Below are 144,179 nucleotides of genomic sequence, written 5' to 3'. Positions count from 1 at the left end.
ATAGACGATAGGGAAATTTTAGGAGAGGGGAAATACGGGACAGAACACAATTATTTCAGAATAAGTCGGTACACTAGAAAAGTGCTTAAATACGGGACTGTCTTGGGGAAAAATGGAAAATCTGGGCACCCTAATTTAAAAGTATTAGATTTTGTCCAATAGCTAAATATTATAATAAATGATCACAAAATAGCAATCCTCATGGAAAACATGGTACATTGACAATTATGATTAAGCTGATTAAGATGTGGATCATTGACGTTCTTGTAGATAAAATTTGTATCAGAACACATTCAGATGCTTTTGGAAGTGTTAAACCTCCCAAATGTACAGATAAATGATAACAAATCTCATAAAAAATGCATGTATTATCCTTTCACCTTTAGAAACAACATCATACTCTTCAAAAGCAATTCTAAATTCTTTATACTTCACTGAAGCATTTAATTGCATGAGAAATGAACACAAATTCTTGGGTACAGATTAAATTAAATAATCTTTTGATGAATGCAGAGCATAGATTGTGTACATAAATAGCAAATATTTTGTTAACAGGATAACATGCACAACATTTCTATTCTATCATTTTAAAGCAGCTAAATGTGTGAATATACAGTATTACTTGAATATCGGGTTCTGTCTTTGACCAACCAGCTCTCTTGGACCAAATATTTAATTGCACAAAATAGGATCATTATGTTTGAACCATGTATTGGCCACCATCAGCTGTAACTGCTCATTACATAATGTAGTTAATGTTGTATGTCTGCTACATCATGTACGAGCAGCTCTGTCCCACCACTGTGATAAGTCTGCAGTCTGCTGTTAATCAAAACCAGCTTCACAAAATGACTGATTGTATCATGTGTGATGCAGATCAACATAAGCATGTCATATGGATTTTTTAATTGCAATGATGATTGGGAAAGGTTGTGGTAGGGAAAAAGAGGGGACGGGAATGACTGCAGAATGACTTGCATTTTGTGAATCCTGCAGGGAGGCCCAGAAACATAGCAGGACTAATTAGCAGAAGACTGCTTTAAATGGAGTTTCTCAAGCATCTCAACTCAATGACTTGACCGTATGCTCAATTTAGTAGGGCAGACATTAGAACATGAATAACTGCCCCAGTATTTACCTAATATATTTTTGATGAAATTTTTATTGCATGAGTATCCCAGCATTTAAAAAGCATTCAATTCTGCCATCCCTCTGTGTTTCTTCATAAATGTTCTTTTCTTTTTTTTTTCTTGTAAGGTCAAATCATTTCCTTTCCATTCATTTTCCTGTAAGTCAATAATTCCTTTCATTTTCTTTCTTTTCTTGTAAGATAAAAACAATAAGTCAAACATTTTCTTTGCTTTATTTTGTTTTCTTGTAAAGAAAAAAAAGTCCTTTCCATTTCTTTCCTTTAATTCAAAATTCCTTTTCTTTAGATTTCTTTTCCTGTAAGTTAGAAATTCCTTTCCTTTCGCTGTCCTTTCCTTGTCCTGTAAAATGAAAATCCCTTTACTTTTCTTTCCTTTAGCTGTAAGTCAGAAATTTATTTCCTTTCCTTTTGCAGTGCCTTTCTTTTTCTTATAAGTCAAGAATGAATTTCCCTTTCCTGTAAGCCAAATATTCCTTTCTTTTCTTTTCCTTTTCTTTTCCTGTAAGTCAAAAATTCCTTTAGTTTCCTTTCCTTTTCCTGTAAGTCAAAAATTCCTTTAGTTTCCTTTCATTTTCTTGTAAGTCAAAAATTCCTTTAGTTTCCTTTCCTTTTCCTGTAAGTCAAGAATTCCCTTCCTTTCCTTTCCTTTTCTTTTCCTGTAAGTCAAAAATTCCTTTCCTTTCACTGTGCCTTTTCTTGTCCTGCAAATTGAAAATTCATTTCCTTTTCTTATGATGTCAGTCAAAAATTCATTTTCTTTTCTTATGATGTCAGTCAAAAATTCATTTTCTTTTCTTATGATGTAAGTCAAAAATTCATTTAGTTTCCTTTCCTTTTCCTGTAAGTCAAAAATTCCCTACCTTTCCTTTCATTTTCTTTTCCTGTAAGTCAACAATTCCTTTAGTTTCCTTTCCTTTTCCTGTAAGTCAAATATTCCTTTAGTTACCTTTCCTTTTCCTGTAAGTCAAAAATTCCCTTCCTTTCCTTTCCTTTTCTTTTCCTGTACATTGGAAAATCCTTTACTTTTTATGTAAGTCAAATATTTCTTTCATTTCCATTCACAGTGCCTTTCTTTTTCCTGTTATCCAAGAATTAATTTCCCTTTCCTGTATGCCAAAAATTCCTTTCAAGGTAAAAAAATTCCTATCTTTTCCTGTAAGTCAAAATTCCTGTCTTTTCCCTTCCTTACCTTACCTTACCTTTTCTATTCCTGTAAATCAAAAAATTAATTCCTTTCACTGTGCCTTTTCTTTTCCTTTAAATTGATATTCCTTTCCTTTTCTTTCCTTTTGCTGTAAGTCAAAAGTTATTTTCCTTTCCTTTCGCAGTGCCTTTCATTTTCCTGTGAGCCAAGAATTAATTTCACTTTTCTTTATGGCAAAATTTTTAGAGTTATTTTCCTTTCTTGTCGCTGTAGCTTTATTTTTCCTGTAATTATTATGTATTTTTTTTACTTACATTTAATGTAAGTCAAAAATGTATTTCTAGGAGCTGTAGCGGTGTTGTCCTGACAGTATGACTTTGTCATTCTGCACGAATCCCATGCAAAAATGTCTCCTTTCTCACTCTCTTTCTGTCTCACACACAAATACACACAAACAAAATCACACTCTCTCTCTCTATCTCCTTTCTTTCTCTCTGACTGCAGCAATGCCACGCCTGCCCAACACACAAATACTCTCAGACTTAGAGGTCTGTATACAGGCAGCTTCAGATAAGCCCCAACCAGCAGTTAGAAGTCTATTTAAGAATGAATCTTCCCATGATTTAAATGTGTCTTGATGATAATTTAAATATTTACATGATAGGACAGTGATGACACTTGTATTTCCGGTACTAACTTTAAACAAAGCATAAATGGAACAAACTTAGCATTTAGAATCAATACCCATTTTACTGCAAACAGCAGCATGTAATGGGTGATAAAGACAGCCATTTTGTGTCCCAGGCTGTCCCTTACTATCTGACTACTGCAGGAAACATAGAAACGGAGAAACAGTCGTACAGCATGAAGTAAGACTGACTTAAATGTATCCATTTAAAAAATCCAGTATTTACAGTAATTAGTAGATTTAATAAACTTTGGGATATTTAATAGAACGTTTAGGCTCTTACGTAATCATTGTTTTATTATAAACAGTGGGGAAAATTCAAGAAAACATATAAAGTGAGAGTTGGTGTCTATTGGAGAATCAACATTGTTTCCCATAGCACACATTCTAGGAGACTATAACAGCATACCATGCATTTACTGACAGTCCTGAGATCACCAGGCTGTCAAGCAAGGCAGTTTGTGTGTGTGTTTGTGGTTTGTCCACTCGCAGAGGAGCTGTTTAATGCATGCAGCAAGATTCAGACCAGTAGCTTGTCACTTCGCAAGTCTTTTTAAAGAGCAAACTTCCTTTTGACAGATTTAAGAAACAGATCCTTTGTCTGCTTTGTAAAGCTGTGTCAGTAGCTCTCAGATTATTTTCACAGATCATTTCTGTCTTTTTTAGTTAACATTAACATTTTTATGTTGATTGGGTTGATGGTGACATATTCTGAAAAACTCAATGCATGGCTGTAAGTCACAGGAAGTGACATTTACAGTGAACTGCATGTCTTAACATTTTAACAAAATTCAGCAATCAATAATAGCTGTTGGAATTGAAATAGTGTGATTATGTTAACGTTAATGAATTATACAGAGTAACAAAATGGTTACCTTGTGTCTCAAAAATTACTGTCAAAAATGTTTCACTCCCAAAAATGAGTCTGAGTTTGGAGAGAGATAAACTGATCCTTTTTTCTTCTATTTTTCTTCTCTGTATTTGTCAGTTTGCCGTCGGCAGCTGCAGAGAGTGTGATAAGAGTATAAACCGCACTGCAGTTTTGTAATGACCATCAAATTCACACACAGACACCCACACACGTTTACTCAACTACCTAATGCCGACATGCCATAGACTTCTATTGATTATATTATAAAGCTAATTATAATGACTAAAGACCCAAACCTTACACTACTCATAAATAAAACTTTTAGCATTTTAAGCATACATTTGCTTTATATTTGAACGTTTTTCCCAATCGCAGAGAACCACGGATTACCCAAAAAGTAGTTGGCTCATGTAACTCACTTTTTTTAGTAAACAATACAAATCTGAGTTAATTATTTGCACTGAATCATCTTGATCTCCACTCGTAATATTTATTTTAATACTACTTATAATAATAAATAAAAGGTTGATTGAGAGGTTGAGAGAAAGGTTTAATCTTGGTAAAATTATCCATGGTCTTACTAAAGTAATATTGTAGTTTTTTTTTAATGCAATTATCCATGGTGTTACTACAGTAATGTGGTGTTAATATATTAACCATGTTTAATTTTGTGGTTACTATGATTTCACTACTAAATACAATGGTCATACTATGGTTTTTGTCAGGTAAGGTTAGGTTTATGGGCAGGGGTTGGTTTAGGGTGTCTGTGGGACGCTAAATAATCACAATTAACACTGCAGTGATGCCATTATACTGAATGTTAGTATACATATTTGATAATACATGATGAATACTTGATCAAAAATAAATAAATAAACAAACTGTTGAATGAAGTGTACTAGATGTCTACTGCCTCCTGGTAAACGTTTCCATGCTCTTCTGGAAGTAGAAGATCTTGTAATATAATTTCCCAAACGTCTGTCTATGTACTGTGATGCACTCCACAATAAACTTGCTTGCTGCAAATTTGCTGCTCATTATTTTCACATTCAGATGAGCTTTGATTCGCCGCAAATGTTTGCCAGAGGTTTGCAGCTCTTCGCTGGTAGTGGTGTACCTCCTGCAAACCTTGGGCAACAATGGACAATTTGCCACAAGTTTGCCGCAAAGCTCATGTCAATGTAAACAAGTTTGCACAAATTTGCTGTGAACTCTCGATTTTCTTAAGGGAAGTTTTTTGTTGTGAAATCTTTGCTGATTTCAATAAAGTACAGGTAACTATAACGTTTATATTGTTACCAATATTTGCTGAATTGAAGCAACTTGGTGCTTAGTTATAATTCAGTACATTGAATTTATAGGAAAATCAAGTAAAATACATGATTCAAATATGATACAACAGGCTTTTGAGGTAAATCTCTCAGTCATCATTACATTACATTCACAATAAAAAACACAGAGCTTTGAAAATACTGACATATAATTTTTATAAGATAGATTTAACCCTTAAACTAAAGGTATTTCACTAAACTTTATTACATATTTGTGTTTTTAGAGACCCAACATGCATATCTATCACAAATGCATCTACAAAATGCCTAGATAGTATCACATTTTAAAAATATTTTCAAGACAATTAGAAAATAATAGAATAGAATATTCTGATATATTTTGTTGTTTAATGTTTCATATATCAAAGAGATGATGTAACAAATATAGAACTGGATTCATTACTTTCACACTGAAATTTAATGAGACACAACTAGCTGTCAGACACATATTGAGCTACACATAACACATAAGATAACCTACTGTACACATAAACTACACATATTTATATTCTCAGACACTTTTTGAATCTTAAAAGTTGCACAACTTACATTATTTCAGTAGTATGCTCAAATGACAATAGCCATATCATACTGTTCATGTGTTTCACTTGCTATAGTTTACTTCAATGTTGTTTCTTTATCAAATAGCAATGTCAAATGAAAATCAAGTCAATCATTGAAACATCAGCGCCACCATGAGTAAGAAATAACATGTACAATATGTGTGTATATGCATATGCAATTCTAATAATTCACCCTGAGTAGTTATTTGTATGAATATAGTTTTATATAAGCAGCCTGTTCTGTTATTATTAAAGATCTCAGTTACATATTAAAGATTTTAGATAACATTATAAGATACTATGATGTCATCTTGCTATAACCTCCTGAAAGCAAGTTTTACAATTTACATTTTTTATTTCCCCTGTTCCCTTGCATAAAAAGCTTGTGATAATAATTGCTGTTTGTTAAGTATTTATTTATATTTGATTTGATGTGCGGGATATAGTATTCTATACACCAAGGTGAGGAAGTTGTCATGGGTAAACTAAAAATCCCAGGGAGTCCTCTTACATAAAATATCACAAGATTTACTACTGTGGCATTTATGGGCAAAGAGAAATTTAAATAACAAAAACCTTTACAAAAATGAGTTGGTCTCAGAAGGATAGTGACCTTTTAAAGGCAATTGTATCACATGAAATAAATAAAATAAATATTCCAATTTAGATTTATTTATTTTTGTTTTGTTTGATGATGTCTAAAGGTAAACAATAAAACAGCTCCATTTAAAAAAAAAAAAAATGCATTTGGGCAGAGCTTCAGTCCACCAGGGCTAGCCAGACCCTTTCAGATTCAGCCTGTGTCTGCTTCAGCATTGCTGTGATTGTATGATTGATCCTTCAGTCAGGTCTCCTGCTGGGACTTGGAGATATGTTTAAATTGCCAAGTAAAATCTTAGAACGTGAGCTGGGTGTGCAAGAGTTGTGCTGAGTAACCCTAGCTGTCAGTAGGGCTCAGAAGCAATAGGTCCGTCAATAAAAACTTTGATGCAAACTCTGCCAGGTTTGAGGAGGAATGTCTGGCAGGGACTGTGCTTCTCCCACAGCATCCTCCACAGATCTCAGCTCAGGGTAATTTCCTTAAGAGCTTTAATTACGATCAGGAGCCATTAATGTTTGGGTCTGCATTTAGCAAGCAGACGAAGCACAACAGACAGACAGACAGACAGACAGACAGACAGACAGACAAACAGACAGACAGACAGACAGAAAAAAAAAGAAAGATAGATAGATAGATAGATAGATAGATAGATAGATAGATAGATAGATAGATAGATAGATAGATAGATAGATAGATAGATAGATAGATTGATTGATTGATTATAACTTTAGACAGGAAGACGGTGATGAGACATTTACTTGGCTGTGTGGGCTGATGAGCTGGTTTCCAGTTATAGACAGACTGTCAGAGGAACAGCTGGTGCTTCAGCAGGTAGTGGCTACAGCCCAGTCCGTCAAGTGGACACACATCAAATAACTCCAGCACTAACAAGATTCTCCAATATCAATATCAGTTGGTATTCTTATTTACTGCACCTGAATGATCTGAATGAAACTTTTAAAACAGAATGGGATAAAAAATATTTTCAATAATAAATTAAATTATAAATGGTCATAAAATATGTTTAACCATTAAAAAAAGAAAGAACAAAGAATCCAAAAACATATTTTTTTTCTGTTTTACTGTAATACAGTGGGGTCCAAAAGTATTGAAGGCATTGAATATCTGGGATTTAAAATTTCTTATAAATTATATTAGAATTCAAATTTTAAAATAATGTCTTTATTAAAAAATAGAGTTTTAGGATTTTGAAAAAAAAAAAAAACATTATGACCAAATTAATTATATATTTTAAAGATTCTGCACTGTTTCTTGCTCACAAAAGAAGGTCTCAAGACCCCACTGCATATTCTTTAATTTTGTATCTTTACTTTTTTTACATATATTAATATTAAAATGGAGGTTGTAAGTATTAACATTAATATTAACATTAAAGGTGCTGTAAGCAATTTTTTATGGAAAAATGTGAAAAAATTGTCCTATTCCCTTAAAGATATTATTGAAATAAGTGTCCTGAGACCTTATTGGTCTCGGTGACTGCTGCAGATTTTGTAAACAGCAAACAAAAATGTGTCCGCGGATCGCAAACATTGACACTTTTCACCTGCCAATCATTTTGCTCGTTCTCATAGTGTTAAATTTGACAGCTCAGGAACAAATTGCTGCTCTTTTGCTTGGTTTTGGTCTCAAAATTATCTTTGGAGGGTGGGGTTTTGGAATGAGGGGGTGCCACTAATTCAATGGCTCAGTCACATGAAAGCTTCAGAATGCTAAAATTGCTTACAGCAACTTTAAGGAATTAAAAACCCGAACACAAATTCCTTCTTGAAAAACTGACCCGAACCCGGCAGACTTCTAACGTGAACCACTCTGAGTGTGCTGACAACAGCGTATATGCTTGTGTAGGCAGAACAAAATGCCACCCTCAAGCAGTTTTTCTGGAGCTATCCTACCGGGGCGGGGTTCCCCGACATCTGTGGCCCCACGCAATTGCGTAGTGGTTAAAACTGCTACTGGTCGTCATCAGGGGGCGGTCAGTGCAACTCCAGCTGTACAGGTAACAAACTGACAGGTGTTTAAAGACAGTTGCACTGTGCAGAACAGAATGCAGGGGTCTCAAAACGCTTTTAAAGTGTCAAACTACTTTAACTTGACAGCAACATAGTGACGCAACCACACTTCAGATTGGTGAAATCAAAGAGCAAAATGGATTGCTGTGGACGAATTATCTGTGATAAGCTTATTTTCAATGATATGGTAATAAATAATATTTAAAAAATGTAATACAAATATTTTAAATAAATTAATGTGTCCATGGATTTATAAAAATAACAAAAGAGTTTCTTAATATTTGTTATGTCATTCTTTGCAAGCAAGAAATAGTGCAGAATCTTTATATCATTCATTTTAGATCATAATGGGTTTTTAATCCTAAAACTTTCTAGTTTTTAATTAATTACTTATTTTTAAATTAGAATTTTAATAGAATTTATAAGACATTTGAAATCCCATTTATAAAGTTTTCCAGCATTTATTGTCTTTACACATATGCCTCGTTTTATTCGGCATCGGCGTCAGCTCAGCGCTGTACCATTCTGTGTTTTAGACACTGGCAGACATCCAAAACCTCCTCTCACCTCTCACAGCCCGTAATTTAAACCTTAAAGACGTTCTCGGCACAAAGGCCCTTATGTGGGTATTGTCGCTATTAGATTGACCAAAAAGGGCAAATCAGCTGATGAAACAGGATTAGTGGGGAACATATTGCCAAGACATTATATGTGCTGTGACATATTCATCTATGAACATGAAAGAACATGGATTAACCTGCAGTGGATTGAGATGGCACAGTAGAACACCCAAATTATAGAATCATAGGAAATAATAATTTTCCTGTGAAAAGAAAACTTAAATTAGTTCAACTCACTTAAGTCTTTGAACTGAAATCAGGAAAAATAAGCATGGCACTCATCTTGTAACCTGAGTAAAAATGAAGTCAATAGTAAAGCACAGAATTATCAGGAGGTTGACGTTCCCCAGTGAGGTGAACGTGATAATTGTGCCTTTTGTTCTGTGGGATTTGTAATGGAAGGTCATTTTTTGCTTTGTGATTTGCAGTACATAAACAGCTTTTCCAATTTACAGAAATATATTGAAATATGCAACCAGATTATTATAGTTGTGTTAAGTCATGTTACAGAAAACCTTGCACTTAAATACAATTTTATAAGGAAATTTACTATAGAAAGGGTACAACAGCAAGAAAGGAACTGGGGTAACTGGGGTACTCCTTTTAATTTTTTTCACCCCAAAGTAGCAAACAAAATCCACCACAGTACTTTCCTAAACACTTGTTTTTCAGCTAGAGTAATCCACTACAAATTACTAATTACTTCTCTAAAATTCTTATCAGATTATGTCATACTGACGTTTCCCTCTTACAATGAGTCGTCAGGGGGCGTGCGCCCTTTAGCTGAAATGCAAACAGATGTACATATTAACATAATTCATGTTTTAATGTATTCTACATAAATAATATTCATTTAGGAATATGTGTAGCCCAAGGAAAGTACTTAGAAGTAATTAATTTATCTGAAAGTCAGTAACTGTAATCTGATTACAGGAATTTAAAATACAGTGTTACACAATTGTTTTTTTTTACCAGGATTACAGTTGCAAATTACTTTGTAATCACATTACACCCAACACTGATTGGGACAAAGACTTGTTTATACGTTTATACGTTTTGTTCAAGGTGATTCAATCAATGAAAAATAAGTTAAAAGGATACTATTTGGGGTTAAAATCCTCCTGCATAAGAACAACCCTATATAAATCAGCATTTATCAGCAGCATTCTAGTGAGAAAATGTATATGGTTATACAAAATGGTTGTTCTGATCTTTACATTAAAACAATCTACAATACTATAGCCTTATTACTTCTATTCTAAATGATCTAATAGTAGATCATCTCAATATTGACATTAAAATGTATTACCTGTCATTTCACATTTTGTTTTCAAACCTATTTTGTTGTGTCTGTGAACTGTAGTTCTCAAATAGTGTTAAACTATCAGGAAAATCAATCAATAGTATAACTTGTAACATACCGTTTATAACTTATAACTGCTAACACTTTACATTTAATGTTTGAGAATATTTATTTCTATCTATCCTTCTGATTAACAGGTGCATCTGCATGAAGGAGAGTGACAGTGAATGATGAAATATTGTTCAGATCTCTATGGAGGGGCGGGGCAGCTGGTGTTGTGAATCAGGCCGCCGTGGTGAAAGGGTACGGCTTCTTCACAACACCAGGGTCTCACCTCACCACACACAACGGCACCATCCACACACATACACATCGGCCGAGTGAGAGGATACAGCTTCCCCACCTATCACAAACACATTTCATACAAAGTTAACCTATGATAGACATGGCTGTGTATTTTACAATCGTTTCATGAACACAAAGATCATGCCAGTGGAGATAATTCTCATATGGTATGGGTAAGTACTGTGGATTTAATTACAATGAAATCATTGATGTTGAACAGAATAATATAATATTATTATATCGATTAGAATTATTTTGTATCACATAATATTACAATAATTACATATGTTGTATTATACATAAAAAATTACTGAAATTGCATTTGAAAATTTGTTTAATTATGTTTAATAAATGAAGGCTCTCATTTCTTGTCATGTCTAGTGAAACACATTTTTGCTATTATTTTGAATTACAATGAAAATAAAAGAAATAATAAAATGACTATGCGTAATTCTTTCCTGTCTGAATTCTGAATAATAATAATAATAATAATAATAAGTCAATAAAAATTTTAAATCCTCATGCAATTTTTATGCTGAAGTGATTTCGCCCAGGGACTTTTCCCGGTGGGCCAGACACGAAACGAGGCCGAACAGGCCACAACTGGCTGAAGAGGGACACAAAACGGCACCATGATGCGCAGAGAAGGACAACCAACGTTCATTCCAAATAATAAACAATATGATGAATGTCTTATTTACATTTGAGAAAAACATGTTAACATACATCTTATAGACGTATTGCAGATGAGCAAACAACTTAAACAAATGTCTTCCAGATGTAAACAAACACATCAAATAGATGTCTGGGTGACGTATGTGTGCTATCAGGGTATTATATAGCTTATGAACAGGGTGTTTAAAATACAAAATATGAGTAACTGTATTCCACTACAGTTACAATTTAAATCATTGGTAATTAGAATACAGTTACATTCTAAATGTATTTTGATTACTGAAGAGATTACTTTGCATTTTATTGTCATTTGTTTCATTTAATATTTAGTCCATTTATTATAAACGGAAAACATTTATCCATATAAATGATGTGATCCAAAGTGCATTTGAAAAGAGGTGAAACACTTTCTTATGATGTGTTACATTCATACGAGCAGACAGAGAAGTATGTTTGAAGTAAGTTTGGAGCAGAAGAAATCAAAATAAATCTTGTGTAAATTTTCAGCTTTACGCTAAGCTAAAATGCTTTTTCTAGCCATTTTACATGCATGTTACCAGACACAATCATATTTTCTTTCATCAAGAAAATTCACGTTAGATCATATATCTACTTTTCTAGTAAGACTTTTGATATTAGGGCAAAAATCACATTCTTGATAATCATTTTTGTATCGTTTTCCTGTAAAAATATCTAAAAATCCTTAAAACAAGATGAGATTTATTTATCTTGTTTAAGATGTTTAGGTTTTTCAGAGAATGTAAATTTTAACATGTATTTTGTTTTAATGTACTGGCAGTATTTTTATAGTCAAAACAAGTGAAAAAATCTACCAGTGCTGAAGAAGTAATCTAAAATATTAACGAAATACGTTACTGTTTAGATAAGATTACACTAACTTAGAGGTACACTAACCATTTTGTCTATAGACCATTTCAAGGACTGTTCGTTGGTGATGTCAAATTATGTCACCGTTCCGTAAACATTTCGTTATTGTTTACACAGAGACTATTTAGCAGAGACGGGCCACTTCAATTAAAAATAATGGGAGAAATTGGAACGCCCAGCGGCAGCCAACGGACAACGAAAAAAATACAGCCTAATCAGAGACCGGTCTCTGCCTGCTGGTGTCTTCGCGAGTCTTCCAGAAACGGAGCGGGAAGCATCAGGTGCAAATTAGATGCGTATCCGGACCCGCACCCCGGAACCTGTAGCCTACGCATCACACCCGGGCAGCTTGAGTGAAACCGGAACAGGTGTTATGGATCAACTGGGGATCGTGTTAACTAGGGATGTGCATGTGAATAATTTTACTTGCCTTTTCGGCAGATTCGTTTAATGTGAATTGTCAATGAGTAATGAAAAGATTTTTTTGTACATTAAAAAAAACGTTGGCATCATTATCAACCTGTTTGTTACGGAGCCCCCTACGTGAGACTTTCGCGTGCACACGCTTTACAGATTGCGTCATTGCCATCATTAATTTACTCAAAGATACTGAGAGCATGGATGCGCATGAATTTATAGATATATTTTAAACTTGGCCTTCAATACAAAGACATTACTGTCTATGACATTTCAGGGTTCCCACGCGTCCTGGAAATCCTGGAAAACCTGGAATTTTGCAATGCAGTTTTCCATTCATGGAAAAGTCATGGAAAATGAGAAAAATACCTAAATGTCCTGGAAAATAATGATTTGTCCTGGAAAATATTTTAGTATAATAAAACTGATTCTGACAAGGTTTTTGTAACATTTTCAAGTACTGATATAGTGCAGAATGTTTTCCTTCCAACACTGCTGAGGGTTAACAACAAACACATTTGAGTTGTAAACTTTAGATAACGATGGCGGTCAGACGCAGATTAAAAAAAGTTTGATAATGAATTTGCACCCGAGGTGGTAGCAGCGTAGGGATGATGCGGCCTTTACACCTCAGTGTGTAGATTAAGAGTCTGCTTACATGTAGGGACCTACGATTCCACAATGTGGAAAACACGGATTGCTGAATTCAAAAGTTGCATTAGCTATAAAATATGAAATGTCAATGAATATGACATATTTGTGACAAAAGTGAATTTTTTAATGCATGATTAAATAAAGAAATGTGTGTGTGTCAGAGCGCTCTGAAGCGTGCAGCACATACAGACTCACACGTTTATTGTAATGAAATCAAAGCTTTTTGGGGTTTAATAATCACACTTAGTCATGTAGCCAACGCACAGAAACACCAAAATAACTGCTCGTTTTAAATGAACACATGAAATGGGGATGTTTAATGTTATTAAATAATAATAATAAACATGTATTAAGGCAATATCTCACATCTGTGATGTTCTGTTGTACTGCACTTTATTTGATATAAATATCTTCAGTGTTGTTTCGGATTATGCTGTGAGGATTTTGTAGAAAAGAAATTAATTTGATAAAAATAATAAAATTGTAATTTTTTTTATTCATTATTAAAATAATTGTATTTTCATTTGATTATAGTTTTATTTAAATTTGATTAGACACCATTTTGTGGATGAAATTGAATGAAACTGTCGAATATGGAATTTTGTTAAAACAACTCTCTAATAGCCACAATTTTAATGACTTCTTGTGTGTTTTTGTTTAAATATTGCAACCGTGTGGCACATAAAATGTCCTGGAAAAATGTGCATTGAAAAGAGTGGGAACCCTGCATTTGTAAAACTGTCATGGCTGAGACACGCATTGATCTTCCAAAGGACACTAATCAAGCAATAGACTTGTACTTGCATTTAACACTAGAACTACCGGAAATCTATTACTACTAGAATGGCCATAGCGGTCATGACCGTTCATACTAGACTGTACCAAATGTCATTTTTTTTTCATGTCATATTTACATTCGAAACTTCTATTGAGGTTTTAGAATGAAGCTTTTTATGTCTGTCGTCATATTTTCTGACGTCATCCCCCTAAACAATTTAAAAATCCTCAAACAAAATCCTCAATTTGAATAAAATAGAATAATATGGATTAAATGGAGCCCGGAGCGCCAAGCGAACGCAGATAGTCCTACATAATACAATCTTTTTTGTAATATATAATAGTCTAGACTATACAAATATATATATATATATATATATATATATATATATATATATATATATATATATATATATATATATTAGCTGCTAGAGAGGTGCATGCCTCGCTTTGTGTCCAGCAAGTTTTTTCACCACAGTGAAAATGGTTTTGAAAGTCTAAACGCCAACAAACATGGATTGAGGCAGAATATTTTGTTAGATAAAAACATGTTGGGAATTTTGGAAATTATTACATCTATCCTTTTCTAAACATGTTGACTTTTGGACTTTACAACGCTCTGGAGTTATTGGAAATGTGGACATTGTGGGACATTGCTTTGAATGGGAACTGGCGATTACACTTGTCAAGAGCAGTAAATCGCAAGTGAAACTCTTTCATTTGCAACACTAAAGCATCATAGGCTGAAATGTGTCAATAATAGGCATATATCCAAACGTTGTTTGCAAATAATAGAAAAGACAGTTGGTCTAAAGTGGTAGCATGATTGAATTATGCAAATAGACCTGGGTTCAATTCCCCAGTAAACATCTGTAAATTTAATGAAATTGATAATATACTTTACTTTTCAAAGGTTCTGTGCATGACAATGTCGTATGTTTATGATTACCCATGACACTGCCAAAAGATGATCTTTCAGAAGAGCAATTTTGTGTTTGTGTGGAGACTGGAGAGCATGCCAGTGGGCAACTGATGTTGAAACGACATAAAATTGACATCAAACATTGATGTCAAAAATCAGGTCAAATATGCAAATCAAACTGATGTCAAAACTTGACATCCATTTGACATCCACACACTGATGTCCTATTCTAGATCAAAATAATGACACAAAAGTATTACAATGTAAGAAAAGTTTTATTCAACAAGCTTCAAATTCAAAAATACAAGTGAAAACTAACTCTGTGAAGTTGGCACCCCATATAATTAATATGAAAAAAAAAAATCTCTTTTTAAAATTCAGCTTTGTGCTGTGGATGGATTAGATAACTATTCTGAATCTGAACACAGATCAATCGTCGTCCGGCCCTTTTGGCATCCCATGCCCCCATATCTGTCGGGAGCAGACCGGAGATAGTTCTTCATGTGTTTATTTATATCAGCCTCTGACAATGGTGGTTTTGACTGCTGTACAGCACCTGAATGAAGATGGAGCAACATCACTCGTTTTAAGATATTATAAAGTACAGAATAAATTATAAGATTTTCAGTAACCATCACTCGTACTAACATAGCAATCCACCAAGTAATTAAAACTCTTTAAACAAGCATGGATAACCAACTAGATCAGTGATCCTCACTATTTTTCCCAAGTGAGCTGCACTAGCAGGATATCAACCTGAGCCGCCAAAAAAAAAAAATTAAAAATACACATATCTGCCTAGTACAATATGCAATGCAATTAACCTGTTATGGTTACCCTGTCTTGTTTCACTCTTGCCCTCTTGTTTTCCATCTTGTCACTTTTGCACTTCTTAGTTTTCACTTTAGTCCCTTATGTAACTCCATAGTCCTCTGTTAGCGTTCGTGTTCCCTGTCATTGTTTTCACCTGCCCTCATTAGTTTGCTGTTTGCTTCTGTTAATCACCTTATTATCTTGTTTGAGTTCTGTTCGTTCATTGGCCCCTTTTTCCCTTGTTTGTGTATTTATACCCCGTGTCTTTGTTCAGTCTTTGTCGATCGTCGTTTGATGTCAACCTGGTGTGTGTTTCCTCCTCGAGTCCCCTGTTGCTTACCTCGTGTTTAATTCGCTATTTTATGTTTCATTTCCCCATCGTGGGTTGTTCCTTTGTGTTTTCCTGTTTGGTTCACGTAATGAAGTTCAAACTGCGTTTGGATCCGCATCTCCTCGTCTGCCTCATTACTCAAGCATAACAGAACGATCGACCCACCCATGGATCCAGCAGTCCAACGTGCGAACTACCATCTGCTCTGCTTAAAGCAAGAGGACCGCCCCATTGAAGACCACATCCACGATTTCCTGAACCTGGCGAGTGTCTCAGACTTCCCGGACTCAGCCTTGGTGGCCTTCTTTAGGGGCAATCTGAACGCGGCGCTGAGGGAGCGGTTGCCACAGGCAACGCACGGCTGGACGCTCTGCGACTTCCTGGAGGCGACCCTACTAGTTTGCGGCTCACAGCTCACCGTGGGCGTCGTGGAGGAGGACCCTACCCCTCCACCCACTGTGGAGACCCTTCAGCTGTCCGGGGCCCCCCCGTCACACCTACCCCGGTCTGCAAGCCAGAGCCCACGCCTGCCCCGGTCTGCGAGCCAGAACCCACGCCTGCCCCGGTCTGCAAGCCAGGGCCCACGCCTGTCACAGTGAGCGAGCCAGCGGCCACGCATGTCACAGTGAGCGAGCCAGAAGCCACGCATGTCACAGTGAGCGAGCCAGCAGCCACGCATGTCACAGTGAGCGAGCCAGCGGCCACGTATGTCACAGTGAGCGAGTCAGCGGCCACGTATGTCACAGTGAGCGAACCAGAGCCTACGGCCTCTACCATCAGCAAGCCTGAGTCGTCGTTAACCACGGCCAGCGAGCCTGAACCCACGCTGACCAGGAACAGCATCCCAGCCTCGCCAGTCGCATCAGCCCGGAGGAAGAGGAGAAAGGGAGTGGTCTCTGTGCTCCAGCCTCCACCTGCCGCAGCCCCATGCCCTAAACCCCCCTTGACTCTGCCCTCAGCGCCCGGCGAACCTAAGCCGGCACATACCACGGTAACCCAGCCAGAGCCAGTAGCCTCAGACGTCAGTGAGCCAGTGCCGTTAGCCTCAGACGTCCCTGAGCCAGCGCCGCTAGCCTCGACCATCCCTGAGCCAGCGCCTGTAGCCTCGACCGTCCCAGAGCCAGCGCCTGTAGCCTCGACCGTCCCAGAGCCAGCGCCTGTAGCCTCGACCGTCCCAGAGCCAGCGCCTGTAGCCTCGACCGTCCCAGAGCCAGCGCCTGTAGCCTCGACCGTCCAAGAGCCAGTGCCAGTAGCCGTGACCGTCCAAGAGCCAGAGCCAGTAGCCGTGACCGTCCAAGAGCCAGTGCCTAAAGCCATGACCGTCCAAGAGCCAGTGCCAGTAGCCATGACCGTCCACGAGCCAGTGCCAGTAGCCATGACCGTCCAAGAGCCAGTGCCAGTAGCCATGACCGTCCAAGAGCCAGCACCAGAAGCCTCGATCGTCCAAGAGCCAGCACCTCTCGAGTCTCCCAGGGCTCCTCCTCCCGAGCTTTCCAGAGCTCTGCCATCCGAGTTTCCCGAGCTTTCCAGAGCTTCGCCATCCGAGTTTCCCGAGCTTTCCAGAGCTCCGCCATCCGAGTTTCCCGAGCTTTCCAGAGCTCCGCCATCCGAGTATCCCGAGCTTTCCAGAGCTCCGCCATCCGAGTCACCCGAGCTTTCCAGAGCTCCGCCTTCCGAGTTTCCCGAGCTTTCCAGAGCTCCGCCATCCGAGTTTCCCGAGCTTTCCAGAGCTCCGCCATCCGAGTTTCCCGAGCTTTCCAGAGCTCCGCCATCTTTCCAGAGTCTCGAGTCTCCCAGGGCTCTCCCAGCACCTCTCGAGTCTCCCAGGGCTCCTCCTCCCGAGCTTTCCAGAGCTCTGCCATCCGAGTTTCCCGAGCTTTCCAGAGCTTCGCCATCCGAGTTTCCCGAGCTTTCCAGAGCTCCGCCATCCGAGTTTCCCGAGCTTTCCAGAGCTCCGCCATCCGAGTATCCCGAGCTTTCCAGAGCTCCGCCATCCGAGTCACCCGAGCTTTCCAGAGCTCCGCCTTCCGAGTTTCCCGAGCTTTCCAGAGCTCCGCCATCCGAGTCTCCCGAGCTTTCCAGAGCTTCGCCATCCGAGTTTCCCGAGCTTTCCAGAGCTCCGCCATCCGAGTTTCCCGAGCTTTCCAGAGCTCCGCCATCCGAGTCACCCGAGCTTTCCAGAGCTCCGCCTTCCGAGTTTCCCGAGCTTTCCAGAGCTCCGCCATCCGAGTTTCCCGAGCTTTCCAGAGCTCCGCCTCTCAAGCCTCCCAAGCTTTCCAGAGCTCCGCCCTCCGATCTTACCAGGGCTCCGCCCCTCAAGCCCCTCGAGCCTTCCAGGGCTCCGCCTCTCAAGTCTCTCGAGTCTTCCAGGGCTCCGTCTCTCAAGCCTCCCAAGCTTTCCAGAGCTCCGCCCTCTGAGCTTCCCAGAGCTCCGCCTCTCAAGCCTCTCGAGCCTGCCAGGGTTCCGCCTCTCGAGCCTGCCAGGGCTCCGCCCCTCAAGCCTCTCGAGCCTGCCAGGGCTCTGCCCCTCAAGCCTCTCGAGCCTCCCAGGGCTCTGCCTCTCAAGTCTCTCGAGTCTTCCAGGGCTCCGTCTCTCAAGCCTCTCGAGCCTCCCAGGGCTCCGCCTCTCGAACCTCTCGAGCCTTCCAGGGCTCCGCCTTCCAGGCCTCTCGAGCCACCCAGGGCTCCGCCTCTCGAGCCTTCCAGGGCTCCGTCCCCAGAGCCTCTTGAGTCTCCTACGGCTCCGCCCCCAGAGCCTCCTACGGCTCCGCCTCCCGATCCACTCAAGCCTTCGACGGCTCTGCCCTCAGAGCCTCCTGCAGCTCCGCCCCCGGGGCCTCCTGCGGCTCCGCCTCCAGAGCCTCCTATGGCTCCGCCTCTCGATCCACTCAAGCCTTCGACGGCTCCGCCCTCAGAGCCTCCCGAGCCTCCTACGGCTCCGCCACTCGAGCCACTCAAGCCTTCGACGGCACCGCCCGCCGAGCCTCCTACGGCTCCGCTGCTCGAGCCACTCAAGCCTTCGACGGCTCCGCCCTCAGAGCCTCCCGAGCCTCCTATGGCTCCGCCTCCCGAGCCTCCTCCGGCTCCGCCTCTCGAGCCACTCAAGCCTTCGACGGCTTCACCCTCAGAGCCTCCTACGTCTCTGCCCCCAGAGCCTCCAGAGTCTTCCTGGTCTCCGCTCCTAAAGCCTCCCACGGTGCCGCCTACCCCGGCTCCGCCTCCTGAGCCTCTTTCAGCTCCACCTCCTGAGCCTCCCTCAGCTCCGCCTTCTGGGCCTTCTGAGCCATCACCTCCCTCGGCTCCGCCTCAGAGGTCCTCCTTGGCTCCACCTCACGCAGCGCCGCCGGCCTCCCCTGTGGCCACTCCATCTCCTAGGCCACCAAAACCGGCCTCTGTTCCGTGGTCACCTCCCAGGTCCCCTGAACCGGCCCTTGGCCCACGACCACCTCCCAGGCCACCAAAGCCGGCCTCTATCCTGTGGCCTCCTCCCAGGCCTCCTGACCCGGTCCCTGTCCTGTGGCCTCCTCCCGGACCTCCTGACCCAGTCCCAGTCCCGTGGCCTCTTCCCAGGCTCCCTGACCCTGTCCGGTGGCCTCCACCCAGGCCTCCTGACCCTGTTCCCGTCCTGAGACCTCCCCCCCGGTCTCCTGACCCAGTCCCCGTCCAGTGGCCTCCTCCCAGGTTCCCCAAACCTGTCATCGCCCTGTGGCCAGCTCCCAGGCCTCCTGCACCTACCCTTGCCCGGTGGCCAGCTCCCAGACCATCGAAACCTGTCCCTGCCCAGTCGATACCTCCCTGGCCCCCTAACCCTCGTCTCCACTTGTGCCCCTGTGGACTGTCTCACCTCCATTTGTGCCCTCATGGACTGTCTCATTTCCCCGGACTTCCTGCCTGCCCAGTGTGCCCCCTGGTCTGCCTGTCTGCCCATGTGCCCACTTGGACTGTCTGTTTGCCCCTGGTGCCCTCATGTTGTTCTTGTGGGTTTTTGTCTTTTGTTATTTGTTGTTAAGGATCGTCTGGAAGCCGATCCTTTAGAGGGGCTCTGTTATGGTTACCCTGTCTTGTTTCACTGTTGCCCTCTTGTTTTCCATCTTGTCACTTTTGCACTTCTTAGTTTTCACTTTAGTCCCTTATGTAACTCCATAGTCCTCTGTTAGCGTTCGTGTTCCCTGTCATTGTTTTCACCTGCCCTCATTAGTTTGCCGTTTGCTTCTGTTAATCACCTTATTATCTTGTTTGAGTTCTGTTCGTTCATTGGCCCCTTTTTCCCTTGTTTGTGTATTTATACCCCATGTCTTTGTTCAGTCTTTGTCGATCGTCGTTTGATGTCAACCTGGTGTGTGTTTCCTCCTCGAGTCCCCTGTTGCTTACCTCGTGTTTAATTCGCTATTTTATGTTTCATTTCCCCATCGTGGGTTGTTCCTTTGTGTTTTCCTGTTTGGTTCACGTAATAAAGTTCAAACTGCGTTTGGATCCGCATCTCCTCGTCTGCCTCGTTACTCAAGCATAACATAACCACTGCAATTCTGATAATAAAAAAACTGTTAACTACAGTAGGCTACTGACAGAACTGTGTACAGAGGCGACTTAGTCCATGTAGCGCTTATCAATTCAATTATCTATTTGAAAAATTAAAAATAGAAAACTGAAAATTTTCTGAAATTGTTTTATTTTGGTTATCAAATAAATAGATAATTAAGATTTTGGAATTGTTTTGGTCCGTGTGTGTGTTCATTAGTTTTTCGATTTAATATTGTAAGTAGAAAAATTTGAAAATGGCACATTCATTCGGCTTGATTTTATGTTTTTAGGTTCAGGGGTAGAAAATGGATTAACGGCTTGAAATTTTGAAAAATAACACTATGCAATTGTAATTGCCGTGTAAATTCTCTGAGCAGCATTAACACGTTGTAAATACATCTAAATGCCACTTTAGGATTCAGATGCAGCTTCTTTGGTTGATACTGATTTAATTTGATTGGTAACAGCCTATTGTCTTATTATTCTAATTTAATTTGTTGATAAACTTTAAGAATTTAACATAAGAGGACAAATATATTTAAAAACATTAGAAAATGCTCCTAAAAAATGAACAGTTGAGGGGGCATAATGGAAAAGTTAATTTCTGACACTGCTAGATGACGATACATATAAACACTCTTCTTCTCTGACTTTAGTGTTCAAGGTGTCATTTCAGGGTTTTTATATCTTCCCACAACTGAGGGAGATATTATTTGTAATAAACGCTTTAATCTGTCCAACTATAGCAGCGGAGGACTTTTATTCTGTTGCACGGAACTGTGGAAGAACTGAAAGCGGCACGGGTTGATCTTTGGTTGACCAATCGGCGAAAAGGGCTATATCAGTGGCACAGTCTATCTGGGACTTGGACTGCCTAAGACCCCAAATTAAAGCCTATTGGCCGGCGAAGTTAGCCGACTCCAGTTTTCCAATTTTTGAAATAGAAAATTGCACTAATAAGCGTTACATGGACCCGACTTGACTGAAGCTGGCGTTATGTAGAATAGAATTCACACATTTTACAGGGCATGTGTTAAATGATGTCTGATAATTCCAGTAAATCTGGTAGGTGTAGAAGTTGCTTAAAGTATGTCTTATTCATATTCATTAGCCATGTTTATATGAGTGTATTCTAGAAGTATATACAAAGTCTAATATTGTTACGTTAACCAGGAGATGAAAAAGAATGCAAGTGTGATATGATTATGTGATACTAAAGGAGACAGAGCTCAGCACCTGCAGGGTGTGTTGTGGACGTGAGGAGGCAGAGCTGAGCTCCAGTGCACTCCGGTCCAATTGAACCTCTGCTTATTGACATGGAAAGCGTGAGGATCCCTGTGCTATCTTGCACTCCGACGTTACAATCTCCATAACAAATTTTAACCAACACTAGGCTACGCGAGTACACAACAGCTTCGGGAATGAATAGCATAGCGGGGTTGAAAAGGATATTTTTATGTATTGCCGTTGTGCATCTGCGGTGGCTAAAAAGCTTGGCGTGCAATGAGTAACACAGACAGACACTACATCCTCTAGTCATACTAGAAAATGATCTAGTATTACATAAATACCTATTATAACTTGGCAGAGCAGTGTTTTGCCAAATGCTTTCTTTGGCCCCATGCCATCCATGTTCATCATGGCCATCAACCGGTTTGTAAGAACTCTGCCAATAGAAAAGAGGCAACCAAGTGAAATCACTAACCAATATTTGTTTAGCTAAATGAACAATACAAATATGTGACCAGAGTGGCAGTGCCTTCAAGCAGAGGAGGACTGTATTACAGTTTTTCTCAGTCACTTTGGTGCACTTCCATCATTATTAAAGTTTGCACAACAGTAAGTGCATTGCTCGAACCAGTTAGTGCAAACTGCACCACACAGTGGATTACCTGTAAAATGCTTATGTTTGTTGCCAGATCATGTAATTCATTGTCATACAAGACTACACTGATTTACAATGCAGCAATTCATTCTAGAAAAGTGTAATAGAAATGGCAAAATTATACAAGACAGACTGCATATGACAACTTGTTCAATACTTTTACATATAATGACTCCAATGACCTAATACCTAAATGTGACTATTCAACAGAGAACCTGTATAATGCATTTTGGCTGACATGACATTCGTGATCTGCTGTAAAAGACAGCAGAAAATTGGACATAAGCTATTGCATGGGTGTACGAAAGCTGTTGGTTCAAAGAGATGAGAAATTGCTTTTTTGATGTGCTGAAGTGACTAGATGATGTGAAAGATAATCTAGAAGATTTGAGAATTTAAATTCTGAACTGAGAAATATACCAAAGCAACTGAGAAAAACTGTATTATGGTGTTTCATTTACCTTTACATCATATTTTTCACACAGTCCTCAAGGTTTGCCCCCACCAATCTTGACCAACCGAGACATCTGAAAACATTTAAAAAAAATTGATCATGATCAGGCACACATAAAACACTGAATAGGACAGGAACACAGCATTACTTTTGGCCTGGCATAGTTAAACTGACCATCAGATTCTTCTTTCCTTCATCAGCCAGATGCCCTTCCAGATTCTTGAGCTCACGCCTACTGTTCATCTTCTCCAGGTGGAACTGAGTGTCTGGGGGCTCACAGTTTTGGCCCGCCTGGGGCAGCTTTTCCCAAATATCGGCCAGCAGATAGAGGACCCGTCTTTGGAATTCTGCATGTCAAATCAGAATGAAAAAACATATTTGGGACATTTGCAACAACACCACTGTCAGTGAGAAAATAAGGTGGCATACATACTTCCATTATCTAATGGGAATAAGTCACCGCCCTCTCTGTGCTGGTTCCCCCTATGTGGAGTGTGGGACCACGGATGAGAAAAGTGGGCGCGCTGGTGTGGACGGCTGTAACGCGGAGTGTGGGATCTCTTGCTTGAAGAGCGGGATATCTGGCACGGAGTGTGTGACTGCTGGTGTGGAATGCTGTCACGTTCATGGAAAGCTGGACTCTGGGCTAAAACTTTCAAAATGCCAGATGCAATACCAAAGTAAGCATATTGTCCACCACACATTTCAACTGTTGCCGCTCTTTTGGGGGTCTTCAACAGTGTTTTGGCATCCTTGGGGAGGCGATGTCCTTGGCGCCTTAGAATGTCAAGCAGTTCATTTAGTGCAGAATGCTTGCATTTGTTGGTAGCTGCCCAAGCTGCAACATCCTCGCACAGATCAGGAGCAGTTTCCTCTGCAGAATCCTCAGACAGAGGATTGTCAGCAACCTCAGAGTCAGTGTCAGAAGACAGCACTAATTCATCAGAGTCGTAAATGCAAGATGTTGCCATCAGCTGAAGTTGACAAAGAGGCAGTTTCATCCTCAATAGACTGACCCTCCTTAAGGCACTTAAATATATAGTTATAACTACTAATATAAACTCACCTAAAGGATTATTAGGAACACCTGTTCAATTTCTCATTACTGCAATTATCTAATCAACCAATCACATGGCAGTTGCTTCAATGCATTTAGGGGTGTGGTCCTGGTCAAGACAATCTCCTGAACTCCAAACTGAATGTCAGAATGGGAAAGAAAGGTGATTTAAGCAATTTTGAGCGTGGCATGGTTGTTGGTGCCAGACGGGCCGGTCTGAGTATTTCACAATCTGCTCAGTTACTGGGATTTTTACGCACAACCATTTCTAGGGTTTACTGAAGAATGGTGTGAAAAGGAAAAACATCCAGTATGCGGCAGTCCTGTGGGCTGAAAATGCCTTGTTGATGCTAGAGGTCAGAGGAGAATGGGCCGACTGATTCAAGCTGATAGAAGAGCAACTTTGCCTGAAATAACCACTCGTTACAACCGAGGTATGCAGCAAAGCATTTGTGAAGCCACAACACGCACAACCTTGAGGCGGATGAGCTACAACAGCAGAAGACCCCACCGGGTACCACTCATCTCCACTACAAATAGGAAAAAGAGGCTACAATTTGCAAGAGCTCACCAAAATTGGACAGTTGAAGACTGTAAAAATGTTGCCTGGTCTGATGAGTCTCGATTTCTGTTGAGACATTCAGATGGTAGAGTCAGAATTTGGCGTAAACAGAATGAGAACATGGATCCATCATGCCTTGTTACCACTGTGCAGGCTGGTGGTGGTGGTGTAATGGTGTGGGGATGTTTTCTTGGCACACTTTAGGCCCCTTAGTGCCAATTGGGCATCGCTTAAATGCCACGGCCTACCTGAGCATTGTTTCTGACCATGTCCATCCCTTTATGGCCACCATGTACCCATCCTCTGATGACTACTTCCAGCAGGATAATGCACCATGTCACAAAGCTCGAATCATTTCAAATTGGTTTCTTGAACATGACAATGAGTTCACTGTACTAAAATGGCCCCCACAGTCACCAGATCTCAACCCAATAGAGCATCTTTGGGATGTGGTGGAACGGGAGCTTCGTGCCCTGGATGTGCATCCCACAAATCTCCATCAACTGCAAGATGCTATCCTATCAATATGGGCCAACATTTCTAAAGAATGCTTTCAGCACCTTGTTGAATCAATGCCACGTAGAATTAAGGCAGTTCTGAAGGCTGAAAGGGGTCAAACACAGTATTAGTATGGTGTTCCTAATAATCCTTTAGGTGAGTGTGTATATATATATATATATATATATATATATATATATATATATATATATATATATATATATATATATATATACACACATACATGTGAAGAAATGTGTGGGTCAAGTTTCACCTCAACTTCAAAAGGAAAAAATAGTCAATAATATAAAGATAATATAATATAAAGTTGTGTTAAATTTGAAAGCTAAAGATGTACTGTATGTGGCTTTTTGACTTGAAGTGTGTAATTATTTTACATGAAGTTATTAACTGAGATATTATACTACAGGGACTATTTGTCCTATATCCTATATACTAATCCTCAGAGTCTGAAGCAGGAACAGGAGCTTCCACCGCATGCTTATCTTTCGTCCTGTGGTCATTTTTCATGTTGTTCTGACGCTGATCTTCATCGACCTCCTCATCATCAAAGTTCAGCTTCTTAACCTTCTTGGCCACCACCTTGTCTGCTTTAGTCAGAGGGGGCTCTGGTTCAATGTCCTCTACTGAAAAAAACTGAATCTGATTTCTAAGATGGGAAAACAGATAGAAACATGGCTGTCAATGACATGTGACTCAAATTTAAACACCTGCACTAAAAGAAAGTCACATAATTACTTGGTTACTGAATTAATCACATAATTCACCCTAACCATCTTGGAATAGATGAACGTTTGGTCAAGTCTAAAGCTCGGTCAGGATTTAAACAATACATGAAGGGCAAGCCTACTCGGTGGGGTTTTAAATGATGGGTAATTGCAACATCAGACTTGATATACTCTCAACTTTAATGTTCACAAAGGTAGTCATGATGGGTATGGGTGGGTCACTGACTTTTCCACCAAAGTAGTTGAATCGTTACTGCAGCCATTCAAATACCAGGGCCATAATGTTTGGTTTGACTACTCTTACACATCCCCAGCTCTTATGGTTAAGGTGTTAGAAATGGGAACTAATTCTTGTGGGACATGCAGGGTGAATCACACAGGATTTAAAGACATCTAAAGATGGGAACACAAGACAGCTCGTGGGGATATGAGGTGGTGTAGGATTGAGGGGAATATGCTTGTAATTCAGTGGAAGGACACACGTGCAGTTACATGCCTCTCCAATTTCCACAATGTGAATGGCTCAACCGAAATGACTAGGTTTGCAAAAAATGATGGCGACTGGACAGAAGAAGAAGCCCTCCAGCCCACTGTCATCAGCGATTACAACAAAAACTTGGGCGATGTTGATAGGCCAGACCAAATTATAAAATCTTACGACGTCAACTCAGAAGTGGTGGAAGAATCTTTTTCTCCACTTCATAGACATTGCAGTCGTCAAGTGTCATATTGTTTAAGGAATGTCAACACATTCATGCTGCACCAGTGTATGAGCGTAGACTGTTGAACTTAGCCCAGATAGATTTCAGAGAAAACCTCGCTCGTCAGCTGGGAGGTATCGATATTCACCTAAGTTTTCCTTTGCATAACCTGTAGTCCCACCTTCGTCATCACCCCACACAGACCATGTCCATACATTTAAAGAGTCCTCTAAGTCTAAGAGATGTTGGCTATGCTATTGGAAAAGTAGGACTGAAAATAAAACTAAAGTAGCTTGTTGCGAGCCGGAATGTAATGGCAAAAACTTTGCTTGGTTTGCGATAGGAACTGTTTTCAGTCTTGGCACTCTGAGTGTGACCAGTTTCGCAAAGAATCCTAGGTTGGGCTGTGTTTACTGGTGTTTTCGTCCTCCCCTCTCTTCTCTCCACAGGTATTGCAGTTGTTGAGTATTTATGAATTTATATATATTCTGTTCCTGCACTCTTTATTACTTTGGTAAAAATTGTTGTGTGATATCTTATTGATAAAGGATGATTAGCCTTAAATAATCATACATATATTTATATCCCTGAAGCCCTGGTTCTTCTCTTCAATATGGTATATACAGTTCAGGTGTGTGATGTTATATGAATATGAATATCATATTCTGGCACATAGTGGAATTTTTGGCTCTGGCAGGAAAGGGTTAACTGGCAATTGTAGTTGCTAGTAATACTGTAAATTTATGACATGGTACTGTAATGTGGTATTACAATTATATTGTAATTACAGCAAATGTATTGTAATTATACAGTATGGTATCACTATAAATAAAAAAATAAGGATAATATAATACTTTATGTAATTGTATTGAACATAAAATTAGAAACTAGTCTGAAATAGTTTATTTGTTTGTTTATTTAAATATTGAACTTACAGTCCACCCACAGCAATTTGTTACATGCATTACATGCACAAATCCAACAGCTACACGTGGTTCAAAAGGAGATGTGCCAAATGGATGCGTTTTGAGGCCTCAGTTAAGAAAAAATGCTATTTAAACTTAATCAAGCTGATGACGAATTAATATTATGCCATAAATGTATATCATTAACATAATCATTGATGTCAATGTGATGTCTATATGACATCAATTTGACGTCTAAAATCACACATTGATTTGATGTAAATTGAACGTCAAACCTATTGGCCTACATATATATTAAACAAGTTTCAGTGTGGGATTAATTTCCTATTTTCACCCAATTACCTCTGGATGAAATTGACGTTCAAACTGAATTTAAAATGATGGTATACAGCATCTTGACTAATATAAATTATAGTCCGAGAAAGCATCTCAGTGGAGAAATATACTAATTTTCAATGGTAGGAGAAAGTTGCACAATCCGTCATGGTTAATTAAGTCATTATTTATAAAGAAAAGAAAAAAGCAATTGAAAGTGTATTATTGACACTCGTTAGCCTATGGTGCTTTAGTGTTGCAAATAAAAGAGACAAGTGTAATCGCCAGTTTCCATTCGAACCAATGTCCCACATTAACATAGGAAACCACATGTTACCCTGTGAAACGCTTAAAATTGCTAATAAATAGTGTCAAATTCATGAAGATACTCTGTTTATTAATGATACCAACATTTTGTATAATGTGCAAAACACCTTTTCTTTGCTCTTTGACGATTCGCGTTGAACGAATCTGCTGAAAAGGCAAGTACAATTATTAATGTGCACGCGCACATCACCAGTTAACAAGATCCCCAGTTGATCCATAACACCGGCGCCAAACGCGCCTTGGACCAATGCAATTTAGCTGCTTTTTAATATATTTTCTTTTATCGTAATCTTGACCAACCGTTTTGGAGATTTCGGCCTTTCACTATTCAAGTAGATAGGAGCTGCACTTTTATGACGCTTGTTTACGTAGAAAAATAGCTGCCCAAACTGCCCAAGAGCGAGCCAAAACGGCCGCCGAGTGGACTGATTTAGCTTGAAAAAGAGGCTTTGTTGAAATGATCTGGAAATACGTTTGGATCGTTCTAATTCTTTTGTTTACATTCTTGAAATGCTCTTTAAACTTAATATTTCTTTTTATGTTTTACTCCCATTTTGAAGCATCTCCACAAAATAGTGTCACGTCTTCTTGCATTCCCTTCACATATTTGTATTTCAGGGTAGCACAAACCTCGGAATTGGCCAATTGATTCATGAAAATCCATAAAGCACCTATAGATGGCGCAAAACACACAAAGAATGATAAGAATGCGATTACCTGAAGTTCTTAGATCGGCAGTCTATGTCTCCTGTCTGGATTAGCTGGTTTGAATGTGTTAACGTCGAGTTTTAACCACAGCGAACATGTTGCCTTACATAATCACAGGTAAATAATTTTATGGGGTGTTGTTGACATTTCGAGCTAGACATTAATTCTGTGTGTGATTGGTCAGGTCTGGGGCTGTTGTGCTTCTTTAAAGCGCACGAAGTTTGTGTTTATCATTGTGTATGCTGAGTTTACAGTGTGTGTGTATTGAATGCTGTCACACTGAGATTAAATCTAACGGTTCACTACGGATGCGATTTTGTTTTGGGCACAAGTGTTGCTTGTCGTTTTGTTTTTCTTGTTTAAATGTCAAAATAAGAGATTTTAATGACACTATGCACAGTAAATCAAGCTCACACTCAGAACCCATGCATGCACATGCCCTGAGTCAAGACTACTCAATGTCAAATAGTATTGCTGTTTAACAGTTCCCAAAAAATGTCGTGGTGGAACATTTGCATGAGACAAATGAGTTAGTTTATGCAGGTAGACAGCATGACATTATCACAGTATACTTATACACAGAACCATACAAAACGTACAGCACATGACAGGACAGTTTGTGCAATATTCTAATGGACAGAATATAAATATGCATATTACAGTATGAATAGTTTTAAGTGTCATGTGCATGACTAAATGGGGTGGATAGACAGTCCATAGCAAAGCAACTGTTTGTCAGTTTCTACACAAGATTGTGCCTGTTAATGGGGGAAAATTATAATCATAATATAGTGTCCAGGAAGGAAAGGCTTTCGTGGAGTTTGGATGCTCTAGCCAGGGCCGTAACCACTGTATACATTTCTGTAAATAATTTAGAATATTAGGTAAAAAAATAAAAGAAAAGAAAAGTAAAAGAAAAGATAACAAAAACAATTAACATTAATTCTTGATACCTTATAATCTTGCATATTTGTTTACATAGAGTTACCATACGTCTTCTTTTCGATTTTTCAGAATAATGCGTCCGGCCGGGATTTTTAAATTTGCGAAAATGTCCGGGGTTCGGCTTTTGTTGGATTATGATGTGCATCTGGTCTAATACTTCATTGTGCGCGCATATTTGCTTTAACCGCTCTTTGTAAGTCCCGCCTTCTCGCACACCAATTGGTCGATTATAAGAGGCTTGCAGCAACTATTGGCCAAATTCCTGCCTGTCGATCTCTCCGTGAACGCGCGAAGCGCTGTTGTGTTGCTCGACAGTCACAGCAAATGAGTGGAAACAATGACCAAACGAAAGTGCAAATTTACAAAAGATTTGCACAAATAATCCCCATGCTTTCATCCAGGTTGAGATCCGTCAGAAGCAGAATGTATGACATGTAAAGCTTTATGTGTCAGTTGCTAATAAAGGTGCAAGTGATTTAGAAGCACACATTAGCCCTGCGACGCATAAAGGGTCAGCAAAAGGTGAAAGTTCATCAGGTAAATTAACGGAATACTTTTTGCGACGAGGTAAAATTATCACATTGCTTCGTTTTCCATGGCCATTCAAAACAATAGCAATAGTAAATGAAGGTACACTCATCTGTAATCCAGAAAGGTGATGCAATCTTTGTCCTCTGATGTTGACCACCTGAAGCTGCTAAAGTCTGTCGTCTGGTCTCACGTACCTTGATTTCTCTTGCCAGCAGCAACTAATGTGATGGATGTTACCTCCTTCCTGCTTTATATGAGGTAAGATTAACCTAAATCATAAAAAAGAGATAGTTCAAAGATAGAGACAGTTCTACACTGTATGGAAACTCTCTAAAAGTCTCCAACTTTTTGGATTAATGACAATATCAGTTTATAGTAATTGCATTTTCAAAGGATTGAAAAATGTCCTGTATCGTAGAATTACTTTCTCCATGCATTGAACCGAGACTTATTTCTAGTTATTTTATCGCTCTTGCAGGCATGGTGGTAGATGTGTTTCTGCATAGGTCATTCAGGGAAGGAATCTCTCAGGAGCGGACGCTAGTATTACCCTGCGTCCTTTTACTTTGTAGTGCACCCTGATTTCTTTGGCCAGCATCCAAGAGAGAGAGTAATTATTAATTTGAGCTTTTATCATGCACATAAGCCCCAAATGAAATTATTATTGCATGCAAAAAACGATTTAATGATAATGTTTGAGGTATGGTAAAATGTTTATTTACTTTATCCCACAGATCTCTACTGACCAGGCGCAAGTGTATTGTGTTGTTTGTTCTAAGCTTAGTTCTGTTTTCTTTTCTGCGTTATAGGAAGTAAATGAAAACTCCCTCTAAAGACTAAATGATAATCTGAAAAATCTTCAGAAGCCTGGGGTGAGGTCCCCCAAACCCCCAAACCTCACTTTTTATGTCAGGGACACAAAAGAAAGAGCTCACTCTGATAACAGTCTGCTAGTCTCGGTAAGATCAGTTCAGGTAAATCGTGTCTAATTGGCTTCAACCAGACACTCTTCTTTGAACTTACGGAAAAAGTTTTGTTCACCATATTAATGATTTTGTTCATGTGCCATCATTAAATAATCTTTGAAAACAATTTTGAGTCTTAAACAGAGCTTTTTATCAATGCATGTTTGTATTTGGGTAACATAACAATGATATCTGCCCATATTTTCCTAGGATTCTGCTCTGTGAGTTTCACTCTGCAGTCTAGGGATGTTCTGAGCACAGTGCTGGATGTTCTGAAGTCATGTAGCCTCTCGGTTGAGCATATGCAGGATCTGCTTAAAGCCAAAATGAGGAAGAACTCAACACGACAGCCTGGAAACACATCTTTCTATCGGCCCATCAAATGGGACAAGACTTTCACAGGCTTTAGAGACCCAGAGCTGGAATTAGAACAAGCCAGCAGAGTGGAACCTACACTCACTACTAGTGCACTTTTTGCACTACTGTGTACTGGTCGGCGCTGCACTGTCTCTCACTGTGCCTATTGTCCTGTTCACTGTCAGAAATGTCTTGTACTGTCCCGTACTTTTTGCACATGTTTGCACGTGCACTTTATATAGGTATATAGGTATGTTATTTAGTTGTGTAGTTTCATGTGGTCCTGTATTTGTCCTATGTTGTTTTTATGTAGCACCATGGTCCTGGAGGAACGTTGTCTCATTTCGCTGTGTACTGTACTAACAGTATATGGTTGAACAACAATAAAAAACACTTGACTTGACTTGACTCAGGTACTGATTATTATTATTACTGCCCAATTCATGGTCCTATTACACTTTCCTGGACAAAAATCAACAATAACTAATTCTGTCATATTTTATTATGTTATTTAATGACAAATCCACCAAATGTCAGAAACTTCCCCAGCTGAACTACTTTTTTTTTTTATACTTTTTTGAAGAAAGATAAACAAATGATGATGAAAGCTAAAATATTACATGCCATGGAGTAATTCATTATTTGTCAAAATGATAAATGTAATATTTTGACTTTGATCATCATTTGTAAAGTTGCAAACTGTTCAAACTCATGTCTCCCACATGGTGACCGCTTGTGTTTAAATTTAGTTGAATTGTTGAAATTGCAGTGGGTGTTTTACAGTGGCAGAGGAGAACCCAGCTGACACATTTAGTGTCACACCAGAACCCTTGTAACAAGCTTTTTTTGTTTTTGTTTCTACAGTTAGCCACAGAACTCAATTTTCTCAAGTAATTCTATTCAAAATTGTAATTGAATTAAATACATGATATGCTGATTAATTTATCGGATTAGGCTAATCACAATTATTTGCAATTAACCGCACATAATAAAAATTAGCTGAGAAAGCCCCTCAAATAACAATAATTCAGTATATCATTATGAAATAATTATAAACAGTTATAATTCATTATAAATATAATATATATCCATCCATCCATCCATCCATCATCAACCGCTTATCCTGTGTACAGGGTCGCGGGGGGCTGGAGCCTATCCCAGCTAACATTGGGCGAAAGGCGGGGGACACCCTGGACAGGTCGCCAGTCTATCGCAGGGCTATAACGTATATTATAAACATAATAATTCAGATAATTAAAATGCATTACATTACTGTGAAAGTTGAGTAAAGCATTGATAAGACAATACAAAAAGTGACTTTAAAAGGATTTACATTGTGTATTTCCATATTATTGAAGCCTGTCATTGCCTACAAGCCACAGCAATCCATTTTGCAAGTGAATTGGTCAATATGTCTGAGATAGATTTTATCATCAGTGTACACATGCGTTCACATATACATCACTTTGGTTGCGTATGCGTCATAAACGCACATTTTTAGGTCACTGAGTCAAGATAAACTTAGTTTAAAACTTAGAGAAACATCTTTGATGCCTATACAACTCAAGTTTTGTTTACTGACCCCTGCTGAAAAAAGGTGGTATTCAAACTTACATTTTTCTGATGGTAGGAATATTCCTTATTACGGTCCGGGGACATGATTAATTGCGTTAATGTTTTTTTAACACAATGTGCCTCATTCTTGAACCACGAGTAGATCGAATTTTTGTGTAAAGCATTCGTAAAGCCGTTCTGACATAAATTCATGGATTCATGAAAGGTTTCTTATTTTCAATACATTAGTTGGTACGAATCAAATGTACACCTGCTCCCGACAACATGTAATTGTTGTGTAAGACATCCGAATGCGTTGTGTTCTTTCAGTCAAACTGTTATGACAACATTTTGATAGAAGTGAAATTAATTAAGTAATGAAAAAAAATACTAATAAGTAATGAATTAAATTATCCTTAAAAAAATAAAATCAATAATTAAAACAAAAAAAAAATTGTTTTCTTTTAAACCATAGCCTATACTTATTTAAAAATGTCTGTTTGCTGCTTGGATTTGTTTTTTCAAAGTAAAGATTTTCCCAACTCTACGTATTGTTTTTTTTTCCAGCAGAAGTGCTTGACATGGGGTGAAAATATCAAGATGCAGTTTGCGTTTGATTTTCCCGAAAAAATTAACATGACTGGTTGGACTGGTGAATTTAAGTTTCATAATTTAGTTAAGGCATCAGAATATTGTATTTAGTTGATAACGTATGTTCAATGCTAATGCTGTTAAACACATAAATAAACACAATGCGGGCAGGTGCCTTGTGGGGGGTTGAAAAATCAGTCAAAGACCTTCTTCAGGCATTCCATTTCTCTGAAGATTCTTCCAGTTGCAAGAAGCCTATATCACTGTTACGATAAAGATTTTCACAAATGATTCTGGCGATGCACTCAACAGAACCAGCGAAGGTTAAAGATGATGGACATCCTCCTGTCAGCATGAATTGAATATTTTTTACACTCATGGCAAACCTTTTTTATTGACTATTTGAACTTTGAGATGCTATTGTGCTCGCTAAATCAAAATTTCATTTCATTAATGTTCCGCAAAGATGTTAACAGCATTTACTAACGAGTCTTATGCCTTCCTTATATGCCGTTGTCATGCCTGTGGATCATGATAATTGTGAACGAATGTGCACACGGTCCTTATTTACAAATGTTTGGAATTCACTGATATACACACGTTTGTAAATCTGTCGGAAAGTTTTGGGGAAGTTCCATTTTACGCACAAATTACTCTGTATGTACTCATATATTTATGAAAGTTTCATGAATGAGGCCCATAATATTTTACTAGAATTAATCACACTGAATTAACTTATCAAATCAACAGCCCTAATTACTTACCTATGTTTTTGTGCCTTTTAGTAAAAAAGTAAAGTATACATTCAACCAAAGGTCTGCCCAGGGCTACGGGTCCTTTTCAGCTCAACAAAAACCTTCAGTGGGCCCCATAGCCTGAAATTTAAGTTCAGGAAAAACCCTTTGAAAACATTGAGGTTGTGGAAATTCAGTGAAAACCACCCACATTTAAACCTGATATTAATGATCATTTGCTCCTTTTTTTGTGTGGAGCAATAATGATGGAACTGGCTAAAACTTGTCAAAAACCTGTCAAACACCTGGCTCCTGTATGCAACCCTTCTTTCCCTATGTTCTCTCCTTTAACTGACACTGAGGTCTCTAAACTCCTCCTCTCCAACCACCCCACAACCTGTTCCCTTGACCCCATTCCATCACACCTTCTCCAGGCCATCTCTCCGTCCATCCTACCGGCACTTACACACATAATTAACACATCCCTTCTCGCAGGCACTTTTCCCACTACATTTAAGCAGGCTCGAGTAACCCCACTGCTGAAAAAACCTGCACTTAACCCCACACAGATAGAACACTACAGACCAGTCTCTCTCATCCCATTCATGGCAAAAACACTTGAAAGGGCAGTTTTCAATCAGATCTCCGCCTATCTCTCACAGAACAAGCTACTGGATGACAATCAGTCAGGCTTCAAAAGTGGACACTCCACTGAGACTGCCCTGCTGTCTGTCATCGAGTCGCTGAGACAGGCTGAAAGCTGAATCCAGATCATCCGTTCTGATTCTGCTGGACCTTTCTGCAGCCTTTGACACAGTCAACCATCAGATCCTACTCTCCACCCTCTCTAAACTGGGTATCACTGGAACTGTGCTTGACTGGTTCAACTCTTATCTCTCAGAAAGGTCCTTTGAGGTAGCATGGAGAGGGAAGTATCCAAGCCACACCAGTTACTTACTGGGGTACCTCAGGGATCAGTGCTTGGGCCACTTCTCTTCTCCATATACACAACATCACTGGGACCCATCATTCAGTCACATGGTTTCTCTTACCACTGCTACGCTGATGACACGCTAACTCTACTTGTCTTTCCAGCCCAACGACACCACAGTGACCGCTCGAATTGCTGCCTGTCTGGCAGACATCTCAGCCTGGATGAAGGAACACCACCTTCAACTCAACCCTGCCAAGACCGAACTCCTTGTCTTTCCAGCCAACCCGGCTGTTGAACACAACATCACCGTGCAGCTGGGTCCAACTACAGTTGCGCCTTCCAAAACGGTCAGAAATCTAGGGGTAACCATTGATGATGGGCTAAATTTCACAGACCACATTTCAAAAACTGCAAGATCATGTAGATTTACACTCTACAATATCAGGAAGATAAGACCCTTCCTCTCTGTACATGCCACACAACTGCTCGTTCAGTCCCTTGTCATAACTAGACTGGACTACTGTAACGCTCTCATTGCAGGCCTTCCTGCATGTGCTATTAGACCCCTGCAAATGATCCAGAATGCAGCAGCACATCTGGTCTTTAATGAGCCTAAGAGAGCACATGTTACACCACTCTTTGTCTCTCTCCACTGGCTGCCGGTTCATGCACGTATTCAATTCAAGGCCCTGATGCTGGCATATAAAACAGTCACTGGGTCTGCTCCAGCATACCTAAAAACATTTATGCAGAGCTACGTTCCCACCAGAAGCCTGCGGTCGGCTAAGGAACGTCGCCTTGTCGTACCAAAACAAAGAGGCACCAAAACACTTTCCCGGACTTTCAGTTTCATCATACCACGGTGGTGGAATGACCTTCCCAACTCAATCTGGGAAGCTAACTCACTCTCTATCTTCAAAAAACGGCTAAAAACACATCTTTTCCAAAAGCACTTAACCGGTCACTAAAATAAATAAATAAATAAATAAATAAATAAATAATTATTTACATTTCTTGTTGCACTTAAATCTGTTTGGTGTACTATTCTGATGATAGTGAAACTTTGTAATATGGCACTTTTTGTACCACTGTCTCCCTAAGATGATTCGCTGATGTTCTTCCTCTTTTGTAAGTCGCTTTGGATAAAAGCATCTGCCAAATGAATAAATGTAAATGTAAATGTAAAACCTCATTCCTTCATACTCCCTTGACCTATTTTAGAGTAGGAATTTTGAGCTCTGTGATAACTTTAAGAAATCTAAACCAGTGTTTCTCGTAAGCTCCATTAGGAAGGCTGAAGTACCCCTTTATCTACACAAAACCAAAGATTTTTACCAAAGACTGTATCATTTTACATTAACATCAATATTGATTATTATTGGTCAATTAGATTTGGTTTGATCAATTAAAATCCCTATTCGATTCCATTGCAATTGACATTTTACTTACATACTGTATGAAAGAAATTCTCTCTCATCTAATGCTATTAATTATAGAAGGGATCTTCAAACTTGGTACATAACAGAATATACTGTGTTGTATCATTAGTTTTTTTATAATTTGTCACATTTAGGCTTTAAAAAATCTACAAATTCTCTGTTTTCCATCAATAAAAATTATGTGTTAAAAATGAATATATTATATTTAACTCATATGGTTTATTGCATGATTATTGTTAACATAATTTGAACTATTTGCAAATATATACACTGATATGTAGAACAAGAGCTAAAACTGTCTCTTTAAGATTACTGGCTGTTTAGACAGTGAGTGGATTTTTAGAGAGAGTGAACATGGACAGTTTCTTTAGTGCATCCATGCTATGTGTGATTAGAATTAATGTTCCTTTTTTTGTTCTTTATTCAATGACAGATGGATTGAGTGGATCTCATCTTTGGACAGTTATCAAACAGGGTGAGTCAAACGAAACGTTTTTTCTCAACATGCAGTGAAAAGATCTTGTCAAATTCGCATAGAGTAAAAGATCAATATCGGGATCAATCAAATGAAGATCGTGATTAATTGGAAAATCTATATTATAATCTATATATATTATTTTTATTTTAAGTCCTACATATGATTTTGTTAGATTCAACAGCAAAATCCAATGGACCTGCTTACGTACCCCTGGTTTGTAATCACTGATCTAGACAACAGCAGACTCATTGAATGAATTTAAAAACTGAATCGACAATACACATAAATACACAATGTTATATATAATGTATACACAATATGTGAATATTATGTGAAGGATCTCTTTCTTTGTCAGTATTCTTTGATGAAACAGAGTAATATAATGTTTCTTCATTTAACCCAATAGCTGATCTGAAACATTGTGTCTCTTTGTCGCTCTTTCTTCAGTTTATGGCTGAAGAATAATGAGGTGTGGGCGAGAAACATATAAATATTTAAGTCCTTATATTTTACTATAAATCTCCACTTTCACTTCAGATTCGATTCACATCCCTTGTGATTATCGCCACCTACTGGACAGAGAGGAGAATTTATAGCTCACTTGCATTGTTTCGACATAGAGAGCTGAGATATTCTTCTAAAAATCTTTGTTTTTGTTCTGCTGAAGAAAGTCATACACATCTGGGATGGCATGAAGGTAAATGAAGAGAACTGTTTTTTTTTTTTTTTTATCAAATTTGAGCAAAATGCATTATTTATGAATTAAACTTCTCAAATATTGACTGATGTGGTAATGAAGCTACTCTCTGATCTTCAAACTGTCTCTTTGCTGCCCTGACAGAGCTGTGCTCCCATTTTTTTGGAAAATGAATTGCTCTTGAAAGTTTGAATTATTTTAATTATACATAAATACCACATTAATATATTATTATTTATTTAAGTTCTTAAAAAGGTAAAAGTGCAAAGTAGAATTGACCTCAATTTTTGTATATTTTATTGTAGAGGGGAAGTTAAAAAGCCCAAAATATTCTGGCAAATGTAACTTTTCAACACTTTTAAAATTTGGAATGAAAAATTTTAGATCTATTATAATATATTCTAAAACTACAATTATTGTTTATAAAAAAAAATAGCAGTTTATTTTAAGATCATTTTAGGGGACAGGAAAGTTTGTCTAATGGAAAAATCACATTTTGTATATGGTGCTGTTCTATGCCAACATTATATGAAACAAATCCCCTGGTTGTGTGGCAATAAAGATCCTATTCTTTTTTAACCTAGTACAGTATATCAGTAGACAATCCTGTTTTATATGCTGTTGTCAGTGGGTTGTTTTTTTTTTGTGTGATCGTGTGGCTCTCTCTCCTGTAGGTGGCAGCACAAATGTGGAGTTGCACACAAATGCTGCTAGCTGCAGAGCTTGAGTGGTCTCTCCACATAAAGCCCTGAGAGGTGAACAATGAAAATACAGTTCATCAGATTGGATTATATGGCCTGAAATGTTCAATGCATAAAAGTATTTACTCCTTTTCTGTCTCCTCCAAATCAGAGGACACATAATAGTTTTTGCTGACTAATCTGGGATGAAGGCCTCAAGTCATGTGATGTTAGGAACAATGAATGTCCACCACCATTGGGCAAAGGTAAAACGTATTTTTTAAACCAGTGTTAAGGTAATCTTTAAAATATTATTGCAAACTGTTATGCTGACTGTGATGGATGCAATGTTTGTATTTGTTTTCGCCCATGTGTGAATGTTCAGCTCAAAAAGATTGCCCAGTTACCACAGCCTGTTCCAGGAGTCAGACTGGCTGAAGGAGTGTATCAGTCACATGATGGGTGGGATTCAAGTTATCCATATCGAGTGACTCTCGCTGCATCCCCGCAGCCTGCAGGGCCTCACCATGACCCTGGAGAAGTGAAGAATAACATACTTCCATTCCAGCCATTTATGTATTTTTGTGTTTTCTGTGTTATTAACTTGGGCAGGGTAGGGTGAACGATTCAGAAATACACTGAATCCCATCTTGATGGTACCAGGCCTGAGCAGAAAAAATAAATATATCTGCACGACTCAAATACAGGCTCGTTTATTTACCAGTGTTTCAGCTATCAGGCATTTTCAAGGTACATTTTCATCACAAAAGAGAACCAACCAAAGTCAGCAATTACCAACAGGTGGAAGTGATTACAACACCATAGATGTTTCTGATTGGCTAACAAGCATGTACATTTTTTTATTATTATTATTCAATTTTAAACTAACGTTTCAAAACTATCAAAAACAGCCAGTTCTGCTTAAGCAGCACATGTGCAGTTGGATCTATGGGAAAAGCTTAAAGGGATAGTTCACCGAAAATACAACATTGGCTCATCCTTTACTTACTCTCATGCCATCCCAGATAGGTATAACTTTCTTCTGCTGAACACAAATCAAGATTTTTAGAAGAATATCTCTTTTGGTCCATACAATGCAAGTGAATGGTGGCCAGAACATTGAAGCTCCAAAAATCACATAATGGCAGCATGCAAGTTATCCACACGACTCCAGTGATTATATTCATGTCTTCAGAAGGGATGTGATAGATTGGGTGAGAAACAGATCAATATTTAAGTCCTTTTTATTATAAATCTCCAGTTCACTTTAATTTAAATTTTTGATTTGCATTCTTTGCGCATATTGCCACCTACTGGGAAGGGAGGAGAATTTATTCTAAAACATCACTTACATATTGATATTTTAAATATGGATTACATTTATGCTGCCTTTATGTGCTTTTTGGAGCTTCAAAGTTCTGGACACCATTCATTGAATTGTGTGGACCTACAGAACTGAAATATTCTTTTAAAAATCTTGCCATCCCAGAAGTCATACACATCTGGGATGGCATGAAGGTGAATAAATGATATATATATATATATATAATATAATTTTGGGTGAACTGTCCGTTTAAAAAAACAACTACATAAAATTTTAATTTCTTAATACATTTTCCTGGTCTTATAAATGTCCCTAATCAGAATGTAATAACTTTTTCTCCCTCTGAAATGACTTTCTGTTCTGCTGACAGGCTGTGCAGTGAAAAAATTATATTAGCAAATTATATCACAGCCCACATTCCAATCAAAGCCTTCTGTTTAAAAACCGAGTACCATCCTACATTATTTCTCCCTGAATATTATTTTTCAGAACTACATCACATTACAGATGTTAAATGTGTTGCAAACGCCACTTCATGTTGTCTTTAAGAATGAGTTATGTTGTTTTATGTTGACGTTTGCATGTGTTAAAGCCTTAATTTCTTTGGCACTAACAGCATCAAGCAAAATTGCAAAAAATAAATACATTTAATAGAAGAGAGACCATACTGGACTATTTACATTTGATTGAAGGTGATTGGTATAGTATTTTAGGCACTAACTATGTTTTTCCTGTGGATTCTTGTGTTCTGTTCATTTCTACCCTATTCCTTTGTTTCTGACTGAGATGGTCACTGTTCTGGCTGATATAATAGCAGCCTGATAACAGGTTTTGCTGCTTAAGGTCTAGTCAGTCATTGTGTTTTCTATTCTGTTCTGTTGCCATAGTGACTGTTCCACCCCCTGCCTGCATGAGATGGGGCACTTCATCATCCCCACCATGTGTGACATCCTCCAGCTGCAAAACTTCCTCCAGAGTCAGACCAAGGAGGCCCGGAGACTCATCCAACGCAAAGACCAGTGAGTGCTGACCTGTCATTGCACTTAAATTGATATCATTTGTCATCATTGACTCACCCTCATGTTGTTCAAAACCAACATGACTTTATTTCTTGTGTGGGAAACAAAAGCAGATGTTAGGAAGAATGTCAGCCTCAGCCATCATTCACTGTCCCCATCCATTAATTGGCTTTATAAGCTCCACCAATAGCTGGTGTGTGGTGAGTGTACTGGCGCACTATGGCTGCCGTTTCATCATCCAGGTAGATGCTGCACACTGGTGGTGGTTGAGAAGAGTGCTCTGTTCACAATATAAATGCTTTGAGTGTAGTGTTCGAAAAGTGCTATATAAATGTAATGTTCATTTATTCATTCACTGTCATTGTATGGAAAAGAAGATGCAATGACAGTAAGTGGTGACTGAAGCTGACATCTTTTGTGTTTCACGGAAGAAAGAAAGTCATACACTTTTTGGAACTACAGGAGAGAGAGTAAATGTTGACAGAATTTTTCTTTTATTTCGGGACAACTATACCTTTAAAAACAACATATTTACAGTACATTCTAAATAACTGTACCGGGTCTTAAAGGGATAGTTCACCCAAAAAGAAAAATTCTCTCATCATTTACTCAACCTCATGCCATCCCAGATGTGTATGACTTTCTTTCTTTTAGAAGAATATTTTAGCTCTGTTGGTCCATACAATGCAATCCAGTTAGTTTTGGATGAGAACAGACCAAAATGCAACTCCTTTTTGCTGTAGGCTACATATGGTCATTGCAGTTTCTAGGCACGATCATGATTTCAAGCTCAATTACACTTCCTAGTACTTGACACATGTGCAGAGCGCTAGATGGTGATACAAATTAGGCTTTTCCACTGCACTGTACAACTTGACTTGACTCTGCTCGCTTTTTGAGGGTTTTCCACTGTGGATAGTACCTGGTACTTTTTTTAGGGGCGTGCACCTGAGACCCGTAGTGACAGATTAATTGACAGCTGCTGTCAGACTCTAAAATGGAGAGTGACTGGAGTGACGCAAGTAGCTTTGCCACGGAGCGGTCTTTTGAAGTCAAGGACCTTTCTCCCCCACCTTCACCTGAAGTGGAGGAGGGTGAATTGTCTGTGGACACAGGGCCGGAGCCATATCAATTTGAGCCACTGGCTCAAACTGCGGTTTTAACTCCCTGTTGAGCAACCGAGTGCGCATTCACCTTCACTCGCGTGCAGGAAAAACAAACGAAACGCTGTTCAGTGATGTTTATCCTTTTAGCAGGATTTTTATTTAGCAAGCTTCACTTGAACATAACATCAGTTAGCTGTTCTCTCAACTTAGAAGAATGTGACGTAAAGCGTAACGTCATCATGTACAAAACCATATACCTCCAAATAAAACTATACAGGTAGTCAATACCGTAATACAATGTATAAGGGTGCAATACGTTTAACACTCCCGCATCGCGAACGCGCGTTTGTCGACCCCAGAGGATTAACTTTAGCCTAACCATAAATTGTGATTCAAATATATATGATCACTCACCTCAAGATGCCGCTGAGGTGGTGGAGTCCATGCAGGAGGAGCAGCGTTTGGCACTGCGTCGCTTTTCAGCGCGAGCTGTTTGGAGAAGCCCATTTCCACCTCCATTGCGTTGGAGAAGCAATCCCGCGTAAAATGCAGTTTGCACACTCCTACAGCTCTAGGCGGGAACTCGCGGTCTTCCAGGCCAAGGACGTGCAACCCCTGGCGCCTAATTTCCAAGTCTGCTGGAAAGCCATACAGTCCAGCAGTGCTGTTGCAACCAGCAACACTACACCTACGTACCATCCTGACCACTGTACTAAATACAGATAATCTACGCTAACTTGAAGCTATCCTAACTGACGCAATACTATGCTACTAACTAACTATGCTTCTAACAATACTACACTAACAAATATGCTAATTAACTACCTAGGCTACACGAAATAATCTAAATAACTATATAAATGCTATGCTAAATAGATGCTAAAATACTCTATCCTGATCGTTTTCAATACTCGCAATTCCAACTCCTGACTCGCTACAGTGGTTTTGACGAAACAAGATGGTTTTTATACTGCCATGGGCGTGGTAGCTCGTACCAAGGGCGTGGTGAGTTGGAACCTGCTTATGTCAGCTGTCACCGGTTACATCACGAAGTACCGCAAACAGCCAATAGGAAAATTCAACTGCAGTAGCCACCGTTCAACCTGAAGAGGGCAGCACTCAGACGTTTTTACACCATATATTGTAGAATTAAAACACTTTATACACAAATGTCAAAAAAATTACTTTAGTTACCCTTAAAAGTTAAAGGGTTTAGTTACCCTTTAAAGTTTTTGGTTTTCAGCAGAAGAAAGAAAGTCATACACATCTGAGGGTGAGTAAATGATGAGAGATTTTCATTTTTGGGTGAACTGTCCCTTTAATGTGAGCTATTCATCAATGCACAAGATTTCAAAGAAAAGTTTTGTTTTTATAATCTTTTAACAAAGTAATATTTCGCTCTGCTTTAAAAAAAAATCTTTCCTGTTCATGTAAAAAAAAGTTCTGGATGGATAATACATATTAACCAATAAAATCATAGCATTTAATAACATGAGCTATAACTTTTCACGGTCCAATCATCTTCCAATGGTGAGATCAAGCCCCACTCCACATTATTTCACATTGAATTATCTGTTTCAGTTGGACATGTGGTATGCCTTAATATGAAAGTTAGATAGTTCACCCAAAAAATTCATTTCTATTCATTATATTATATAGTATAGGCCCTATACTATATATTGTTCTATACTAATTTACAAAGACCGGTACGATTATTGTAATGACAAAAGACCTGCATAACGATTAGAATTAAGAACATCCGAGTAATTTTTTTTTAAAATTTATAATTAATTAGATTCGTACAGTTTTAGATGCTTTTATTAAAATAGGAAATATTCCCACATCCACAGGTTGGAAGCTGAGCATTTTGAGTTGTCTGCAGGATTTGTCTTTGCACAGTCTATCTAAAGAGACCAGTGTGTCGAGTCAGATGAGCCCCTGCTCCAGACGTCTGATGGAGGAGAAATCGCGACAGATGCAGGGCCTTCATCTCTGTGTCTCATACTTCTATTCTGTCATGCAAGATGGGGATCTGTGTATTCCCTGGGACTGGAAAGGCTGAATTAGACTGGATCAGATTAGAATTAATGTGACTGTTGCATTTACCGAATGTTAACATATACCTTGTGGGCTTATATAGTCATAATAATGGATTTGAGATTGGCCTAATGTATAGGCTTTATTAATATAAATGCACGTTGGTTCTACAATAGTACATGGTGTCATGCATTTGAGCTAATGGTTCCCACTGATGTGATGTTGTACCATGGCACAAAGAGTTTGTTGACTGTATGCACTGCCAACCTAATGCATTACACATATATATGCAAAACACGATTTATGGTAGGTCACTTCTGTTCAAACAAACGGTACGTTTCTGATGAGCAAAAGACTTGTATACAGGGTCAGAAACTTTTTTTTTAAGCACCATGTCTAAATGTATTGTAAAAATATCTGTTTAAAATACTCATGAGTGTCTTTTTTGCCTGTAAACAATCACATGCAAGTTATACCATATCAAAGGTTTCTGATGCTGTAATTTAACATACAACATTGAAACTTTTTTTTAAATACAACATTTAAGTTTGGTTCTGGTTTTCAATGTGGTGCTGGACTGATGCTCAGTATATAAGTAACTTTGTGGTTTCTTTATCATTTGAAAATCTGAATGTTCCTCCTTAAAATCAAAAAAGGTAAACAACTTTAAGTATTACTAACTGCCAAAAAATCTAAAATGTACAAAACAAATTAGATTCATATAGAGTAGTTTTATTTTTCTTTGTCCTGTAATATAAAAAAATGGTCTAATGCTGCATGTAAAACAAGTTTGTAAACTTGTATTATTCATACATTCAAAATATGGAATATGTCACAAAGTTGCACTTGCTGGCACCCTTACATTATCATGGATTTAAGATATTACCTGTGAGTCTGTTCATGGTTTTAAATCTGGAGTTCAAAATCTAAATTAAACCTGTAAATCATGTACAACAAAGAAACGTAAAGAGAAAGTTAATATGAACAATTTTAAAATATCTAGTGATATCTGTGACATTGACCATGTTAAACCCTTTGTACAAAAGGTCAGAGTTGCTTTCTTCCACTGAAGCATATAAGATGCTGTTTTAAACATTCTCAAATCATGCTTGATATCATGGATCATCAGGTTTTTATGCAAATTTGTAAGTCCATACCAGTTGAAGTGTCTGCTTCTCAATTTTTCTCAATTGATTTTATAAATTTCTTCAAACTATAGACAATGCTCTCAAAACAGGTAACATTGCTGATGAAATAGACATCAAATTTGCAGAACAATTCAATTTCTCTGCATAATGAAGCACCGCATTCTGAAATACATGTACATTTTTTAATCAACTTTTACTTACATTTTCTTGCTGTTGTACTTTGTAATGTACATGGCAAAACAGAAGCATTTTCAATGGGGGATGTTAAACATTTTACCCCATCAAGTTTAATTCATACTGGAGATACTGTATGCATACTACATACTAAATAAATACATGCATAATGCAGTCCCTTCATTACATCCCAGCACAGGTCTACAACAATGCATTGGTTGTCAGTCCATGGTTTGAATTAAATCACCATTATATGTTGTCATAATTTATTCACCTTCATAATTATTTAAACCTGCATGACTTTCTTCCATGGAAAAAGCTTGCTAGGCAGATTGCAGAATCATTGCATGCAATTACATCATATACAAACCTGTAATATCATATCAATGGGATAAAACTTGAATGAGCGGCTTCTGGAAAAGTATATATCTTGTATAAGCATAATCAAGAGTGATGAATAGAAATAAGCTGTTTAATGAAAAGCTCTACACATTAGTATCAAACCTTGGACATTATTGTAAATGTACTGTGTGCACTGTGTCATATGAGATTGTGTTTGACATATCCATATACAACCTCATCGCATTTTCTAAGGATTATGAAAGGGTCAGTGTTACGTTCCCGTGTTGTCTGCCCTGTGTTCTCTGTTTCACTAGTCACATTTATGTCACGTTTCCTTGTTGTCTGCTCCGTGTTTTCCGTTTCACCCGTCACCGATCTCGTTCCATGTCACGTTTTCCCTGTTGTCCGCCCTGAGTCTCACTGTCCGTGTGTGAAACTGCACTTCCCACAATTCCCGGATCACACTCCCAGCCCTGATCACTGTGTTATTGTCCGCACCTGTCTGTTATTTTGTCATTACCTTGTCTGTTTATTTAAACCCCGCTTTCTCCCCTTCCCTTTGTCAGTCGTTATCGGTTCGTGCTTTGCCCGTGAGTGCTTCATTCGTGTTTGTCTTGCCATCTTCACTCGTGTTTGTTTCAGTTAACCCTGCCCTTCGTGGATGTCTGTCAACCTGTTCACTCGTGCGTTATTTTGTGTTTGAGTTTACTTTTCCCATTGTGGACTTTTCATTTGCTCCTGTGTTTGTTTTGTTGTTGTAAATAAACCGCGTTTAGATCCGAATTCCCCGTCTGCCTTCTCCTGATTTCTACACACTCATTACAGTCAGCCACAAGAACTCGGACAGACATTTTTCATTTCCTTCATTAGTGAACTTTCAGAAACCCTCATTAGAATAAAGAAGACTTAAAATATCTCTTCCAAAGAATGAAACGCATGCATACATGTTTGAAAGACTGAGCCACAGCCATACATTTAGTACTCTGGTCAACTGCCATAATTAACATTGTGTTCACTCTTCTTTGAATAGAACTATTCACTAGACATTGTGTCGCATTTTCACTAAAGAATATCTTCATACATTTTTACCACATTTACCTGATGTGCCGTTTATAACCAGTGACTCAGTGAGTAATTGAAAGAAAGTCTGATTGGTTGTCATTATTCTAATACAATACCAAAAACCCTAAATGTTTAATGTCACATTATGTTTACAGAGCAGTGCAATTATATTTCATTGCAATTTCAGTGAAAGCTCTGTATCTTAGAGATGTTCTCAAGCTAAACAAGGGACTAATTATCAATTAGTCATGGCAACCGTGATACAACAGAGTATGACAGGGCAAAAGTCTTTGTTAAGTAAGTGGATATAAATGTAATCCCAAGAGTAAGGCAGGTCTGCAGGAAACACCTGCTGATAACAGATCTATCAGTTTCATTGTTGAGGTTTAAGCACATAAAGCCAATCAAAAATGAACAATCGCACACAGATAGGTTAATTTGGCCACATCACACTAGTTGCAATAGAATAAGACTCCTAAAGGCTAAAAAAAAATTCATTAGATGAGATTGCAGATGCTTCTATGTATATTGGTACAAAGACAGACTATAGCATGAAATATGTTTGCATTACACATATATTGCACAATGCATTTGTTTTATAATTTTAAACATTTTCAAAATTGAGCATGTACTTAGACCAAATACAGGATTTGCGCTTTAATGGAACCATCTTTTAAAGGCAGATGTTGATTGAGAGTGACAGTTTAAAGGACAATATTTCCTGGGCCTGAAAAGGAATCAGTGCTCCATGAATCAGCTCTGCCGCCATTGGTGTGTGAGTGTGTGAGTGTGTATGTGTGAATGAGTCACAGTGTAAAGCACTTTGAAAACTGCTAATGTTAAAAAGTGCTATATAAGTGCAGACCATTTACCATTACACACAGATCCACACAAAGCCCTTGTCCACATTGCCTGTGGTCATTTCCACCATGTGACATGAGCCTCCCTTGCTTTGCTTAGTTTTGCTGAGCCTCTGCCCTCACCCAACCCCCATTCCGGCTTTTTCCTCATGCCGATCAATGGAATGTCCTATGGATGGACAGAGCTCGGCAGCAGAGTGTAGGCAGCGTCCGCTACCCCTAATCATAGCTATAATAATGGGGTCAAAAGGTCCCTTCCAAAGCCTTGTCTTTCAGCCTGGCATCCCACTGCTTTATTGGGTGGTCTGCATCTGGAGCCTAAAGCCCCACCGAGAAGCTTCCTCCCATGTCACAAGAGCCACCCCAGCACCCCATCCTAAGTGCCTATAAATGAACACAAAAGCCAGTCCTACATGTGGTAGCTATCTATTACAGAAGGGGCCCTCAGGAGGGGTTGCATCAATTACAAAGGGTTAAAATTGATTTCATAGTTTTGGGTGTGAGGGGAAATCAACATTTACTGCTGTGAGATGATGGCTTTGAAAATGTTTAATAATTATAGAAGTACGGGAACAGACGGGGGGATCTTCATGTCCTAGATCATTGTGTCTCATCCTTGTTTTGTCTTATGTTTATGCCAATTTTCTGATGGTTTAAAGGCAGAAATGTGAAGCTTATAATTTTATGAAAGCACTTACATTCATTTTTCTGTTAAAACTGATTTATTATTTGAGCTGTGAGGTTGTTTAAATTGTAATTTCTTTTACAGTCTTTAAGGGTTTGTTGACATTACATCATCAAGACAATTAAGTTGTAAAATTCTATATATATAACTTTACACAGAAAAGATTAGTAAGCAATTTTATCATTTAATCATTTGGCTCTTTTTTTTGTGTGTTTTTTTGTTTTGTTTGGGCAATCAATATTATGTAAAAATGCTTTTGATTGAGCTTAGCTTGTACTGAACCCAGAATATTCCTTTAAGCATTTTAGGATTAAAAGCTTTTAAACAGGTATCAATGAACATTTGTAAACAATGAACGTTTATAAATTAATCTTTTCTTAGCATTTGTGGCATTATGTTAATTGAAATATATATATATAGGCTATATGTATACATAAATCGAGAGAGTGAGAGAGAGAGAGAGAGAGAGAGAGAGAGAGAGAGAGAGAGAGAGAGAGAGAGAGAGAGAGAGAGAGAGAGAGAGAGAGAGAGAGAGAATAAACTTAGGGAGGATGCCACATTTACTGTCACTCTCTCAGCAGCTGTGGTAATTCGTTTTTTAAACTTATTCCAGGGTAATATAACACAAAATCAGAATGTTATAAATGTACAACCAAGATTTTTAAATGTATAATATAAAATAATTTGCTAGATTTACGCTGTTAAATATGTCGGAAACGCGTCATCACAGGCCGTCAACCTGCCCAACCTCCTAGTCACGTAATCCCCGCCCCCAAGAGTGATCTCAGGCGGAAGTGTGCTTGATGCTTTTTTTAGTAAGGACGCGTTCTCTTGATGGTCACGCGCTGAAGATTTGCGTTCCGCTCGAGCGTCATTCTCTATGAAAATGAACGCGGATTGAAGAGGCGCGCGGGGAGACCGTTTGTTTTGAGACGCACTTTAGCATGCACGAGAGGATTATGAGCTGCGCATGTCTTTCACAATCGGATGGGCAGATGAAACCTTGGGGAAAACGCGACGTAACTTTATTGCATTGAGTGGAAACGAGAGGTCGAATGGTTGTTTTTTTTTTTTTTTTAAACTCTTCGCAAAGCTGTTATAGTGTTTGGACTGAAGGAAGTTAAAGGGGCTTTTTTGCTTGAGAAACACCACCGATACAATATCTTAAATGGGCGCTGCCTGCTCACGGGCTACATGGGACATACTTTGAATTATTTAATTGCGTCTTGCACGAGCGCATACGCTGCATATTGAGAACAGTCACGCGCAGATGGTAGACTGAAGCGCGTTCATGGGAAACGGACATTTGTTGCGTTTGGGAAGGAAATAATTGACAATATCGAGCGTGTTTGGCCCCTCTCGTCATGCGGCGGTGGGGGAGGATCGGAGCAGGGACCTCGCAGCGGATTTCATGTTTCGCAACAATGTTAATGCCCCACACCGAGGGATTATAAGGCCTCAAAATGAAACTTTGTTTCCAAATGGTTAAAGCGCACTCAATAAGTTGCGTGTAGAGTTTTACTACGAATTCTAGCGTTATTGTATAAAAAAAAGACTAAACAATTTTTTTTATTGATCTTTTGAAGTTAGTATCAAAACAACCTGACGCCCAAATTAGTGCTCTCTAGTAAATAAATTAAAAGTAAACGTGACTAAATATCAAAACTGTTGAATGTAGCTCCCAGTACAGCATGTCCAGTCTATGGTCTGCATTGGGATTTGATCTGCTTTAATTAATCAGAGAAACATTTCGGTAGCCATCGTGTGTCTTAACGCATCTTTATGTCTGAAGTTATTTTATGGTCCTCTACGCAAATGGCGTCTTTCCCAGACCCCGATCTGCAAACATGTCCGCTGTGCAAGGAGCTGTGCGGCTGCTCTGCTCCGATCTCCTCCAATTCATCTACCTCCTCCTCCTCTTCCCAGACCTCGAGCTCATCATCTACCTCATCCACTAGGCGACTGCACGTCTTGCCTTGTCTGCACGCATTCTGCAGGCAATGCCTGGAGGGCCACAGGCACCCTGGTGACCCTTTGAAGCTTAGATGCCCCACTTGTGACCAAAAAGTCTCTTTATCCGAATCAGGCGTGGACGCCCTGCCCTCCTCCAACCTTCTCTTCAGCAGTCTGCTGGATGTGGTGGTCTCTGCAGAAGAACAGGGCAAGAACGGGCGGTCGTCTTCAGTGGTCCACCATGGTGGTCTGCTGAGACCTCAGACCATCTCTGATCCGCTGTGCAGCTCTTGTGATGAGGGTAACTCCGCTACCTTCCACTGCCTGGACTGCCAGGAGTACCTCTGTGATAACTGTGTGCGGGCCCACCAAAGGGTCCGACTCACCAAAGACCACTTCATCGAGGGGCTGATGGAGAGCTTACACCTGGCCAACCGCACCAATAACTCCAACACCCCGGTGAACATATCCCAGTCCTTCCATAACAGCTTCTCCATGCTGAATGTTTTCCAGGAGAGGATGGACTTCTGCCAGCAGCACGATAATGCAGTGAGTTTGGAGATATATATCTCCATTGTATGTTATATTTGTGGAATGCATGTTAACATTATTTTGCCTAGGAGGTTACACATCTGGGCTGAGAACTGGAAGGAAGATTGTTCTGAACTTGCAAAGGTTGATCCATGAGCTAAATAACTTTTCCTATTGGGGAAAGGTCTGAACTGGTAGCTGAAAAGTTGTAGGTTCAAACATCACGGGTTGATCAGTTAACAAAATTTTGTTGCCTAATGGTAAATAAAGGTCTGGGCTTATACATTAAATGTATGTTTGAAACTCACATGGGCTGATTTATGAACTAAATTATTCTGCCTAGAGGTTTAAAGTCTGGAATAGTAACCGAGGTTATAGGTTTAAATCTCATGCGATGATCCATTAACCATCACCATTGTGTCTTTGAGGAAAACCCTTTACCCCAGGTTGCCTTTGGTGGACTGCCTCTGTAATAAGTGATTTTATTTTAACTTGCTTTTGGTAAAACCATAATCTGAATTGGTAACCAGTAGCTATCAGGCAAATACTGATACAAGGCCACATAATATTGCATATCACATACAGATGACTTTGGCTTGCCCACTATCTACAGTTAGACCTAAAAGGTGTGCATCTCCACTGTCCAATATTAGATGCATGATTGTGGGTGTATATTGGTATTTTTTTTATTGTTGAAGACCAAAATATTATTTGTCAGGGTGAATAATGCGTTTGCTAAATGTTTGTCGTTTCAGGTTGTCTTACTCCTTTGTAAAATTAGGGATGGACCGATACCACTTTTTCTCTTCCGATTCTGATATCGGAAATCCCAGTTTCGGCCTATCCCGATCCGATACCAGTGTTGTTTTTTTTGCATAATAATTTTAGAATATCTTTACATTTTTGTGTGGGACAAATTGGGGGTACTCTTTATTATGTAAAGAGAAACAAACCTCTTACTACATATTATTTCAGTATATATGTATAGCTTATTAAGAAACACTTTATTACTAACTAGTATACTGGATAATGTAGCAGCAAAATTAACTATAATTCCAGTCTTCAAGTCATCAGTAAAAAAGAAACCAGTGTTTTATTTTTGCCTTTAAAAAAAAAAAAAAAAAAAAACATTTCAACTTGCTTCTGGACTGCATTCAGATCTCTTTTTTGTTAATTTAGTTGAAAGACACCAGCACAATTTTCATTCAGTTGTTTTCTAGAGCTCATTCAAATAATTTGTAAACAAACAATATTTTAATATTTAGTAATATATCTAAATCGTGCACCTTTAACTTTTAACATTCTGAACTATACAGGAAGTCCTGTAAGTGTGTCTGTTTATAGGAAAGTTAACAGTTTAATTCACTGCTTCTTCAAATTCTGGTGAAATGCACCTCTGGTGCTGTTCTAAATGCATATAAGTGAACCGAACTATTGAGCATCTACATCTGAGATGTTGTTTGAGAGGTGCGCTCAAATATTGAACACAGCTTGAAGGCTAAAAATGGTGTGTATGTAAACAGGGCAGCACCATTCAATAACGCGCTGGAGCTGCGTGTGCATTTTATATATTTACTTACAAAACACAGCCTTTTGTGATTCACAGAGCTATTGCTAGTCTTCAAGTGGCTTTGAATAAAATGCACGAGTCATATGAACTACTTTAATGGTGTTTTAATAATTCTTTTGTCATTTTTTGAGCTTGACTGTAACAAACATGACTAACACTATCGGATAAATGGATGCCTCTTTATGTCCTCAGCTGACAGCTTCATTGAATTCTAGCAGCTCAAAACGAGTTTAATGTACAACAGTAAAGAGAAGTGCAGGCCTTATGGGAAGAATTGAAAAGGAAAAAGCCACTTTTGAAACAGAAAAACAAATAGAAAAGTTTAGAGTGGGCAAAGAAACACAGACATTGGACAACAGATAATTGGAAAAGAGTGTTATGGATCTTAACCCCACTGAGCTTTTGTGGGATCAGTTAGACTGTAAGGTGCGTGAGAAGTGCCTGACAAGACAGCCACATCTATGGCAAGTGCTACAGGAAGTGTGGGGTGAAATGTCTCCTGAGTATCTAGACAAACGGACCGCTAGAATGCCAAAGATTAGCAAAGCTGTCATTGCTGCATGTGGAGGATTTTTTGATGAGATTTCTTTGAAATAGTTTAAGATGTTCTGAAATTGTCAAATTGTAATAGTCATTTTTCACATTATTGACTATAATATGTGATAAGTTGATTGCCATTTTGGAATTTCTTTCCATAAGGACAAAATCTTTACATTATTCCTAACTCTTGGCCACCAGTGTATATATGTGTGTGTGTGTGTGTGTGTGTGTATTATTGTCTATTTTTATTCCATTTTATTTTTAATCTTAATGCCACAAATGCTGATAAATTAGCTTAACTTGTATTGAAACCGGAAAGTTCCTTTAGTATGATATGCTTTCAAACTGTAAATAATCCACCATGGCACAGATCTATTCAGCTTCCCTGTACTTCCAATGTTTGACCCTCACATAATATTCCAGTTTTATATATCTTTTTCCTACTCTGCGTTTTGGAAAGCGTAAGTAAACGGTTGCAGGGTAAACTTAGACAGTGTTGAATTGGAGATCACAGCAAATATTATTTTCACTTACACATTTGCTATAAGACCAAAAGAAAAAAATCCACTTATGTTTGTATAACTTTCCAGACGAGAAAAATAGAGAGCGATGAATTAAGACAGTAAAATGGGAGAAATGCTAAATTTACTGTCACACTCTCAGTAGCTGTAATCAAAACCCCCATGTATCTGTGGTAATACATTTTTTTAAAACTAATTCCTGGGTAAATAACACAAAAGCACAATGTTATAAATTTACAACCAATATTTACAAAATATATAATATAAGTACCTCAGATTTTACAACAAAAAAAGCAATTTTCCCAGCTTTTATAGCTAATGTGCATGCTTGTTCTCAATTTGATTGACAGGCGATGTCTTTATCTAAAATGTGATTGGCTCTTTTACCTGTAAGGCAGGACTTACTATCTACATCCGTTGAACGTTAGCTGCACTTGGGCGTTCTAATTTTTCCCCATTCATTTTAATAGAAGTGGCCCATGCTAAATAGTCTCTGGTGCAACTTCAAGGTAAACGTGCTTCACGTGTGCTATGAGTAAATGTCTTATGTATGTATTGGTTTGATTCAATGTTTTTTGAGAAAACACGATTGCTAACATGGACATGCCATCTGTGGTTGCTGGACTACTGTGTGTACTGTTATGTCCTTCCTATTATATTAACAATCTCTTTGTGCATATAAATGACAAAATCAGAAGAAACTGCTATCTACTATTTTAAAATACAATATAATTTTTTTGCATTCTTTTGTACAAAGTTAAAGTTTTGTGTGAAATTTAGTAAATATAGTGCTAAATAATAGTTACTTTTTTTTTTTTTTTTTTAGCAATTTTGTGTTTGTTGTGTGAAATAGCAGCATTGTATCTAGGGCTGCTCCTAATGATTATTTGTTTTATCGATTAATCTAACGATTATTTTTTATACTATTAATTTGCTGATTTTTCTAAAGATTTTTTTATTATTTCTTGATTAATATAACAATTAATTAAACGAAAATAAATATAAAAAAAACTTGTTTCATAATTTATTTTAACAAATGTACAAGAAAAAAAAGTGTGCACTGCAGGGCATTATTCTGCAACAAAAATAGCCCTGTTTAAACTGGTTATCTCCATTTTACAGTCCAACATTCATTTTATTTTGGAGAGATTTTATGTTGGACTGTTAAACAGGAGGTTGCACAATGTTTTGATATTCCTCCTGAAAGTGACTTGAATTTTACATTTGTTGCATTTATTTTGTTGTTAGATTGCTAAATGTAGATTACTTTTATTTTGGAGTGATTTTAAGTTAGAACTTGTTCAATTGAGTAATTGTCTGTTTTAGGTGTTTTGCGAATATGATGATTAATTACCATAATGCTGCATGTAAAATCATATGGCAATCGCAATGTCAGCCTGTGCGATTGTGTGACGGCAAAATGCTGCGATTTATATTAAATACATAAGTGCATGTGTGGACGTGACCGCCCATTCCCTCTGAGAGCTGTTTGCCCATTTTCTACACCGCTAATAAAAAGATGACCAGTCAGTTTAGGGAGTGGCACGTGTGGTCACATCATGGCAGTTTCCGGTGTTCAGCGTGGAGATAGATGCCGAGCCGGGTTGCCATATTGGGCGGTTTCCCGCCCAATTGGGCGGTTTCGCAATCTTTTTTGCGGGCAAAAATGGGTTTGGGCGGGTGGATAAAAATTGGGCTGGTTTCGGATCAGTTCGGCGGGTTTTTGTAGCCTAAACATCGGTACTTCAGATCCTTCTTTCGGCGACTATCTGTTCAGTAGCCTACTCTCACTCACTCACTCACACACACACGCCCACTACAGGTCTGGCTGACGTTCCCCCTAAACTCACAACAGACACTCCCTCCCTTCAGCTCACGTCACGCACACCGGCATCGCCCTCCCCTCAAACGCACTAGATTGCGCGGGGTTTTCAAACTTAGCTAGCTGACTGACACTGACAATATGCCAAAGTGGGCAAAATATACAAAAAGTTACAGGAAAGAGTGGGAAAGAGATCCAGACTTAAAGTCATGGATTGCACCGGGTGCAGACGAAGGAAAGGCACACTGTAAATACTGCAACGCTGATATCCGTGCTCATTTAAAAGATCTTAAAGATCATGCAGCCACCAAGAAGCATAAGGCAAGGTGCCAGCCAACGGTCAGACCATTTACAGTTAGCAGAGTGGGTGAGTCCAGTAACCCTGACAACGATGACCAGAAACGACGAGAACTACGGATAGCAACGTACATTGCGTGCCACACTGCCATTAATGCTGTTGATGAATTATCTGATATACTGAAAGACGAGACAGGTGCATTCCAGATGCACAGAACAAAATGCACTGCTGTCATTAAGTCATTGCTAGCACCTCATTTTAGACAGGAGCTAAAAGAGGACATCGGTGACTCCCCGTTCTCGCTCTATTTGGACGAGACAACGGACATTACAGTGAGCAAATTGCTCTTTATATGTATAAAATATCGCTCCAAAAAACACAACCGGTTTATTAGCACTTACTTGGGTTTGGTGGAGCTCTCAAATGCTGATGCTAATGGAGCTGTGGAGGTAGTCATTCGATTTTTGCAGGCGTGTGCACTGGACATTTGCTAATATGGTGGGGATATCAACAGATGGGGCCAGTGTAATATGGTCGGCAGGCATCATTCGGTGTACACGTAATTGAATAACGAAAAACATGCTTTCTTCTTTATTCGTTTTTAGACTGGTGAAACGATATTCACAAACTTATTTTCCTTATATACAATGCTTAGACATTTAACTTCACATATAAAAAAGAAAGCCTAAAACAAAAACATTTCAAAAACTGTAAAATGTTAAATTATATAAAAATAAAACATTAATAAATTATTTTATGATACACATATTACTGTCTTAAGTGAACTCATTTATAAACGCCATTAATAATTGTCATTATTATTATTAGCCTAAATATCACCCACAGCCTAAACCACCTCTCTGTATTGTTCCAGAGACATGGCTCTTCTCATTCAGCACTGCGGGAAAAATATAATTTCCGGGTTTGGCCTTAGAATACCAGTAAAATCGACATTTTTTTCATATTAATTTGTGAATATTTTAAATGTTTAATAAAGGGGCAAAAAGTCATAAACAATACGTCAAGATAAATGTTTTATTATATAAAAATAAATATTTATTATATATTTATTTTATTTATTATACAATTTTTTATTTTTTTAACTGCAGCATTTGCAGTTCAAATTCAAATTTTGGTGTTCAACTTTGCGTTTTAAAAATACAACAACCGTTAATTTTTGATTACAGGTTAAAAAAGGAAAAACGAATGGACGCAAAGTACACGGACCAATGGGTAATTTTAAAACTCGTTAATGATTATCATGTGTTTAAACGAGAAACCATAGCGAGAAACAAGCCAAAACAAATTTGTGCGGTTTTTTGTGCATTCTTGCGGTTTTTGACGAGGTTTTGGGCTGGAAAACCTTGCTGGCATCTGGCAACCCTGATGCCGAGCAGACCGACACTGAACTGGTGGCCAGAAAAAATAACACGGATCATAGCTTGGCGATATTTCTTTATTTCATCCTTAATTGAATTCATATTATACGAGAGCGTGACTGGTAAATAAACACAAACTCCAAAACTGTCATCTCGGTGCGGTCAGAGCCGTTTCAACCAGTCGCGGAAGAGAGAGACAATCTGAGCGGGAGTCGAGGTGATATAAAGTTCTGCCGGGTGATGCGCACTAACACGGAGACGCTCGTCTCTCACCCCCGCTGTCTGCAGCTTGCAACGAACATCAATCTTGTGTGAAAAACAACACTAAAATTGCAACAACAATAAAATGTGTGTGTGTTTTGGATAGACAAGATTGACAAATCCTTATCAATAAAAACTCTTATGGCAAAAAATGTTTACAGTGTTCAGTGGCTAAAATATCAATATGACTAAATTTACTAAAATATGACTAAAATGTCAACCGTTTTCATTGACTAAAACTACAATAAAAAGCCCAGTAAACAAAGCACAATTACAGATGTGTTTGCAAGTGTCACTCCATATGACAAGTCTTCACAGAGATATAAAGAGACATGATGCACCGTTATCAAAGTGGGATGTCAGAAAATGATCCACATACTGGACAAGAGGTACCAGAGGTACTAGATTTGGAAATACCAGTTGGTCATTTAAAAAAAAAAAAAACACACATACACAACAGCAACACCAACAACAGTTTTAGTGTGAATCACACTTTTCTATACAGTTTCCTTTTCAAAAGAGTTTATAGAAAGTACATGTTACATCCTGATTTAAATGTCCCTGTTTGTATGGACAATTTTATTTTCATGAACATTTTTATGTTCTTATTTATTGTTAGGTGTAATATTGAGAAAATAATAAGTTTGCAGTAATGCAAAGATATTTCATTTTGTAAAAATATTATTTTAATTTGAAAGCACTGTGCATTTATAGTTGTTGTTGTTGCTAGTTTGTATGTTTGAGTTGAAAAAGACACATTTCAGCATTATCAGTAATCTATTTGTGCATTTTCCTTGATAACCAAGCAAGTTGACTCATGTTACCATTTGTTTATTATTTCGCAATATTAGCCTCAATAATCGCAATATGACATTTTCCTCAAATCATGCAGCCCTAATTACCATACAAACTCACTATGTGTACTTCATGCACACAACAAAGTCATTTATACAAATTTAGCTTGGGTCATATAATAAGGGTATATGATTTCCTTTTCAGAGTTCAAAAACATGAATGACAGTCAAATAAAATGATAAAATAATTAAAATAATATTTTAATTATCAAAATGTCTAAACTAAAATATCTCTCTCATTTGTCCGATTTACTTTGATCCATTGGACTTTCAATGTTTTGTTTTCTTTTGCTTCTTTTGTAACCCAGCTAACCTGTATAGCTATTATATTATGCAATAGTAAAATATTTCTGCCTTAAATTCTTCACTTTCTCACATTATTTTAAGGCTCTGGTTAACTCACAAGCCCTTATTTCTCATGAAGGAAGACTTTGAGATTCTGTGATGGTTGGAGTTCAACTAAAGTGCTGAGAAGTGCTTTTTCCTCCGCACTCACTGGCGAGTGAAATGTTAAAATGTACTTGCCAGTGGCTAATAACAAGTTTTTGGTCGCATAGTGTGAAATTTACTTGCATATGCGAGTGATTTACTCGCTAAAATACTCCCACGCTTTAGATAACCATGGGCAAGTTTTTTTAGCTGCAGTTTGTTCTTTGGGTAATCCATGATTAATCCGGGTGATGCCATTTTAATAATTCCATTGTGACCCACAGACGCATGTTATGCAAATCGACGTATTTCTGTAATCGATGACGTCGATTACGCCGATGAATCGTCCCAGCCTTAATTGTATCATACACGTAATTTTTACACTTTCCTTTTTTAAACAAACCGATATTCATCGGAAATACGAATGCTTAGAATTGCCAACAACTTACCCTCCAAAGGCCACAATTCAATGCTTCAAGGGCTGAGCAAGCACTCATTTATTAATATATCAGTGTATGTGTGATTTTCTGCATGCTGCAAAAAAGATTGGCCTTGAATCTAGGCATGATTGGCCCATCACAGATTTAAGATGAAGAACCGCCGATTAAGAACGATGGCGATTGATTGGGGCACCCCTAGATTTCTTTAGCAAACCATATGCTTCAGATGCGTTGTCAGACTTTAGATGAACTGCAGTGCAAATGCTTACCGAACCATGGGTGGCGTACCATACAGTTCGTTTCGTTTCTTTTTTTTTTTTTTTTTTTACAGAGAACAGTTACATCCCTAGTATCATCTAGCACCAATCTGCCCCTGAAGGGATTCTGAGTTTACAGTTAATGGCACTTTCAGCAACCATAGTATCTCTTGCTTTGTTTAAAACCATTGCAAAAAAAAGCTTATTTATTGCAAATCTATGCTAAAAAATGCTAAACATTTTGTACTCAAGCCAAAAATGAGACCTATATCCTCATGTTCCACTCTTAAATTAATGTAAGGAGTAAAGGTGTCCATCTTTTTGTTTGAAAGTAATTGCCTTTGCATTATTCATGCACTGTGCATAGTTTGCACTATTGACTCCTTTCATTGCATAAAGGACCTCTTATTCGTCTGCATTTACACTGCATGCCTAATTCATAGATTCGATAGTTGGACATGTATACAATGTAAACAGACTGTTTACATTAATACGTGAATGAATAGGCAATTGGTCATTAAAGCACATGAGCATTTGTGTGATATGCTAGTGTTCGAAAGCAGCCGGCTATTAGTTAGTATATTGGTAATTCTGGCACACCATGCCACACCACACAGAATTGGAGAGCTTTTTCAGGATCGCAGTTTGTTTGGACCATATGTTGACGACTTCATGATAGTGATTGACCGTTATGGGTTTTTAAGGGAGGTACTGATTTCTAGAGAGCGAGGTGGCCGATGGCAGATATAATGCAGAAACACACAATTTTAACACTTATTTTATTGTCGATAGATTTTGGAACTGATTTAGGTGGATGGATCACTTTTGTAAATCTTGGTTGATGCCATTAATTTCAAAACAGCCAAAATCGGACTATTAATCCCATCTAGCACTATTTTATGACTTCTATTTGGTAGTGGCAAAGCATGGGAAAGCATAATATTTGAAAACTTGTAGTCTTCACTTGCTTTAGGGGCAGGGTTAGGTGTCATCCCAAACTGCTAGAATGTATTCTATGTGGGGTTAATTGGGTCAATAAGGTACCATAGAAACCAACACATGCCCTGCTCTCATGTGAGCTATCCATCTTTTTTGTGACACCAATGCAACACCGAGTTAAGGCAGGATCAATCATTTGGAAATCGCCCGGTTTCCTTAATGTGAAAACCCTTTTATTTGGCAAGATTCTCTAGTTTAATGTAAGCATTTCCTTTGATACTGAAGCAATCCCCTAAAGACATTCTGAAGGAACCACATCACATAGGCTTTTTTGTTTTGGATGTAGCCTTCCAATGGATATGGTAAACGTTTTTGCAGCTATAAAGCCTACTTAATATACATTCTGCACTGTTGATAATTTAATAATTCCTATGGTAATTTACTCAATGTGATCACTTCTCTCTCCATGTTTGCTGAAGGACAGATGTCTGTAGGAAAGCATGAAAATTTCAGTAACATTTTCTAATGGCAGCGGGTCTTATAGCAGAGCACCAGTTTCTCAACACTGAGAATGCAGCACTTATTCAAGCTTTTTCTCGTTTTCTCCCAGAATGGAAAGGGATTAGAACCTGAGGTTCTCTCTCTTTCTCTCCCCAACCCTACGAAAGGGCTGTAAGTGTTATAAGTTGGGCTAAATAACAACCCGTTCTCTCTCCCAAGGTATCAAATACTGGTCTTTGTGGAAGAGCTACGTGCGTCAACATGGAAGCCAGAAGCGTCTTGTAGTGTGAGAAACTTTTGCCATCAATTGACCGACACAAAGAGCATAAGAATTTTATAATTGTGAAATTATATGTTGCCGTTCGATGTGTTTTATTTTGTTTATAATTGGTTATGTTTAGGTTTGGGGTTGGGTTAGGTGATCTAAAATATATATACATAATGTAGCATACTAAAACAATATTTATTAGGGCTGTCGATTTAACACGATAATAACGTGCGATTTTAATTTTACAAAAAATTAACGTTAAAAAAATGTACGCACTTTAATCAATGCTTAACGAAATGCAAGCTTGTAGTACCACCTGTTTACTCCAGAGGGCAGTAATTAAAATTTCAGCTGTGTGAGCAACACAGTTTATACAGTGAAGAAAACAATTTCTTGCATTCAAAACACTTGATTGAGGGCAAATGCAATCTTTAAGGTATCTTAAGATGTGTTTAAAGATTGAGTATTAAACTATATTTAACTCGACACAGTGACCTAAACATTTTATTTTTATGACTCGACACACCCGAGACGCGACACAAGCATGTCTGATGCAGGTCATACGGTCTTTACCTCATACATATTTAATTACCAACGAGGTTAAGGATGTGTCCTTTAAACTGTTACACCGTTTTTACCCAGTCAGTCTTTATTTAAGAAACATGCTCCCTGAAATAGATCCACTTTGCTCCTTCTGTAATGCTGTAGATTAAAAGTTTGTTTGTTTGTACGTACCTCTATCACTGTAAAAAATTCACCCGTATATTTACAGTAAAATACTGGCAGCTGTGGTTCCAGCCCTTTACCGTAATTTTACGGTTTCAACAATGCTGTAATTTCACAGTAAAGTACTGGCAGCTGTGGTTCCAGCCCTTTACCGTAATTTTACAGTTTCAACAATGCTGTAATTTCACAGTAAATTACTGGCAGCTGTGGTTCCAGCCCTTTACCGTAATTTTACAGTTTCAACAATGCTGTAATTTCACAGTAAAATACTGGCAGCTGTGGTTCCAGCCATTTACCGTATTTCTAGTTTTTAATTTTACGGCTGTGCTGTAATTTTTAAAGTACTGGCAGCAATGTTTCCAGCTATAATTCTACAGTATAAAAAAGTTAGAATATAAATACTGTTTTCTATTTACTCTATTGTCTGATATCTATTAACAATATGTAGCATAATGTATACAGACATTCTAAACAAACTTTTTACTCAATGGAAAAAATAAAGACAAAATGGAGTACATTGTTTGACATTTATTTAAAACAGGTAACATGTTTTAACAATACATTAACAGTATTTAAGAAAATAAAAAATCCCCCCAAAAAAAATCACAGAAAATAAATTTTAAAATTCAATGAGAGGATCCAAAAACAGAAACCTTACAAAGAGGTAAAAAAAACGAACAAACAAAAAACAGCCAACCTCAGCAACCATGCCAGAGAAGAAGTCTGGGACATAATCAAGAGAACCCAACGTAGGAAGAGGCGAAAAACAGCCAACACGTCCCACATCAGCTTTTGACATCTGGTCTGAGGGGAAAGAAAATCAAGAAAATCTTAGTGGTAAAATAAAGCACATGGCAAAACCTAGTGATCACATTTAAAACACAGCGAACACTTTTAAAAGATACATAAAATGATCATGTTAATGTACTTAACTAATCTTAGAGAGCAAATGAGGGTGTATGTTTGTTACAGCATAGAGGAAAAACATAAAAAACATAATCTTAACAGAAAGATTATGGGGACAAGACAAGACCAGAAAGTTTAGCTGTGTGTAAAAAGAAAGTTATTGTGTGTTTTCCAGTTAGCCGGAAAGGAGTAGATAATTAATTGATTTGAGTTTGTGTATATGTATAGAGATCTGTTACGTTTTATGTGCAAACAAATGTTTAAAGCACATTTGAGAGTACAGTGGGGAACCCTCAACCTTTTGGAATTGGTTAGTTTTCTGCATTAATTGGTCATAAAATGTCATCTGATCTTCACCAGTCACAAGTATAGACAAACACAATGTCCTTAGAGGGATAGTTCACCCCAAAAATTCTCATTTACTCACTCTCATGCTATTATACATGACAATCTTTAAGTCCATACAATGGCATTGATTGGCTGCCATTCTTTTGACACCTAAAAAACAACACAACAATCGAGACATTAAAGGAACACACCGACATTTTGGGACTTTAGCTTATTCACCGTATCCCCCAGAGTTAGATAAGTCCATAGATACACTTTTCATCTCTGTGCGTGCTGTAAATCTGTCTGACGCACCCACCGCTAGCCTAGCTTAGCACAAAGACTGGAAGTAAATGGCTCCAGCTAGCATATTGCTCCCAATAAGTGACAAAATAATGCCAAAATTCTCCTATTTATATGTTGTGATTTGTATAGTCACAGTGTGTACAAATAGAAAGGTCATATGAGACAGCCATCTTTTAACCGTATACATACTGGGAACTAAATTCTCAGAAGGCGAAGCACTGCTATTTGGGTAGAGTGATTAGCATAACGCTCTGAGCGAACTCTCTGCTCCTCACCACGGGGCTTCTCAGGTGCTGCGAGCAAATCACTCCGCCCAAGTAGCAGTGCTTCGCCTAATCACAACATATAAATAGGAAAATTTTGGTGTTATTTTGTCACTTATTGGGAACAGTAAGCTAGCTAGAGCCATTTACCTCCAGTCTTTGTGCTAGGCTAGCAGTGGGTGCATAAGACAGAGTTACGGCACCCACGGAGATGAAAAGGGTATGTATGGACTTATCTAACTCTGGGGGATACGGTGAATAAGCTGAAGTCCCAAAAAGTCGCCATGTTCCTTTAATTGACAAGACCCCAGTGGATGAATCAATGTCTTCTGAAGCCAAGCGATAGATGTGTGTAATACAAATATTAATATTTTTAACTTTTTTTTTTTTTTGTGTAAGAAAAAAAAAAATTTAAATACTAAATGAACTATAAATCATTACTTCTGATTTACTGTCATAAGAGTGTTCACCAGAGGGACATGGTGACGTGACGTAAGTGAGTTGTGAAGCTCATGCGAAGTGTCGGTCATCCTTGCTTCTGTGTTACTTCTCGAACAAGCTTTCACAATGCACTTACATCACATGTCACATTGTCCCTCTCGTAAGTGCTCATATGACAATAGACTGGAAGCAATGAGTTATAGTTAATTTAGCATTTTTAGGTTTTCTTTATTTTATTACACACACCTATCGTGTGGGTTCAGAAGGCATTGATTCATCCACTGGGGTCATATGAATTACCATCACGATCGCTGTTTGTTTTATTTTAAGTGTCAGACATGCGACAGCCATTCAATGGATTTGTTGCCTTAAAATCGAATTTTTCTGAAGAAAAAAAGCTATATATATCAGGGATCACATGAGGGAAGGTAATGATGAAAGAATATTTTGGGTGAACTAGTCCAAATGCACAAATGGTACTGCATGGTTGTGCACAAAGTTTGCAAGGATACATGGTATGAAACTTACCAAAGATTAGGGCTGGTACTGTCTCAGTAAAACATTTATCAAGTGAATGATTCCTTGAAAAACAGAAGAAGAAAATAATTATTACGAAATCTTTAACCAAGCAAAGAAATTCGACGTCAGAGCACGGAGAACATTGAATAGTGGAATTCCTCTGTCTGTCTGCAAAAACGTATCGGTTACCTAACGTAACCTCGGTTCTCTCTAGATGAGGGAACGAGTATTGCGTAAGCTAGCTTACGCTACGGGAAAGATTCATCTTTTCTGAGATATTGAAGCCAAAAAATTATCCTTAATTTTTGTATCCATTGTCAACGCAGTGCGGCAGCTGCAGACCTTGAGCGGGCTATCTAGCGAGCTCATAGGTTGCTCTGCGGCAACTGCTGCAGCCTATAGACGAGCTTGGGCGAACTCGCATCCAATGAGAGGCGTCCGCGCTCACTGCATCAAAGCCCGCCAAAATGGGCGTGACTAGAGTGCATATAAGCGTAGTTCAGTAGGCTGGAACCCTGGTTTTCATTGACTGAAGCGAAAAGTCGCTCGTGGCGCGAAGCACGGCCGGCTACGCAATACTCGTTCCCTCATCTAGAGAGAACCGAGGTTACGTTAGGTAACCGATACGTTCTCTAACGAGAGGTTCTCTGCATATGCGTAAGCTAGCTTACGCTCACGGGAACCCATTGTCAACGCCGTCGCGCCAAGCATCCACTGTATGAGCCCCAGGGAATTAAGGGGGACCGGGGAGCCCTTATGAGTGGGGAAATAATATTTGGCCGGCAAGAATGCGGGTCATTGATTGTGTAATACATAAGCACATAGTGGGAAGGGAACGACATGGAATGTGACCCATCAGTGCAGCTCACCAGGGGAGCTGTAGCGTATTAAACCGCTAGTAGTTTTGCCTGCAGAGCGGGCACTTCCATATTGTAAAATCTGACAAAGGTGGAGGGAAGTCCATCCGCTGCCACACATATGTCGTGAATGGAAATCCCGCTGGACCATGCCCACGAGGATGCCATGCCTCTAGTGGAGTGAGCCCTAATGCCCAACGGGCATGGCAGGTCTTTTGACGCGTATGTAGCAGCAATAGCGTCCACTATCCATCTAGATAGTGTCTGTTTCGAGGCGCGAGACCTTTGGTGCGCCCTCGAACAAAACAAAAAGCTGCTCAGAGCGTCTGAAAGTGGCGGAGCGCGCAGTATACAATCTCAGTGCTCTGACCGGGCAAAGGAGATTGGCGTCGCGTTCAGCTATCGGTGCTGGCAGCGCCGATAGGGAAATGACCTGTGCTCTGAAAGGAGTACCGATCACCTTGGGAACATAGCCGTGTCTAGGCTTTAAAATGACCTTGGAGTCACTTGGTCCAAACTCAAGACACGCATGCGCTGACAGACAGCGCGTGAAGGTCTCCCACACGTTTGACTGATGACAGGGCAGTCAGAAAAATGGTTTTGAGTGAAAGGTATTTCAAATCCACGGATTGAAGTGGTTCGAAAGGGGGCTTTCATAGTTTCGAGAACTATAGAAAGATCCCAGATAGGAACCGATGGAGCGCGGGGGTTCATCCTTCTAGCTCCCTGAGGGAGCGGATGACCAGCTCGTTTTACCCCATGACTGGCCGTGCAGGGGTTCAGCGAACGCCGCAGCGGCCGCCACATCACTTTGGCGTGGATGGGGATCTGCCCTTATCCAGCAGCTCTTGTAGGAATACTGAGCAGCGACGACACCCCACATGTCCAGCGGGTCCAGGTCTCTGTCGGTGCACCATTTTGAGAACACAGACCATTTTGGCGCATAGAGTCTTCTCGTGGAAGGGGCTCTAGCGTGTATGATGGTGTTTATTACTCCTGGCAGAGCGACGGGTAGTCGTTGATCACCACGCATGCAGCGCCCAGCTCTGGGTGGGGATGCCAGATTGTGCCGCGAGCTTGAGAGAGGAGATCTGCTCTCACTGGGATGGGCCACGCGCTGTCAGTGACAGCTGCGTAAGCTCCGGGAACCATGTCTGATTCTCCCAATGCGGGGCTATGAGGAGCACCGAGTGGCGCGTTCCCTGATCCTCTGCATTACCTGTGGCAATAGCGAGGCGGGAGGGAAGGCGTAAAGCGGGCGTCTGGGCCAGCGGCGTCCTCGCTTCGAGAAAAATATTGGGCAGTGAGTTCTCTTTGGGCGCTAAAGAGGTCTATCTCTGCTCTGCCGAATAGGTGCCATAGCGTCTGGACTGTTTGAGTGTGCAGGGACCATTCCCTGGGGAATATTGTCTCTGGACAGTCTGTCGGGCCGTCGTTCAGGTGGCCTGGCACGTCGCGTCGCCCTCAGCGGCGCAGGTGGCACTGGGACCAACTCAGTATGCGTTTTGTCAGATGGAAGAGGTTCCTGGATCTGACACCGCCCTGACGGTTTAGGTAGGATACCACAGATCTGTTGTCGAGCGGACCAGGGCGTGGTGACCCTGAATGACCGGGAGAAAGCGCCGCGGCGTGCTCGACCGCTATCATTTCCAGACAATTTATGTGAAGGAGCTTTTCCTGAACTGACCATAGGCTGAAAACCGGAGAGCCCTCGCGGACCGCGCCCCAACCCGTGTTGGGCGCATCTGTCGAGATGACTTTTCGGCGAGATACAGCTCCCATTGTCACTCCCGCTGATACCATTCGGCCACTGTCCAGGGCTGCAGAGCTGATATACAGGTCTGAGTCACCTTGATGGGCTGGCGGCCTGTGGCCCAAGCCCGGCGAGGCGCGGTGTTTAGCCAATGCTGAAGCGAGCGATGTGCAGTAAACCCAGCTGAAGTACTGCTGCGGCTGAGGCCATGTAACCTAGCACTCTCTGGAATTTCTTCAGAAGCGTGAGGCTGTTCATCTGAAAAGATGCGGCTAGTCAGCTGAACACGGCGCAGCTGTGTAGATAAGCGAGCCGTCATTGCCACGGAGTCTAGTTCTATTCCAAGGAAGGAAATTGTCTGACTGGGCTGTAGTGAGCTCTTGGTCCAATTGCCTGTAAGACCCAAACTGTTCAGATGGCTGAGGAGAACTGCTCTGTGAGACAGAAGCTCCATATGTGACTGTGCCATAATCAGCCAGTCGTCCAAATAGTTAAAAATTCGCAAACCCTGACTCCACAGGGGTGCGGCGCCGCATCCATGCGCTCGTGAAAGTACAGGGTGCTGAGGACAGGCCGAGCGGGAGGACGGTGTATTGATAAACCTGGCCGTCGAATGCGAATCTCAAGAATGGCCTGTGACGGGAGTTATCTGAATCTGAAAGTATGCATCTTTCAGATCGAGAGAAATAAACCAGTCCCTCTGGCGCACATCTGTGAGGAGTTTCCTGATTGTAAGCATTTTGAGCGGTCTTTTGCAAGCACCTTGTTCAAAACCCTGAGATCTAATATGGGTCTGAGGCCGCCGTCTTTCTTGGGAACAAGAAAATAGCGGCTGTAAAGCCCCGACTTCGCTCAGAGAGGGTGGCACTTTCTCTATGGCCCATTTGCACAGAAGGCTTGCTATTTCTGAGCGAAGCATGCACGCTGCTTCCATGTTCACAGTGGTTTCGAGCAGCTCTGAAGCGAGGAGGCGGCGATCGAACTGTAGCAAATAGCCCTGTTGTATTGTGCTTAACACCCACTTGGATATCCCTGGAATAGCTTCCCACGCTTTGAAGCGTAGCAGCTAGAGGTTGAATGGCCAATTCGCTCTGATTGCCGCACACAGAGCTGAACAAAATGTGTGGCAGCGTTTAGTGTGTTCATGCATGATTGCTCGCAGACAGCATGAACAGGCTGTTTTGTGAGTGACTTCCGATTGGAATGAATGGGGAAAGAGTCACATCTGTTACGTGATCGCGCAAGCATAGTCATGGGCACGGGACTTACACACAGAGGAATGTTTGCTGGCCGTGTAACAGAGCGGGCAGAGAATGGAGCGTGCGCGTATTACGTGGCGCATTTATTGACTCTAGCGCTCGGCGGTTCAGTAACCGCTTTATGTGAGTGTGCTCTGGTGGGGACCACGAGACATGCAGTGCTTGTGTGCAGAAGTGAACACTGGATTGTGGGCACATTTTCTACACATAGGGCTGGTGCGTGTGACAGAGCTGACCAGAGAATGGTAGCGCGCGCGCATTTGTGAGCGCCTTCATTGACTCTGGCGCTTCGGCGGTTCAGTAACCGCTTTATGAGGCGTGCTCTGATAGGGAGCACGGGATGTGTTATGCTTGTGTGTAGAGGCTGAACACTGGGTTGTGGGCACATTTTCTACACATAAGACATGTTTGCTCTTTACAAGATTTATTTGGGTCAGCTGTGAAAGCGGCGTTTGAGTGCAGAGCAAGCGGGCAGTGTCACCGGCTTGTTGGCTGCTAAATTCACCACTGTATTAGCCTGAGAGAAGGGGACTGACAGGGGCAAAGCTTTGACGGTGGTCCGGCCTGGCGGGACTGAGCGACGTTTGTTCAACAAAGTTAGGAAGACTTCGGTTGCTCTGGTTTCAGCGTTACCTTAAATCGAGGCCCGCGAGGCGGCGGTCTGCGGCGGCTGTCTGAGCGCTGATCGAGGCGGCCGCCCTGTCGGCGCTGAAAGTCTGAGATTGTTGAGCTGGGCGCTGTGAAGAGGCTCGTGCAGGAGGCTGATCACGTGGCGGCCTGCAGAGGAGCTAAGCGTGACGAGGCAGAAAGAGATTCATGGCTTGTGTGGCTTTTGGACCTCTGAAAACCGGTCAATGATACCACTCACCGCGGAGCCGAAGAGACCGGATGGAGAGGCGGTGCGTTGAGGAACGTGAGCGCTCTGCTTCCATGTCGACTAGCGTTAACCACAGATGTCTCTCGGTCACAGTCAGCGCGGCCATGCACTTCCCTATAGCTTGGGCTGCAGCTTTGGTAGCTGGAGGGCGAGGTCCGTAGCACTCCGTATGTCTGCAACCGCCTCTGGATGCCTACTTTCCTCATCCCACTCCCGCAGAAGGTCCGCTTGGAGGATCTGTAGGACGGCCATAGAGTGCAGAGCAGATGCAGCTTGGCCGGCGGAATAGGCGCGGCCAACACAGGCGGAAGTTGTTCTGCAGGCCTTAGACGGGAGCACTGGTTTAGACCGCCATCTCGCGGAGGGCGGACAAAAGGTGTGCTGCTACCGCATCCTCGACCGGAGGGATGGAAGCGTAGCCCTTCTCAGTGGCGCTGTCCACCGAAGCAAGAGAGGTGGAGACGTGGGATCGGACCCTGGCGAGAAAGGCGCGTTCCATGATTTGGAAAGCTCGGCGTGGAGTTCCGGCAGGAAGGGAGCGGCCGGGTAGCGGGTGCTGCTGGCGGCGGCTCTGTAGAAAGCAGCCGTCAAGTCTGTTGGGTGCCTGCTCAAGGGCGGTGACCACTCGAGCCCGAGGCAGTCGACGGCCTGTGTGAGGAGGCGTGTTAGTTCCCCTCCGACTCCGGCGCGGGTCCTGCTGGATTCCTGGGCCGAGGAGGAGGCGTGTGAGCCTGACCACTCCTCGCTGTCCGCAGCCATGATGGAACAGCCCTTATCCTCCGCTTCTTCGTCCGAGATGGCAGCAGAGCAGCCGCTCGGCGGCAACTGCGCGTCCGGGTGGGCGGGGAGGGTGAAGGCGATGCTCGAGGGATGGGCTCCGGCGAGGCAATCGCTTCTACCATTGTTTCCGGCAGCCTTTGAGAGCGGCGCTTTTTCTGCCCGGCTGAGCGGAAGGTGGCGGGCGGCTTCGGTCCTGAGTGCTTCGAGTCGAGCCCGCAGGGTCGACATCGGCAGCTCCTCGCAGAGATCACATCCGCCCGGCGAGGCGAGCTCTGCATGCCCCAGTCCCAGGCAGAGAGCGCAGATGATGTGGCGGTCTCCGGTGCTGAGAGGAGCGTGGCATGAGGCGCAAGTGGAGCGAGGCATCTTAAAAAAGAAGCTCGTACTCTTTTGTGAAGTTCTTAAGAACTAGCTTGCTTTTAAAAAGGATACGTCGCCGGATGGCGTAGCTCGCAGGATGGCTGAAGGTGGCGAAGACGGCCGGCTTCTTCGAGCGCTGTGCACGCTTGCTTGATGCCCCTCGAACGGCGACGCGGCTTCCAGTTCAGTGATGCGAAGAGCTTCGCTGAAGAGATGAAAATCAGGGTTCCAGCCTACGAACTACGCTTATATGCACTCTAGTCACGCCCATTTTGGCGGGCTTTGATGCAGTGAGCGCGCGGACGCCTCTCATTGGATCGCGAGTTCAGCCCAAGCTCGTCTATAGGCTGCAGCAGTTGCCGCAGAGCAACCTATGAGCTCGCTAGATAGCCCGCTCAAGGTCTGCAGCTGCCGCACTGCGTTGACAATGGATACAAAAATTAAGGATAATTTTTTGGCTTCAATATCTCAGAAAAGATGAATCTTTCCCGTAACGTAAGCTAGCTTACGCAATACGAGAGAAACTCTCGTAGAGAACGCGTTTCGCGCCGAAAAGTGCAGTCAAGAATACGTCTCTGCCTCGTCTTTCAAAAACAACCTCTTTGACTTTTTAATACTATGTACATGTGAATCTCACAAAAACGCAGACTCGCACCACTAAATCGAAAATATATATATATATAAATATCTATTTTGCTTTGGGAATTTTAACAGCTTAACATGATTTGCATGGAAACTAAACAAAATTGATCACTAAATTTTAAATCTTTTAATGGATCTGGATATTTTGAGTAGTTTTGTAATTACTCTCCATCTTATGTGCATGATATTATGCGAATAACGCATCTGGTATGATTCGCATCGTGTAACGTTACTGAATCACAAATTCATGTAAATCGACTACAAAAGAAATCCAAACTAATTTCTAAATGGTAACTTAACTTTAACCAAGCAAAGAATTCGCAGTAATAATCGGAGCTCAGAGCATTCATTAGCATGTGAAATGCCTCAACCATTGAGAGCTCTGCAAAAAGCGATTCGTACTCAGTAACTAAGCACAGTCAAAAATACCTTGTGAAAAAGGCGATTTTACAGGTTTGAAGTAACATAATAGAATAACAACAAAGAAATAAACTTACCTTGAACAGTGCCCTTTTTGAAGATAGCCTAGAGGAGTGTTCTGAAACAATTCTGTTCTTTGCTGCATTCTGTTCGAAAATAGACCGCGTTGAAGATGCCCCTCCCCCACGTGCTATTTTTTACAGTCCAAGACTGTTTTTTCCAGGAACAAATGGGTTTACACATAAATGCTGTAAATTTACCGCAAGTAATTAATTTATGGAACATAGACTGTAAATTTACAGGATTAAACTGTTTATTGAAATAACAGTATTTTACTGTAGGAAATTGACTGTATTTTTACAGCAATTTTTAACAGTGTAGTTTTCTTTGCTTTATAAAGACGTTTTATTTGGTTTTCACAGATTTGATAACTTAAGTTAATATTTTCTGATTAATCTGTTTATTTTTCTTGCCAAGTTTTTAATACTTAAGTGTAAATTTATGTCTATAAAGCCACTATTTGCACTTTTTTGTAAAGACTTGAAATATTATTTAAATTCTCTTTGTACCTCCAACAACTCCAAAGCATTGAAAACCATTGCACTATGTAATGAATATAATGTCTTGGCATTATTGTAAAATACAGGTGAAACTCGAAAAATTAGAATATCGTGCAAAAGTTCATTAATTTCAGTAATTCAACTTAAAAGGTGAAACTAATATATTATATAAACTCATTACAAGCAAAGTAAGATATTTCAAGCCTTTATTTGATATAATTTTGATGATTATGGCTTACAGCTTATGAAAACCCCAAATTCAGAATCTCAGAAAATTAGAATATTACATGAAATAAATAAAAAAAAGGATTTTAAATACAGAAATGTCGGCCCTCTGAAAAGTATAATCATGCATATGTACTCAGTACTTGGTTTGGGCCCCTTTTGCATTAATTACTGCCTCAATGCGGCGTGGCATGGATGCTATCAGCCTGTGGCACTGCTGAGGTGTTATGGAAGACCAAGATGCTTCAATAGCGGCCTTCAGCTCTTCTGCATTGTTTGGTCTCATGTCTCTCATCTTTCTCTTGGCAATGCCCCATAGATTCTCTATGGGGTTCAGGTCAAGCGAGTTTGCTGGCCAATCAAGCACAGTAATACCATGGTCATTGAACCAGGTTTTGGTACTTTTGGCAGTGTGGGCAGGTGCCAAGTCCTGCTGGAAAATGAAGTCAGCATCTCCATAAAGCTTGTCTGCTGAAGGAAGCATGAAGTGCTCTAAAATGTCCCGGTAGACGACTGCGTTGACTCTGGACTTAATAAAGCACAGTGGACCAACACCAGCCGATGACATGGCTCCCCAAACCAACACAGACTGTGGAAACTTCACACTGGACTTCAAGCGTCTTGGATTGAGTGCCTCTCCATTCTTCCTCCAGACCTTGGTTTCCAAATGAGATGCAAAATTTGCTCTCATCAGAAAAGAGGACTTTGGACCACTGAGCAACAGACCAATTCTTTTTTTCTTTAGCCCAGGTAAGACGTTTGACATTTGAAGCCCATGTCCAGGACCCGTCTGTGTGTGGTGGCTCTTGATGCAGTAACTCCAGCCTCAGTCCACTCCTTGTGAAGCTCCCCCACACATTTGAATGGCCTTTTCCTGACAATCCTCTCCAGGCTACGGTCATCCCTGCTGCTTGTGCACCTTTTTCTTCCACACTTTTCCCTTCCACTTAACTTTCTATTAATGTGCTTTGATACAGCACTTTGAGAACATCCAACTTCTTTTGCAATTACCTTTTGAGGCTTTCCCTCCTTGTGGAGGGTGTCAGTGATGGTTTTCTGCACAACTGTCAGGTCAGCAGTCTTCCCCATGATTGTGAATTCAAGTGAACCAGACTGAGAGACCATTTAAAGGCTCAGGAACCCTTTGCAGGTGTCTTGGATTAATTAGCTGATTAGAGTGTGACACTTTGAGCCTACAATACTGAACCTTTTCACAATATTCTAATTTTCTGAGATTCTGAATTTGGGGTTTTCATAAGCTGTAAGCCATAATCATCAAAATTATATCAAATAAAGGCTTGAAATATCTTACTTTGCTTGTAATGAGTCTATATAATATATTAGTTTCACCTTTTAAGTTGAATTACTGAAATTAATGAACTTTTGCACGATATTCTAATTTTTCGAGTTTCACCTGTATATCTGTAGTATTGTGCACTATGTATACCCCTGGCTTGTTTAAAAAAAGTAAAAAAAAACGCAGGTGTAAATTGACGGGCCCTTAAACAAGCACTCATAATGAATCTCCAACTGATTAACAAATTCACTTGTGAAATGGATTGCTGTGAACTGTATGCCAATGATTGACTTCTGATCAATAATATAATAGTAAACAATACATTGTATTCTAAAGCTGCTTTTTGTATTGTCTTATTAATGATTAACTCTTCTGCTACAGGAATGTAATGCATTTTAATTATCTGAATATTTGTTTATTTTATATATATGTGTGTGTGTATGTATGTGGGTGTATATATATATATATATGATAACTGTATAATTATTTCATCATTATAATATTGAATTGTTATATGAGGGGCTTTCTCAGCAAATATTTGTATATGCGATTAATCGGGACACAATGTAATTAATTCGATTAAAAATTATCGATTGACAGCCCTAATATTTATTAGTATAATAAAGCATATTGCTGTTGAACATGCAATAATACCCAAAGATTCACAGTTGACGCCTCTCTTAACAAGTTTGGGTTTACCTGCTGCTTGTGTCGAGAAACAGACGCTAGAGGGTGTTGTAGATAAGTTAAAATTGATTTATTAGCAATTACAGTTGTCTTAATGGTCCATCAAAATGTGCTTTTGGTCGCTCTGAGAATGTTTATGGCACATATCTGGATTTAGCAGGGTTGTTTCATGAATGTAGGCCAGGAGAGCTTTTCAACAAGCGTTTTACAGCTTTGTCTCTGGAACACCCATTACCCTGTGACCTTTTGTTTTTAATAATTTTAATGTGCAATCATCTCAGTGCTTTGCATATTGAATCTAGTGGGCCACACTTAAAAAAAAAAAGAAAAAAAAAAAGAAACTCTTAGGAACCAAGGTGCAAACCATCTGGCAGAAGAGAGTCTTTCAGGGGTTAAGAGTGCTTAGCTGAGAGGGTTTTACTTGATGGAGGCAATGTCGTGGAGGAATGTGAACTTGTTAGCCTGTTTTGTTGCAGATCCCTTGTCGAAAAAGCATAGCCATCTATGAGACTCCCTCTAAATATTTCCTCATATGTTGTCAAAAACGCTCCCGTTTGTACCCCCATAGTTTTATAAAACGTGTTTTTAACTAGGGTTGTAAATCACAAGTTTCATAATGATATGATCTAATATCTATTCTCTTAGCCCATGTTTTCTGATACCTCAAAGTCTGCCACCATGCAATTTCGATTCAGGGCCCTGCCATTTAATATTACAATTATGTTCCTATTTTACACAATCAATAACACTTATTATCTCACAAATGCAACCAAAATATAATTTGAATATTTGGCTCTCTGAAAGTGCAAATCCAGTACACATTGAAAAAAATATAAAGTAAAATGTAGAATAAAACGGACACATACATGTGATCATCAATCGTTTGATGGCAGCTCACTGATTTGTGGAATGAGGTATAAGCACTACAGTGACAATTTATAATCTCTACAACAGTAATGCAAGTCTTTCAATCCAAAATACTTGCATACTCATGACAATAGAGTATGTTCTATCCTTGTTTTTTTTCTTGGCTGCAACATCCACAGTTGTATTGAAAAATCCTTTTACAGTTTACTGTGATAAATGTTAGTAAGTTGTTTATGTGTAGATGTGAAAATACTTGTAATTGATGTTGGGACCTGGCAGGTGTTTTCTCTTTCCCTCGTCAATTCTGTTAAAAATGTTGCAGCTGTTTAGCTGTTTGATGTGGTTTAATTTCTCCACTTTAAAATGGAAAATTCTCTTGTAGAATTCAAATTGGTTGCATGTGCCACAATATTGAGGGAAGCCCATTTTAATTGCACTTGTGAGCCGCTCTGCACTATACTGTCATCGGAGCTTGCCTTTAGAGGGAAGCCCGGTTGAAGGGTACACATGGATAGTGCAGAGCGCATCTTAAGGCTTCTGTCACGTGTCCCACATGAGAAACATATTTATTTCTTATAAAGTGAGATTATTACCACAAGGTTGTTGTATCGCATTTATGTGTACGGACATGGTTGGCATTAGAGTGTCAAAATTAAGGTGCTTCTTAAAAATATATACATTGATTTTTACGTGTTGCATTTGATTGATGCATTGATCCAGATCGATGGATCTTTTCACCCCTATCTTTTAGTGAAATGGCTTTAAACATGGTTTTAACATTGCTTCCTAGACTCTATCCTCCCCCAAGCCTTTTTTGAAAGTGTTTAAATAGTGTTTCTGGCCAAAGGCTCTGCCTGCAGTTGTAAAGCAGGATGCAATAAGAGTAACATATGTCCGAACATTTAATGCTGTTAGAGGAAGAAAAGACAGATGTACTCCGTCACAGATGGGCTCAGAGTGGAAACTTTTAGTTGTTCCACTATTCAAAACGTTCCAAGTCAAGGTATGCAAGACATCCTACTGTCTAGACTTTGGCTGTTTTGTTTCAGGGCTCAGGGCTATTTATGAACAGAATTATATAGGAAGCTGTTTGTCACATGATATGTAGAAAACAAACAGATCTTGTGGTTTCATGGGCAGTCAATCCATCTAAATCGTATGAATTTCAAGAGAGAGAAAAATAGGGAAATGTTTATTTTGTTTTGGGAGTAAAAACAATATAAAATTGTGTTCTCGTCATGAGAGACATGAAGTGACCAATGATCTTAGGGCTTTGAACTGCGGTTATGATGGACAAGAATAAGAGTGGTAATATTTTTCAAATGTTCAACTGCCAAACAGCTACTGGGGCTTTCACACTTAGTCCTAGAGTCCTCTTAAAAAGAAACGGAGACCATTTTTTTAAATTCACCCACTAACAAATACATATATACAGTGAAAAATAAAAACAATGTCTTCATATTCAGGGACATTCCATCATTTAAACTGCTGTGCATAAATGAGTATAGTTTACGGAGCACGTGGATATGCTTGTTTTTCTCAACAAAAACATGACTAGATACAATATAAACATGAAACTATTATATGCCGAGTGTTTATACTCGTCCTGTGTGTTAACTGCATCAGTCTACTACATTCTCTTTTTCTTTGCTTTGCATGAGCTTAAATGCTTTCATTCTGTACTTTTTGGTTTTCACGCATCGCTTGTTTAATCGTTTTGAACAAAAAAACTGATGCAATTAGAATCTTTCTTTTTTTAAATGGTGATGCAACCTTTTGACTTTTTTTTAATCTTTCTCATTAATTATAGTCATTTAAATAATAGAATATTTGAGTTTGTGTTTTATTAGCTTAAATATTCAAATACCAAATTATTGATGAATGCCCATCCCTCCTTTCTGCTCAATGTCACTGTTAACTGAATTTCCCTGTTGGTAGTACCATAGTTGTTGCCTAGTTTTTACGGTCAAAAATATTGTTGATTGGTTGAATTATTAAATATTCCATTTTACTATTTTCTCTAGCCTTTTAAAAACAAATAGTCTCATTAAAATCTATTCTCTACTATTCATACTATTGAATAATCTCAAAGTCATTTTACGATTTTGATTTTATTTTGATTAATTGTGCAGCCCTAAATGAGCTTCTACTTTCACTGAAGAACCGATAAAAGACATCAAGCTGATCTGAACATCTTCATCGCAGTGCATATCACAAACGCTGATTATAATTCATATGATAATGTTTCCAAGCATTTTTTCCCCCTGTGTTTTTCCCTACAAATATTACATGAATACATGTCATGCTCTTCAGGGTAATTTAGTGGCCAATTAAAAGGCACATAGAGATGTAACAGAATTAACATTTTATATCACCATTATCGTGATCAAAGCCATCACGGTTATCAGTATTATCACGGTATTGTTAAAATGTGCTGAAAATGTACAAAAAGTACTGATACACACACTGAAATCATTTAAACAGGTTCTATATTTGAAAATCAACAAACAACAAATAAAATGAGTAAACAAGGGAATAGCAAATAAAGTATAATAATTATTATTATTGGTGTGGTTGCATTATTATTATTATTATTAACTTATTAATTTTAAATGATCAAAATATGTTGGTTGGGTGACTAAACTACATACATTTTTGATTCTGGTTGCTCATCTTTCGAAACTCCGCTTTCATGTCTCACGCTCTCTCCTTTCATACAAACACAGCTGGTGCCATCATGCGTCTCTGATTTCATTTTCAAAACAATTGATAACTAGGCCTATAACAGAGGACTTCAGTATTTGTATTGGACGATTGTTTTGTAGACTGCAACAGATTATAAAATAAAGAACCGGTACAATTTTAAAACCTTCATCTCAAATCACTATTTCATGTCCCCATAGTTGAAAAGCTGTTTATTAGTCGTATGAATGTACATCACCTTAAATGTCACACATATTTGTTACTGTCTTGTTTTCTTTTTCATTTGTCTTGGCTCAAAGCGATGCACTTGTTAGTAACTTTTTGTGAGATAAGAAATTATTTCAACCCAATTATATATTTTGTCTGACTATTTACTTTTCCTCAAACGTTTCACCAACTCATGCACTGAGCCAAAAGTGAAACTTGCCTTGCATGCACTAAAGTTATGGATGGTTGTCACAAAGATGAATCGCCAGATTGTGTTCCCCTGGTTCGCAGCGACTTTCCTCTGGCAGGCTTCTACTAATTTTCCCTCAGCATTCTTATAAAATCCTAAATATGACCACACTTCTGATTTGGTCTTCTTGGAAGGTTGTAAATTCTCCGTTCCGCCATGTTTTCATGCAAAAAAAAAAAAATAGCAATGTTGCAAGCTGCGCCCATGCGCCCAACTGCTGGGTGTGTGTGGAAAGCATTTACCGCGAGTTTTACAAATGATGATAATCGTGCATGGTTTAAATGATAATTAAATGTGACGCGGTAATACTAACCGTCAGAGAATTTTATTGTGGTTTACCGTGAAACCAGTAACTGTTTCATCCCTAAAGGCACATTAAAATTGTGATAACAATATTGCTTAATTTTATATTGTCAGCTAAATTATAGCAATTATATAGTGAAAATTCGATATATCGCAAGCTGTAGTGGCAGTGGTGCATTCAAATGCTGGCAATTAAACCTCTTACCAAGTCTGATTTCAATATCAGAACTATTCAACCTTCACCTCTGACATTTATACACATTTATGTGGAGTTATACAGGTGTGTGTGTGTGCTTGCATGGGCTTTGAGGGGATGGCGGTAATCCAGATGGTGTTTCTCCCCCCCCTTCCATAGAATTCATACATACATGCAGCCAAGAAACATGGTAGTGCTTACATAATTATGCCGCCATGCCACATGGTAGTGCTTTTCAGAGAAGCTGTTATGGCTTGATGTTTTGAGCCTAGATGTATTTTTGTCTCTCTGCTGCAGCAAACTATGATCATGAAAAGTCAGGAGGTCAGAGGACCGTCCATTTCTGTTTGGACTCTCTGAGCAGCAAGAAGTTTTGTTGTTGTGATGTTTTAAGTGTTAATCAGCTGCAGTAATTCTTGAGCTCACTCATATAATCCAGTTGGAATGCAGTTATAGTCCAGCAGTTATTCCTAATCAGATTATTGTATAATTTAGTTTATACATAGGATTACATTTTAACAAATTTAATTTTGTGCAAGTTGTAACTTTCTGACAATTTATGCTACAACTAGGCTCAAGACATAACTTTTTCATAGGTGGTACAATGGTCAAACTAGTGTATGCTCCTAGAATTTCTTTGGGGCAGTTGACCCAGTGGAGTTTAGTGACATATAAAGTGCTTTATTAGTCCCTCTAAGGCAGGCAATTAAAGGTGTGAAGGAAACACATCTCTGCATTCAGGGAAACCAGACCAAACCTCAGCCACCTATACAGTGTGTCTGCACAAACTCACTCACGCTTCACAAAAACTCACACACCAGTGTGCCAGGGGCCTAGCTCATTTGGTTTTGCCATCAAGGGATGCCTCTGTGTTTTTGATGGTTATATTACTGTCTGAGACAAAACAATTGCAGTTAACCAATTTTACGATTATTTGAAAATGTTCTTGCTATACAACGGCACTAGTGCCCGACCAATACAAACAGCGTGTCATTCATGGGCATAGATGGCTTTTCTGTCATCTGTTCTTAATAATTTAATAGTGTGTTTCTTTAAGCGCGTGTCTGTGTGTCTAATAATAACCTTATAATAATAATAATAATAATAATAATTTAATACATTAATGGGAAAACTAGCCAAATATAATCTTGATTCTTGACATCGTTAAAGACATCAGTTGTGCTGCGGCTCGCTTTGTAAAATTTATATTTTAAAGGCTCATTATACGGTTTAGTATTTCTCTGTAATGTAGAACAGTGTAAGCAATTATACTTTCTCAGCCCTGGAATTCAAACCATTTTATGATGTCCCCCAATATAAAAAGTATATGTAAGTAATTAAATTGATATCCTAAATGTGTGACAACTTGTCGACTAATGGCTTAAACAAGCGCCTACTAGTCATCTAGGAAAATTTTGGGAATAAAGTAGGGCCTTATGAAATCGGTTTTATTTTCCATATTCTTTTTTTCCCCCCCAAATTCCGTGTTTTCCATTTTATTCTTTCTAAATTAGAGCTCGACCGACATGGGATTTTTGAGACAGATACCGATTTTAGAGGGGGAAAATTCACCGATTACCGATATGGTGGCCAATATTGTACATTTTTTAGCTGGAATGAAAACAGACCTTTTCTATGTAGATTGTGCACCAATATGACTATGCAAAGGTACTCAGAAGTCTGCTTTCTTAAGCATATTTTTATCAAAGAATATTTGACATTGTTATTATACATTGTCAACAAATTCTAGAAATTAACTCTGAGAAAAAATTATAAAAATTAAATAACTAAATAAACATCAGTACTGTATGTTCAGTATAAGTCAGTTGCTGACCATTTAAATAAAGAATAAATAAAAATTATTGCTAATTAAAAATAAGTACTGTATGTTTGGTATCAGACAAATGCTGACTATTTTAATACTGCCAGTCAATAGATGAACAGCGGCAGTGGTGTTGCACCATATTCTGCTATACAAGTTCAGGGGAAACTTTTTAAACGGTGGAAAACCAGAGTTTTAAATATTACAATTTGTAAGTGCAATGACAGGAATTGTTCTGTTTAAGGGGGTACCAAACTGCGTATCCTCAACAAAACAGTTTGGTGAATACATGTTTACACATTATCTTCCACTCAGCTGACATGGTATGAAAGTAGCTAAGTGGTTAGCTATAAGCTCGTTGTCACAGAGTGTAAAAGATGGACGTTGTATATTGTCCTGCATTGCGTCTCACTAACTAGGTAACAACGTAGCGTGAAATCAACTCTCGACAGACACTATCTCCACCGCACCGTTGTCTACGGAGCTGCAAAAAGAGTCTCTGTTTACCTTTCAACGTCTTATGTTATTGACTGCGCTGACAAACTATAGCTGGCTAACATAGCAAACAGATGTAATAAACATAAGTGGCATGGTTGTCAGGTACAGGGTTAACGTTATTTTAGTTATATTGAAAAGGGGAAAATGATGGGGCCGTTGTTTAACTTTCCAGTATGTATTTTACAAACTAGTTAGCAACTTACCATAAAGAGATCCCTTGCATCCACTGTCAGCAGAACCACCGTAAACAATGGATTTGGAGCGCGCTCTGCTTGACAAATTATGTTATGACACATATTCTTAATCACGCCAATCATTGTTTTCGGCATTAGATATGTTCTGAAAAAAAAAATCTTTCATAACGGAAAACATATATGCCAATACGATATATCTGTGAAAGGCTAATATCTGCTGACCGATAAATTGGTCTGTCACTATTTTAAATGTTGTGTTCACTTATCTAAAGGCTTTCTAATCAAATTAATTCATACAAATTTAATCAAATGAATATGATTACTATTACTTTTCAACACACCATTGCATTATTATGCAACATTAGGGCAGTGTATTTTTATTGTGTATATAGTCTTATTTTGTATATTATTAGGTGTATATTGAATATTGTTTTGTGTAACAAGATGTGTAAATTGTTATCTGTAAGTCAGATGTTTATTGTAATTGTCAAACCGCTATGTACTACCCAAGACTTTCACCCACTGTTGCACTTGTGTATATTTGTTGAGTGACAAAGGAATTTTATTTGATTTACCTTACAGTAGTAATGTATTTCTGTCGCAATTTCTTCAGTTTCACACATCTAAATAAATGTAGCTTTTATTTTGTCAAAAAACTGAGTGAAGCACTTTCATTTACCATGTTTTTGACAAAAGATTTACACATCCATATAAGCAGTTTGTAATATGGCCTAATGTGCTTATTAAACCACTAAATGCTGCAATTTAAATAAAAAATTATATATATATATATATATATATGTGAGGGGGAAAAATTATTTGATCCCCTGCTGATATTGTACGTTTGCCCACTGACAAACACATGATCAGTCTATAATTTTAATGGTAGGTTAATTTGAACCGTGAGAGACAGAATAACAAAAAATCCAGATAAATGCATGTTATAAATTGAATTGCATTTTAATGAGGGAAATAAGTATTCAACCCTTCTGCAAAACATGACTTAGTACTTGGTGGTAAAACCCTTGTTGGCAATCACAGAGGTCAGACATTTCTTGTAGTTGGCCACCAGGTTTGCACACATCTCAGGAGGGATTTTGTCCCACTGCACTTTGCATATCTTCTCCAAGTCATTAAGGTTTCGAGGCTGATGTTTGGCAACTACATTTTTCAGCTCCCTCCACAGATTTTCTATGGGATTAAGGTCTGGAGACCGGAATACTCATCCACGACCCATTTTCAATGCCCTGGCTGAGGGAAGGAGGTTCTCACCTAAGATTTGATGGAACATGGCCCCGTCCATCGTCCCTTTGATGCGGTGAAGTTGTGCTGTCACCTTACCAGAAAAACACCCTCAAAGCATAATGTTTCCACCTCCATGTTTGATGGTGGGGATGGTGTTCTTTGGGTCATAGGCAGCATTCCTGCTCCAAACACGGCGAGTTGAGTTGATGCTAAAGAGCTCGATTTTGGTCTCATCTGACCACAACACTTTCGCCCAGTTCTCTTCTGAATCCTTCAGATGTTCATTGGTAAAATTCAGACAGGCCTGTACATGTGCTTTCTTGAGCAGGGGCACCTTGCGGTCACTGCAGGATTTCAGTCCTTCACGGCGTATTGTTACCAATTGTTTTCTTGGTGACGATGGTCCCAGCTGCCTTGAGATCATTGACAAGATCCTCCCGTGTAGTTCTAGGCTGATTCCTCACTGTTCTCATGATCAACGCAACTCCAAGTGGTGAGATCTTGCATGGAGCCCCTGACCGAGGGAGATGGACTGTTCTTTTGTGTTCCTTACATTTGCAAATAATCGCACGAACTGTTGTCATCATCTCACCAAGCTGCTTGCCGATGGTCTTGTAGCCCATTCCAGCCTTGTGTAGATCTACAATCTTGTCCCTGACATCCTTGGACAGCTCTTTGGTCTTGGCCATGGTGGGGAGTTTGGAATCTGATTGATTGATTTGCTTTTGAGAACATGTGTCTTTTAAACAGGTAACAAGCTGAGATTGGGAGAACTCCCTCTGTTTTCATAGCCAAAAGTTGAGTTTGGGTTTCGTTTTCATTGTTGATGGGTTTTCGAGCAGGGAGATCGCCAAATTGGCCCAGTCTGTAATCCATCCCTGCGTGGATGCTGGCACATGGGTACAGTCGAACACTCTAGCCTATTAAAGTATACTCCACTTGACCGTGCACACATACACAGGCGGGTGATGCATGCTTTCAAAAGATATGCGCCAGACAGTTGTTGTAGTCTTAAACACTGACTCAGACAGTCATGTATGTTTTATAAAGAAGACACTGGAAAAAGTGATGGGAGTTACTGTCTGTCACTTAGCCCAACAACAACTGAGGACAAAGCAATCAAATTCACATCAAACACTGTTAAGCTTAACGCAACAAACCCAGAACAATCCATCAAGGTCACTGCCCACTCTGAGTGCACAGAACAATAAGCATAAAATAACGCAGTTAAAACAACCTCATCAAATTCAATCTGTTCCAACCGCAGTGAAGCTATGTCTACTTATCTGTCAGTCAAAAGCTGCACTAAAACAAGAGTTTAAACTTTATTGGCCTTGTAAGGAAATAACTGTCCTATATCCTACACTGTGCATACATTTACATGTTGATGCTTGGTATCAGTGTATTGATTTACTATTTTGACAAGAGAATTGTCTTACTCTGTATCTATTTACCTATCCCAATCCTGATTTTAAAACCATTTTTTTCTACATTTGAATTCTGCCACATTTGTTTTCTTCTAGAACTTCATCACATGTGCTGGCTGAAAAACCTGGAAGCTGAATAATTATGTGCCAGTAATCGTCACAATCTAAATTTAGCAGCACACTTTTCTGTTTTTGGCTGAAAAATGAACCAACTCTCCTTTACCTCTGAGTGGGGAAACTCTTATCTTTCCACACCTGTTTTATAGAAAGACTGGTGGATGCCAAAGGCATAAAAAGAGGCCCTCATCCTACCCTGAGAGAGGAGGCGTGGGTGGGGGAGATGGAAAGAGTGAACGAAAGTTGAGAGGCCAACATAGAAGATGGTGTGTGTTTGAGACTATACAAGCAAATGTACAAGCAGGAAAAGGCACTTTGTCAAAGATTTATGCCAGCCATCTCAGCGATGGCTTTAGCACACAGATGCAGCACCCAACAGGAAAGTAAAAGGAATCCGGTGTATAAATACTAGAGGAAAATCGCATCAGCCACAAGGCCAGAGAGAAAACCTTATTCCCTCATACTTTTCCACTCTACTGGGGCCAGCAAGGATCAGATTGTTTGTAAAATAAAGATGCAAAGCTTAGATTTAATGAACTTGATGTCTTGCTCTCATGCAGCTATGCATGCATAGAAGTGTTACAACAATTGATTGATGGTAATATTGTTTGGATCGTTACCAGGAAATGCTCCCACTCCACACAGTTTCAAGAAATGAGAAACGGCAGTATATTCCTTACACTTCTCATCCCTAGTTATGACTTAAGTAGCTACACATCCAATAAATGCATCTATAACAGAAGAGATTTGAATGTGCACACTGCTACACTTAACACTACATTATGAATGCTGGGTGGTAACTCCGTGTTGAGTCTGTTTTATTTTTTTCCCACCACCACCTCTGTCGTTTCCTGATACTTTATTCTGGAAAGCCTTTTTCCTGGGTCATGTGTCCACGTGACCTCTGTACACACTACCGTAGTTGTAGCATCTGGTCCACAGAGAGGGGACTCACTTTTATGAGCAGGTAACTTGAGTGGAATCACGTCTCTAGATTTACACGCAGCTGCTACCGCAGTATGGCTAAGCGAGATATAATTAGCGTTTGATCTGGTCTTTGGTAAAGCCATTAAGTTGCGAGAAAGCGGCCTGGTGGGGTTTGAAAAGGAATACTGTACCTGACCCTGAGCTCTGAGGATGATGGAGAATTTGTTTGGGTAAGAGGTAGTTAAGCCTGTTACACGGTTTTAGCTTTTAGTTGTTAATCTCAGGAAAATATTATCCTCCGTCTGTCTAGTCGTCTGCTGCTTTAATAATACATTATTCTGAAACTTTTTTAATTGGAACTTAAAACTTTTTTTTTCTACTGAAATGTCCAATTTAACAATGCATCAAAATGTATTTAAAACTATGAAATAGGTCAAATGAGTGACAGAACAATAGACTTCAAGCAATCCATCAGCAGGTTGTCGGAACACAGCAAAGCCAAACTAACTTTATGCTCTTGAGGAGATCATTTTCTTTCAAGATTCAAAATTCTTTGGGCGAATTCACTAAACTGTTGCGCCACTTTTGTGCATGGTATTTTACAGCATAATCCTGAGTCGTATTCAGTAACCACCTGCACTGATATAGTGCTGCGATATGCATATTTAAGGCGGTAAACAGAATTTTGTTTAACACATTTTTTAGCGATCATGACAGCAGTGTATCATCAAACAGTGATGTAACAGAGCACATATCCTGACAAGCCATATAATGTTTCTGAGGTTTTTAGAAAAAAATATCAATTGCTCCCTTTTTCTTTTTTTTTTTCTTTTTTGCGGATTGAGATGTTTTCCTTGCAACTTTTATTAAAATATTATTTGTTTGGTTTTATTTTGTGTCTTGGGAATAAATAAATGTACTGAGTTTGAACTGAGTGCGTTTATGTGATGTATGCTTTTACTGGAACATAGTATGTGATAAACACATCACCCTATTACATGTAACTGTAAACATTTATGGTCTTGGCAGTTGACCAGTGTAACTATTTATGAGTTCTTCATTTTAGAGTGATTTAATTGTAAGTGTGGCTTTTGCCCTTCACAAACACTGATTGCTTCTCTTTGTGTGACTGCTTCCTGTTCAAGCTTCTGTTGAAGTTATCCGCTCTTTGCTGATCATAGATCACTGCGCTTTTGTGCAAGCTGCTTTTAATAATGCATGAGCCAAGAGCAAACATGTCTTATTGAGTGGTAATAGACAAGCTGTGCTATTCAATAGATTGGATTTAAAAGAAATGTACCTATAATGTACTGCACTTTAGTTAGTTCCAGGCCTCTAATCTGATTGGATATGCAGTGTTCCAATAAAACGCAGCACTCTGTTCCGGAAGTACAAATCCCATTAATTTATCCCATAGATTAACTGATTTTTAATGATAATTTATAAACCTTTAAAAACAGACCTACAGTGAGATACAAGGTTGTTTGTTGATGGTATATACTTCTGTTGAAGCCATCCGTCAGAGTTATTTCAACTTCGTTGCTTAAAAATTGTGTTTGAAAGTGGAATTCATGGGAAAAAAAACTACATTACCCATGGTTACAGCAAAGAAAGATCCACCAACCAGAGAACTACAGCTAACGAAACGTGCCTTGGAGCGACCACCCACTCTCCTGATGCATGTCTTAATTGAGTCGGTCTCCCTTTATCTGTAAATCTACTTAATTGTTTGTAACTTAAAATATATAGTTTTTATAGTTGTAATCAACAACCTTAAATCAATAGTTTTATGTATTCCTATCGTTTTTTTATTCAATGACGTGATTTGCAATGCTTCATGGGTTTGTTGTTTGTGCCTTCATGAAAGACTATAAGTACACAGTCTTGTACCTTTGTCCCATTGTTTTAACTTTTGGCCTTTTGTGATTCTCTTTGGAGCTGGTTAGTTTGGTTCATGGCTTGCAACTCTTTTATGAAGGATTTTATGAATGGAGAAGATACTTTCGGAACCCAGCTGGCTTAAAAATTGGGCGGGCACTATTGTACCGGTACACTATAGAGTTGATTTTTGTTGATCACACAAATAAAATGCTTAGCAAATCAGTTGAATTAACACTTATTTCTTTCGCTCTCGTTTACAGGTGCTGTGTTTTTTCTGTGACAGCTGCGCCATGCCGATCTGTAGGGAGTGCAGCGTGGGCAGACATGCAGGTCACAGTTTTACCTATCTCCAGGAAGCACTGCAGGACTCCAGAGCTCTGACCATCCAGCTGCTCGCAGACGCACAGCAGGGCAGACAGGCCGTACAGGTTAGTTAACATAAACTCTCTCATAAACTGCTCTCACACCTGCTGGAGAGATTTGCTGCTTTATTTCTACTGTTGTGCTCACAATTCTGTTTGTTTTACCAGCTGCATCAAGATTTCCCTCCACTATCTTTAGTTGATTTCTCTGAATTAGTGGCCAAGCATTGAAGGTGCGTAGGCACATATTGTTTCTGTTTGTGTTTTTTTATTAGGGGCCAAGTAGCGAAGCTGCTGGAACTCTATTGTAATTGTTCTGATTTTCTTTTACTTAATTTGTTTTCTGCCCTAAAAGTGTCTGGGCGTCAAAGACTAAGTCGTGGAGACACTAAACTTGGCAGGATGATCCCAAATCCCCCTCACTACTCAGTCGCACAAACGCACACCCATCTGTCCCCAGGTGGCGATATAATAAACACTTTTACATTTTGCCTCATATCTCTGCAACCAAAAGGGCTAGAATCAGCATAATTTTTTACTACTTTTCTATCTACTTTTTCTATCTTCTCCTAGACCATTTGTCAGATCGGCGTGCAATTTTGTATACAACATCTACAGACCCCCATTTAAAAAAGTTATCAATAGAATTTCAATACGTCAGATCGTTCTGAAGATATTAACAATATAATTCCTTTGGTTTAACCCTGTTTGAGTAATTGATCAATATCTACTCAACACTAACTCGAAATGTAACTTAACTTGGTACACATAGTCAACAGGACGTTTAGAAGATGTTAGCAAAGTTCCGTACAATTGCACCCAAAGGGGGGGCGCTAAAACAAAAAACTGCCATAACTTTACAGCCGGTTGAGCGACAAAGTTCAAATTAAAGTCATCTTTAGTTAAAATGCTAACATATTCGAAAAACTAACAAAAATGCAGCCAATGGCTAATCAGATTTCAAAACTTTATTACTTGTGTTTGAAATGGCCGAGGGTAATGGAAATTAGTATACACAAGCGGGGTGTCAACTCCAAGCAGTGTTTCAAATTTTGTGACAACTGTCCACATGGTGGCGGTATAATTGGCTAATTCGTGTTTTTGCTCATAACTCTGTAACCGTATAGGCTACAGTACAAATGTGTAGCTTCTCTGAATCCGCCAGTGCCCCTCAATGATTTGGCCACATGGATTTCCATTCCTGCAAGAACTTTTTTTTTTATCACACAATATTTTTTGAAAAAACTTATTTTTCCAACTCGTCCTAGGCCATTTTTTTTTTATTCACACAAAAATGGGTATTCATCATCTAAAGACCCTCAAGACAAAAAGTTATCAATAGAGTTTTGATATTTAAATTCGTTTTGAAGATATAATCAAATATGTTTTGGGCTGTGGCACAAAATGTCACAATTGTCAAACTTGGCAAAACTAAAAAAAAAATGAAAATTGAACATTCTGAGGTCACTTGCGAAATTACAGCAATTTGGCTAAAGCTATAACAGAAGAAATAGCTATGTTTACAACTGCATTTTTAAATAATTAGAAATGTGGAGAAAGACGAGCTGTTTTACAGTTGGTCCACCAGAGAGAGCCACATGACAAGAAATGTCTTGTTTTTGCTTGCAATATTTTAAGCAACACATTAATCCTAACGTAATAATTGATGTATTGCGGCTCGTGACAGATATTGGTGGTTCCAGGGGTTGTTAACTGAAAAATCTCATTGTCATTTTGTTAGGGCCCTGGTGAGTTTTTCAGGTTTGTTCTGTGTGTTGTATTAGTAATATTAGAACAATTATTCAACGGTTAATCATTAGCTCTTAACCGCTGCTTGTGTCCTGACTTAAAAGGTTGTATTAAACGTGCTTACAAACAATAAAGAGGAAAAAAAATAAAAAATACATCTAAATGACATTCACTGAATTAAAGGGGGAAAAAATACTTTTTTTATAGTCACATATTTTAAATAAAATCTACCAGATTTAAATTTAGCATCTATCAGAATATGACATTTTCAACTTTAAATGGTTGTTGTTCTTGAATGCTTGCTTAGGAGACCTAATTATGGACTCTTTTTAAAGAAGACTATGGTTTAAGAGATTTATGGTGGAAGTGAAATCAGATATTCAAGGTCATTTTTAAAAGTTATAGACATTTAAGTTTATTGAAATGAAAATGCAATGCACTAAACAAAAATGAAATACATTTCATTTATTAAAAATACATGTGGCATCCAAAAAAATTATTTAAAATTAAAGCCATACATCAAACCAAGTTGTGTCCCAAATTTCAAGTAAATGATAAAATACCATATTTATCAAACATTTACTAGGCGCAGTACCTAAAGTGGCCACAGGATGAAATCAGAACTAAATTGGTGCAAGATTGAATAAAACTAATTTCAGAAATTTTTTGAAAAACTAAGTTCAGAAACACCATTCAAACCACATATGAGGACACAATATTTTATTGAAAAAAATATAAAATTATATTTATAATGCATGGTTGCAGTGGAAGCCAGTAATTATTCACATTTCTAACAAACATGTCATTTTTCTGCCATAAATTATATAATATTTTTACACCACTAAATGATCCAAAGAGCCCAATCATTCACACTAATCAGCACCTGTGCATTTATGTTAGCCCTATAGCTGCTGAGTCCGGCGCTCCTGCCGGTTTGGTGTTTATTTATCCCCAAAACTGCGTGGAACTTATTCCAAAGCACTCCAATCTAGCTAGATTGTAGTATTTTTGCATAGGTCCATTGAAAGAAGCAGCTAAAATGTTAGATTCCAGCTCCGATCAGTCTTCAGAAACAGAAAAAAGCTCAGAGCTTAATGGTGGCCTTGGATTCTCTATCCAAACAAACACTATGATAACGTCACTGTTCTGGCAAGGACAACCCCAGTAACCATAGAAACATCATGCCAATGGCTACATGACCTGCCAATCAAGTCTTGACTAGCGATCCATTGACTGGATCTATTCTCTGAAACAGCCAATGCACATGGTGGAGAGGCAATGGAGCCTTTGATCTGGTTTGATTGACAGCTCTGCCTGTGAATCACAGATTGACTCATGGGTGGTCTCAAACAATGTGGAAGGTTCACAAGAATAGCAGAGACCTCAAGACCTTGATAAAATACATTTTATAATCAATATTTTATTACACAATGTGTTACATTACAAGTGATTCTATTCATTGCTTCTCGAGCAGTTTGCCTAAAATCTTGGCAAAAATAATATTTTCACTAATTTATGCTATTCCTGTGCTTGGCCCTGAGAATTGCTGTTTGCAGCTATATTTGTATTTGTAACTGATAATTGCCACTATTACTTTTTTTATTTTTTATTTGTTGTTTATTGTGGTGTCTTTAGGGCCTGAAGACATTGTCATTGATTTAGTTCCATGTTGAGCTGTTTCCTATTCTTATGAGAGAAATTACATCACTGCTAGACTTAACTAGTTCTTCTGTTGCACCTTAAAGTATTCCGAGTTAAATTAACTTAAACTCATTCCACAGCATCTATTCCAAAGTAAAGGAAATATACAAAAAAGTCTACAGGGACAAGTGACAAACATTTTAAATTTGAAACAAGAAATATGTATATTTAAGTGGTTAAATAAGTAAACAAATTAACTAAAATGCATTTTAGCACAATTCTTAAGACATTCAGTATAGTTACCCCATAAACTTCCATGGTAAATACATTACTGTAAATGTTGTTTTAATAAAAGTGATCAATTTGTTCTGCTGTGTGGCTGTCTACGCATGCATAAACACACTTGCCAATGCTTGCCTGCGAGTGAGAGTATTTCTCTCCCACTTAGTTAATTGATTTAAAAATAAATAAATGACTTTCTATTAGTATCACTGTGCATGCTGACCCCCACTCACCCTGAATGAAGTGAATGAAGGAAATATTTTTATCTCTGTCACTATTCAAAAAGGAACCACAGGTGATGGGTGGGGGCAATAGATGACTTCACTTGAAATGTTTTCTGCACACCAAGTCCCCAACAAAACAATCATACCAGAAAAATTTCACTATTTTATCTTTTAGAAAATAACTGTTTAAAATTAATGTATGTGCTTTCATGGGCATTATTTTCCTTTATGAGGGCATAATTATTTAGAACAATTTGAAACATAAAATGTGTCGTACCGTTTATGTCAAAATGTCAATGTAAACAATTAATTCATACAAATTCTTAAGTCTGAGAATGTATTACATCTTACTCTAAAATTACATCAACTATATCACAGGTTACAAATAAAACAAATTTCCCCCACATTTATTATTTCAGGAGCATTTTTATGATTTTATTGTCATTTTTAATTTCAGACCATGTAGTGGTCATGCAGTGAGTTGGCAGCTGTATCAAAAGATTTGAGCCTGTTTGACTCGTGACAAGAGCGCTATTGTGAGCTGTCATTTGCTCTTGAGATAGTGGCCATCCGGAAGAGATATCAGACATAAGAAAAAGTTTCAGTGAGAGTTACGTGAAGGGCGATGGAAGAATGCAGCATGAGCACGCACGTGTCTGTGAGGGGAACGCTTTGAGTGTGAGTGCTCCAGGCTGACTCATCTGATTCGCACATGTAACCAATTTATATATTCTAAAATACTAATTTGCTGAATTGAGATTAAATTAGATTTTTAACAGCTTAAATCGATTACTGACCAAGACTAATCATTCTAGATTCAAAAATCATATTTCAAGATTGATACATATGAATTGGCAGGATTAGTAATTGATGCATCAAGAAAACGAGTGAATCGTTACACCCCTAGTACAGTAAACTAAAAAAGTTAACTTGGTCTTTAGAACAGTCTGAAGGTCTGTGCCAAGTTTGGTGGATGTAGCTTGAAAGTTCTTGGAGGAGTTAGTTGATAACTTTGGTCTATGTTGAGAGATTTTGGAAAGACTTATCCACATCTGTAGAAAAAAAGTATATTGGCTTTGTCAAGCCAACATAAGTCTTATTTTAGTGCTGTTATGCTAACATCTAGAGACTCACCTCATTTATTCTGTGTAGTACATTAACTCCAAGAAGCTGCACCCTCCTTTTGTCCTTTGGGTCATATTTAACCCATATTGAAAACCATTCAAAACACGTACATTTTTTATTAGTGTACAACGACACTAAGACCAACCTTAATGAAAATCTGTTTTATTGTGGTACCAAAGTGTGTAATGATCAGTGTTGTATAAATTATCCATTTGTCATAATCAAGTAAAAGTTAAAGTAGCTCATGAGAAAACGACTCAAGTAAATTTAATATCAGTTACTTTAATACTTTTACTTGAGTATCAAAAGTACATGTAAATTGCATAAATTACGGAACATTTCATTAAACCCATGGCAACTTATTTGATTGGCGGTGCTCATTTACTCACCCTCATGCCATCCCAAATGTGTCTGACTTTCTTTCATCTGTAAAACACATACAAAGATTTTTAGAAGAATATTTCAGATCTATAGGTCAATTCAATGCAAGTGAATTGTGGCCAGATATTTCAAGCTACAAAAAGCATAATAAGGGAGCATAAAGTTATCCATACTACTACAGTGGTTAAATCAATGTCCTCAAGAAATTTAGTTGGTATTTTTATTTATTTATTTTTAAAGACTGGTTGTGAGCATTAATTGCTGCGGTGCATGTCCCTGGTATGCACCATGAGTGGCAGAGGAAGTATAAAGTTGCTTTCTCTCTCATGCAAACCATGACACAATTCCATTGCAACTGAGCTCAGACCACCTCCTGCAGCTAGTCTCTGGTTCGGTACCACAGTCTGCAAAACAGCTTTTATATTACCAATTTTGTATGCGAACCATGCTCTTCGGACTAAGCCGCCAGTGTGAAAGCCCCCCACTAGAAAGTGATAATCGGCTGATTCCGATTAGCTGCCAATCAATTGAAGCTCCTCTAGCTATTAGGTATTTCCTTAAATTTTCTTTCTCACAGCACTATAGTGAGACATACATACGCTTTAGTGCACACCACTATTTATACAGAATATCTATTTGTGGTTCCTAAATCAGTAAACCCATGTCCTTTAGTAATCGCATGCCACTTTATACTCTGTGGCCATGTGTTTACACTGCAATCATCTAAACCTTAAACTTGATTAGGCCCAGCCCCGCAACATCAGCTCTGAGAGTCTGACCTGTGTTTTGATGCGCTTGATTGGCTGCTTGTCCTAGTATATCTCTAATCCTGTTACTGGATGGTGTTAAATGGGAAGCCTCTAAATGTTTATAGGTTTGAAAGCGCATGCAGGGTTTTAGCAATGCTGAAGCCTTAGGGCCATAATCTCTATTCTGGAAGCACCCTGGCTGTAAAGTACCCACTCCATAACTGACCACTGACAGCTTAGGCTTCCTTACCACAGCATAATCTCATTTACTGGATTTTAGTCTGTCATCTTGCAGCTGCTTATTCCTTGCTCACTTCCCGTGTCCTGATTGGTTTATGTTTGTGATTGACAGCTCAATCTTAGAGCATAGTTGGACAAAAGGAGTTTCTCATGTGTTTGATGGAAAATGCATTTTATGCAAAGTGCCAATCAAATAAACAAATATATATATTCTGAAATGATGATGAGATTCCTTAAAACATATTTTGTTTGTAACCAGGGGAAACTACTTTATTATACCTTTTTGAAAAATTAGTTACAAAGCTACAAACAACAAAAAAAGTCTTGACTCAAATATGTGAATGTTTTTTTTTGTTTATCTGGTTCATTTACATGAATCATTGAAAGTAATTGATTCACTAAAATTAATCTGACTTCACTGCTCTAAATATGAGAGAGGGAGAGAGTGACATTTGAGAAGAATGTGTTTGGTAAGTAACTAGCTTGCTCTGCTGCAAAGCTGTGCACACAATGTGACAAGAAAAACTGCTGTAGCGTTTTACCATGCTACGCAATGACTTTTTGGGAAAAAGTCTAAACTGTTTTGAAAACGGCTGAGCTGCCGTCGCACTACAGAAATTGTTTTTGTGAAATTAGTATCTAGGCTTTTTTGTTTAAAGCTGTCATATATATGCTGCAAACTTTCGTTACAGCCCAAAGTGTACTTAGATTTTGGTTAAATCTGAGTGTCTGAGTCAAATCTTGAGTTAGCCTGTCAAAATATACTCCATACGAATGTGCGTGCATGCGCGCTACGACTGCTATGAGACACTGGACTATTTCGCTTCAGGAGTTTAAACCCATAAATATGCCTTTATATTCCTTTTAGAATCAAGTTATATAAATGCATGTAACTCCTGACCACCTCACACACAAGCCCTCTTGACCTCCACATCCACTGTTGCTGTTTTTACCTTTACCTTTTACAATTGCCGCCTTCTAGCGCTGCTTTGGGACAGCAATGGCTTAAACGTGAGTGACTCCTAGCTACTCACATTAATGTGTGGAAGATTGGGAACGCATGCGGAGCGGGAAAGGGTATAAATACAGCCTATCTTTTGCAGACATTTAATATGCTAGTTTAAAGGGTTATTCACACCAAGCTTTTATACATGTATGCTCATGCTTACACAATCACTTAGCCAGGTGTCAGATAACCAGCACAAAGATTTAGATCTCAGTCTGGATTGAATTGTCCTCTGGTCCAAATCCTATTGAGTCTGCCTATTGAGTACCCCTGCTCTAGTGCAAATAATTTCAGGTGCTTGTGCTTTGAAAGACGCTCAGAAAAAAGGCTGCACGTGTTCAGTGCTCGAGCATTCTGCTGATGACGTGATTTGCTTCATGCGTCCTGTACTGTAGATGTTTAGTGTTTGTGTCTGACCGAAGTATACTTGGGGCTTTAGATTTTGTTCAGATTAGGTAATCTGCTTCACAGTCAACACTAAACAACATTCTTTCCCACAATTTTTCTCTCTTAATCCCTAAACCCTCTAACCCTAAATCCTGTGACCAACAAGTCCTAAAGTATTCCCTCATTATGAGATTCAGGTGCCACCACAGATTGGATTTTGTGTGATCAGTCATCCTTAATTTTTTTTCTCCCCAATTTGGAATGCCCAATTCTCAATGTGCTCTTAAGTTCTCATGGGGCTTAGTGACTCACCTCAACCTGGGTGGAGGAGAACGAATCTCAATTGCCTCCACGTCTGAGACCGTCATTTTGCGCTTATCACGTGGCTTGTTGAGCGTGTTACCACTGAGACATAGCACGTGTGAAGGCTTCATGCCATTCTCCGCTGCATCCATGCACAACTCTCCACACGCCCCACTGAGAGAGAGAACCACATTTTAGCAATCACAAGCTGGTCAACCCATTTAACTCTACCCTCCCTAGCAACGGGCCAATTTGGTTGCTTAGGAGACCTGACTGGAGTCACTCAGTACACCCTGGATTCAAACTTGTGACTCCAGGGGTGGTAGTCATCGTCTTTACTCACTGAGCTACCCAGGCCCTCCGTCATCCTTAATCTAGGAATTGTGATGGAATATGCGTGGGAGCTGCTAGAGACAAAAACCTTTAGTATTTGAACCGTTTCTCAGTTAAGAGGACACAGTTGAGATCCATGCTTTTAGGATCACATTAAAGTTAAAGCCCTGTATGAAAGAACAATCAGATTTGGATTAATATGAAGTATTTTAAACTGATTAGTGGACAGTTTAGATGTTAGCTGCATAGGTAGGACTGTGTACCGAGCGACAGAGGTCAGGGCACCCGAGATTTACCTTTTACCCCTCTTTTGTGTTACATCACAAAGGAAGCCCTCGTGCTTTCTCGGATCCTTTCAAATTAAGACAGACATATTAGTAGTTTTGATTTAGTGGAGATGAGTTTTACCTTTTTTAAAAAAAAAAAAAAACATTTTTTATAACATTTCTTGCAGTAGTATTTTGTGTGAAATGCTGTTTTTAGCAGGGTCAGAAATGAACAAGTGTTCAAGGCAAAATTGCCACCGAAAGTGCTACAAATGCCCCAGATGTTTAATATGTTAGGGGAAAAAAGTGCGCCCATAGTGAATTATTTATTGTCCTTTTTATTTTTTTTTATATAACTATAATTTCATAACACATTTCAGTGTTGTTGAATGTGTAGCTTATATGAATTGGATTTTGAAGACACTCCCAACTTCAGTTCAGCTAAATTATGCAGTTGTAGCATTTTGCATAAATTGATACTGCTTAGTGTTTTCATAGAATAAAAGGTGCCCTCAAAGTATAAAGTACCCCTGAAAATCGGAGCAAATTCCTCTAGCAATGAACTTCTGAAATGGCATTTAATATGTTAATTAATGAATTGCACACAAAGATATTTGTTCAGATGCACTGTTGTCTATATTCACTTATTAGACTTACACCCTGTCTACACCAGACGTGAGCGGTGTTGCGGTGCGTCAAAAGTACCCCATTATAATCACTGATGCTGTCTACACAGGAAGTATCTGTTGCTGCATGTCTGTCGTGCCGACAGAAAATGGGTGTGCTGTTTCATTTTCTTTGTCATTTTTGTCACCTTTGTGACCAGTTCAGTTGTAGTCTGAAGCCCTGGAGCTACTCATACTATTTTGTTTGCAGTCATTATATTACCATCAGAATATTTTAACTTGCAACAATTTATGCATTTTCTTGCATATGTTAACTCTTTTTATTTGAATTAAAATGTGTTCTCTGACTGCATGTGTCTCTAAGCCCAAGTTCTTTTAACATTCTTTCAGCTGAGCATCGAGAAAGCCCAGGCCATTGCCGAGCAGGTGGAGCTGAAGGCTAAGGTTGTGCAGTCAGAGGTGAAAACCATCACTCTTCGTCATAAGAAAGCTCTCGAGGAACGCGAGTGCGAGCTGCTCTGGAAGGTAAATGAATGCATTTCTACACTAGTGTGGATCTTTAAAAAAATAATAAAAAATCTAATCATTAGCAGAAATAATAGTGACTTTTTCACTATTCCAAAGTGATCTTAAAACTCTTAGACCAGTTGTAGAAACATACTTTTTTTTTTTTTATAGACAAACCAAATGGCTGAACCATTTTGTAGGCTATAGAATTACAACATATTCTGAGGGCTTGAAGGTTTCTTTAAGAGACACTCCCCCTTTAGTAGGATAAATATTTCTCATTTTTGTAGTGCTTTTGGTTTACATCCTGACTAGTTTCCAGGTATCTTAATATGTGGTGTTTAATTTTAACCAGTTGATGTTAAATGATATATGATTGTGTGGTAACCAGCTGTGTCACCATTTTATTTGATGTATAGTTCAATAACAAGACACCATTTTAAAGCATTTTTGTCCTTTGGGCAAATTCAGGACCCTTTTTTGTTTTGTTTTCTGCACAGGTGGAGAAGATCCGCCAAGTGAAGGCTAAGTCACTTTACCTGCAGGTTGAGAAACTACACCAGAATCTCACTAAGCTGGATGGTACCATCGCCTCAGTGACACAGGTACTAGAAGAGGGTCGTAGCATAGATGTCCTTCTAGCACGCGAGCACATGTTAAATCAGCTACAGGAGCTTAAATCCCTTCGCTGCATCCTACAACCCCAAGAAGATGATCGCATCATGTTCACTCCTCCAGACCAGGCCCTTCTGAGCACCATTAAATCCATGGGCCTCATCAGCAGCGGAGCCTTTGCCACAGCTTCCAAAGCTCATGGTGAAGGGCTCAAGAGGGCACTGCAAGGAAAGCTAGCTTCCTTTACCATGGTAGGCTATGATCACGACGGTGAGCCTCGGTTGTCTGGTGGTGACAGTGTGTCTGTTGTGCTTATGAGTCCAGATGGTAATCTGTCCAGTGCAGATGTTTCTGACCACCAAGATGGGACTTATACAGTCAGTTATCTTCCTAAAAACGAAGGTGAGCATTTACTCTCAGTGCTCATATGCAATCAGCACATTGAGGGAAGTCCCTTTAAGGTGATAGTCAAGTCTGGTCGCAGTTACGGAGGAGTCAGCTTGCCCATTGCTTCATTTGGAGAAGAGGGTGATGGGGATGGGCAACTCTGTCGGCCTTGGGGCATTTGCATGGATAAGGAAGGTTTTGTTGTGGTTGCGGACAGAAGCAACAACCGTGTGCAGATCTTCAAGCCTTGCGGCACGTTCCACCACAAGTTTGGCACTTTGGGCTCACGGCCGGGCCAGTTTGATCGGCCAGCCGGGGTCGCTTGTGACAGCCAGAGGAGAATCATTGTGGCAGATAAGGACAATCACCGCATCCAGATCTTCACGTTTGTTGGCCAGTTTCTTCTCAAATTTGGTGAGAAGGGAACCAAAAACGGGCAATTCAACTACCCATGGGATGTGGCTGTCAACTCTGACGGGAAGATCCTAGTTTCGGATACACGCAACCACCGCGTGCAACTCTTTGGGCCCGATGGGACATTCCTCAACAAATACGGTTTTGAGGGTGCCCTATGGAAACATTTTGACTCACCTCGTGGTGTGGCCTTCAATCAGGAAGGCCACCTTGTGGTGACCGATTTCAACAATCATCGGCTGCTCGTCATCAGGCCCGACTGCCAGTCTGCACGCTTCCTCGGGTCTGAGGGAACCGGAAATGGGCAGTTCTTGCGTCCACAAGGTGTAGCCGTGGATCAGGAGGATCGCATTATCGTAGCCGACTCCCGCAACCATCGCATTCAGGTGTTTGAACCCAATGGCAACTTTTTATGCAAGTTTGGGACTCACGGTAATGGCTTAGGGCAGATGGATCGCCCCTCGGGTGTAGCGGTTGCGCCTGATGGAATGATTGTTGCTGTGGACTTTGGAAACAATAGAATCCTCACGTTTTGACCTAAGGTTTGAAAAACAAAACTGTAGCTGCAGACAGCTAGAAAATGAGATTTTGCATATCTATCAGGTGCAAATGCAAATTTGAATGTTAGCGAGGTGACTACAGTTGTGGAGACTTGACAACTCTCTCTTGAAAGACTCCGACTTGAATGGTCCCTTAATGTTTTTTACGGTTCTCTCAAATGCTTACCGTTATGGCACAGAGTTTTGACTTCAACACGCTGAGTGTGTTTTGCTCTTGGTATGTGTCTTCAAATCTATTTTTTTTTTTTTTCTCAGGGAATTTCTTGCATTCTTGAAATATTTTCTCTCTGCATTACACCTACCTCATCTAGCTTATGTATGAATGTAATCACGTTTGTGCAGAGACCTAGTCCTTGAAGTTTTATAATGGAATGTCTACCTCCTATGTTTTTTTTTTCCTTTTCTGTAGAATGTGAGGACATGACTGATTTAAAAAAAAAAAAAACTAAGTATGAAGCAATGTTTAGTTATTTGCACAGTTCGCACAAATTTATTTCCTGATTGTTACTGTGCACAGAGAACGCAAGTCAAATCCCTGAATGTTTCTCATAACAAAGGACAAAAAAACAAACATTAGCTGCATGTTTTGGCAGAAACATTAGGATAATATTTTGATATATATCTATTGCGTTGTTTTTTTTAATTTTGAAATTGGACTTCATTTATCTCATACCTCATTTAAACCTATTACCTCATTTACCGAACTATACCTCTGGGTCCGTGAGTCTCATTACACATATACCTCACTTTACAGTCATTTCCATTTGAAAATGATTATGCAAGTGTAAGCGATTACCAAAAAGTAACATTGTATTGATGAAAGTGATGAAAGATATTCTAAATTAGGCAGATTATCAAAACGTAGTCATTTGATAGGTCCCACATGATGTAATCAAGACTTTTGCTCTGGCTATGACAAATGTGACTGAGAGAAGAATAGAGACCCATGGTTATTTTAAATGTGTTATGGAAAGAAAAAAAAATAGAGGGTTGTCTTTAAAAATGATCTTCAGATCTATTTTATTTTTGGGGTGGGACAATTTAAAAATGTAGACACTAAATTGAATATCTAAGTGTTAAAAAAAAGACCTAGCCCTTACCGTTGTTCATTCATTATAATATTGTATGTTTATTTTTTGTTTTTGTTGTTTTTCAAATGCACGATTTAGGCAAAGTAAAAATTGTTTAAACAATAGAAACACATCATTGACACATCATAGCTGGCAAACAGGGATATAATCCAGTTTCTCCCAGACTGAAATGTGGATTTTTCATTGTTTTTGTGTGTCCCTTCAAAATGTGTCTGCATTGGCATATATATCTGTATAGGCCGAGTTCTTAGTTTTACCCAGCTGGCTTTGTTAGAGTCTTATTACAAACAGCTGTATTGGATCACAAGTTGTTTTTTGTTGTTTTATTTATTATAGCATGGCCTACGGTGCTTCCTGTGTCCATTTAAAGAAAGATCTCTTGGGAAACAATTCGCTCTGTCAGTGTAACATCATTTGAAAACACTTAGAATCAATTGAGAATCAGTTTGAAATTGGATAGTTTGTGCCTGTCTTGTGGGGAACCATTTTAAAGTGTTTGCTTTGGTGTTCAATTGATTAAAAGAAAAAGAGGAAGCAAAGAATTTGGAGGAAGGAAAGAAAAAAAAACAGAATATATAGCACTGGTATACAGCAGAACAAAAGCACATAACTTTCTAATTATATTTAGCCTAAAGTCATGTAATGAAAGTGTTTCTAACAGACAGGACAGTATATCTCACTAATGCTGTTCCATACCTCAAAATTGCTACAAGTCTCTTGTGAAATGAAGTTTACATAGTGGCGATGAGCATTATTAATCAATTTGACGTTTCTCTTTCCGGGATTAAGTGGCCCACATCCCCTTGTTAGTTTGTATGATTATCCTTTTAGGACAAGCATTGTGTTGTGCATTGTTTAGGTGGTTTTGAAATGAAAATGTGACCATTGTGTGGTAGGCCCACTTACAGAACAAACCCTATACATTTGATATTCTAACATTCTTGCGTTAATCTTTGGGATTAATTTGCAAGATGCTTTCAGTTTTACACGTTAAGCTGAAAACATTTAAGTAGCGTTAGATGACCTATTGGCAAGCGGTCATGATGTTTTGTCCTGGCCTTGTTCTTGTAGTCTGCCAGTGTAGAATCTTGTGTGTCCTATCAGTCCTGTCATAAGTATTAGTGTGCTTGCATGTAGTTGCTTGTGCCTTTTCGTGATGCTAGAAAAAAAATCACATTTGAATGTCTTTGCCAAAGGGTGACTATAAAAAATGGGCATGTGCCAAAAAATGATTCTTAAGGTCACAGACTTGCGCATTTGATTCTTGTTATCAGCTAGAGCTCTCTTTGAATCTACTCATTAGTCTTTCTGCTTGAATATATATATATATAAATAACCTCATTATAGTGCGTCTAAACTTGTTTTCAAATTGCTTGTTGATCTTGGCATATTTATGTTGCATTTTTAAGGAGAGATGTTAAGTATTTAATTATTTTGCTTTTTACACATGGTAAGACCATAAGGTAGGAAATTAGATGGCAAAAATTTGAATTTGGAGCTGAAAGACATCGGCACATTGACCATAATAGATCATTAATAGGACCAGCGAGGGCTACAAGGCCTGTTTTAATGGAAATAAGGAGCTTTTGCAATAATGAACGATTTGCTGCTTCCACCTTATTACAGATCTGCTTTGTCTTACAGTATTAATTTCATTTGATCTGTTAAATATTTTGCTGCAGAGGTCTCTCCCTTAATCCCCTTTTCTCTTTAAGAGGGAACATTTAAATGTATATTTTTGCATGCTGTAAAGTTCCATGTAGACAGGTAGATGTAAAATATAGATGTTTGGAAAAGAAGAGGAGGGAGCAGAAAGACATGGACGTTTTCACAATATACCAAAAAAGGGAAATTTGTCTTATTTGGGTGAGTGGTTGACAATACGATTGTACTCTATATAGAAAGCTTTACAGAGTAAGTGACCTCATTGCGCTTGAATCAAATGCCTTACCACTGCTGGAGCTGCTCTTAGCTGTAGCTTTTGGAATCCAATCAGAACTGGAAAGCTGCCAAAGACCTCTTTCAAAGGAAATCTCAGTGTGTTGATATATTTGTAAATCATTTTTTTACATTTGCCCAAAAGATTGATGCATTCGTCGTAGATCATTCGCTGCATATAAGACATCCATGAATGTTGGGTGCATTGTCTTTTGTGCGATACAACTTTTAAGTTTTTGTGCAGGTTCCCTACAGGACCAAAAATTGAAAATATTTGAATCCAGCTCCCAACGTTCCCCACTATAAACTGATCTTTAACTGTAGTGGTAGTTACATTTGGCGAAGGAATCGGAGAGCCATTTTGTGGGTTGTGATTGAGCTAACTCGACGAGATCAGTATTGATAAGCCACTATGTAAAATCTCTTCAAGCAGTGATTCTTCAGACAGAAATTGGGACTACTTTAAGGGACGGATCACTTTTTTTTTAGGGCTGATATGTCATACAGATGTTGTTGCTGTCTGTAAATGGGATTTTTCTCAATGGAAAAGACTTTTATCAAACTCAGTCTGTCTTTGAATTGCAGATCATTGCATAATATATTTCTTTTTCGTTTTGTTTTATTTTTGGACATCTGGTCTCTAATTGTACGGGTTTTGTCACCATTTTTGGTGGATTCCAGCTTATGACCTCTTCCTTACTGGGAAAAAATGGAAAATGTAACAGTTCTGAATTGTATGGTCATAGACCCTTTTTATGATTGTATTATCTTATGGAAAAAAATTTATGTGTATACACGCATTAAAACAACTCAGGTAGCTTTGTAGAGATTTAAGATTTGATTAAAATTCAATATTTGTTTCCTACAGTTTGATAGTGAATCTGTTGTTAGTACCTCAACCTTTTGTGTGTTCTTTTGATGGAAAAAAAAATGCTGTTATTGAATTCCATGGGATCCTTTTTCAACCATGTCTCATTTAACTGTCAATGAGGGGGTGAACTTAATCTATAACATTTACACAACCCAGCCTTTATTTTATTACCATGACTTCCAAATTAAAGAGTTTCCGCTAGCGCCTCTAATTGAAGGATTCATGTACTATGGTAAATCTGTTCAAATTCATTGGCTGCTACAGACTTGCCTAGAGATGAATCAGAAAAGCCTTAAAGCTCAAGAAATGTGTTTTCAAAATAGAGTAGAGGGCAGCGGTCTCATAATTGAAATTAGAGTACTAATAGACGTTAAGACACCTGGCACTGAAATTTAACATGCACATCAACTCTCAGTCAGGCTGCTTTGAAGAGACTTGAGGCTGTGATACAGGTTAAGCAAAGAGGTGTGGGGAAAATCTGCCCCAAAGCGCTGACCTGGTGTCAGTTTTGCCTTTTTAAAATATAACGATTAGGGTAGAATCAAAGTAGCAGACACTGATTCCAGATCCGTTGTTCTCTCAGGTGAAGAGGATATTGGCTTAGGGGCCCTCCAAGAGGCCCATGACTCCCATCTTTTGATTTTTATATCAGTAATCGCCATCCCTCTATTTTTCACCCCCTCGACCAAAGCAACAGAACCACCATGTATTACGCTGTGAATTAGGCTGTTGAGACTACATAAAATATTTAGTGGTCTGCAGTCTTTTTCTCTTGTCTTTGTGGACTTTAAACATTTCCTATGCAGTTTTTTTTTCTTTTATGTTTGGTTGTTTACACTTAAATAAAGTTCTACGTCTTCGGATCCTGTATTTGTGTCAAGTGTCGTCATTATGTCAAATAATTCACAGAAGTGAATTCTTGAACATTTAAGGAGTAGTTCAGCAAAAAATGAAGATTCTGTAATAATTTACTTGTTGTTACAGATCCATGTATCTTTCTAATGTGGAACATAAAAGGAGAATTTTATTGCATATTTATGTGGCAGTTGATATAGGGACTATAGGAACTTTTGGGTCTTTTTTTTTTTTTTTTTTTTAGTAATCCATATGACTTGTGTCTCATATTCCAAGTTAAACAACCCAACATTTAAGGAGCTTTTTAATTTCAACAGACGTCAAACTTTACATTATAAAAGCGAATCTTATGTTGCTCCACGCTAAAACATACTGTATGCCTTACCAATACATGAAATATGACAATCAAGACTGATCTCACCGTGAATTCGCCAACAGTAGGTCGAATGTTCTTCTGCTAAACTCTGTCTGTGCTTACCAAAATTATACCACTGCCCCCAGTGACCAGAGCAGGATGTGTTGTTGAACATATGGGCACGTGTGAGGAGGTCCAATTTCCGGATGCAATGTCCACAGAGGGGCGCCTAAAGGGAGTTGTTTGTAGTTGTAAATGTAGTACAGTGAAGAGGAATGCAGATTTAGAACTGTCAAAATGAATTCATACGATTAATTTTAAAAGTTGTTATTAAATAATATAACGGTAAATTGCTATTAAACCATTTACTGTTAATACGGCATAAAAACTTGTGTGAAGGCAGGACCTAATGTGCCTTTCCGGAGTCATTACACTGACACACATCACAAACAGACACCGCGCCAGAGCCTTTCTACCAAGCTGAACCTAAAAGCTTAGCATAACGCAGCAGTCCCATTGACATTAAATGGGCGGTACTGTCGTACTAATCTCCTATAATAGAGCAGGATCTCAGGAATTTATCAGGAAATAAAAGGATCTCTTACAACGCTTAGAATTATGGGGAAAGGAGCTCTTAGTGCTATTTGAGTTACAAAACGTGTCCAGATGGGATTTGTTTTAATTACCACAGAAGTCAAATCTTAATAACACCATAGCGCAGAATGAGACATTTTTGTCTGGAAGCGCTTTTCATGGTGAGTTCAAAGCTTGATGCTTGCTCTGACGCGAATCATAAACCTAACCATCAGTGGTGTAAAAATGTTTATCTATTAGGGATAATGGAACCCCCGAATCATGCTCCTCACTAATTTTGTGAATGCAATCTATACCTGGTTTCGACGCAGGACGAGAACACGCGTCTTTGGCGCTGACGCAATGCACTATCAGTCACGCCACAGGTAAGAATTTTCTGATGAGACGTGAAGCTTGTCAGAAACTCACCAGAATCGGGTCGATGGTCAGGTTACATTTTAAAGCAATATTTCTACTTTCCGTTTGTTGACATGTTGAACACTTGAGCCGCATAGACTACTTAATAATACTTTTAGTTTATTTTTTTTTTAAGCTTTAAAGTTACTTTCACCTGCCGTTTTATTGAAAAGGTGAACCATTGTTTAATATTCATTCAAATTGCGCATTTTGGGTTCCACATAAGAAGTCTGTCAACTGTACTGTACTTCTGACAATCTAATTACAAATTGTCTAAACTATTTTACCCTATTTCTGTGTTGCTTTGAATGCATATTTCACTATCTAGTAGTTAGCTTACCAATATGCATATGTGAAACACTATTGAAACCTATTGTGTTACACAGAGGTCAAACACATCATGGTCACATGTAGCCTACACAGCACAAGATGGAGTCATGGCTCAACAACATTTCATGTTGATATCCCAATTATGGCAAAAACATAAGTCATGAACACAAAATGTTTGCGTTCTTGTACATTTTGTGCAGTGAAGATACTTAAAAGTTTGTTTTTACGTTTCTCAAAACCCAGCTCCACATTATGCTCGTTAGTATCCGCCATCTTGGAAATTTTGTCAAAATGACGCTTCTCACTGATGTCGGGGTTGATCGATTTAGCACGTCTTCACAAGTTGTTTTAAGTAGGAGGTGAGCAAATTCGGAGTTGTCTGGAACGCACCATTAGGCCAAGTCTTTGGTTGCATCTCAACCACACCGGAACAGTGTTTCCCCCCACTAAAAACAGGTACTTTAGAAATGATTGTGTTAGGCTATGAGATGTTTTTTTTTTAACAAAAGCATTAGTGTGGATGTAACCGCTTGTTGACAGTCGACAACATTCAGCTCACTAGGTCCTGGAACAGTGACTAGTCTTTCAATCTATCCCTTATAATATCTGCAGGCAACTATTATGGAGATGGAATTGTTGCATATTAACATTCAGATGGAAAGAGATTCACAAGTAGAAAGTTGTTTCACAAATAAGTTGAATGAGATCCACACGTAAATGTAAGGAGTTTCACAAAAAGTGAATTCATAAATAAAATTAGATTTGCAAATAAAACCATTATTTACATCTCTGGAGAGATTTGAAAATGGCTGTGCACCGATGCTCCCTCTCCAACCTGATGGAGCTTGAGAGGTCCTGCAAAGAAGAACGGGAGAAACTGCCCAAAAATAGGTGTGCCAAGCTTGTAGCATCATACACAAAAAGACTTGAGGCTGTAATTGGTGCCAAAGGTGCTTCAACAAAGTATTGAGCAAAGGCTGTGAATACTTATGTACATGTGATTTTTTTATTTATATATATTTTTTAATAAATTTGCAAAGATTTCAAACAAACTTCTTTCATGTTGTCATTATGGGGTATTGTTTGTAGAATTTTGAGGAAAATAATAAAATTAATCAATTTTGGAATAAGGCTGTAACAGAACAAAATGGGGAAAAAGTGAAGCACTGTGAATACTTTCCGGATCCACTGTGTATATATATAAATTTATTAATTTTTTTAATGAGGCTATTCACATGAAATTTCAGTATTAACTCAAGAAATCTGCAAATGTAAAGAATTCACAACATTAAAGTCCATAAATAAAGTTGTGTAATAATGTGGAATGACACAGGAAAAAGTATTAAAGACACTAAGAAAAAACAGTTCTCCAAGGCAAGGAACCAGCTGAGATCTGTAAGTAGTTAGAAAGTAATGCACAACACTTATGTGTCACCTCAGTCAGTATCTAAGAATCAGTATTAGACTTTGCTGAAAGTTGCTTTAGCATCTTTATAAAAAACTCCCAGTCTTACACAAGTCCTACTCTTTGCTAAGAATTTTTTGTCTTCTAGTCAAAGTTTAAGTATATTCTTATGAGCATTTCTGAGAGGTTTTATGCGTACGGCCACAGGGCAATCTATAAATGGGCAATTTTCAGCTCTTCACATTTAACAAGACACTACACATGTTTATAACTGGGAGAAAATGATACAAACTTTAAATCACAATGTTCCTATGATGCGTCCGTTTCTTTAAAAGTTTGCGGCCTTGCCTTATCTGTATGCAATCTATTCCATGCCCATGAGAGCACTGTGACTCTGGTCCTACCCTGATAGTAAAACAAAGCGTGATTGGTCGAAGATAGAACATGCTATAACTGGTCTGAGAAATGTGTCTTAATGTTCTTCTGGGTTAGCAGTGGTTTTCTCCTCACCACTCTTCCATGGATGCCATTTTTGGCCAGTGTCTTTCTGATAGTGGAGTCATGAACTGAACTTTATTGATGCGAGAGAAGCCTGCAATTCCTTGCATGTTGTCCTTGGCTTTTTTATGACTTCCTGGATGTGTCGTCGCTGTGCTCTTGGAAGGATGGACACTTTTGGGAAGGTTCACTACTGTGTCACGTTTTCTCCATTTGGAGATAATAGCTCTCATTGTGGTTCTTTGGAGTCCCAGAGCATTTGAAATAGCTTTGTAACCCTTCCCAGGCTGATGTATTTCGATCACTTTCTTCATCATCATTTCTGGAATTTCTTTCGAGCTTGGTATAGTGTGCTACTGGTGAGATCTATTAGCCAACTTCATGCTGCTGAAGAAGTTCTATTTAGGTGTTGATTTGATTGATTTGGTTGGCAGTAATCAGGCCTAGGTGTGTCTTGTCCAGCTGAACCCCATTATGATATGATTATAGATTTGGGGATTTAGTAACTAAGGGGGCAAAAACTTTATAACACATGCCCACTTGGTATTCAATAACTTTTTGCTTCAATAAATAACATTATCATTTAAGGACTGTATTTTGTGTTTACTCAGACTGCCTTTGTTTTATGTTAGAATTTGTTCACATTTTTTAAACAATTAGTATGGGGGGCATGGGTAGCTCAGAGAAAGACACGGACTACCACTTCTGGAGTCACGAGTTTGAATTCAGGGTGTGCTGAGTGACTCCAGCCAGGTCTCCTAAGTTGGACACCTGAGTTGTATACTTCACATCTGGGCAAACTTTGTGAATCATCTTGGTATTTTTGCATACAAAAAAGAAGCATACTGTCCCTGTGCACAATATAAATACTATATACTGCAGCATTAGCAACATAAGAATAGTATTATGATATGGCCAAGTGTTTGGTAACAATGCTCCTTAAATCACTTGTGAAATATTTTTTTCTGTTTAAAGAGAACTATCACAAGGAGTCTTTGTTTTGTCTAAACTACTCAAAAAAATCCTCTCAAGGCCACCAGTGCTGTTTGAGGAATGGGTGTCCCTGCCTACCAACAGGTCAAAGGTCAGAGCAGGGCATAGCCCAGAAGGTCATCTTGAGCCTGCAGGAAAATATTTGTGGTCTGGCAGATGGGACCGACTGGCTTGTAAATAATGATAATTGCTCAACACATAAAATAAAACAACACAGGGGTTCTAATCTATAAAATGTATTATAAGAATTCTTGTTCAGCTTTGTCTATTGTAAGCAACCAAAAGATAATCTCTGAATATGTTAAAGGAATTGTTTACCCAAAAATGAAAGTTGTCATCATTTTGTTGTTCCAAACCAATGACATTTTTCTTCTTCCATGGAGTACAGTTAGCCTCAGTCACCATTCACTGCCATTGCACCTTTTTTCAATACAATGGAAGTGAATGGTGACTGAGGCTAACATTTTGATTAAGATCTCTTTTTGTGTTCCACAAAAAATAAATTGACATGCATGTTGGGAACAACATGAGGGTGGGTAAATGAGCTCTTACTACTTTTAAAATGTAATTGCATTAACTGGTTTTTGCTCACTTGAACCCATGATATTGTAAAACAATGCAGTTCATAATAATGATAAAATGTGATTTCACAAACATGACTTCAATCTATCTATTCTATCTAGGTTTAAAGAAGAGTTGTTTCTTTCAGATCCCTGACAGCATATCAGAAGGGTGATCTGTGCAACAATGGGAAGGGATGTGGGTGGAAAAAGAGGGGGTGTGGGATAGAGGGATTTAGCATAAGAAAAACCCAGCAGGGGAAAGGTGAAGGGCCACCGTCAGGAAAGAGGGCAAAAGAGGAGAGACCACACATGAAAGAAAGCCGACATCTGTCCACCCGCACAGGAGTAGCCAGAGACAACTGGACATTTATTGTAGTCTTTATGCACCAGTATAGGAGGAATCAATTTATACAATAACCAAACCTTTATAATATTACAAAAACCTTTTTTGCTACATTTTAACTAATGTCGATCATGGCTTCATGATTTTATGGCATTTAAATTTTTGACCTTTGATCCATTGATTTTTGTTTCCAGACTACCACATGATACATCTCTCCTTTTAGGAATTTACAATATTTGCTCCATGCAGAATTTCAAAACTGTAATCCTTTTAAGCCCCAGTTTAAAAACGTTCAAATAACCTGGATACTTGGTCACTTTGGCTTTGTTCAGAGAGACAGCAAAAATCTGATTTAGTTGGTGCATCTGAACAGCCAAAAAACATTATTTCCATGGCCAATCCATACCACATACATCTGTGGTTTGAAATCCAAAGTGGTTTAAAATCAGATTATTATTATTTTAAGCATCAGTCAAAACGGTCAGCTTGGATTTTAAGTAGTTTGTTCAGGATGTAACATGACTAATGTCACACACAATAAGTAGTAGTGTCTATAGTTGTGCCTAAATTCATTAATTTTCACTCGCATGTGTCAATCACTATATTGAGTACTGAAAGAGCACTTTCGGAAACAGCATGAATACATGAATGTGAAAAATACAAGCAGGACTGCAGCAAAATGTCACATTTTGAGCTACTTGTGTCTGCTAGAGTCCCACTAATGCTTAAATTATTTCTATGGTAACCAATGTAGATATACCGGATATTGACTAGTACCCATCTAATCGAACCGATCTGATTTCATAACTTGCGAAACGACTGCACAGTCAGTCCTAAAAATCGGACTTGTAAAATCTGATTTATGTGCAGTGTGAACAAAGCCTTAGTCACCAACCCATAAATGTCACACACTAACAGTAAGTGTAAATAAAATTTATTTATAATTTCATTGACCCCAAAAGACAATAATACATATTTCTAACAGACTTCAACAGACAACCAGTCCACAATTCTCCAGTTCCTTGCATCAGTGATCTCCATCCATCCATCCATCTGAGTTGCTGCAGCCTCATAAATAATATTTTTAAAAGATGCATTTCTGCATGTGTTTGGGGGGTTGTATGCAGGTGGAATCACTTGCGCTGTACTTGTGTAAAGGAAGAGGGTGTCTGTATGGGCTGTACAGGCTGGGATGACTGGAAGGGAGGAGGTTTCTTGCGGAGGTCAGGGGAGGAGACAGGCTTGACGGAGGGGAGGAGTTGGTTCCGTTTGATGATCTGTAGGGCCAGCTGTGTGTTTCCTATAAAAGCAACAATGACAATTCCAAAAATCTACCTGAAATTGAATATTTGCATTCAAAATAAAATAATAGAAATGTGAAGACTATCAGATTGAAAAGTTCTGTAATAGGAGAACAGCTAATTAACAGTCTTTGTCCAAACCCTAGTGAGCTGCAATGCTGTCTAAATAGACTGATACCTTCCAAGGCAGCATGCTAATCCAAATGGAAGCCAGTAAGTGTCTGATTTGAAATGTGCTTCATGATCAACAACTGTGATAACCTTATAAAGCAGCATAAGTTTGCTGCATAGAATTTAAAATAGCCTTCACGTTTCATGTTGCCCAAGTAGGAAGCTCACTTGGTTATTGTATAGAGTAATAGTATAATTGTCATATGCACAGTGGTGAACGCAGTAGTACCACAAATCTAGCACTTACTGAACCTGTGACTCACCGTTCTGGAGTTCTAGGTAGACACCCAGTAAAATGGCTTCTGGAGGAATCTCCTTGGTGTTCACCATTGAAGCAGCCTACACAGATGGTAATCAGAAAGTTAAATTGTCTAAAGACTGTCCCGCTAGTATGAGAGAGTGTGTATACAGGGCCAGAGTAGCTAAACAGGAGAATTCACAGTGGGACGCTTATAAATTGGATGGGCACTACATATTAATATGAATAAACTTTCAGTTACGCGACTCCATAACAAGGGTTGCCAACCGTCCGTTTTATATGGAATCATCCGATATTTAATGGATAAGAATTGCGTTCTGTATTAAAGCCACAAAGGATGCAGTCGGTTAATCTCTGCAATCTTCATTCCTTGCTGTTGAGAATGCTAACAATATTCTTTACTGTCAAAAAATAAAAGATTACTTAAAGTAATACAGGTGCAACAGCACAACACGGTAGGGAAAAAATACTTTCAAAACATTAAACTACACAAAACAAACCAATATTGTATTACGCACTCAAAGCCAATTTTCTTAAAGAGACAGTAAATTAATTACTGGTTTACCAGTGTCTATAACATTTACATACCACGCAATAGAAAAGTACAGATGAGTTATTTAAAACTTTTCTCATTTTATTATAGTATGTCTTTACATTTTTTTACAGTACAATCATTTAACCTTCAGTACGTTTCTTGTGCATTTAATTGGTGCACATACTGGATTTGTTGCCATGTTATTTAAAATGTTTAAAATAGAAAGCACTGAAAAGTTAAATTGTTAGAGTGTAAATCATGAACTATTTATGTACATTTACAGATCTGCAATTCTCTAGTGTTTTTATTTGCTAAACTGATATGTGAATAATGGTGTGACTTGTTTACATTAAAATTATCTTTAAAACTGATGTAATGACATCTAATGTCAGAAAGCTAAAATATAAATGACATAAACTTGAATCATAAATGCCATATGTGGTATAAAGAAATGGATTGCTAACTTTCTAGTAGTAAGTGCATACATTGTATACTTTTGGGGCTGGACTTGGACATGAAACTCCAGGGCTGAATATGAATCCCGCAGCAGCCTTGAGTGTATATATTTCAATAAGAAATCTAAACTGGAGTGCTTCACTTGAACTGTGTGCTTACCTGATGAAGGCACTTGCGGGCTTTCTCATATTCACTCCTCAAGCAATATGCACTGCCCAAGTTAAAGAGCATTGTGGCCCTGGCCGAGCTCACTGAGCTGGGGTAACATAAAGGAGTCTGCTTCCCTGCTGCGACACACCAAAATTACATTACCAGACTACAACTTCAGTGTACACATGAATTAATACATCTAAACTCTCAATAATATGCACTTAAAACAACATGCGATCTAAATTGACCCCTTTTACCTTCTTAATAAATGTCCATGGTCTTATTGCGCACGATTAATCAGTGCATGTTATTCTGAAAATATTTTTCAAGATCATAATAAAAAAATATCAAATTGTAACTTTCTTTTCTGTGGATGTAACTAAATGCAACAATTGAGCCTAAAGCAACAATCAAATCCCTCCCACATTATTTGCAGCTGATTATTCTGCATCACTCTGAAATACATGACCTAATGGAAGTTTTTATCTTTTAAAATATCAGATTGTAATATCAAATACACTTACAGGACTCCAAAGGCTCTAGATCTCCTTTATCAGAACCTGTCATAAGAAGCAAAAACATGTAAGTATCCATGCACCACATGTCCTTTTACGTATGCATGTCTGTATGTTTTGATTATGTGTGTGTTTGCATACCTTGGTCTTGTTCGCTGGGTGACACACCTAATGAGACATCAGTAACGTTCTCTGGGTTGAGATGTGCAATAGCGTCAGAAATTCTGTCCAGAGAGATCAGGGCTTCAGCAGCATATAGGTGACCCAGGAACCTGAGAACAGGTAGCACACAACTCATCAAAAATGTATTCCAGATAAGCTGCATACATTTAAAGCCACTTTATAATGGTGCGTTCACATACAACGCAGAAAAAAAATGTGCCTCGCATTGCTCACGCGAGTTTGACCGCTGGATTAAATTAGTTTTAAACTCGCGTTCGCGTGAGTAACACGAACCCGCTGGTATTCCCTCTTCTCTTCCGGAAAAGGACAGGAGGAGGGGCTTCACGACAACTTATCTTTCCGCCATCAACCATGGCTGATATCACAACGATTGCTGCTCTGTATCTGTTGTGGAAGTCCCAGATATGTTGACGTTGTATCGTACAATTCCGGGTGCCCACACACCGCTACAACCATTTTCTCATCCATTTTTCTTGATTTCTTCTACTACTACGTCAGTTACATCCGGTCAATCTCAATGCTGATAGGCTTTCACGATAACGCATCAGGCAGATTTTTCCAAGAAACACGAGTCAATGTGAATGAGCAATTTCAGTGTGTAAGAGTTCACTACCATTACCTTCATTTGAAATCAATTAGGTGCTGATAGGCTTTCACGATAACGCATCAGGCAGATTTTTCCAAGAAACACGAATTAATATGTGAATGAGCAATTTCATGTGTAAGAGTCGCACCATTACCTTCATTTGCGTCAATTCGTGCTGCCCGGCACAAATTCGTGTCTATTTGTGCTACTCGCTGCAAATTTGTGTCAATTCGTGCTGCACGGCACAAATTTGTGTCTATTTGCGCTGCTATTTGTGCTGCTCACGACCATTTGTGCTGCCCGGCACAAATTTGCGTCATTCGCGCATTTGCATTGAGTTTGTATGTAATCACTTGAGTTGTATGTGAATGCACCATAAGAAAAAGACGAACGCTACACTAAAATATTTTACATTGTGTGCAGTGATTCCCTCTTAGTCTCAATTTCATCTGTGTCTTTGAAATCAAGTCAGAATGAACCAAACCAACCAAAACAAACCATACGGTTCCTACACTTTTTGATCAATACATTTCCATGACCTTTCCAGTCTTTGATTACTGGATAAGGATTTTTTTTTTTTTATAATTTTGAATCAGTCAGATTCACTTTGATCCATTTGATTCAGGCTAATGAATCAATGTGTGAAAACAAGTTTAACTGATGCATGGAAATCAACCAACTCAGAACGATTTGCTCACAAATCAGACATCACTATGGATTGTGAGCAAGTTTTATATCACAAAACGGCAATACCTAGTTGATGAAATATTTTATTGCAGAGGATAACTAGAAAAATTTATATTCAAAATAGAATTTTGCATGAGCTTTCTATGAAGAATTAAATGCAAGATGTATTAATTTCCATGACTTTTCCAGGTCTGGAAAATACAATTGAAAAATTCCTTCTTATTTCCTTAACCAATTTAGGATCATGTGAACCCTTAAACCAAACTCCAATGTATGAATGACTCCAATTACATTTTTAAAGAAACGTCTCTCATGAGAACTTTTGTCTTTTAAGCATCCCGTCACACAGGATTGGCCAGATCAGTCGTCAATCAAAGGGGCATTGAAGGAGTGCAAATATTTACTGAACGCTGTTAGTGGAGGACTCACAAAAGATATAAATCAGACAGACAAAGAGAGACAGACTCACTTAAGAGATCCTGACAGCTTCGTCTGATGTAGGAGCTTTTCTGCATGGTTAAGAGCCATTAAGTTGTCCCCAAGCGCAAGAGCCACATATGCACTGCAGGCTAGAATGGAGCACCTGAGAGAGAGGAAAAAAATAAATAAAAATAGGCAGTGAGTTAATCCAATGCAAATTACACATTTTATAGTTTAGTTGTCTCTTCACTGGCCTTATTTGAGAAATTAACCAGCTAGCCTTACCGCAGGCATAACAAAATCAGCCAGCAACATCATCTGTAGGGATGGGAATCATTGGGAATGTAACGATTCTTGTTTCGAATCCACTTAACTATTGTGTTTCCTAAACAATTCTATCAATGATTTACTTTGAGAAAGCACAAAATAATTGATCCTAACTATGTTACACCATTACCTACAGCAGGGGTACTGAATAGACGGACTCCGGTCCGAGATCTAAATCTTTGTGCTAGTTATCTGACACCTGGCTAAGTGATTGTGTAAGCGGGCCAGTGCTGCATGCTTTATTGATGCAGATGTCATCATGGCAAGGAAAGCCTATTTTAATGCTTCACTGATATGTAAATAGTTTGTTTGTTGTTAATATATTCTCACTTTAAGGAAAATATACAAATATCCATTCAGACTTTTACATTTTTAAAACTTTTCTCTCCGGGGACACCCCTGAACCCCCATAAAGGATTTTTTATCTGTCAAAAGGCCTCCTATGCACCATATGTATTATGAATGTAACATATTTCAACACAAAACCTGTACTGCTGTCATTCAGCTTCAAAATTAACTGTTGGTCTTATCTTTTAATATTCATCTCCAAGTGCCATCGACTGATGAAGTCTTGATGAAGTATTTTCATCTTTTGATAGAAAAGCTCTCTCGGACCTCACTACTCTGGCTGTCTCTGGGCCCCCAATGTTCTCATCCCTGCCCAGTTTTGAGATTTGAGTTGGGATTTTTTCCCCTCTTTTTCTTTTTTTTTCAAATTACCATTGCTGCCAACATGGCAAGTTATAAAAACTAATATAAAAAAAGATACACAATTTCCTAGCCATATACAGTAGCTACTGACTCCATGTAAGCTACATAATATTATCTGGACCTTTGTCGGGAAGGAAATGTAGAGACTGGACCTCTTGGAACTTTATTTGAGTACCCTTGACGTACAGTCTATTTAGTTTGTATAGACCAGGATTTTTAATGGAGATTGTTTAAGAGGAGTTTTAAGAGGACTTGTTTTTTTTCCCCATTACAAATTACATCAGCATAACAAATACAATTATTTTTTAAATTGAGTTAAGAATTGAAAAATGAAGGAGGTCTGGTTAGCACAGTGAGTATTGACGCTGCCTACCACCCCTGGAGTCGCGAGTTACAATTCAGGGTGTGCTGAGTGACTCCAGCCAGGTCTCCTAAGCAACCAAATTGGCCCGGTTGCTAAGGAGGGTAGAGTTTCATGGGGAAACCTCCTTGTGGTAGCGATTAGTGGTTCTCGCTCTCAATGGGGCACATGGCAAGTTGTGCGTGGATCACGGAGAGTAGCATTTTTCTCCACACGCTGTGAGTCTCTGCAGTGTCATGCACAGTGAGCCACATAAGATGTGCGGATTGACTGTCTCAGAAGCAGAGGCAACTGAGACTTCTCCTCCGCCACCCGGATTGAGGTGAGTAACCGTGCCACCATGAGGACCTACTAAGTGTTGGGAATTAGGCATTTCAAATGTGGAATGTGGAGTGGTGGTGGTGGTTGTAGTGGTCTAAACCACAGTACTGGTAAACTGGTAATCAGAAGGTCATTGGTTCGATCCCCACAGCCACCACCATTGTGTCCTTGAGCAAGGCACTTAACTCCAGGTTGCTCCGGGGGGATTGACCCTGTGATAAGGGCTCTGTAAGTCGCTTTGGATAAAAGCGTCTGCCAAATGCATAAATGTAAATGTAATTAGGAGAAAAGGTGATAAAAAGAACAAAAAACAATTGAAAAATGAACATGAATTTTAGAATTTCATGTGATTTAATGGAAGCAAGGCAATCTGACCTTTTGCACAAAGTAGTCAATGCCATACATTTGCTTATTTGTTCAGTGACCTAGAAATTTCATATTTTTGTTAATTTTATATCATAACATTTGTTATAAACCTATCAATTTTCTTTCTACGTTTCAGATTTGGAATCCCTAATTTTCAATGTGGAAACATTGAATACTAAACTAAAAACTTTACCAAAAATAGTATTGTTTTTAAGCATCAAACTACAGTTTTAATTAATAATGCTGCTTCCTAATGTGTTTCTTTAATTACAAATCGTCATATTAACAAACAGTTAGTAATTATACTGATGTGTTTCTAATATGACTGTAAATAATGACTTACGGTTTAGTGATTCAGATGTTATTTCAGTAACCGAATGATTCAGAGAGTAAGCCATTTTAGCCCAGTGAGTTCATCTGGGACTCATTTGTGAGTCACTTTAACCATTTCATAAAATAAATAAGTAAAAAATAACAAGCGCGGACACCACAATAGAAAGATAAGGTCACAAGAAGAATGCAGACGTTTAAGAATCGTTAACAGTACAAAACATCATAAAAATTGAACCTTCAGTTCTGGATTTTTTCCCTCTGGTAACAAAATAAAACGTAACTGGTTCCGAATCTAGAACCATTTCTTGATCCCCAATCATTATCATCTGCATTGCAAAAATAACACAAAATCCTCAAGATTGAACAAAACAGAACATAAATAAACAGAAATGTGGGTACATGTGAACTTAAAAACTTGCCGGTAAAAACTCACTTCAATGAAACATGATTGGTATAATAGCTTTTGCTTTTTTTACACATCAGAGAGTAAGAGAGGGAGAGACAGGAAAAGAGGGGGAAATGGAGGAAAACTCAAGGCTCTGAGTGGCTGCCTGTGACACAATAGCCTGCAGGATTCCAGGAAGAGCTATGAGTAACTGGTGCCTGGGCTTGTAAAAGTGTCAGAGTATCAGGGTGTCAGAGCAGGGTCAACACAATCCACACACCACACTTCTTCCCTTCACAGGCAACCACGTCTGGCCAGCCCACTGGATCAAAGATAAGGGGGAAGGGGAGAAAGGGGGATGGAGGTGGGGTTGAGGCTCTAATCAATTTCCGATGCAAAAAAAACAGTAACGTGAGATTGAATGGTGAAGTGGGGGCATACAATAAGAGAGATTCCAGGGGGAGGGTTATTCACAATTACAGGGCATAAAAGGTATGCCTGAAGCAAAGCTAGTGTCTATCAGAGACTCAGTGGGTTTAAACTAATAAAGGTTAACTGGATTTACAGTTATTATCAATATAATTAGTCATAATTGTTGCATTTTATGTCATTATTACAGACTAAAGATGATTGAATGTGTTTAGCCATTATCTTATGTGACCATATCAATATTTTGTATAAAGAACTAAATTGATTTTGTCTATTCCTAAACTTTTAAAGGCACACTATTAGTAAAAGTCAGCAATTAGCAGTTTTATGCTAAGTTTATTTTAAGATCGATCAGGCTGAGCCAAACAATAAAAAGTATAAGAGGGCAGAATGGTTATAATAAAAAACACACATGGACGTTGTGTTAAATTTGTAAGGTATTATGAATCTAAATGATAAATCTTCTTTTTTAATTATTGAGGAAGGTTTTTTTGTATCTTAATGGAAACGTATTGAACATACAACATCTGCCAACCAATGGGCTAACCAAAAAAAAAAATCCTGTACAGTGTCAAATAATCTTCAGGCCATCTCTTGTAATCTCACCTAAGATTCTCCACCTCTTGTTTTCTCAAAGGCGATGAGGGGGCAGCAGGAATGAACTTGTCTCCCTCTTGAGTCTTCCCACTGTCAGTGAAAGCACACCCAAAAGGTCATCAGCTCAATATGCATAAGTAAGCCATCTGATGACTGATTTCCCTTAAAAGTGTAAATACTGTGGCAATATCAAGGCAATGCTCTGGTTAATTAGCAAACAGCCGCATATAGCAACATTGGATCAACCAATAGTGCATGTTTGTCTGTTGGTCTGTTTTTCACACAATAGAAGGACAAGAGAAACATGTTTGAATACAGTTGTTATTTTTGCAATTCTGTTTGGCCACTAATGGTGCAGAAATTACACCCTTCATCTTTAATATTTATCAGTTGTGATCAGAGTTGTATCCAGTGTGGGTTGTTGTTGTTGTATACGTGTATTTTCATGTACCTGCAGGCATCGCTTGTCTCGCTGCCACTTTCCATGCTGCCTGACTGGCTGCAGCTCTTAGAGCTGTTGTCTGGTTTGCTGTCGTGCTGTTGGTGCTCTGGTAGCAGGAGCAAAGCATTACGCAGACAGATTGCCGCAAACTCCATACTAGCCACTGGAATTGCTGCTGACTGACCCTCACTGCAGACACACACACACACACACACACACACACACACACACACACACACACACACACACACACACACACACACACACACACACACACACACACACATCAATTTATTTTAGAGTTTAAGTGTTTCAGATAGATTTTTTGTACAATTTCTCATCCTAGTGGTTAAACAGGGTTGTTGTTAAACTTGATACCGTATGTCGATACCAGAACAATCTCAAACAATCTTAAAATAAACCATTTATCTCAGATTATTTTACTTAAACAGGCTGGGGAACACATTCAACAAAGCCTTAGAACTTGTAAAGCCATGTCCTAACTACATGATTTTTGGTCATATTTTGCTGTTGCAAACAGATTTCTGAGGTCAGCGACAAAACCCCAGATCAGAGCCTATGGTCACCGATGCTCATGAAGTATGAGCAGTTCAGCCACATGAAGCGTGCAGTGCATGCAAACTATGTAATTTTAAATTTTTTTTAATTAAAGAGCACCTATTATGGTTTTTAAAATATTACCATTCATGTAGTGTATTATATACAGTGAGGAAAATAAGTATTTGAACACCCTGCTATTTTGCAAGTTCTCCCACTTGGAAATCATGGAGGGGTCTGAAATTGTCATCGTAGGTGCATGTCCACTTTGAGAGACATAATCTAAAAAAAAAAAAATCCAGAAATCACAATGTATGATTTTTTAACTATTTATTAGTATGATACAGCTGCAAATAAGTATTTGAACACCTGTCTATCAGCTAGAATTCTGACCCTCAAAGACCTGTTAGTCTGCCTTTAAAATGTCCACCTCCACTCCATTTATTATCCTAAATTAGATGCACCTGTTTGAGGTCGTTAGCTGCATAAAGACACCTGTCCACCCCATACAATCAGTAAGAATCCAACTACTAACATGGCCAAGACCAAAGAGCTGTCCAAAGACACTAGAGACAAAATTGTACACCTCCTGAAAAACTACAGGAAACGTTTGACCTCTGTAATTGCAAACAAAGGCTACTGTACCAAATATTAACATTGATTTTCTCAGGTGTTCAAATACTTATTTGCAGCTGTATCATACAAATAAATAGTTAAAAAATCATACATTGTGATTTCTGGATTTTTTTTTTTTTTAGATTATGTCACTCACAGTGGACATGCACCTATGATGACAATTTCAGACCCCTCCATGATTTCCAAGTGGGAGAACTTGCAAAATAGCAGGGTGTTCAAATACTTATTTTCCTCACTGTAGCTGTTTGTTAATATAAAAAAGTCTGCAAAGTTTAAAAAATCAAAGCGCACGTCAAATGGAGTTATTGACTCCCAAAAGACGTGTTTTTTGACCTTGGGTGCATGTAAATCTATAAAACAAAATTAGGCTCATAATAGAGCCTCTTTAAATTGTATCTTCTTGCAGTTTAATCCTCACATTAGACCATTTTGTGATTTCTGTCTTTCCGACCCCAAATTTAAGACCTCTGCAAATGATACAGGGATGCAAACTACACCCCTTTTGGTTAAAGTCTAATTCTTTTAAGCAAATGTGCCCAATTTGTTTGGTAATAATTCTTTTTACACATTTTATTCATTAAAATCACTTGAAATTGTTACTTTAAGCTTAAACACTTAAAAATCATTAAATACAAACAAATCAACTGAAAATATACTCCTGGAACACCTGCTATGAATTTCTCACCTATTTCACCTCATCCCTGATGATAATTAAGACTTTTTTTCAAACATTTTAAGATATTTAAGACCTTATATTTTAGAAACCCGAATTTAAGGCATTTTAAGGATCTGTGGGAACCCTGTAAAAGATCTTAATAACATCAGATAAAATTGTAATCTAAATGGCTAATTAGTATTTTATTAAGGTTATTAAAAAGAGATCTAAGATGGGTCCTGGGTAGCTCAGCGAGATTTGAAGCTCACTACCACCCCTGGAGTCGCGAGTTTGAATCTAGAGTGAAGCCAGCCAGGTCTCCCAAGCAACCAAATTGGCCCGGTTACTAGGAAGGGTAGAGTCACATGGGGTAACCTCCCGGTGGTCGTGATTAGTGATTCTCGCGCTCTCAATGGGGTGCGTAAAAAGTTGTGCATGGATCGTGGAGAATAGCATTAGTCTCCACATGCTGCAAGTCTCCACAGTGTTATGCATGACGAGCCACTTGATAAGATGTGCGGATTGACTGTCTCAGAAGTGGAGCAACTGAGACTTGTCCTCCGCCACCCGGATTGAGGTGAGTTACCGTGCCACCATGAGGACCTACTAAGTATTGGGAATTGGGCATTCCAAATTGGGAGAAAAAGGGGATGATAAAAAAAGAGATGACAGCAGAAAGGTTGCAGGTTTGATTATGTACCAGTATGTTATTAAAGTTGCTGGAAAGGAACTCTACATGTACATAATGTAACTTCAATTGTTTGGATGAAAGGCATCTGTTATGTGGCAAGTAAATAACCGTCTCCCTACGTCACTTCAAGAAACTCAAAAGAATGACATCTCCTGGAGAAATTGTGACATTGCAATACATCCAGCAACATGAAGTCCAGCCACATCCTCACTTATTAGCAAAGTGAAATTTTTGTGATTTCTGACCCATCTGTCTTACCTGTAGATGGTGTTTTGTGTGGACTGTGATGCTAGAACAATCTTCCGATGGTAGCCCTGCCCAACAACAGCCTGTACAATCCCCTTTTTACTGGGCAAACCCTTTGTTTCCTGTTCTGAGCTCTGAAGAAAAGGAAAAGTGTATATACAATGACATTTTCATTCACTCAAACAACAACTTAAAAATGTCTAAGATATTATTCCTCTCAAAGAATCTACTTATTACAGTCTGTTTACACCACATTTGATTTAGCAGGTAATATAAAGTTCAGTGCACACCAAAAATTATTATTCTCAACAATTTTTAAATTAAACAATATTTTTGGTAATTTAAACACTTGGTGTGAATAGGCAAAGATTAACCAAGTATTAATTTACCAATCTGAGGTCAAGTTCTTCCTGCCATATTTTGAGAAGTGTGTGTGTTTTTGTTCTAAATATTTACAAAATAATGTGGTTTAATGTCTGTACCCCTTTATTAGCTGTGATGCAGCACTCAGCGAGTCTGAGCCAGAGTCGAGGGTTAGAGTGATACACCTGCACCGCCTCCATCAAACACTCAAATGCTGCCAGCGGCCGGCCGAGATGAAGCAACTGTATCCCACAGTTATACAGCAGCTCGTAGCGCTTATTAGCTAACAAAGCACACATGGGGATGCCTGTGAACTTCTTAGCTTCTGTGGGAGGAAAAATAAAACAACATTACAAAACTTTTAAATATCCATAATCACAGTTCATGCGTAGCTTCAAAATCTGTATAAATAATATAAATCACAAAGACAGCTAACAGTTCTTCACTGAATAAAGGAGAAGTCACACTAGATTGTGCTTTCTATTCAATTCTATTTATTCAAAAACAAACTCAGGAATGTGGGGTATGCAAGCATATGAAGAATATTGACTTACACTGTATACTTAAGTTCAAGTATGTGAACTCTGAACTTCAAATTTGTGTAATGAAAGGATACTCGACCAATAGACAATCTAAAACATCACAAATCAATTATGGAGGAAACTCTCATTTTGGTGGCTTCACATTATTATACATTTAAAAGACATAAATAAAGAAGTGAAACTGAAGTAGATTATGTTTTACAATTTTGAAATATTTATTTTCTATTCAAAATACATATCCAGTTGCCCAAATTGTGCAATAGTCCATTATAATTTTTCATAGTAGTTTGAATGCCCCTAAGGTATGCTTTGTGAGATCTTAAGTATAATCTGGCATGTAGGTTCCGGTGTTGTGCTCCATTCTCTCACCCTGTCCATTACTGTTGTCCCCAAGCTGAGCGCATGTGTGGTTGTTTTCCTGAAGTGCTTTTTTGAAGTAAAACAGACCCAGATTGTGTTTCCCCATGGCAAAATGGATACAGCCAAGATTATTCCAGAACATACACCTCACACATTCACCTTTGAGGGGAAAAAAAGACACAAACAAATTACTTTATGCAGCAAGAGCCTTGCACTTTCCTCCATAGTAATGTATTTCCAGATATTTTATATTCATATTTATTTACTAAAGCAGAATAAGGTATACACTCACCGACCACTTTTATAGGTACATTTGAACAGCTACTTATTCATCCAATTACCTAATCAGCCAATCATATGGCAGCAGTGCAGATACTGGTCAGGAGCTTCAGTTCACATCAACCATCAGAATGGGGGAAAAACATGATCCCAGTGATTTGGACCGTGGCATGATTGTTTGTGACAGACGGGCTGGTTTGAGTATTTCTGTAACTGCTGATCTCCTGGGATTTTCACACACAACAGTCTCTAGAGTTTACTCCGAATGGTTGCAAAAACAAAAAACATCTAGTGAGCAGCAGTTATGTGGAAGACAAGGCCTTGTTGATTTGAGAGGTCAACAGAGAATTGCCAGACTGGTTCGAGCTGACAGAAAGGCTACGGTAACTCGGATAACCACTCTGTACAATTGTAGTGAGCAGAATAGCATCTCAGAATGCACAACACGTCGAACCTAGAGGCGGATGGGCTACAACAGCAGGAGATCTTGTTGGGTTCCACTTCTGTCAGCCAAGAACAGAAAGCTGAGGCTGCAGTGGGCACAGGCTCACCAAAACTGGACAGTTAAAGAGTGGAAAACAGCTTGGTCTGATGAATCTTCAACTCAGATTTCTGTTCTTGGCAGAAAATGTTTTCCCTATTATAATGGTTGATGTGAACATTAACGGAAGCTCCTGACCTGTATCTGCATGATTTTATGCATTGCTGCCACACAATTGGCTGATCAGATAATCGCTGTAAAGATGTACCTAATAAAGTGGTCAGTGAGTGTATGTAGATAATTAAGTAGTCAAAATTATAAAGAGTGTGTACCTGTCTTCAAGGGTCCAGGATGTTCTGCAATGTTTGAGCTGTTGAGGAGTTTCACAGCTTTACGGTAATTTCCCCTCAAATACTCAAAATTACTCTTCAGAAAGAGTGAAGGTGCAGACTGAGAGAGGAACATATACACAAATGACGTCATAGTAAATTAATGCTCCATGAAAACTTGATCAACATTTATTTCATTACACAAGTATAGTGAGTGTTTAAGATTAATGTTGGCATTAATATATTTATTTATTAATTTCATAAGAAACTGTGAATGCTCTCACATTTCCAGCTGTGTTCATCACAGACTTGATTTCTCGTTTGCAGGCCTTCAGTGACTTCATCTGTATATAGGCTCGAACTTTATACTGCACACACACACAAACATATCCAAAAACATTTAGACTGAATTTGTTGTTTGTGGTAGCATATTGAGTGTTCAGCATACTAATCAGCATACTTTCTTAATTTCATGCATTTTCTTTCAGAGTCAGCCATTTGAACAGATTCAACTACGTTTTACTCCCCAAATTTTTTCTTTACAGGTTACAATTATAATCTCAACACAGTAAAGCAGCAACAGGTCCTGAACAAGTCTGACATCCATCATACACTTCTCTCACCTGGTGAATCTTTGATTTAGCTGCCTCGATCATAGCTATGAACTCTGCCTTTTGAGCAGCAGACTCTTTATTTGTACTGTTGGAGCTCTGTTAGGATGACACATGATCAAAGTTAGAGTTGAGGGAATATACAGTACTGATCAAAAGTCTTAGCAAAAAAAAACATTTGTTTTATGTTGGTTAATTATATTTTGAGCTTTAGTGTGTCAATAGAAAATAAAAAATGTTAGACTCCAAAACATTCCTTTTGCAAATAGATTAGAATAGAAGAACAGGGAGTCCTGCAACAGACAGCATGGCCCCCACAGAGCCCCCCACTGAACATCGAGTCAGTCTGAGATTACATAAAGAGACCGAAGCAATTGAGACAGCCTAAATAGATAGAAGAACTGTGGTGAAATCTCCAAAAAGCATGGAACATCCTATCTGCCAACAACCAAAAAATCTGTGTCCCGGAGTTTTGAAGGCAAAGATGGTCACAGCAATATTAATTTAGCTTTTTATGTTTAATGGACTTTGTATGATGTTAATTAATTGTTTACAGCTGTTCCTCATTTGATAAGAAATGGAATCTGGTAAGTTACAGCATTCTATTGTGGGCATTAGTATAGTGGAAATATGCTGTAGTTTTCTCTTTAGTATTACCACTAATAAATACACATTTAAACGCAATGAGCACTAGTGATACAGGAAACAAAAATAAAGAGAAAGGGGTGACGCATACTAAATAATAATTTGGAGAAGACCAGCAAACATTTCTCACCTCTCCTTTGCCATTCTTGTTGTTTCCTTCCTTAACGGTCAGTTTCTCCAGCACGGCCAGCAGATGCAGGGCCTTCTCTGGCTGGAAAGTGAGCAGGTACAGATCCACCAACAGGAAACAAACGGCCTGAGCAAACTTCTCTTCTAGGACAGAGAACACCATCAAGCCATGCCATACTATGCTTTGGTTCTTGTGCAAGTGCACTAAAAGGCACCCCGTGTACGATAACAGTTTTCATTTACATTCTGAAACCTACCAAAAGGTTCAAGAAACTGGTAAAGCTTCTCCCCGATGGATATAGCTTCTGAATATTGTCGCATGTAGTAATGAATCACTGCTTGATTGTAGTAGAGGATACTATTTTCAACATCGTCCAAACCATCTATATCCTCCACAGCTGTGTGCATCTGCAAACAAATTTGCATTAATAATAGAGTCAAAAATCTAAATAATTAGACAGTGCTTTGGCATTTTGTTGCACAGCATTTTACCATGTTAAACTACAGAGATACACAAGTATGAAATTTGAAGCAATCTTAAATGTATATCTGTTTAGATTTTTTCCTCATTTTTGATGAGCAAGAGTAGGGCTATAAAACTTCATCGACAAGTGGGCCAGATGATAAATAATCTTCAGTGCATGCAGGCCAAACCACATTATTTTGTTATCGAAAGGATTCTAACTACAGATATCACATTTACAGTGAGGTATGTTACAGATGCAATGATTTAAACTTTTTACTTTTCAAACTTCTTGACCAAATGAATGAATAGATCTTTTCTGTTGCTCTGAACCCATGCTTGTAAGTCTACCATGATTTTAGGCTTTTAATATTCCCTTTCCACCAAAACAACAGATAGGATTATTTGTAGCGCAAACTTTAAAAATTTTGAAAACATGGCGCTCCTGCATGAGACACTGTAAAAACATCAAGACGTGGTGCAGCGTCCATCTAGAGCAAGTTTACATAGCAGAACAATTGAAAAACAGTGTGAAGAGACACAAAACTCATTAGATGTAAACAGACCCCCAAGACAACTGATGACCTCATGCAGGCCACAGAAAATTTCCAACAGACCAAATTTGGTCCGTGGGCCACCAGTTGAATAGGCTTGAGCTAGAGCATCCAACTGTGGTAACTAGCTATTGATCATGCTGTGTGAAAGATGTTATAAATGGCGATAGACTGCTAGTGTTAAAAAAGCAGCAGCATACAGGTTTCATATGACATAAGGCGGAGTAAATAATTATCATATTTTTATTTTAAAGTGAACTGTTCCTTTAAATAAATAAAAAAAAAACAATTCATGCAAGACTTTTAACAAATTACTGGCTAATGTAATATCTGACCTGATTCTTCAAGGTCATTAATGTCTGCTTCAGGATGCCTGATGTAGTCTGCCCAGTTTTAAAGAATTCAGTGACTGCTTTATTCATCAAAATCTTGTAGTCCTCCTTGTTCAAATCCTGAAGGCTGTCTAGGTTTTTCAGGGACTCATCATAGCTTTCAGCCTGAAGAGATATCACAGTATAACATGTATATGTCATCAGTGACAACAGAACATAACAGTGTGTACAAACCACCTGCTCAGAAAACTAAATTACAATTATTTACCTTAAAGGCCTTAAAAGCATTAGTTGCCATCTCTTTCTCTTGATCTGAGATCCCAGGGGATGAAGCGCTGTCATGTTTCATGTCACCTGTTTGATCTTAAAGAGTGAACAGATGCAGTTAAGCAACAAATGTTCTACTCAACTCGTTTTCTACATCATTATATGACAGTAAATAAATATATATAATAGCTTTAACCCTTTAAAACAAAGCAAGTTTGACCTTTTATTAACGCAAGCAACCAAACCCAAGACAATTAAAAACACTAATTGAGAAAAATCAAAATACTGATGGAAACAAACGTTTCTTATAACGTATGCTTATTATAAAACACATCATTGACCTTGTCAGCATGTATAAACAGTGTCATGCCAGTTCAGTGACGCACGTAGTTTTCCATTTTGCTGCTACAGCACGTTATAATCAAAAACATACACTATTCATCTAACAGCTTGGCATTGTAGTTATACAAATGTGAAGTAAACAAAAAAGACGTGTTCGGTTGTGAAAAATTATATGTTTACATCTTCAGCGGCGCCCCATAACAGCTGCACTGTATATCAGACAATGTGCCTATTACAAACACCGCTCACCTGAGCCTGTTTCTGCCATTCCTTTAAATTTAAGGATGTTTATTTACTTTTACAACCAGTACAGATTGAAGTTGCTCCCACTATTTGGACGTGTAGAAAGATACAGCAGATGATGCGTTTCCTTCGAGCAGATTCAGAAATCCGCCATGAATATTACCCACAACCGCCGCGCGCATGCGAGTGAGGTTTTTTAAACGGGACTTTGTGCACGCGATTGCCGACATCCGCTTTGGCGGGTGAACTGCAACTGTTCGGTGCTGAGGTTCATCCAGCTACCACACTAGAGGTCGACAGCCTCAAAGAAAATCAAACTGAATTTTCCCGCTCTATTTGCATCCAGTTATACGACGTTAGTTCTTGTGCGACCTTCGGGACATTTCTGTCTTTTTCATTTTCGATAATTTTGGCTGTAAATTTGGCCAAAGGTGTGTAGCCTATTTTTGGGGGAATTTTGATATTTCAACCTCAGTTCCTATAATACACCTATAATGAATGGATGACCATGAATGTGCACTCAAGACCTTAAAGACAAAAATGTCCCCATTAAAACTGCCAGTGTAATTAAATCATAAAATCATGAATTCTATGATATTATGATTTAATTCCAGAGCTCTGGCTAGAAAATTTTAATTGTTATATTTTCCACCAGGTTTCCTCATGTTTAGCCTATGGAGCAAATACATGCGTTTTCCCTATTTTCTGTTTGCTGTGTTATAGAGCACTGCAGGCCAACTGAAAAATGATTCAGCTAAAATTGTGTGGGTGTGTTGGTATGGATGTCAGAGTGTGTACTGTATGTGTGTATTGAGAAATTGTGTGTGTGTGTGTGTGTGTGTGTGTGTGTGTGTGTGTGTATGTGTGAGCGTGTATTTATCACTTTGTGGGGACCAAATGTCCCCATAAGGATAGTAAAACCCGAAATTTTTGACCTTGTGGGGACATTTTGTCGGTCCCCATGAGGAAAACAGCTTATAAATCATACTAAATTATGTTTTTTGAAAAGGTAAAAATGCAGAAAGTTTTCTGTGAGGGTTAGGTTTAGGGGTAGAGTTAGGTTTAGGGGATAGAATATAAAGTTTGTACAGTATAAAAACCATTATGTCTATGGAAAGTCCCCATAAAACATGGAAACACAACATGTGTGTGTGTGTGGGTGTGTGTGTGTGTGTGTAAAACACAACAGTGGCATTATATACACTGCACAAAAAATTATAATGCGTCAAAATCATGTTGTTGCTAATCATTGACATATCCCAAACTGTGATAATATATACATATATATTCATATTTATCCCCTTTTCTCACAATTTGGAAAGCTCAATTCCCACTACTTAGTAGGTCCTCGTGGTGGCGTGGTTACTCAACTCAGTCTGGATGGCGGAGGACAAGTCTCAGTTGCCTCCGCTCCTGAGACAATCAATCCACTCATCACGTGGCTCATTGTGCATGACACCGCAGAGACTCACAGCATGTGGAGGCTCATGCTACTCTCCACGATCCACACACAACTTACCATGTGCCCCATTGAGATCGAGAACCACTTTTTGCAACCACAAGGAGGTTACCCCATGTGACTCTACCCTCCCTAGCAACCGGGCCAATTTGGTTGCTTAGGAGACCTGACTGGAGTCACTCAGAACACCTTAGATTCGAACTAATGACTCCAAGGGTAATAGTCAGCGGCAATACTCGCTGAGCTACCCAGGCCCCTGGTCAACAATGATTTTGAAAAATGAATTAATTTAAAGAAACATGAAAAAAATTAAACCAAAAATATTTCTAAATTCAAATGAAATGAAAATATAATAAAAATAACAAAGTGGTCAAAGAAATCATACGAAATCCAAAAAATTGGCCCCTTTACAGTAACTTAAACATAAGAATAAAAATAATAATAATAACTGAAAATATAAACCATGATGTGCTCTAGAAAATGTAACCCAAATCTCGTATTTTTTTGTTTCAACAAAAAGCTTCAACATTGATCGTCAAGGACATTATTTGTTGTTCTGTACTTTCAGAATTTGGACATGAACTTTATTACAACCTGCTGATGGAATCTCCGAACTTCAAATGCTGGAACTGAATTTGGACTTTGCGTGGTATTGCAACATCTTGGCGCAATGATCAAATTCTTAGAAAAAAAGTTAATTGTGCTTTTCTCCACTTCATTTACATACAAAACATCCACAGTTTGTGCACCTGCACCCACAGTAGCACAAACACTCCCACCCACGCCCATTTGCACTTTGCACTGGTGCGAAAATTGCACTTAGAATTAGCGCTCACGCAAAAATTGGATAAGACGTTGTGCTGTGCTTTGTGCACTCATGAAAATAAAGCCCTTTATGTCATGTCCTCTTATGGTGTGGTAATTCTGCACATCAGACTAGAAGTTTAAATTGAGTTTTTAAACAAAGTTCGGGAGGAGCATATTCATTCAATCTGACCAGTCACAACGGCAGAGTAAGCATATACTGTATAAACTGCTGCTTAGCACACTGCTGCCACAATTCTTCCAGCATCGCTCCTCCACCCCAGCTCCACATTCTGTTTATTTATTACTAAACTTAACTCAAGTAAAGTCCAAGGGGCTATTCAGAGCTCGGTGGAGTCCTGAGCTTGAGCCCTCCACTTTGGACAGCAAGCCAAATTAATTGAAATGTACCTCTATATTCAAGGATTAGATGACATGTGAACTAAATAGCAATATAGGTCCAGGATACATCTGCATCAGTGTCATTCCAAGTGAGACAAACTGTTACAACAATATTAAAAGATAGCATATCTCCAGTGAGCAGAAATACTGAATTGCCTTTCCACATTACTTCAAATTGTCTGAATGAGCCAAGTACCTAGAGAGACTGAAAACCCCTCTTTAATTGACATGAACAGGGCAAAGGGAGAGAAACAGAGACAAGTAGAGTCGTGATTGATGGTCTGTGAATTTCAGGTTATTCAAAGAGCCAGTAACTATGATCGATCCTCCTCTAAGGGCACAGGGGAAATTTGAGCATTCCTGGAAAAAAACTCATTACCGTTCAGTCATTTTTAGTGAAGAAAGGTGAAATTTATACACTCTGGACCGCTAACACATACATAGGCCATAGGTTTGCGGTGGCAGCTACCTTGATAGTTGTTAGATTTAAAATGACTGCACCAGTAGTGGTTCTAGCTTGTATGGCGCTCTGGGCAAAACTCTCTTTAGCACCCCTTTAAATGTAATAACCAAACCAAAAGTATGTTTCCATGCATGTTTGATCATTAATTTAGAACTATTTGAAAGCAACGAAAGATCGATTCATCTCCAAGCTTACTTAGCCATCATTTTGTAATGAATGTTCTAGCGAGATGTGATTTCACCACTCCTAATTTACAATCTGGACAATTAGCATGAGTGACTGTCATTAGCAATGGAGTAGGAAGTCATTATGGAGGGAAGGAGCTGCTTTTATTGGGCTCAGAGGGCATTCAGAGACAGGAGAGAGCAGGAATATGAGCGTTGGCCTCTTTGATAAAGTGTTCCATTAAATTTGTGCTTGTGTGGAGACAAACAGCATGTAACTGCTCCACAGCCGGAAATGTGCTACTGTACAGTAGTTATGCTTCACATTTTGCATACAGGAAGGTTGTGTGTTTAAATACAGTATATGAGCTCCAGTGTGTTTCTTTGGGACACAGAGCAGCTGAGAATTCATCATTTTGCCAAACTGATTTTGTTGTGTATTATCATGATAAATGCATAGAAATACAGACATGCTGAATATGAGTGAGTCTGAGATGAACAAAAATATACATTTATCATCAATTATCAACACATTGACTTAATCATAATTAATTTTTATACAGCAGATCCTCTTTCTTTTTGTCTTGTTTACTCCTTTTGCATTTTGGTTAAAAGATATGAACTGATATTAAATTATTCTTTTTATTGTCAATACTTAAATGACTCTTAACAACATAAACACATAAAAAAATGTTTTTTTTTTAGCTCTCCTTACCTTTTTAACACATTCATGCATAAAGCCAACTGCCTAATCAAATGCAAACTAAAGACAATTTAATTGAAACTTTAGAATTTCTTTTTTTTTTTTTTACAAGCAATTTAATTTCTTCTTTCATTCAGATAAAGTTATTATTGTTCAGCTAACATAGTTTAGTTGTATTAGGTCAAATCAACATACTATAGTAATTTTAACTCAACTTTATTAGTTTTGTTCAACTAAATTTACTAATGTTTAATTTTATAAATTTTCCTGTGTTGGACCAAATGAATTTGTTTTATTAATAAGTAGTATATGCCAGGTGAACAATTGAAACTGTTGCACTGCCAACTTAATAGCAATTGGTCATATAAGTAAGCAGCAGTCGAATCTCGCAACGCAAGTGAATGGTGACCAAAACTTTGAAGCTCCAAAAATCCACGTAGGCCACGTAAACGTAATCTATAAGGCTCAAGTGGTTTAATCCTTATCTTCAGATGCAATATGATAGGTTTGGGTGAGAAACATTTCCATCTTTAGGTCCTTTTTATTTTATATCTCCACATTCGTTCACATTTTGATAGCGAAAGCGAAAATGGAGATTTATGGTAGAAAAATATTGTTTTATGTGACCTTTATGTGATTTTTGGAGCTTCAAAAGGTCTGGTCACCATTCAATTGCATTGTATGGACCTACAGAGCTGAGATATTCTTCTATAAAGAATGCCAAACACAGCTGGGATGGCATGAGGGTGAGTAAATGATGAAAGCATTTTCATTTTTGGGTGAACAATTCCTTTAGGTTAACTGAACATTTAAAGTGCATCTTTCATTTTGTTATACATTTCTCACTCATTCATTAGGGCAGGATTTATGATAGGACCATTTTTGCCTTCTGATTTTAAAATCTTGGTCATTTTTGTCACTTTTGTTGCCATTTTTGCCCTGATCCTTGAAACATTTATAACCCACTGGTACAGTCTATTTTTGATAAGATGTGCTGTTCATGAACCAGCACATTCTGAATAGGTCCTCCTGTTCACTCTATAAAGCTGCACAAATAAATGAGGGTAGATGACTCCATCAAAGAAGATTTGGCATTTGGCAGTAAAAGTACTTATTGAGCCATCTCCTTTGGTCAAACAGGCAGCTATGATTGGTGGAAGTTTTGAAGAGAGCAATCTGTACTCCCCCTCTCAACTTCTCCAGTTCTCCGTATCCCTCTGCATCATCAGATAGGATCAAACACAATTGCATCAGTATCAGTGGTATCAGTCAGCCCATTTGTTCCTCTCTTCCTTGAATGACGAAATCTATATGGACCCATAAATCATCTACAATTTGTTATTTCTTTTTTTTTATACGAGAAATACATTGGATATTGCTGTTGTTAAATTGGCCACAATGCCTACTCATTTATTTTTATATACTGTATATAAAAAAGTGTGTGTGTGCGCATACCCATGAGTGTATGTGAGAGAAAGAGATCAGTTAAGAGAGAAGCTAATCGCAGTAACAGTTCCTAGCTTCAAGGAACCATTGGCAAAATAGCTTTAAGCCTTTGCTTCATCTATTTTAAATAAGCTTCAGGGGCTTCATTTGGTCCAGAGTCAATTAAGACTTATCCACAGGGAAATCAGTGCATGAATCCAACTTAAAGATTTTGAAGGGAAATCTGAAACAGACCCTCACCCTGTACACTTGTGTGCACTTTTCTGATAGACGTTAATTTATTTAATTTAAATAGTAAGTTGGTGTCAGATCAGATGATGGCTGATGTATACTCTTACGTAAACATTCAAGTGCACTTTGTACAAAGACTTCTCAGAAAAGCTGACTTTGGTGACATCACAAGGCTACTAGATATGTTGCTTTGGAGAAAAGTGTCTATCAAACACATAAATGTAAGCATTAAAATGCTGTTCCACGTCCAAAATCTGTTTAAAGATGCATAAATACAAGTATACTGTATATACTACATAATAGTAAACCACAATGTTTATTAAACCAACTAGACATTTTACAAGCAACTTTTACTAAACTGCTCTTTGTTTGAGTCATCGTGGTTCGAACCTCCACAAACTGACATAAGAAATCAAGATGCTCTATTCAGACTGAGAATGTTGTGCTACCTCAAGAGGAATCCAATTATTTTGGAATAGAAGACTAGGTTGCATCCTTCTTAACCATGGTGGCTTGAATGACCAAAAATGTATAATAATGAGTGCTTTCTTTCACATATTTTATATCAGCAAAATATTACTCATTTCTATCAGTGTGTTTCAGCACTGTGTCCTGTGGCAACCTGACCCCAAAAACCTGCCTGAGATGGAAAATGCGTTTCACTGCTTTAATGACTTTTCATTTACTCATCTCTTCGCATCTTAACTTCATAAGAACTACTTGACATGCCCTTCGATCTCTTAACCAACAGGATATTTAAGGGAGCGCATGATGTGTTCAATCACGACTCTGAATTTAAACCAATGAGACAAGGCTTTAAAATGATGAGGCTTTATAACTTGGAAATGACTCCATCAGGTTTAATATTATAGCAGTGTATTTCCAATTTCTTTCAAATAAAATGACTTGGTGAGATGACATAATATCAAGTAAATATCTAATCATGAATGATTCACAAATGTGAATAGAAGACATATGTTTTGTAACAGGATATAAGAAATCAAAAAGGAATACCAATTTTTGTATGGAATAATGATGAATAATGCAACCTGTCACAGAGAACCAGGGCCATCATCAGGGAAGGACAACAAGGACCTATGTTGTCTTGTGGTTTGTGATGAGGGGGCACATATGTCCTCTACAGTATAGCCTGGTTTTCAACATTTAGTCCAGACAACCACAGACACCAATTTTCTTGTTTACAATGTATAATAACATAATAGTAACCCTTATATTGTGTTAACTTTTTGTTTTATCTGAAAACTGTAATTTGTTTCATCCAGCTGGAATACAATTCCATGACTTTGTTCGCATAGGGCATCTGAACACAATTTCTTTTTTTTTTTTTTAGATTATTTTCATAATACTTTTACTTCACTTTGTTACATCTGTGGTGTTCCCGGTCTAAAGTGATCGGCCACTGGAAATTAATTCATTAGAATACAAAATACAGATATATTAAGTGTTTAGGAGTACCCCAATCCTTTAGATAAGCACATACAGTATGTGGATGTGTGTCTGCACACACAAAGTTCTCGGACATGTGAGCGCACACACGTGCACACACATAACATGTGTTGACTGCTTTGAGCATTGTCTTTCCATGCAACTCTTTGAGGAATATTGTTACAAAAAGACATTCCTGTTTACAATATTTATGTGTCAGTGTTAGGTTAAGCAAGTATATATTTCATAATTATTTTAATATTAAATGTTTTCGGCAACATTTTTTGCCCCCCACTAGCCCAGTATAAGCTCAGTTCAATGAATCCTTCTATCAATACAAATATTTTTTAAATATGTTAAAAATAAGAAGTACACCTCCTGTCATATTTACTAAAAAAGAAGTTGCCAAAAATATCTAATGCAATATCTTGTGATAATATATGCAATACGAGAGGCCAGTCATTTTTGATGGGAACACAAAAGATGTTAACACAAACAAACACAACCCAACGGTTAAGAACATGACATAATTTATAACGCTTACTAGATCATTCATTAATGATTGTTAGAAATGCCATGCAGATTGAAGTACTGTATGTTTTTTATGTCTTATCCACAGACCCACTGGAGTACGTTTGGGGACCCAGGGGACCCTGGGAATTTCCCTCTGGAAATGTAATTCTAGTCATATTAAATGTGCTTGGCATTTTAATGTCTATTTTCATTTACCATCTCAGTAATTTCTGTATCACTGGGGATTTCAGGCAATAATGAGACCCAGTTGACTCTATGAGTCCAGTCAAATAGATGCGAAAACCCACCAGAAATACAGTTAAAACGAATCTACAGTACATACCTACTGTATGCAAATTTATTTATTTAAACTATAAGTAAAAATACCTACAACAATGAATGTTCCCACTCAACCTAAAGATTTCATAGATAGGATGATACTTGTTAACATTTAGAGGAATTATTATTGCTCATCATTTGTAAATTCTACAAAATATTCCTTTTGCAACTGCATCAGCTGCACACAAGGAAAAAGGAGAAAAATATTTTTGGTGGCCCTTATGAAAGTTCAAGTGGCAAAGATGAGTGTAAGCATGGAAAACATATACAAGACAATTATGGGTAGATAATTGTTTATCATTTATCTGGAGAGAAGACATAATTGCTTTTTCAATCTTCAAACCCCAGAAAGAGAATTGGGAGTCAGCAAACAATATTACAGAGAATCACACATTTTTCTGGGTGCTTGTTGTGACCCAAAGCTAATCTGTGTGCAATTTCTTTGCTGTTAAAATCTCCTTGTATTATATGTCTCTAAAGTGATTTGAGAATAAGGGTAAACTGAAGCAGCAAACAATAATGCCATCATCATTATACTCTTACTCACAACAGTAGCGAATATGCATGATTGCAGAGCTGATGCTAACAGAATGAACAGTAGCAAACATATGAACATTGGTAAACACTGGTATGCAATTAAACGTCCTGGTTACTTTCGTAACCTCCATTCCCTGATGAAGGGAATGAGATGTTGTGTTGATTTAGTGACACTAGGGGTCACCCTTGGGAGCCCCAAACACCACTTATCTTTGAGAAAAGGCCAATGGGAATTGGCAAGTGGAATTTTCATGCCACTACTCCAGACATACGTGTATAAAAGGAGCTGGCTTGCAACCACTCATTCAGGGTTGACAAGGTCCCGGCCATTTCAGCGGGGAGTTCAGTGTTGTGAGAGGAGGGACACAATGTCTCATTCCCTCTGTCAGGGAACGGAGGTTACGAAAGTAACCAGGACGTTCCCTATCTGTCACTCACTCGATGTTGTGTCGGCAGTGTCTCATGTGGAGAAGTACCGTGGTGACTCTCTGCCCAAGGAAGACGTGGGTTTACCAGTGGGAAAACTATTTCATGGGATATACATCACAAGAGGTTTCCACGGGCATCCAGCGCATGTGGAGCACCTATCCCTGTACAGGGTCTAGTTAACACACGTATTGGGCTGACAACGAGGTTCTCCGTAAACTCGCCTGCCACAGGGCTAAGAAGGAAGGATATCCAGGATCCACTACTTTGTGAACACAGCTGGGGGTAAAAAGAGCACGTCTTCACCTCGGGGAGGTGAAAGACACTATGCGCAAGCGGTTCACCCACCCAGCTGTCCCTGAACTTACCTGCTCATACCTGACAACACACGAGACAAGACCGGCTCAACCCGGAGATTGTAAAATCTCACAAAGGTGTTGGATGTTGCCCAGCCTGCTGCTCTGCTAATGTCTACCAAAGAGGCCTGGTCAGGACCCAGTAGGCTGCCACACTCCTAGTAGAGTGTGCTCGTAGCCTCAAGGGGGGTGGCACGTCCTGGGAGTGATATGCCAAAGCGATGGAGTCAATGACCCAGTGGGCGATCCGCTATTTGGAGACAGCGCTCCCTTTCCGCTGTCCACTGAAGCAGACAAAGAGCTGATCAGAGCATCTAAAGCTCTGCGTGCGATCCAAAAAGATGCGCAAAGCATGCACCTGACACAACAATGCCAAGGCTGGGTCTGCCTCCTCACTGCAAAAAATGATTTTCTAGACAAGTATTTTTGTCTTGTTTTCCTGCCAATGGGGTAAGCAAAATAAACTTGTTTTCTCTTTAAATTAAGTTTATTTAGCTTACCCCATTGGCAGATGTTTTTTTCTTGTTTTGAGTCTAAAGTTCACTAAATTTAGTCAGATTTATCTTAAAACAAGATTTAATATCTTATCCCATTTTGCTTGACAAGTAAATAAATCATGTTTTAAGAAAGTTTAGATAATTTGACAGGAAAACAAGACAAAAATACTTGTCTAGAAAATAATTGTTTGCAGTGCTCCTGGGGCAGCGCTTGCAGGTTCACAACCTGATCCCTAAACAGGATCGTGGGAACCTTGGGCACATAGCCTGGTCAAGGTCTCGGGACCACGTGAGAGTGACCCATACCGAATTCCAGGCACGTTTCGCTGACAGAGAACTCCTGCAGGTCCCCTACCCTCTTGATGGAAGTTGGCCATCTTCAAGGAGAGTTCCTTTAGCTCATCTGACTCCAGGGGCTCAAATGGAGCTCCCCGTAGGCCCCGAAGGACAACGGAGAGGTCCTACGAGGGGATAAGACATGATGTGGAGGGTTCAGCCTCCTTGCGCCTCAAAGGAACCTGATGATCAAGTCGTGCTTCCCTAAATACTTACCGTCTACTGTATCATGGTGTGCTGATATAGTGGCTATATGCACCTTCAAGGTGGAAGGGGACATCTGCCCCTCCAGCCTCTCCTGCAGGAAGGAAAGTTCACCACTTAGCTAACAGATGACACAAGGCATACAGGCGCCTCATAGAGGTAGGCCTGGCCTGAGTGATCGTGTCTACCACGATCCTTTCCAAGGGCCAGATGTGGAGATTCCAGAGGTCTGGTCACGGGTACCAGATGGTGTTACATCCCTGAGAAAGAAGGTCCTTCCTCAGGGGAATTTGCCAGGTGGGGGCTGTCGCGAGGAGCATGAGTTCAGAGAACCAGGTCTGGGTGGGCCAGAAGGATTGCTACTAGTATGACCTGCTCCTTGTCCTCCTTGTCCTCCCACAGCGTCTGTGCAAGTAGGCTCACTGGGGGTAACGCAAACGTACACATAGGCATTGCCTATCCCCAGGGGCCAGCAATGTGCCAGCGCATCTGTGCTTATGGGAGCCTCGGTCAGGGAATACCAGGGCGGGCAGTGGGACGATTCCAAAGAAGCAAACAGGCACTTGACTGAATAGACTCCAATTCAGCTGGACCACCTGGGGGTGGAGTCTCCACTCTCCCCTGAGCATGACCTGCCACACAGTAAAGACATTTTACCATGCTCAAAGTCACAAATTTGCTTAAGTAGTGACCGAGTAATACGTATAGAATCTTCATTTTACGTTATATACTTCCTTTGTTGTACCTTTTTTTAAATTCTAAAACTATTTTTGCTTTTGAACCACACTGTATAATAATAATAACTGAAAAAGTGTGAGCTAATACATCTATTACTGTAAATGAAAACCAAGAGTCACTTTAAACACTAATATACAGTAAACAGCAGTGGAAAAGATCTGACGTTAGGTCTGTAACAGAGGAAAAATTGCACAAGAAACAAACAGGGTAGCTTTCTATGGTGCTGCATTTAGCAGTGTCTGACCATCTCTGGATTTTCAGAAAAAACAGCTTAATGAAACAGAAGGTTGCATTGATGAATTGCTGCTGAGGGAAAGTGCACTGTAGGATAAATGAGGTCAGAGTGCAGAAGCTGTTCATGGTGCATGATAGCGCATATTCATCCTGCACTACTCTGTAACCTCTTCTAAAACTGAAGCAGAAATTTTTACAAGCAGTAAAAAGGCAATGGCTGTGGATGGCAGTCAGTAATGATGGAAAATTGATTTTGTTTAGTTTTCTGTTCAGCATTACTTTTTGAACCACTTTCATAAAGTTCAAATTACATTCTACCTATGCTCCTGGTACTAATCCTGGGATTTTCTCTATTAATCCAACTCATCAAAGCCTACTCACACTTCTCACTTCATCTAGAGAGACAGCCTGGCTGTTTTAATTGGCTCTATCAGGGCTGCCACATTTGTATTCAACCTAATAACTGACAAAAGTTGAGGTCATTATGAATTCATTTAACTTTTCAGATTCACTAGTAAATTATGAAGTATTGGGATGTTTATGTGCTAAAATAATGTGTAATAAAGTTTGCAATTATTTAGTAAGTAATGAGTTTGAAAAATTATTTGATTAAACTTGTTCTGGTTGGAGCTCTGATTTTTTATGAATATCGTCCCTTTAGCTATGACTATATTAACAATATAGCCCAGCCTTTTGTTCCATATTGCTTAAAGGGATAGTTCACCCAAAAATAAAAACTCTTTCATCATTTACTCACCCTCATGCCATCCCAGATGTATATGACTTTCTGTCTTCTGCTGAACACAAACAAATATTTTTTGATTAATATGCCATCTCTGTAAGTCCATACAATGCAAGTGAATGGTGACCAGAAATTTGAAGCTCCAAAAAGCACATAAAGGCAGCATAAACATAATCCATCAGACTTCAGTGGTCCATGTCTTCTGTTGCGATCTAATCGATTTTGGTTGAGAACTGACCAAAAAACATTTTTACTGAACATCTTTCCATAGCATTCTCTCATAATTACAAGCTCAGTTATACTTGCTAGTGCTTAATGCATGCGCAGAGCTCTAGATGGCGCATTATTTTAATATCACACACATCACCTTTAACAAAATCTTGCAATGCAAATGTACAGATCTACATCAAAACTGAATAAATATCAGCTAATTAACACTCATTTTAAACAGATCTTTATTTACTTATTTATTACATATAGTCAAACTTTCAAATTCCTTTCATCAGTTCTATTACTTGTCAAATATTCTTTCACTTTCTATCTGTTTCCTTCTCTCTTTAATTATACATCTACTCTGAGAGAAGTGATGAGTTAAATCAACTATTTAAAACCGAAGTTGTCTTGCGTTTCAGTCATTCATGTAATTGTACTGGTTGTAATGAGTCATGCTTGTCTTGCTCACCCACAGTTTAATATCCAGAACTCTAGAGTGCTGTGCTAGATGTTCTGCTGGATTCTGACACAGTTAATGTGAAGATAAAATAGGAAGTGAAGTTCTGTAATAAGAGGATGGAACCACTACAGACTGGAATCTGATTTTGTGCTCACAAAAAGATTGTTTATTTTGAAAAGCTATTTGATGCTGCTGAAAATTGTCTTTTGAAACACACACACACACACACACACACACACACACACACACACACACACACACACACACACACACACACACACACACACACACACATGTTGTGTTTCCATGTTTTATGGGGACATTCCATAGACATAATGGTTTTTATACTGTACAAACTTTATATTCTGTCCCCTAAACCTAACCCTACCCCTAAACCTAACCCTCACAGAAAACATTCTGCATTTTTACATTTTCAAAAAACATAATTTAGTATGATTTATAAGCTGTTTTCCTCATGGGGACCGACAAAATGTCCCCACAAGGTCAAAAATTTCGGGTTTTACTATCCTTATGGGGACATTTGGTCCCCACAAAGTGATAAATACACGCTCACACGCACACACACACACACACACACACACTGTCTGACTGTCTTTTATCTGTCAAAAACCAAAGGAAGAATGAACTTTGTCAGAGATGGTGCATATGAATGGTTGGCAGAGGTTTGTGAGTAGGAAAACATTTGTCATTATATTTTGTTTGTAAGAAACAAAAAGCTGTTTGCTTAGTATACATCTGATTAGAAAATTCATTTTATCTCCAGTTTTATTAAACAAGCAAACAAACAAACAAACAAAAAACTCACACAGCTCTGTTTAGGCTCAATTTATGCAAATCCTTATATTTGTGATTCAGGCAGGGAAAATAATTTTCAAAGGATATTCCTACTCATCAGGCATGGCATCTTGAATGCTTAACATCCAAATGAGACGTCTTTCTGAAACAACAGTTGTGAATTTTGTTTTTGATCATTTAAGCATAAACATATTCACTGTAAACCTGCCTTAGTGCTGATCCATGTCAGCTCCCCATGTCATCATTAGGATGGGCCTGGAAGAGAGCGTTCCACTTCAAGTCAGGATCTCCCCACTCTCTTTAACAATCAAGACCCATAGATAAAAAATAAGCAAAAAAGACACTTAAAATTAACTTGTGAGTGGAATACAGAGTGGAACTCTCCCAGTTTAACCACAGAAAAGACACAAACTTTTATCTGATTTAATCTAAAAATGGTTACAATTCCAGGAAAACAGAGAGATATTATTGTCAGATCTGTTCTCTTTAATTAGTCATAGGGCTCAATTTCATGAGCACGCAAAAGGGCAATGACCATGTGCTTCGTTTTATCTATTTCGTGAGAGTGTTAATTCTAAGTCAAATTTTCGGGCCAGCGCAAAGCACAAGTAAGATTTGTAATGAGAGTTGTGTTAAAGTATCTTTAGGTCATGGTATATTTTTCAATTATTATTATGGTTATATTTATATCTTATTTGTATTGGTGTTTTTCCACCTGTTGTCATAGAGCAGGGCTACTCAACTTTAGAAAGGTCAGGGGCCGCAAAGCTGGATCTCATACCCTCAAGGACTATTCATTTTTATGATTATATATATATATATATATATATGAAGAAGTAAACATTTTTATAGCATAATGTTGGAATGTTAGTTAACGGGATAGTTCACCTAAAAATGAAAATTCTCTCCTCATTTACTCACCTTCATGCCATCCCAGATGTGAATAACTTTCTTCTGCTGAAGACAAATCATGATCATTTCGAAAAAAATATCTCAGCTTTGTGGATGAGAGACAGATCAACATTTATGTCATTGGCTTTTTTTTTATACTATAAATCTCCATTTTCACTTTCAGATGTGAAAATGAAGTTAAAAGTGGCCACATGTGACTACACTTGTGAATGTGAAAGTGGAGATTTATAGTAAAAAAAAAGGACTTAAATATTTATCTGCTTCTCACCCACACTGATCATACCCCTTCTAAAGACATACATTTAACCACTATTATAGTCTTATGGATTCCTTTTTTTTTTTTTTTTTTGCTGCCTTTATGTGATTTTTGGAGCTTCAAAGTTCTGGCCACCATTCATTGAATTGTATGGACCTACAGAGCTGAAATATTGTTCTAAAAGCTTTATGTTCTGTAAAAGAAAGAAAGTCATACACATCTGGGATGGCATGAGGGTGAGTAAATGATGGGAATAAAAAAATGTGGGTCAACTATACCTTAAAGTAATTATTTTAAACATATGGGGTGTAACAGCTAGATTTTCTTATATAGATCAGTTCTGTTGTCACTGTGATTGTCAATTAACAAACACCATGAGTGTTCAACATCACATACACAGTGAAGTCAGAAAGATTTGTTCAACACCCCCACCACAAATGCCGTCACTGTATTTAGTATTTATTTTTCCTGTAAATACTGTTGCATTCAAGAGACTGGACAGATTTGTGCTGTGGTGAGTAACTCTCAAGTGAGATTGTGAGCATGCATGTTTGATTGACAGACCGTGTACATGTGCTGTGTATGAACACACGCACAGACAGATCACCGTTTTCATAACCATGCTCTGATAGTATTTGTTGTTTTTATTTATTTATTTGTAACACCCTCTCGCAGTTGAATTCCCTCTCTAATTTAATTCAGCAATGTAGAGAACTAATGTATCCTGATGAAAATGGACATACAGATTTGACAGGCTGCTGATACATATATTTCTGATGATGTTATTATAACGCAGGCCTCAAAAGGTCGCTCGAGGGCCACATGTTGAGTAGCACTGCTTTATAATTTAACAGAGCCTACAAACCCTGACAAGAACCACATTTTCCAAGCATATAAAAGGAGCGTGTGTCACTGTCATAGAAATATGCCTGACATTCAGCAGGGAAGAAGTTAATGCACAAAAACTTAAGTCCATATTTCTATTCTTTTAATTCACTGGATACAATCCATTCAATCCATTCCTGCCTTTGTTTATAAAACTGGTTCTTGACAGATAATTTAGGACGCAGAGAAGAACCTCAGAATTCAATCGCACTTGACCCAGCCCATTAGCGCCTTGCACGTGTAGTTTCACCCATCACACTTCACCTAGACTAAGCGCATGTTTGCACGAAAATACTAAAACTTCATGGCAATGCCAATTGACTGCGTGTATGACTTATGAAATAGTGTTACGCTCAGTGCTAGCACTCTTAAAATAGGGCCCGTAAAGTAAAATAGATAACCTCCTCTCAATCATAGGGTGTGCATCCAAATGCTGCTTATCTGTCCCCAAATCAAATTTACAATCAAGTGAATTTGCTTGCAGAATGTTTGGAAAGATTGATAAATGTTGAGATTTCTTTAATCAGAAGAATTTAATCATTTTATGAATGTATTGGGCCAAATATATTGTGGGTTTAAGTCAAGTTAGTCTTGGCATATTTAATGCCTACTTGATTCAAGCCAATAATATTGGAGTGTAAAATTATTCTACGTGAATTAGTGAATTAACCCCTTTAATCCAATAAATGTATTATATTTTAAAATATGCAGTGGGGTCTGAGACCACTAGAGAAAATGCTTATATTTACAATTTTTCAAATGTAATACATTACATAACAAATTACTCTATATTTTCAGCATACCAATTTTGTAATGATTTTTTCTTGTTAATAAAGTCTCATGTGACCATGTCAATTCAGAAATGTAACTGATCTATTTATATATATAAATATATATCTATATATATATATATATATATATATATATATATATATATATAAATAAAAACAGAAAAACAGAAAAACAGAAAAACAGAACGTCTTTGTGTCTTGTCAGGCAGGATTTCATCACTGGTTGGGGTGTTGAGACACACTGCATTCCTGCTCGATTTGGC

At 38.7% G+C, this 144,179-nt stretch overlaps 2 protein-coding genes and 1 pseudogene across 4 annotated transcripts; 2 read left to right on the top strand and 1 right to left on the bottom strand.

Moving 5' to 3' along the window:
- The first annotated feature begins 30,395 nt into the window (after positions 1-30,395).
- LOC127655599 (T-cell activation inhibitor, mitochondrial-like) lies at positions 30,396-38,778 on the top strand (annotated as a pseudogene).
- Positions 38,779-49,599: 10,821 nt separating this feature from the next.
- LOC127655793 (E3 ubiquitin-protein ligase TRIM71-like) lies at positions 49,600-103,812 on the top strand. The gene is made up of 4 exons (XM_052143768.1): positions 49,600-50,990; positions 87,154-87,321; positions 96,958-97,092; positions 97,575-103,812. Exons 1-4 carry the CDS (start codon positions 50,271-50,273, stop codon positions 99,024-99,026), a joined length of 2,475 nt encoding a protein of 824 aa, XP_051999728.1. The 5' UTR covers positions 49,600-50,270; the 3' UTR covers positions 99,027-103,812.
- A 5,462-nt stretch (positions 103,813-109,274) lies between these two features.
- cnot10 (CCR4-NOT transcription complex, subunit 10) lies at positions 109,275-127,705 on the bottom strand. 3 transcript variants are annotated; one of them, XM_052144010.1, is made up of 19 exons: positions 127,550-127,705; positions 126,960-127,054; positions 126,695-126,856; positions 125,600-125,750; positions 125,344-125,486; positions 124,581-124,667; positions 124,242-124,325; positions 123,961-124,078; positions 122,878-123,027; positions 122,086-122,291; positions 121,616-121,737; positions 118,827-119,006; positions 118,385-118,465; positions 114,595-114,708; positions 112,811-112,941; positions 112,679-112,714; positions 112,164-112,291; positions 111,018-111,093; positions 109,275-110,582 (listed from the first exon to the last, which is right to left on the bottom strand). In XM_052144010.1, the coding sequence occupies exons 1-19, from the start codon at positions 127,566-127,568 to the stop codon at positions 110,416-110,418; spliced, it is 2,250 nt and encodes a 749-aa protein (XP_051999970.1). In that variant the 5' UTR covers positions 127,569-127,705; the 3' UTR covers positions 109,275-110,415. The 3 variants fall into 3 exon arrangements, with proteins under 3 accessions (XP_051999970.1, XP_051999972.1, XP_051999971.1); XM_052144012.1 differs by having other exon boundaries at positions 112,164-112,288; XM_052144011.1 differs by having other exon boundaries at positions 125,344-125,483.
- Between the last annotated feature and the right edge of the window lie 16,474 nt (positions 127,706-144,179).

The sequence above is a fragment of the Xyrauchen texanus genome, chromosome 15 (genome assembly GCF_025860055.1).
Source record: "Xyrauchen texanus isolate HMW12.3.18 chromosome 15, RBS_HiC_50CHRs, whole genome shotgun sequence".
Lineage (NCBI taxonomy): Eukaryota > Metazoa > Chordata > Actinopteri > Cypriniformes > Catostomidae > Xyrauchen > Xyrauchen texanus.
This window is presented reverse-complemented; position numbering and strand designations above follow the sequence as displayed.

Coding starts and splice junctions, on each gene's coding strand:
- LOC127655793 (XM_052143768.1), top strand. CDS start 50,271: ATGTCTGAAGTTATTTTATGGTCCTCTACGCAAATGGCGTCTTTCCCA. Junction 87,322..96,957: donor AGGGCAGACAGGCCGTACAG/GTTAGTTAACAT, acceptor ACATTCTTTCAG/CTGAGCATCGAGAAAGCCCA. Junction 97,093..97,574: donor AGTGCGAGCTGCTCTGGAAG/GTAAATGAATGC, acceptor TTTTCTGCACAG/GTGGAGAAGATCCGCCAAGT.
- cnot10 (XM_052144010.1), bottom strand. Junction 123,028..123,960: donor TCCTGGACCCTTGAAGACAG/GTACACACTCTT, acceptor TTCCCCTCAAAG/GTGAATGTGTGAGGTGTATG. Junction 112,292..112,678: donor TCTAGAGCCTTTGGAGTCCT/GTAAGTGTATTT, acceptor GGTGTGTCGCAG/CAGGGAAGCAGACTCCTTTA.